We start from the raw sequence: 144,179 nt of genomic DNA on the forward strand, positions 1-144,179 counted from the left end.
GAATAAAAAGAGATCAAAAAGTCGCATGTACCTAAAAATGGTACTGATCAAAACTACAGTTCGTTACGCAAAAAATAAGTCCTCGCACGACTTTCCTGATGGAAAAATAAAAACGTTATGGCTCTTAGGGGGGATTCACATGAGCGTGATTTTCGTGCGTGCAGGCCGCGTTTTTTTTGTGCGCCACGCACAGCCCTATAGAAGTCAATGGGGCAGTTCAAACAGTGCGTGATTTTTGCGCAGCGTTTGTTCGCTGCGTACAAAACGCGACAGGTTCAATAACTCAGCGTATTTCGCGCATCAAGCACAGGCTGCAGCGGTCACATGGACTGCCGCGTCATCCAGGGAGGTGGGGCCCGATGTCAAGAGAGGCGCGTCACCAAGGACGCGTCACCAAGGCAATGGCCGGGAGGGAAGTTCTCGGTAAATACGAACTTTATCTTTTTTTTAACAGGTTTCTCGATATTGTGTTCGGCACTCACTGTCGAGGGTGCTGAAAGAGTTACTGCCGATCAGTTAGCTCTTTCAGCACCTTGGACAGTGACGGGCGTCGACTAGCCTCATCTCTATGATGGCGGCTGCGCGAAAATCACGCAGCCGCGCATCATACACGGATGACACACGCAGCTGTCAAGTGGTTTTTGCGCGCGCAAAACGCTGCGTTGTTTGCGCGCGCAAAAACGCAACGTTCATCTGAATCTGCCCTTAGAATAAGGTAACACAAAAAAGTGAATGATTGTTTACAAAACGTATTTTATTGTGCAAACGCCATAAGACATAAAAAAAAACTATAAACATCTGGTATCGACGTAATCGTATCGCCCCGCAGTATAAAGTGAATATGTAATTTATAGCGCACGGTGCACGCAGTAAAAAAAAAAGAATAAAAAACAATAGTAGAATTGCTGTTTATTAGTCACCACGCCACCTAAAAATAGAATAAAAACTGATCAAAAAGCCACATGCACCCCAAGAAAACTACAATGGATTCCTCAAGGGGTCTAGTTTCCAAATTGGGGTCACTTTTGGGGGGTTCCCAATGTTTTGGCACCACAAGACCTCTTCAAACCGGACATGGTGCCTAATAAAAAAGAGGCCTCAAAATCCACTAGGTGCTCCTTTGCTTCGGAGGCCGGGGCTTCAGTCCATTACGGCACTAGGGCCACATGTGGGATATTTCTCAAAACTGCAGAATCTGGGCAATACGTATTAAGTTGTTTTTCTCTGATAAATCCTTTTGTGTTATAAAAAAAATGGTATAAAGAGGATTTTCTGACAAAAAACAAATGTAAATTTCACCTCTACATTGCTGTAAATTTCTGTGAAACACCTAAAGGGTTCATAAACTTTCTAAATGCTGTTGTGAATACTTTGAGGGGTCTAGTTTCTAAAATGGGGTATTTGATAGGGGTTTCTAATATATGGGCCCCTCAAAGCAACTTCAGAAATGAACTGGAACCTAAAAAAATAAATAAATGAGGCAATACTTCGCTTCTTACATTATACTGATAATGAGCCGTGCCCACCCCGAGATGACCCCAGTTTTGACCGTTTGTATAAACGGAGACCCCTATTAGACCGTTCCAGTGCCCGGTTTTCCCAAGCATACACCCCCGAGAAGTGTATTTCTATTGATGAGTCCCTGGTACATTTTAAAGGGAGGGTTCAATTCCGCGAGTACCTGCCGGGTAAGAGGGCAAGGTATGGCGTGAAGATGTATAAGCTGCGAGAGTGCATCAGGGTATACCTACAGGTTTAGGCTATATGAAGGGAAGGCCACCCCCAAACCAGACTGCATCCTGGACTACAATAGGTACATGGGAGGGATGGACTTGTAAGATCAAATCCTGAAGCCCTACAGCGCCATGCGGTGTGGTATAAGAAGCTGGCCGGGCACATCATACAGATGGCATTGTACAATGCGTACGTGCTACGTCGATGTGCAGGCCAGACGGGAACTTTCCTGGAATTTCAAGAGGTGATTATCAAGAACCTAATCTTTAGGGACCAAGAAGGGGGGGCACCCAGTACTTCTGGAAGCGGGGCGACACGCATCGTACCAGGGCAACACTTTCCAGGAGAAGTTCCCCAAACTGGCAAGAAGGGAAAAAGTCAAAAGAGGTGCAAAGTCTGCTATAAGAGGGCGATAAGGGATGACACAATATATCAATGTGACACGTGTCCCGAATAACCAGAGCTCTGTATGAAAGTCAGTTTTAAAATTTATCATACATCCCTTGGTTTATAATTTACCCCAATTTTACTTACCCTGATGCACAGCTTACACCCCCTCGTCTTTCCCCTCTGAGCCCTGCTGTGTGTCCAGGCAGCTGATAACAGCCACATGTAGGGTATTGCCATACCCGGGAGAACCCACATTACAGTTTATGGGGTGTAGGTCTCTGGTCAAAATGCTCACTACACCTCTAGATGAATGCCTTAAGGGTGTAGTTATTAAAACGGGGTCACTTCTTGCGGGTTTCAACTGTACTGGTACCTCGGGTGCTTCTGCATACATGACTTTGCACTAGAAAATCCCCAGTAGGCCAAATGGTGGTCCTTTCCTTCTGAGCCCTCCCATGGGCCCAAACGGCAGTTTATCACAACAAATGGGGTATTGCAGCACTCAGAACAAATTGCGCAACAGAATGGGGTATTTTGTTTCTTGTGAAAATAAGAAATTTTCAGCCAAAACTACATATTATTTGAAAATAATAATTTTGTTTTCATTCCCAGCCCAATTCAAATAAGTTCTGTGAAAAAACTATGGGGTCAAAATGGTCACAACACCCATAAATGAATTCCTTGAGGGGTGTAGTTTCCAAAATGGGGTCACTTCTGGTGGGTTTCCATTGCTTTGATACCTCTGGGGCTCTGCAAATGCGACATGGCACCCGAAAACCAATCCAGCAAAATCTGGACTCCAACAAACATATAGCGCTCCTTTCCTTCTGAGCCCTCCCATGGGCCCAGACGGCAGTTTATTGCCACAAATGGGGTATTGCTGCACTCAGGAGAAATTGGGCAACAAAATTGAGAATTTTGTTCACTGTGAAAATAAGAAATTTTGATAAAAAATTACATCTTATTGGAAATAATTTCATTTTTTTAATGTCACAGCCCAATTGAAATAGGTGCTGTGAAAAAACTGTGTGGTCAAAATGCTAACAACAACCATAAATGAATTCCTTGAGGGGTGTAGTTTCCAAAATGGGGTACTTTTGGTGGGTTTCCATTGCTTTGATACCTCTGAGGCTCTGCAAATGCGACATGGCACCCGAAAACCAATCCAGCAAAATCTGGACTCCAACAAACATATAGCGCTCCTTTCCTTCTGAGCCCTCCCATGGGCCCAAACGGCAGTTTATCACCACAAATGGGGTATTGCCACAATAAGGACAAATTGGGCAACAAAATGGGGTATTTTGTTCCCTGTGAAAATAAGAAATTTTGATCACAAATGACATTTTATTGGAAAAAATGACATTTTTTTCATTTCACAGCCCAATTCAAATACGTGCTGTGAAAAAACTGTGCGGTCAAAATGATAACAAAAAACATAAATAAATTCCTTGAGGGGTGTAGTTTCCAAAATGGGGTCACTATTGGGGGATTCCTACTGTTTTGGCACCTCAACACCTCTTCAAACCTGGCATGCTGCCTAAAATATATTCTAATAAAAAAGAGGCCTCAAAATGCACTAGGTGCTTCTTTGCTTCTAGGGCTTGTGTTTTAGTCCACGAGCGCAGTAGGGCCACATGTGGGACATTTCTAAAAACTGCAGAATCTGGACAATACATATTTAGTAGTGTTTCTCTGGTAAAACCTTCTGTGTTACAGAAAAAAAAATGAATAAAATTGAAATTCAGCAAGAAAAATTAAATTTGCAAATTTCACCTCCACTTTGCTTTAATTCCTGTCAAATGCCTGAAGGGTTAAAAAACTTTCTAAATGCTGTTTTGAATACTTTGAGGGGTCTAGTTTTTAAAATGGGGTGTTTTATCAGGGTTTCTAATACATAGGCTCCACAAAGCCACTTCAGAACTCAAGAGGTACCTTAAAAAAAAGGCTTTTGACATTTTCTTAAAAATATGAGAAATTTCTGTTTATGTTCTAAGCCTTGTAACGTCCAAGAAAAATAAAATAATGTTCAAAAAACGATGCCAATCTAAAGTAGACATATGGGAAATGTGAACTAGTAACTATTTTGGGTGGTATAACTGTCTGTTTTACAAGCAGATGCATTTCAATTCTGAAAAATGCCATTTTTTTCAAAATTGTAACTACATTTTGCAATTTTTCACCAATAAACACTGAATATATCGACCAAATTTTACCACGAACATGAAGCCCAATGTGTCACGAGAAAAGAATCTCAGAATCGCTTGGGTAGGTTTAAGCATTCCGACGTTATTACCACATAAAGTGAAATATGTCAGATTTGAAAAATGGGCTCTGAGCCTTAAGGCCAAAACTAGGCTGCGTCCTTAAGGGGTTAAAGACAGCTGTCTTAAATGGTCACCTGTATAAAAGACTCGTGTCCACAGACTCAATTAATCAGTCTGACTTCAACCTCTACAACATGGGCAAGACCAAAGAGCTTTCTAAGGATGTCGGGGACAAGATCATAGACCTGCACAAGGCTGGAATGGGCTACAAAACCATAAGTAAGACGCTGGGTGAGAAGGAGACAACTGTTGGTGCAATAGTAAGAAAATGGAAGACATACAAAATGACTGTCAATCGACATCGATCTGGGGCTCCATGCAAAATCTCACCTCGTGGGGTATCCTTTATCCTGAGGAAGGTGAGAGCTCAGCTGAAAACTACACGGGGGGAACTTGTTAATGATCTCAAGGCAGCTGGGACAACAGTCACCAAGAAAACCATTGGTAACACATTACGCCGTTATGGATTAAAATCCTGCAGTGCCCGCAAGGTCCCCCTGCTCAATAAGGCACATGTACAGGCCCGTCTGAAGTTTGCAAATGAACATCTGGCTGATTCTGAGAGTGATTGGGAGAAGGTGCTGTGGTCAGATGAGACTAAAATTGAGCTCTTTGGCATTAACTCAACTCGCCGTGTTTGGAGGAAGAGAAATGCTGCCTATGACCCAAAGAACACCGTCCCCACTGTCAAGCATGGAGGTGGAAACATTATGTTTTGGGGGTGTTTCTCTGCTAAGGGCACAGGACTACTTCACCGCATCAATGGGAGAAATGGATGGAGCCATGTACCGTCAAATCCTGAGTGACAACCTCCTTCCCTCCACCAGGACATTAAAAATGGCTCGTGGCTGGGTCTTCCAGCACAACAATGACCCGAAACATACAGCCAAGGCAACAAAGGAGTGGCTCAAAAAGAAGCACATTAAGGTCATGGAGTGGCCTAGCCAGTCTCCAGACCTTAATCCCATCGAAAACTTATGGAGGGAGCTGAAGATCCAAGTTGCCAAGCGACAGCCTCAAAATCTTAATGATTTACAGATGATCTGCAAAGAGGAGTGGGCCAAAATTCCATCTAACATTTGTGCAAACCTCATCATCAACTACAAAAAACATCTGACTGCTGTGCTTGCCAACAAGGGTTTTGCCACCAAGTATTAAGTCTTGTTTGCCAAAGGGATCAAATACTTATTTCTCTGTGCACAATGCAAATAAATATATATAATTTTGACAATGTGAGTTTCTATTTTTTTTTTAATATAATCTATCGCTCACTGGTAAAATTAACCTACTCTAAAAATTCTAGACTGTTCAAGTCTTTGACAGTGGGCAAACTTACAAAATCAACAAGGGATCAAATACTTATTTCCTTCACTGTATATGTATTGGGGCTATTTCCCCTGACATTTTAAGTCCTTAGTGACGCCCCTGGCTGCTAGTGCTAGTGCTGCATCACTTAGGAGACCCAGTGATGCAGCTGAAAGCTGCGGACCGTCGGCCATGAGAAGCTTGCGGGGGGGCTCAAGAAGAACTTTTGCATCGGGGCCCATGAGCCTCTAGCTACGCTCCTACGTGTCGTGTTAAGTAGGCACGATGAGTGATATAGAGTTGCGTGAGTCTATTGTTAGCAGCCAGCGAGACCAGCAGATGGGAAGGCAACATATTCTGCCAATCATCATCAGGCAGGAGGGGTAAGACTTCCAGCCAAAAAAAAAAGGACGTTCAAAAAACAATGCATACATAAAGTAGACATATGGGAAATGTTAAATAGTAACTATTTTGGGTGGTATTACTATCTGTTTTACAAGCAGATACATTTACATTTAGAAAAATCATATTTTTTGCAAATTTTCGCCAAATTTTGGCGTTTTTCACAAATAAATATTAAATTTATCGACCAATTTTTTCCACTAACATAAAGTACAATATGTCACAAGAAAACAATCTCGGAATCGCTTGGATAGGTATAAGCATTCCAGAGTTATTACCACATAAAGTGACACATGTCAGATTTGAAAAAAATAGGGCTGGTCCTGAAGGCCAAAATGAGCTTGGTCCTGAAAGGGTTAAGACAGACAGTTATACCACACAAAATAGTTACTAATTAACAATTACCATACGTCTACTTTATTTTGGAATTGTTTTTTGAACATCCTTTTATTTTTATAGAACGTAACAAGGCTTATAAGTTCAGCAAAAAATTCTCACATTTTCAAGAAAATTTCAAAAGCCTATTTTTTTTAGCGACTAGTACAATTCTGGACTGTCTTTGAGGGGCCTATAAATTAGAAACCCAAATAAGACCCTATTTTGCAAACTACACCCCACAAGGAATTCATCTTGGGGTGTAGTGAGACTTTTGACACTACAGGTGTTTCATAGATTTTATTTGAATTTGGACATAAATTTTACAATTTTTATTTTTTCCACTAAGATGTCGTTTTAGCTAAAAAAAAAACAACAACAATTTATACAAGGAATAAAGCAGAAAAAGAACCCCAACATTTGTAAAGCAATATCTCCCGAGTACGACAAGACCCCATATGTGGTCAGAAAACTGCTGTTTAGGCACATGGTAGGGCTTAGAAGGGAAGGAGCGCCATTTCGCTTTTGAAGTGGAGATTTTGCTGGAGTGGTTTCTGGGTGCCATGTCACATTTGCAAAGCACCTCTGGGACCAAAACAGTGGAAACCTCCCAGAAGTAACCTAATTTTGGAAACTACACCCTCAAGGTATTCACATAGGGGTGTAGTGGGAATGTTAACCCCACAGGTGTTTTTCAGAAATTATGAAATCGATATTGCAGAATGAAAATAGCAATTATTCCACAGATATGCCATTTCAGTGTCCAATATGTAGTGCCCAGCTTGTGCCATCATGAAAAGACAGCGCTCCAATTATTATGCTCTGATTCCCAGTTTTAGAAACACCCTACATGTGGCCCTAATTTTTTGCCTGGACATTCGACAGGGCTGTATAGGGGCTTGTTTATTTGTGAGATGAGCTATTGTTTTTATAGGTACCATTTTTGGATACATGCAACTTTTTTTGATCACTTTTTATTCAAATTTTTGGAAGGCAAGGTGACCAAAAAAACAGCAATTCTGGCACTGTTTTTTAGGGGTTTTTTTTACGGCAAACACCACACGGGATAAATAACATAATATTTTTATAGTACAGGCCATTACAGCTGAGGTAATACCAAATATGTATGGTTTATTTATTTTGTTCAATAATAAAGAACTTGATAAGGGAAATGGTTCTATTTTTTTCCACTTTTTTTAGTCCCACTAGGGGACTTGAAGGTCCAACTGTCTGGTTGCTGTTCTAATACATTGCACTACCTATGTAGTGCAATGTATTAGAACTGTCAGTTATTCAATGACATCAACCCGATAAGGCTCCACCTCTGGGTGGGGCCTAATCGGCTTCTGTAATTGTCAGACCTCCTTCTGCTAGGCCTCCTTTTGCCATAGCAGCCGTCGACACCCCCCCCCCCTGATCGTGTTGTGGGGGTCCCGCATTGCGATTGGCTGCAAACCCCTTAAATGCAGTGGTCACATTTGACTGGACCCCTCACACAGCTCCATCTAAGGGAAATATCAAAAAGTCAGGGGAGCAGAATATGGTGACAGAATTATTATTATTTTTTTTTTAACAGTGTTTTTATTTTGTCAAAGTAGTAAAACATAAAGAAAAATCTATTTGTTATTGCCATAAACTAACTTGCAGAGTAAAGTTAACATTATATTTTTACCCAAAAAACTATGGCGAAATTGCTGTTTTTTTTTCATTCCACCCCACAAAAATATTTTAAACATTTTCCAGTACATGATAGAAAAAAGTTACGGCACTTGGAAGGCGGGGATGCAAAGCGAAAATATAAAAACTAAAATTGCGCCAAGGGGTTAAAACGATATGTGTAATGGACACCAGCTACAAAGTTGTACTTACTTTCTTCCCGCTGACCAAGAGCTTTATGGAGTTCTTACAGTCCGCACCTGGAGCCTGTGAGTTTGCTAATGTCCTGGGTAACAGTAGTCATGACCCACAGGTAAGTGTTGCTTTGGTGGTAGGATGGACTCCTCCAGTATGAGCAAAAGCTTTTGTTCAAAGAGATCGGGACAGGAAAGAGAAGAGATTGGGAGTGTAATGCCACATAAATTAAATTTCTGTATGTATAATAGCAAGCTGTATTTGCGGTCACAAATTACGACTGTTGCTAAAATCCCAAGGGCATTGGAAACATTTTGGTCACGTTTGCAACCATTTTATTTGGAATCTAGAAGTCTGGAGTGACCGAGACCGGTGTCCAGACTCCATTTGTTAACAAATCGGCTGCGGTGCGCCTTAATGATGGTGCGGGTGGCTGGAACTGGAGGCTAATAAAACTATTGAGCAGCCTCGTAACCAACTTTACACTCCTTAATAACATGAGCAGCTGACTGCGGCGGGACCGGTGGGCCTTAATCAGACCAGTAGGCTTACTCCACATCTCTCAGACCATGATCAGTGAATAAAAGAAGTTTATTGCAACCAACTGTCAATTTTTCTACTTTACCTATTCAAAACAAACGTGCTGTACTTGACGATCAGCACCCCTGGGGCAATTATAAGCCGATTCTTTACATGATCACATGCCAGTAAAAACCTCTATACAGGACAATTGCTCTGTCTGAATCAGGTAGTGCCAACCTCCTTCATTTCTTTGTTTTTATGAATACTTAATCAGACCAGTTCCGCTGAGCTGCATAACCATGCATTACGTTTGGGGCAGAGCGTGTCGCGTGTGGAAGCTCAGGGACTGTAAAGTGCAGCACAGTACTTGCCCTATTAAAGGGGTTATCCCACCACAACTTTTCAACTATCCACAGGATAGGTGATACGTGTTTGATTGCTGGGCGTCCTACCGCTGGGATCCCCACCAATTAAGGGAATGCTGGAGATAGCCAACTACAATGCTCGGCTATCTCCAATAGTCCCATAGAGAATGAATGAAGCGACATTGTGCATGCATGACCATCGCTCCATTCATTCAAGGACTCGAGATCCCCTTCCCTTGGTGGGACCCCCAGCGATCAAAAACGTATCACCTATTATGTGGATATGGAATAAGCTGTAGCAGGATAAGCCCTTTAACCCCTTAAGGACACAGCCTGTTTTGGCCTTAAAGGGAATGTGTTGCCAGCAAAACATGTTTGTGTTTTTTTAGTTAAACAATTAGTGTGTAGGTGATTAAACATTGTTCTAATTTTTTTATTTTTTTTTCACAAGTCAGGAAATATTATAAATTGGATTCAATTTATAATATTTCCCAGCACTGGTCACTAGATGGAGCCATTCCCAAAATTGCAGCATTGCATGTGGTAAAGCAACCACATTGCTTTATGCTGCAAAATTGGGTAAAAATCCCTCGCTCTAGTGAGCTCTCAGAATCCCCCCTCCTTTATCCTGGCTAGTGCCAGGAGAAACGAGGGGTTTGAACGGTCTAACCTCCTACACTGTGTGTCGCCATTTTTTGAGCTAACACACAGTGTAGTAGGTTTACATACAGTAGTAAACACACACTGAAACACGAACATACATAGAAATAACTTACCTGCTCCAGTCGCCGCCGCTCCCTCCGGTCCATCCGCTCCGTCTGCTGCCGCTGCTCCATGTGCTCAAGTCCGGAAGCCGCGACCGGAAGTAGTAATCTTACTGTCCGGCCGCGACTTCCGGTCCACAGGAAAATGGCGCCGGACGGCGCGCATTTCAAATTGAACTGTGTGGGAACGGCGCATGCGCCGGCACAGCTGCGTACACGATAGTGGATGGAACGGGCCCCGTTCGCAGTCCCTATGGGACTGGAGCTGCCGTATTCCATGTCTGTATGTGTCGTTAATCGACACATACAGAAATGGAAAAAAAAATGGCAGCCCCCATAGGGAAGAAAAAGTGTCAAAATAAAAAAAAGTAACACACAAACACAAAAATTAATCCAAACGTTTTTAATAAAGCACTAACATCTTTAACATATTAAAAAAAAAATTGGGGTGACACTGTTCCTTTAAGGACACAGCCAATTTTTTTAAATCTGACATGTGTCACTTTATGTGGTAATAACTCTGAAATGCTTTTAAGTATCCAAGCAATTCTGTGATTGTTTTCTCGTGACACATTAGACTTTATGTTACTGCCAAAATTCGATCGATACATTCAGTATTTAATTGTGAAAAACACCAAAATTTAGCAAAAAATTGCAAAAATTAGCATTTTTCTAAATTTAAATGTACCTGCTTGTAAGACAAATAGTAATACCACACAAAATCGTTGCTAATTAACATCCCGCATATGTCTACTTTAGATTGGCATTGTTTTTTGAACATCCTTTTTTTTCTAGGACGTTACAAGGCTTTGAACTTTAGCAGCAATTTCTCACATTTTCAAGAAAATTTCAAAAAGCTATTTTTACAGGGGCCAGTTCAGTTGTGAAGTGACTTTTAGGGCCTTATATATTAGAAACCCCCAATAAGTCACCCCCATATTAAAAACGTCACCCCTCAAAGTATTCAAAACAGCATTTAGAAAGTTTCTTAACCCTTTAGACGTTTCACAGGAATTAAAGCAAAGTAGAGGTAAAATTTACAAATTTCATATTTTTTAGCAGAAATTTATTTTTGATCTATTTATTTTGTAACACAGAAGATTTTACCATAGATATACAACTCAATGTCTATTGCCCAGATTCTGCAGTTTTTAGAAATATCCCACATGTGGCCCTAGCATGCTACTGGACTGAAGCACCGGCTTCAGAAGCAAAGGAGCACCTAGAGGATTTTGGGGCACCATGTCAGGTTTGAAGGGCTCTTGCGGTGCCAAAACAGTGGAAATCCCCAAAAAGTGACCCCATTTTGGAAACTACACCCCTAGAGGAGATTATCTAGTGGTATAGTGAGAATTTTGACCCCGCAGATGTTTTGCAGAAATGGTTGGAAGTAGGCCGTAAAAATGAAAATGTACATTCTTTCAAAGAAAATGTAGGTTTAGCTAATTTTTTCTAATTTCCACAAGAACTAAAGGAGAAAAAGCAATGCAACTTTTGCAAAGCAATTTCTCCCGAATAAAACAATACCCCACATGTGGTCATAAACGGCTGTTTGGACACACGGCAGGGCTCAGAAGGGAAAGAGCGCCATTTGGTTTTTGGAGCTCAAATTTAGCAGGAATGGTTTGCGGAAGCCACGTCGCATTTGCAAAGCCCCTGAGGGATCAAAATAGTGGAAACTCCCCAAAAGTGACTCCATTCACGAAACTACACCCCTTGAAGAATTAATCTAGGGGTGGATTGATCATTTTGACCCCACAGGTGTTTCATAGATTTTATTAGAATTGGGCAGTGAAGATAAAAAAAATCCTTTTTTTCCAATAAGACGTAGCTTTATCTCAAAATTTTTAATTTTCTCAACAAATAAAGGAATAAAAGAACCCCAACATTTGTAAAGCAACTTCTCTGGATTACGGAAATACCCCATATGTGGTGATAAACTGCTGTTTGGGCACACGGCAAGGATAAGAAGGGAAGGAGCGACATTTGGCTTTTGGAGCACAGATTTTGCTGGATTGGTTTTTCTGCACCATGTCGCTTTTGCAAAGCCCCTAGGGAACCAGTACAGTGGAACCTCCCCAAAAGTGACTCCATTTACGAAACTACACCCCTTGAAGGATTCATCTAGGGGTGTAGTGATCATTTTTTTTTTTAACTCAATAAATTTTTATTGAAATTTTTCAACACATATTTAACAGACATTTGTTATTCAATGCATAAGGTATGTAAAACTTGCATCATCTGACAAATATGTTATATTATACTATATTACACCGACATACCATATCAAGTTACATTCCAATAGTCGAAAACACTATAACTTTGCACTTAAGCCTTACATTTGAGATAACCCATTACCTATGAGATGTACAATATTCTTTTCCGTAGTGAGTACTATCTTATCTTTTGGAGCTTAGCAAATTATTCTCTTTATTTCTCTATTCTCTTCTCTTCTAATTTGCATTTCTTATTTAAGAAATTTTCCTGTCCTTTTTAAGAAATAATATTGTGAACACTCTTTAACCATGGATCCCAGTCTGACTCATATTTAGGTATTGAATGATTCTTGTATGCCATCATCTTCTCATGTGAGCATGTGCTATTCACGTGTGCGATAATTTCTGTCATTGAGGGTATTGTTATACTTTTCCAATACCTGGTTATTGCTACTTTGGTCGCAATGAATATGTGAGCGGCTATTATTCTAAATTCTCTCGGAATATCTTCAATGTTTAAAAAAACTAGTGCTAACGAAGGGGATGGAATTAGTGTAATCCCTACTATATCTGACAGTAATTGGAATGAGGTTCTCCATATGCTTTGGAGTAATGGACAAGTCCATAAAATATGTATCAAGGTGCCCCTACTTCCACAATTCCTCCAACAGTAGTGTGAGGCCTCTGGATATATGCGTTGAAGTTTATCTGGCGTGTAATACCACCGAAGTATCGTTTTCATCCCTGATTCATAATGAAGAGTACATTTCAGATGTTTTGCTATGAAAGTAAGTGCACTAGTCCATTCTTGCTCCGAATGTACCTTTCCAAGTTCTCTCTCCCAGGCTAGATAGGATGAAGACTTTTCAAACGTATTTTTAGCTCCTAAAAGATCATATATAGGCCTCAGTCCTTTAAAATGCCTTCCGGTTTGAGACCACATTCTGAATATGTCCGCATTGGCTGTAACCTCAAACGGACAATCCGTTTGCATGAGATGTCTGATTCTCAGAAATTTATAAAATTCCGTATTTGGGATATTGAATTGGATATGTAAGAAATTAAATTGTACCAATTGGTTATCTTCTATCAAAGATGACATCTGTGTCATACCCCTTTCCTTCCAAGACCGTAGGTTCAGGTCAGGTATAAGGAGCTCTAGTACTTCTATCGGTGTATTTGGGAGTATAGAGAAAGTGGAAGTAACGCTAAGTGTGTGGAATTTATTCCAATTTTGTAAGGAGGTAGCAAGAAAATATGGCAAGTGAGAGTGATGCGCATTGGAGTGTAGCTTTCCTATCAGAAGAGCTTTTAAATTGGTTATGGGGGATACTGATGTTTCAATATGTACCCAATGTTTGGAGGTGTCTCCCACCCACCAGTCTTTCAATTGGGCTATCTGAGTTGCTAGATAATAATGCTGAATATTTGGTAAACTCAAGCCCCCACATTTTTTCCCTTTATTCAAAATCCTAGCTGCTATTCGCGGCTTCCTCTTCTGCCAAATATATGCGTTTAACAATTTATTTGCTTTATTAAAAAAGGAAAATGGCATTTTAATCGGCAGTGTCCGGAACAGGTATAGTAATTTCGGAAGTACTAGCATTTTAAAAGCTGCTATGCGTCCTATCCATGAGACTTCATTTATTGTTAGTTGTTTCAATTCTAATTCCATTTGGGATAACATACTATGATAGTTGGCTTGATATAACTGCGATATTTTGGGAGTGATATTTATCCCCAGATATTTTATGTGAGATTGTTGCCAATCCAACTGGAATTCTTTTTTCAAAAATTCGCTGTCCGCTGGTGAGCAGTTCAAAGATATAGCTTGGGATTTCCCCATGTTAATTTTGTAAAACGCTATTCGTCCAAATTCCTGTATGATCTGGAATGCTGCTGCCATTGAGGTTTCTGGTTTTTCTAGGGTTAATATTATGTCATCTGCATATAAGGATATACAATGCTCACGCCCTCCTATGTTTATCCCTGAAATCTCCTGCTTCTGTCTAAGAGCTTGAGCCAGAGGCTCTATAGAGAGGACAAAAATCAAAGGTGACAATGGACATCCTTGTCTTGTCCCGTTTGTTATTTCAAAATCTTTAGATAAGGCACCATTAACGAAAACTCTTGCCGACGGGACTGTATATAAAGCTTTGATTGCGTTTGTAATAGAACCTTCAAATCCCATTTCTTCTAAAACTGCAAAGACAAATGACCAATTAACCCTGTCAAAAGCTTTTTCTGCGTCTAGAGTCACCATAACTGCTTTGGTTCCTTTCCTGTCTACATAGTCTAATATATTAAGAACCCTCCTGGTATTTTCTGTGGCCTGCCTACCTTTGACAAAACCAACCTGGTCCCTGTTGACCAAAAGTGGGATTACATCTGATAAGCGGTTTGCTAATACTTTGGCATAGATTTTTAAGTCAGAATTAAGGAGTGAAATGGGCCTAAAGTTTTGTGGTGTATCTGGTGTTTTCCCTGGTTTCGGAAGTGTCACTATCACTGCACTCAACATTTCTTTCGGAAAAGAACCTTTTAAAATTGCGTGTTTCAAGATTTCAAACAGATGAGGGAGGAGAACTTCTTCAAAGGTTTTATAATAGGCTCCAGATAAGCCATCAGGTCCAGGGGCCTTATGGAGCGGGAGAGCCCTAATTATTTTGGAAACCTCTATTTCTGATAAGGGAAGGTTGAGATCTTCTAATTGCTGGGGAGATAGACGTGGGAGTTGTAAGTTAGTCAAAAAATCCTTGACTACTTGTTGGGTTGGTTGTGGATTTGCTGAGTGAGACTGTAAATTATATAGGGATTCATAGTATTCTTTAAATTCCTGCGCTATGTCTTCAGGTGAGTATTTTTTTGTGCTACCTATTGGGTCCTTTAGAAATGGTATTTTACTTTTCACCGCTCTAGCCTTTAATCTATGCGCCAGAAGCTTACTAGCTTTATTATCTTGAGAGTAGTACTGTGCCTTAATGGATTGCAGGTTTTTTTCATATTTGTACATTAAGCAATCCTTTAATTTAATCCTAAGATTCCTTATCTTTTCATTGTTGGACTGGGAAACCTTCACTTTATTCTGGGTTTCTACTTGGCGCAATTGTGTTGTCGTTTCATCAAATTGTCTCTCCCTTTCCTTTTTTGCTCTATGACCCCACTTTATAAAAAGACCTCTCATGAACGCTTTATGCGCGTTCCATATAATAAAAGGGTCACTAACAGAATTCTTGTTCAGCTTAAAATATTCCTCTATTCCTTTACCTAATTCCTCCTTATATTTAGGATTAGACATCAAATATGTATTGTTTCTCCATAAAAAGTGAGATGTTGTGCTATGAACATCTCTAATATTCATAGTAATAGCCGCATGATCTGACCATTTAATCAATTCAATAGAGGATTTTTCCACATTTTGTATCAAGGAGCGGCCCACTAGAAATAGATCTATACGAGAGTATGACTTATGTACTGGGGAATAAAAGGTATAGTCCCTTTCTGTGTCATGTTGAATACGCCAGATGTCATATATATTTTCCCTAAGTAGAACAGTTGCTAAGGATTGGTAATGGGTTTTATGGTCACTCGTAGAATCCAATGTGGGATCATGGATAGTGTTAAAGTCTCCACAAACTACCAATTCTCCTCTTCTAACCTTTTTAATTTTTGTAAATAATTTGTTAATGAATCGGATTTGATGTGTATTTGGTACATATGCCACCACTATTGTAAATAGCACATTATTGAGCTCTCCTATCTGGATAATGTATCTCCCTCCTGGATCTGAAAAGAACTCTATTGAGTTGAAAGCCACTGTATTTCTTATTGCCAATAATACACCTCTCTGTTTTTTACTGTAGTGTGAAAGGATGATGTTGGGGAATTGAGGATGTTTTATTCTGTGAGCATCCTGTTCTAGTATATGGGTCTCTTGCGCACAAAGTATATCCCCTTTCAAGGACAAAGCTTCTTTCCACATAAACGCTCTTTTGTGAGGGCTGTTCAAGCCTTTCACATTCATAGACACAAATTTAACCATTGCAGTATAAAGTAGAGGCGGGAGTATGACCTTGAGGCATACTATGGTATGCCTGTGACCCTATGGGTCCTAACTGTTTATCTGATCTGAGAGGAACTGCTTGTTTACCCCTATACAACAACCTTGTATTTCTCCCTTTAGGCCTAGGCATGTCTATGGTATTATCTTCCAACTTCAACAATGCATTATTTAAACAACATTGATAACAAATCAACACATTTGGGTGCCTCATGACCCTATCAGGGTCGCACCAATCATACAAACATTTTGAACACATATACAGCTGCATAAGCTGCTGATGGAAACTGGGACTATTTCTCAGGGCTCGAATCCCAGAGACATGTCAGAACCCCACATGGCAACCATTTCACGTTAAATTGAAGACTCTTTAGCGAGGAAGTCTCTTTCGTGGTGGCACCACTTGCCAATCTTGCCCAATGTGACTATGCAACCGCTCCTGATCCTCCATCCTCTCCGGGTAGGGAAGATTTCTAGATTGTAAGAACTTTCGTCCCTCTTCTAGACTTGAGATAACATGGAATGTTCCGTTATGTCGTATCAAAATTTTAACCGGGAAACCCCATCTATATGCGATATTGTGATCACGTAGAGTTGCCGTTATCGGTGCCAAGCTTTTGCGCATGCGTAGAGTGGCTAAAGAGAGGTCTGCATATAATTTGATATGTTGATATGGTGCTGGTATATCTCCCATCGACCGTACCGCGGCCATCAACGCGTCTTTGACGTGATAGTAATGGATCCTGATAAGGACATCCCTAGGCAAAGTTTCCGGTAAGTGCTTCGGTTTTGGCAATCTGTGTGCCCTATCTATTATGATGTCAGTAGCTGAGCTTGATGGTAATATTGCCATCATGAGTGCTTGCACATGTTTGGTGAGATCCACATTTTGAATCTCCTCCGAAATTCCTCTCACTTTCACATTGTTCCGCCTGGAACGATCTTCCAGATCAATTACTTTGGCTTGCAAACTTTCAATTTCTGCTGCCATGTCTGAATGTGAATCCACTAGATTATTATGAGATGTCGCAAACTCTCCCATTTTGTGTTCCATATGATGAGTTCTTTGCCCCAGTCCCTGTAATGTAGCATTAATGGGGGCTAGTAAGGCAGTGAATTCTGCATGCATAGAGGTGCTAAACGCCGTCAGCATTTCCTTTATCAGGGTGCCCGATGCTGGACTATCATTTGTGGGGATGTCCCTGAGTGGTTGAATCCCCGAAGACGAACCCCGGGAGTGAGAGTCTCTCTCTCTTACCTCGGCACCTCGACTTGTCTGCTCCTGTAACTTGAGGCGCTGCTTCTCAGGGCTGAGTGAAGGGGAAGATGGCGTCGACCTCGTGGCGCCCCCGTCACTAACCTCCTCCAAGGAATCCCCTGCCAACGGACTGTATCGGGATCCTGAAATTATCGTCTGTGTTGCCCTCCTAGAATCCGTTGAGGTAAGTATAGATCGTTTCATCTTCTGGGAAGAGCTTGCGGAGTGAGGTGAAGCTGGTTTTCCCGGGCTTGAAGAAGAAGGAAGTAATGTGAGGCCAGCAGCCCCGTCATCTCCCTCCCGGTCTTTCTCAAAATAGAAGTCCAGTTTGCCTTGTTGCTTAAGGCATCTCTTGCCCCTTGTCATCATGAGCGGTTATAACCACTTTTCGAGTGCCGAAATCACTTGAATAAGAGCCTAGCTTTAAAAGTAGCTTTGATGTTGCCGGAGCTCCGAGTTCAAGCTGCCATGTCTCTCGGCTGCCAAGCCACGCCCCTCGTGTAGTGATCATTTTGACCCCACAGGTGTTTCATAGATTTTATTACAATTGGGCAGTGAAGATAAAAAAAATTACTTTTTTTTGGAATAAGACGTAGATTTAGCTAAAAAAAAATTATTTTCTCAACAAATAAGGGAATAAAAGAACCCCAACATTTGTAAAGCAACTTCTATGGAGTACGGAAATACCCCATATGTGGTCATAAACAGCTGTTTGGGCACACAGCAAGGATCAGAAGGGAAGGAGCGCCATTTGACTTTTGGAGCACAGATTTTGATGGATTGGTTTCTTGACACCATGTCGCTTTTGCAAAGCCCCTAAGGAACCAGTACAGTGGAAACTGCCAAAAAGTGACTCCATTCACGAAACTACACCCCTTGAAGAATTAAACTAGGGGTGTAGTGATCATTTTGACCCCACAGGTGTTTCATAGATTTTATTAGAATTGGGCAATGAAGAAAATCCTTTTTCTTCAATAAGACGTAGTTTTAGCTAAATTTAGCTCAAAATTTTTCAAATAAAGGAAAAAGAACCCCTACATTTGTAAAGCAATTCCTTCCGAGTACAGCAATACCCCATATATGGTCATAAACTGCTGTTTGGGCACAGAATAGGGCTCAGAAGGGAAGGAGCGCCATTTGCTTTTGGAGTACAGATTTTGCTGGATTGGTTTCTGGGCGCTATGTCGCATTTACAAAGTCCCTGTGGGACCAAAACAGTGGATCCCCCAAGAAGTGACACCATTTTAGAAACAACACCCCTCAAGGTATTCACCTAGGGGTGTAGTGAGTATATTAACCCCGCAGGTGATTAGCAGAAATTGGTGTGCACTCGATGTTGCAGAGTGAAAGTGGGATTTTTTTCCATAGATATGCCAATATGGTTCCCAGCTTGTGCCACCATAACAAGACCACTTTCTTATTATTAGGGCTCAGGAGTGAAAGAGTACCATGCGAAATTGAGGCCTAATTTGGCAATTTGCAAAGTATTGGTTCACAATTGCAGGGCTCTTATGTGAAGTAATAAAAGAAACCCCTGAGATGTGACCCCATTTTGGAAACTGCACCCCTCAAGGCATTTATTAAGGGGTGTAGTGAGAATCTTCACCCACAGGTCTTTTCCATGAAAGATTGCGCTGCGGAAGGTGCAAAGTAAAAATGTTAACTTTTCCCTAGATATGCCATTTCAGTGGCAAATATGTGGTGCCCAGCTTGTGCCACTGGAGATACACACCCCAAAAATTGTTAAAAGGGTTCTCCCGGGTAGGACGACTCCATATATGTGGAAGTAAACTGCTGTTTTTGGCACGCTGTAGTGTTCAGGAGGGAGGCAGCGCCATTTGCCTTTTGGAGCGCAGATTTTGCTTGGTAGTAGTTTTGTTTAGTGTTTTACTGGTGTTTCCGTTTATAATGTGGGGGCATATGTAAATGGAGTACATCAGGGGCATAGTCAGGTGGTATAATAATAGGGTAAAATAAATAATAAAATAATCCATAGATGTGTGTTACGCTGTGGAGCAATCCTTTCTGCACAGGTCAGTGTCACACTTCCTTAGCACCCTTTTGGTCCACACTCCGCACCTTTGCATCGAGGAATTTTGCTGGAAAGTGTTGTCCTGGTATAATATGGGAGCCCTCGCTTCCAGCAGATATGTTTGGGCTCTCCCATTCCCGGTTCCCTAATTTTAGGGAAATGTTGAAACAGAGGAAATGTTCCTCTTGGTCCTGCACAGTTGCATATTTTTTCTTTCCCGACTTATTGGAGCCTTAACTAATTTTATTTTTTCATAGATGTAGTGGTATGAGGGCTATTTTTTTGCGGCATGAGCTGTAGTTTTTATTGGTACCATTTTGGGGTACATGCGTCTTTTTGATCACTTGTTATCCTTTTTTATTGGGAGGCCAGGTGACAAAAAAAACAGCAATTCTGGCATAGTTTTTTTAGTTCTTTTTGTACAGCATTCACCACGCATCATAAATTACGTGTTAACTTTATTCTGCGGGTCAGTACGATTCCGGAGATACCAAATTTATGGCACTTTTTTATGTTTTACAACTTTTTGCACAATAAAATTACTTTTGTAAAAAGAATGTATTTTTTCTGTCGCCATGATGTGAGAGCCATAACGTTTTAATTTTTTAGTCGACGGAGCTGTTTGAGGGCTTGTTTTTTACGAGACGAGTTATAGTTTTTATAGGTACCATTTTTTAAAACATGCGACTTTTTGATCACCATTTTATTTAAATTTTTGGAAGACAAAGTGATAAAGAAACAGCAATTATGGCAGTATTTTTTAGGTTATTTTTTACGGCGTTCATTGTGCGGGATAAATAACATCATATTTTTATAGTTCAGGTCGTTATGGTCACAGCGATACCAAATATGTATGGCTTTATTGTTTTTTTCAATAATAAATTATTTGATAAGGGAAAAAGGGCAATCTTGTTTTATGTTATTATTTGAAACTTTTATTGTATTTTTTACAACTTTTATTTTAACTTTTTTTACACGTTTCTTTAGTCCCACTAGGGGACTTGAAGCTCCAACTGTTTGTTTTATGTTCTAATACATTGCACTACCTATGTAGTGCAATGTATTAGAACTGTCAGTTATTCAATGACAGCAAGCCGAAGCCGATCAAGCTCCGCCTCCGGACGGGGCCTAATCGGCTTCCGTAATGGCAGACAGGAAGCCATTGTTAGGCCTCCTGTTGCCATAGTAGCAGTCGCTAGCCTTGCCATCGCATGGCAGGCTGCCGATTTGCTACATACCGCTAAGATGCAGCGATCCCATTGGATCGCTGCATCGAAGGGGTTAATGGCAGGAATCGGAGCTAGCTCCGGTTCCTGCCGATACATCGGGGTGTCCGTTGTAACATACAGCGGAAGCCCACTGCTGTTGACGCCGGCTCAGCTTCTGAGCTGGAAGCTGAGCCGGCGCCATCTTGCCGATGGTACCGGAAGCCTTTTAGGCCCCACCGACGAGCGGGGCATAGGAGGCTTTCGTTGCTGGCAGAGGTAAGTATTAGGCCTCCGATCGCCTTTGCAGCCCCCGGCAACCCAGCGATCATGTTGCTGGGGTGCCGGTGGCTAAAAACTCCTCACATGCTGCTATCTCTATTGAACGCAGCATGTGAGGGGTTAATCGGTCGGATCAGAGGCTAGCTCCGGTCCTGGCCGATACCTCAGGGTGCCAGCTGTAACATACAGCTGGCAGCCGGCGGTGATGGCGCTGGCTCAGCTCCTGAGCTAGCTCCATCTCCTTCACTTACAGTTACGTGGAATTGCGTTAAAACACCAGTTCCCAACACGTAACTGTACGTGATTTTGTGGGAAGGGGTTAAGGCAAAATAAAATCGATTTTGCAACTCTGTTCAGAAACAGAATCGTCAGGCCCCAGAATGGTGAATTCATCAAATTATTTGACTAATCGCCCAGCACTACACATTAAAGTCAGTTTCACAGGAAGCCAGTTAATCTATAAGTATGATATTTGGTGTGTAGGGGGATATACCATACCTCCCAACTTTTGAATTCGGAAAAGAGGGACATTTTTAAGCCACGCCCCCTAACCACGCCCAATATTCCGCATAAACACATCAAATCACAGCCAGATCCTGCTGCAAATAACAAGCGCACATTCTCGCTGCGGATCTCTAGACTGTCTGGATATCACAGATATTATGGATCCGGTTATATCGTCTTTATCTTACTTTTCCTATCTTGGGTATAACATTTGCTCATCGCGGCGGCAGCTGCAGGACAAACCAAAAGGCTGAGAACAATGAAAGTCAAGAGGGAGTCCTTGTGGTGGATGACTTTTCAATTGTCAGGTAGCAGAGTTACATGATGGGGATTTTTTTTTTCCAGTTGTGTAACTCTGCTACCGGTCAATGGAAAAATTATCCACCAGAGCCCCCCTACAGATTGCTCCACACACAGCCCCCCCTGGAAATAGCGCCAGACACAGCCCCCCTGTAGATAGCTCCACACAAAGCCCCCCTGTAGATAGCTCCACACACAGCCCACTGTAGATAGCTCCACACACAGCCCCCCTGTAGATAGTGCCACACACAGCCCCCCTGTAGATAGCTCCAGACACAGCCCCCTGTAGATAGCATCAGATACAGCCCCCTGTAGATAGCGTCAGACACAGCCCCCCTGTAGATAGCACCACACACAGCCCCCTGTAGATAGCCCCACACACAGCCCCCCTGTACATAGCTCCACACAGCCCCCCCTGTACATAGCGTCAGATACAGCCTACTGTAGATAGTGCCACACACAGCCCTCCTGTAGATAGCGCCAGACACAGCCCCCCTGTAGATAGCGCCAGACACAGCCCCCCCTGTACATAGCGCCAGACACAGCCCAGCCCTCCTGTACATAGCGTCAGATACAGCCCCCTGTAAATAGTGCCACACACAGCCCCCTGTAGATAGCTCCACACACAGCCCCATGTACATAGCGTCACACACAGCCCCCTGTACATAGCGCCACACACAGCACCCCTGTAGATAGCGCCACACACAGCACCCCTGTAGATAGCGCCACACACAGCACCCCTGTAGATAGCGCCACACAGCACCCCTGTAGATAGCGCCACACACAGTCCCCCTGTAGGTGCCACATTGCCGCCAGAGCGGAGAGCGGTAGAGGTAGGCTTTATTCACACGACAGGGTCCGAGTGTCGGCCGATAAAAACGGCCGTTTTGGGACGTTTTTCCCGGCCGTTTTGCATCCGTTCCGATTCTGTTCCGGGCCGTGTTGCCATTTTTAACGGCCGATTTTGACCCGTTTTGCATCCGTTTTTTTCCCTGTCTGTTTTAAAATCGGATGAATTTCATTTAAATTTGTTGCCACACACAGCCCTCTGTAGATAATGCCACAGCCCCCCTGGTAGGTAATGCCACACAGCACCCTGTAGGTAATGCCTCCCAGCCCCTGGTAGGTAATGCCACCCAGCCCCCTGCAGGTAAAGCCACCCAGCCCCCTGTAGGTAATGCCACACAGCCCCTTGTAGGTTGCAACCACCCCCCCCCCCCCTTCCAGGAGAAGTCACTGATTTCAATGTCCATATATGGACAGTGTAGTCACTGACTTCTCCTGGAGAGGAATCCCCGGCCACAGGTTCAGGGATTCCGCTTCAGAAGTGAGTGACGTCACTGTGTCCATATATGGACAGTGTGGTCACTCACTTCTTCTGTAGCGGAATCACCAGCCACAGGGTCGGGGATTCCGCTTCACAAGTGAGTGACGTCACTGTGTCCATATATAGACAGTGTAGTCACTCACTTCTCCTGTAGCGGAATCCCCGGCCACAGGGTCGGGAATTCCGCTTCAGAAGTGAGTGACGTCGCTGTGTCCATATATAGACAGTGTAGTCACTCACTTCTCCTGTAGCGGAATCCCCAATCCCCGGCCGGGGATTGGGGATTCCGACTCCTACAGGGAGCAAAAAAAGACCCTCCTCCTCCTCACATGCACTCTGCACTGTGAGGAGGAGGAGGAGGAGAAGGAGAGAGAGCGCGAGCGACGGAAGACACAGCCGTCACTCGGGACACATCTGGTGATGGCCGTGTATTACCAGGCCCCATAGACTTCTATGGGAGCCAGGCGGCCGGGTAAACGGCCGAAAAATGGGCATGTCCCATTTTTTGACAGCCAGGTTTCCCGGGCCGTCAAAAAATCGGTCGTGTGAATAGCCCCATCACGCACCGTCAGAAGGAGACAGGAGTCTTGCAGCGGCGTCCTCACTGGTGTCGATGTCGGCCGGGAGTGAACCAGTCCAGTCACCTGACCGGTGAGGTCTGGTGACAGGTCAGGTGACTGTACTGGTCCACTCACGGGCCGGCATCGATCCCAGTGAGAACACCGCCGCAAGACTCCTGCCTTCTTCTGATCGCTGCTGCAGTCAGCAGCGATCAGCTGTTCTGATGCAGCACCCAGCGGGACATTTACAGACCGCCCGGGATGGCGGGACAGCGGTGAGAAACCGGGACTGTCCCGCCGGATCTGGGACAGTTGGGAGGTATGCCTATAGGAAACCCACTCAAACACGGAGAGAACATACAAACTCCATGCAGATGTTGTCCATTGTCGTAATCGTACCCAGGTCTCCAGCGCTGCAAGCTTAATTACTGAGCCTCCGTGTTGCCTATATCAACTGTACTTCCAATTATCCCCTTAGTGTTTGATTTGACTGCGTTAGGTGTGAGCCACAGAATTAAAGGGGTTTTCCGATCAGAGACATTTATGACATATCCACCTCTGGGACCCGCACCTAACCATAGAACGGTGTCCCCTAAATCCCATTCTAGCTTTTTGTGCTCACTCCCGGCCACTTACTGATTACATGGTCGGGAGTTACGGAAACAGCGTCACTCGCTGAGCTACGCTGTTTCTGCTGTGTCCCGACCATGTAATCAGGAAGTGGCCAGGAGGCAGCGTGAGCACAAAAAGCTAGAATGGGGTTTAGGGGATCCCGTTCTAGAGATAGGTGCGGGTCCCAGAGATGGGACCCGCATCTGTCTGACATTCATGACATATCCTAAGTATTTGTCATAAATGTCCCTCATGGGAAACCTCTTTAACCCCTTCGCGCTCAGGTCAGTAATAGTACGTCCTGCTAAGTAGAACGTTCGCGCTCAGGTCAGTACTATTACTGACCTGAGTAAACACGGCGCCATTTAATCCCGGCGCGTGTCTGAGCTGTGATACCTGCTGTTTCCGACAGCAGGCTATCACAGCTTAGTGTGCAGGGACCGATCGCGGTGGTCCCCGCCGATTAACCCCTTAGAAGCCGCGTTCAATAGCGATCGCGGCTTCTTAGGGGTTAAGCTGCCATCGCCGGCCTGCTACACGATAGCGGGCCGTGATGGCTACTATGGCAACCAGAATCCTAACAATGGACTCTGGCTACGCCATCGACGGAAGCCTAGTGGGTCCCGACAAAATCAGGACCCACTATGCTTGCTGTCAGCGAACAGCTGACAGCTCTAATACACTGCACTACACATGTAGTGCAGTGTATTAGAATAGCGATCAGAGCCTCCTGCCCTCATGTCCCCTAGTGGGACAAAGTAAAAAAAGTGTAAAAAAGTAAAAAAAAGTTGTGTAAAAATAAGAAAATAAAAGATTTAAAAGTAATAAAAGTAAAATCCCCCTTTTTCCCTTATCAGTTCTTTATTATTAATAAAAATATATAAATAAACAAATAAACTATACATAATTGGTATCGCCGCGTCCGTAACGGCCTGAACTACAAAACGATGTAGTTATTTATCCTGCGCGGTGAACGCCGTAAGAGAAAATAATAATAAACCGTACCACAATCACAATTGTTTGGTCACTTCACCTCCCAAAAAATGGAATAAAAAGAGATCAAAAAGTCGCATGTACCTAAAAATGGTACTGATCGAAACTACAGTTCGTTACGCAAAAAATAAGTCCTCGCACGACTTTCCTGATGGAAAAATAAAACAGTTATGGCTCTTAGAATAAGGTAACACAAAAAATTAATTATATTTTACAAAATGTATTTTATTGTGCAAACGCCATAAGACATAAAATAAAACTATAAACATCTGGTATCGCCGTAATCGTATAGCCCCGCAGAATAAAGTGAATATGTCATTTATAGCGCACGGTGAACGCAGTAAAAAAAATTGAATAAAAAACAATAGTAAAATTGCTGTTTTTTTAGTCACCACGCCACCTAAAATTAGAATAAAAACTGATCAAAAAGTCGCATGCACCCCAAGAAAACTGCAATGGATTCCTCAAGGTCTCTAGTTTCCAAAAAGGGGTCACTTATGGGGGGTTTCCACTGTTTTAGCACCACAAGACCTCTTCAAACCGGACATGGTGCCTAATAAATTAAATTAAATTAATTAAATGTCAGCTCTACTTTGCTCTAAATTCCTGTGAAACGCCTAAAGGGTTAATAAACTTTTTAAATGCTGTTGTGAATACTTTGAGGGGTCTAGTTTCTGAAATGGGGTGTTTGATAGGGGTGTCTAATATATGGGCCCCTCAAAGCAACTTCAGAACTGAGCTGGAAACTAAAAAATAAAATAAAAATGAGGCAATACTTCGCTTCTTACATTATACTCATAATGAGCCGTGCCCACCCCGAGATGACCCCAGTTTTGACCGTTTGTATAAACGGAGACCCCTATTAGACCATTTCAGTGCCCGGTTTTCCCAAGCATTCACCCCCGAGAAGTGTATTTCTATAGATGAATCCCTGGTACATTTGAAAGGGAGGCTTCAATTCCGCGAGTACCTGCCGGGTAAGAGGGCAAGGTATGGCGTGAAGATGTATAAGCTGTGCGAGAGTGCATCCGGGTATAACTACAAATTTAGGATATATGAAGGGAAGGACACCAGTTCTCAGCCCCCAGAATGCCCCCCCTTACTGGGAGTTAATACAAAAATTGTGTGGGATTTGGTGCACCCACTGCTGGAACAGGGTTACCACCTCTACCTGGATAATTTTTATACCAGCGTCCCACTCTTCAACTGCCTCGCTTCCAGAAGTCCTGCGGCATGCGGCACTGCTAGAAGAAACCTGAGAGGCCTCCCTACGACTCTGCTTGGGCAAACACTCAGAAGGGGTGAGAGCAGGGCACAATCTAGCAGCAACATATTGTGTGTCAAGTACAAGACCAGGGAGATGCCACACCAGTACCCATGTACCTGTACGAGGTACCAGTACAGGGACCCCCAAACTAGACTGCATCCTGGACTAAAATAGGTACATGGGAGGGGTGGACTTGTCAGATCAAGTCCTGAAGCCTTACAGTACTTCTGGAAGCGGGGCCACAGGCATCGTACCAGGGCAACACTTTTTAGGAGAAGTTCCCCAAACTGGCAAGAAGGGAAAAAGTTAAAAGAGGTGCAGAGTCTGCTATAAGAGGGGGATAAGGAAGGACACAATATATCAATGTGACGCGTGTCCCGAAAAACCAGAGCTCTGTATGAAAGAGTGTTTTCAAATTTATCATCCATCCCTTTATTTTTAATTTACCCCAGTTTTACTCGCTCTGATCCACTTCGCACAGCTTACCCCTCCTCATCTTTCCCCTCTGAGCCCTGCTGCGTGCCCAGGCAGCTGATAACAGCCACATGTAGGGTATTGCCGTACCCGGGAGAGCCAACATTACAGTTTATGAGGTGTATATCTCCGGTGGCGCATGCTGGGCACAATATATCGGACACTGAATTGGCATATATGTATAGAAAATTGCAAATTTCACTCTGCACCAACTGCTGCACATTATCTTTTACACAATACCTGTGGGGTCAAAATGCTCACTACACCTCTAGATGAATTCCTTAAGGGGTGTCGTTTTTAAAACGGGGTCACTTCTCGGGGGTTTCAACTGTACTGATACCTCAGGGGCTTCTGCACACACGACTTAGCACCAGAAAATTCCCAGTAGGCCACATGGTGGTCCTTTCCTTCTGAGCCCTCCCATGGGCCCAAACGGCAGTTTATCACCACAAATAGGGTATTGCCACACTCAGGACAAATTGGGCAACAAAATGCGGTATTTTATTCCTTGTGAAAATAAGAAATTTTGAGCCAAAACTACCTCTTATTGGAAAAAATTACATTTTTTTGAATTCACAGCCCAATTCAAATAAATTCTGTGAAAAAACTGTGGGGTCTAAATGGACACAACACCCATAAATAAATTCTTTGAGGGGTGTAGTTTCCAAAATGGGGTGACTTCTGGTGGGTTTCCATTGCTTTGATACCTTTGGGGCTCTGCAAATGCGACATGGCACCCGAAAACCAATCCAGCAAAATCTGGGCTCCAAAGAACACATAGCGCTCCTTTCCTTCTGAGGCCTCCCATGGGCCCAAACGGCAGTTTATCACCACAAATGGGGTATTGCCGCACTCAGGACAAATTGGGAAACAAAATGCGGTATTTTATTCCTTGTGAAAATAAGAAATTTTGAGCCAAAACTACCTCTTATTGGAAAAAATTACATTTTTTTGAATTCACAGCCCAATTCAAATAAATTCTGTGAAAAAACTGTGGAGTCTAAATGGTCACAACACCCATAAATGAATTCCTTGAGGGGTGTAGTTTCCAAAATGGGGTCACTTCTGGTGGGTTTCCATTGCTTTGATACCTTTGGGGCTCTGCAAATGCGACATGGCACCCGAAAACCAATCCAGCAAAATCTGGGCTCCAAAGAACACATAGCGCTCCTTTCCTTCTGAGGCCTCCCATGGGCCCAAACGGCAGTTTATCACCACAAATGGGGTATTGCCGCACTCAGGACAAATTGGGAAACAAATTGGGGTATTTTATTCCTTGTGAAAATAAGAAATTTTGAGCCAAAACTACCTCTTATTGGAAAAAATTACATTTTTTTGAATTCACAGCCCAATTCAAATAAATTCTGTGAAAAAACTGTGGAGTCTAAATGGTCACAACACCCATAAATGAATTCCTTGAGGGGTGTAGTTTCCAAAATGGGGTCACTTCTGGTGGGTTTCCATTGCTTTGATACCTTTGGGGCTCTGCAAATGCGACATGGCACCCGAAAACCAATCCAGCAAAATCTGTGCTCCAAAGAACACATAGCGCTCCTTTCCTTATAATACCTCCCATGGGCCCAAACGGCAGTTTATGGCCACAAATAGGGTATTGCCGCACTCAGGACAAATTTGGCAACAAAATGGGGTATTTTATTCGTTGTGAAAATAAGACATTTTGAGCCAAAACTACATCTTATTGGAAAAAAGTTTTTTTTTTTAAATTCCCAGCCCAATTCAAATAAGTTCTGTGAAAAAACTGTGGGGTCTAAATGGTCACAACACCCATAAATAAATTCCTTGAGGGGTTTTGTTTCCAAAATGGGGTCACTTTTGGTGGGTTTCCATTGCTTTGATACCTCTGAGGCTCTGCAAATGCGACATGGCACCCGAAAACCAATCCAGCAAAATCTGGACTCCAACAAACACATAGCGCTCCTTTCCTTCTGAGGCCTCCCATGGGCCCAAACAGCAGTTTATCACCACAAATGGGGTATTGCCGCACTCAGGACAAATTGGGCAACAAAATGGGGCATTTTGTTCCCTGTGAAAATAAGAAATTCTGATCAAAAATGACATCTTATTGGAAAAATTGTCATTCTTTTAATTTCACAGCCCAATTCAAATACGTGCTGTGAAAAAACTACGGGGTCAAAATGGTAACAATAACCATAAATTAATTCCTTGAGGGGTGCAGTTTCCAAAATGGGGTCAGTTTTGGGGGATTCCTACTGTTTTGGCACCTCAACACCTCTCGAAACCTGGCATGCTGCCTAAAATATATGCTAATAAAAAAGCACCACCAAAATGCACTAGGTGCTTCTTTGCTTCTGGGGCTTGTGTTTTAGTCCACGAGCGCACTAGAGCCACATGTGAGACATTTCTAAAAACTGAAGAATCTGGACAATACATATTTAGTAGTGTTTCTCTGGTAAAACCTTCTTTGTTACAGAAAAAAAATAGAATAAAATTGAAATTCAGAAATAAAAACGAAATTTGCAAATTTCACCTCCACTTTGCTTTAATTCCTGTGAAATGCCTGAAGGGTTAAAAGACTTTCTAAATGCTGTTTTGAATACTTTGAGGGGTCTAGTTTTTAAAATGGGGTGCTTTATGGGGGTTTCTAATACATAGGCCCCTCAAAGCCACTTCAGAACTGAACAGGTACCTTAAAAAAAAGGCTTTTGAAATTTTCTTAAAAATATGAGAAATTGCTGTTTATGTTCTAAGCCTTGTAACGTCCAAGAAAAATAAAATAATGTTCAAAAAACGATGCCAATCTAAAGTAGACATATGGGAAATGTGAACTAGTGACCATTGTGGGTGGTATAACCGTCTGTTTTTCAAGCAGATGCATTTAAATTCTGAAAAATGCTATTTCAAATTTTACCACGAACATGAAGCCCAAAGTGTCACGAGAAAACAATCTCGGAATCGCTTGGATAGGTTTAAGCATTCCGACGTTATTACCACATAAAGTAAAATATGTCAGATTTGAAAAATGGGCTCTGAGCCTTAAGGCCCAAACTAGGCTGCGTCCTTAAGGGGTTAACCACTGGACCAGCTATAGTCACTGAAGTCGTGGGTTCAGCTGAGTACATCAATCCTAAACGAGGCTGTGAGAAAGGAGGATGTTGTGGATAAAACTGTGCCATTCGGTTGGTTCTTTCTGTGGGACACAGGAATTGTTTCAATGACATTCCTTTTGTTCCTCTTCTTCCATTTTCTTATACAACAACCTCATCTCTCCGTTGATTCAGGGGCGATTCAAATGTTACATACTTTGCCATGTGTTGTCTCTTTATATTATAGGTCTAAAGATTGTATCTAACAATAATGTATGTAGGAAACTTACACAATATCCTGGCAATGCAGACAATAGACAATGTAACACAATCTCTCTATACTTTAGACATACAAAAGGATTGCTTATTAGAGCTATCGCATCACACAACAAAGACTAGCATAACAAAAGACTTCTGGGTTTACAATGATAACCCAGTATAATGATTTTTATCAGCCATTGTTATGTATTATGTGCCTGTAACTGTTTGATAAATGATGCGCTTTTATTTTGGCATCATATTGCTACAGGCAAGAAATAGATATACTGTACGCTACAGAACACCATGAAACGAAACATAAGCCTGCTGCTTGTGAAATAAAAGGGCCTGCTTACCCTCCAAAAAGTGGAGTAAATTATTTCTTTAAAACTTCACTATTTTCACTTTCTCCTGAACAAAAGTCATTGTTGCCTCAATGTCCAACATTTCACCTTTTCAAATGACAGAATCTATCCGAATATCCTTTTTATTTTCTATTTTACAACATTTGATATAGCTATAATGCCCTAAATTAAATGGGTTTTTCCATGTTATAAAAAGGTGCCATATCGCTAAGAGACGTCGCTAAGATAGGTGCTGCGGCCCCTTCATTCTATAAAGTGACGACATATTTTGTTTTTTTTTATTTTTACGGCGTCCTTCAGGCGGTAAAAACTGCATGTTCACCTTATTCTACAGGTTGATATAATTACGGCGATACCAAATTGCTATATTTTTTTTAATGTTTTACCACTTTTAGAAGAAAAAGCTATTTGCTAAAACAAAAAATGTTTTATGTCGACATATTCTGAGAGCCATAACTTTTTTCTTTTTCCATCAATTAAGCGATGTGAGGGCTTATATTTTGTGGGGTGAGCTGTAGTTTTTACCGACATTTTGGGGTACATGTGACTTTTTGGTCACTTTTTCTTACAAAAAAGTGACCAAAAAACAGCAATTTGCGTGTTTTATATATATATATATTTATTTTTTTACAGCGTTCACCAAGCGGGTTAAACAATGTTATGTTGTTAGAGATTGGACTTTTATGGACGCGGCAATACCAGTTATGTTAACTTTTGTTTTATTTTTAACATTGTTAGGGAAACAATGGGAAAAAGTTTTGTTTTTTTTAACTTTTAAGATTTTTGTGGGGACTTGAACCAGCGATAATTGGGTCACTTGCATGATATACTGCAATACTAATGTATCGCAGTACATCGCTATACTGACAGTCTCTTTAAGAAGTACAAACATGGCAGACTTTTATTAGGCCACAGGCTGCCATGATGACCATCAGCACAACCCGAAAGCATCGTGGGGGGGCCAATGGAGCATCGGAGGGGTCCGCCCCCCCTGATTCTAACAATTTAAGCGCCGCGGTCGCAATTGACTTCGGCATTTAAGATGTTATATGGGTGGAATCAAAGTGATCTTTGATTCCGCCTGTTCCAGTGAGGTGTCAGCTGTATTACAAAGCCGTCACCTCCTGAGTATGGCACACGCTCAGCCCGTGAGCACGCTTCATACTTCCCCTTAGCGGCTACCACGTACATGTACGTGGTATGTCATTAAGGGGTTAAGGTCATATTTGCAGGTGATCGTTTTTTGGCATTTGTTTTACTGTGATTATTGTTAAATCCTGGCAACAAAAACGCTGCAGTCATGCAAAACCACTGCAAAAATACTGCTGTTTGCTAAAACTTTTTTGGGTAAGATTTTGTGACAATTACAGCATAAAAACGCCACAAATTTGACATGTGTGAATATACACTAGGACTTTTTGTAGGATATGTACACCTGTTTGTTTTTTAATAAATCAATATTTTAGGTGATTTCCAAGAACTTTTAAATTTGCTGAAAACTGGTCCTCCATTTCTCTGACTAGGATTCAGCTAATAACAATCACATCTAAGTTATGAACGTAGTACCAGCTTTCAGCCGAGCCGTCAGTTTAGCTGACTTGATGGAATCGGCCTTGATGGAACGATAAAGTTTCTATGTATATAGGATACATAGAAGCTGTATCTTATAAAGTAAAAACATTTTTTTAATAAAAGTCAATTTAAAATTTGTTGGAAATCACTTAAAACATTAATAAAAAATTGGGCTTCAATTGGTGTACATATTCTGTAAGGTAGTCTTTTTACCTTAGCTGGAATTTGCAGCTGTACAGTACCAATGCACAGATATGTTTATCATGGGTATAACATCAGATAAACGTGGGTTGACATAAGCTTGCAAAATATATGCGTCATGAAGGTCGGTTGATGCTGTACAAATGGTCCGGGAGAGGTGTCAGGGTTTTTTTTTTAAATTGGGGCGGGAATATGGTAACAAGAATTTAACATGATCTTTGTTATTCCTGAACTCCTCTTTGTAATTTGTAATGATGCACAAGTGAATTAAAGGGGTTGTCCATGAACATGAACGGACAACTGATGATATATCCACCAGATAGGTCATCAGTATATGATCGGTGGGGGTCTGACACACGGTCTCGCACCGTTCAGCTGCTCTGGCTGCCGGATGTTTTGAACGGTATGCAGTAGTTGGAGCCGGAAGTAGATGGCTCCGACCACTGCATAGCGGCCGTTCTGCAGTACTGCAGCTCTGCTCCTATTCAAGTGAATAGGAGCAGAGCTGCAGCTCTGCAGAACGGCCGCAATGCAGTGACCAGAGCCATCTGCTTCCGGCTCCAAGTGCTGCATACCATTCAAAACATCCGGCACCCGGAAGCAGCCGGTGCAGTTGATCGTTGCAGGGTCCGGGTGTTGGACCCGCACCGATCATATACTGATGACCTATCCTGTGGATAGGTCATCAGTTGTCTGGTCGTGGAGAACCACTTTAATGGCTGCTAGCCCTTAAAAATTACCTTAACCCCTTTTGGCCTGAGCTATTTTTGGCATTAACCACTTCCCGCTGCATCAATTTTTTGGATTTTCACTTTATTTATTTCCTCCCCACCTTCCAAAAGCCTTACCTTTTTAATTTTTCCGCCAATATTGCTGTATGAGGGCTGTTTTTTGCATGACAGGTTGTAGATTTTCCTGGCACGATTTATTTTACCATATAATCTGCTCTCTCCTTCTGCTGTTGCCTGTAGGGTATAAGCGCGCGCTCGTCTCCGGTCTTAAAGGGCCAGCACACGCACCAGCAACTGCGTCCCTGACCAATCCCAGCACACCCGGGACTGCCACGACTTCTGTGTTCAAGTCAATTGTCCGAGACGACTTCTGTGTTCAAGTCCATTGTCCAAGACGACTTCTGTGTTCAAGTGAATGGTCTGAGATTAATTCTGTGTTCAAGTCCAGCGTCTGTGCCAGCACAAGCCAGCTTCCGATAGTCCGGCACAGGCCAACTTCCGATAGTCCGACACAAGCCAGCTTCCGATAGTCCGGCACCAGCATGCTTCTGATCATCTGGCATAAGCCAGCAATCCATTTACTCTTGCCCTAGTGACTGTTATTGATATTTTATTTGACCAGCTGCTAATCCGCTACGGCGGAGCGGGCCAGTGTGTCCACATGCCCCATGGCCTTGACAGTTTGCTCAGGCCATGGACCCCGCTGGTCATACCAAGATAGCGGTCCAAGCAATGCAAGCTAATATGCGAGATCTACGAGCACGCCAGGATCAGCTTCTGATAGCAGTCAATGCTATTGCCACACGCTTGGATCTTGCTTTAGTTGCTGCCCCACCTACTCCACTGCCCGCCAGCACTCCACTCAATTATGGGTCCGAAATTTCGTTGCCACTTCCACCTCGTTACAATGGAGATGCAACAACCTGTAGGGGCTTTCTCAACCAGTGCAAGATCCACTTCCAGTTGCACGCACACCTCTTGCCCTCTGATCTTACCAAGGTTTCCTTTATTGTCTCCCTCTCCCCTAGCAAAACTATGTCATGGGCGAACCCTATCTGGGAACGTGAGGGGCTGGAATCTTCCAACCTACAGCTTTTCCTGGAAATTTTTTGCAGTGTTTGAAGAACCGGGCCGAATGTCTTCTGCAGCTGCTTCACTTCTAACTATCTGCCAAGGTGAGTCAACGGTTGGAGAGTACTCTATCCAGTTCCATACTTTGGCAGTGGAGCTTGCCTGGAATAGAGAGGCCTTGGTTGCAACCATCTGGCAAGGTGTCACGATCCTTGGGTATGAAGACCCACTAGGCCACACCGCCATAGCGGAGTAGCAGCTGGCCAAACAAGTGTACCAAGTCTATACAAAGTCCAAGCACAAGGGTACCTGCAATAGTCCAGATAGTAGCAGCGGCTAGACACAGATGGTACTTTGACGACATATGATGCAAAATGTGGCAGGAGGTACCAGGTGTGGCAGATGACATCAGACGTGGTGTAAGACAGCATGCGTAGCAGATGGCACAAAATGACTCCAACACTAGAGAGGGCACAGGAACAAATACAGCACGGGATACAGGATATAGGTAGCAGGGCACGGGAACACTAGGAACAGGATACGACTAAGGGACCATTTGCAAGACTAACATAGGAATACAAACAATGCTCAGGAAAGAAGTGAAAGGGCAGGGCCATTTTTATAGACAAGGGTGATCTGGGGATAATTAGTTAATACTTTACATGTACTTGCGCTGGCCCTTTAAGGCCGGGAATGAGCTCGCGCATGCACCCTGGTGGTAACTGCAGGGCAGGATGGCCGCATGTGCTGGCGTCTCCAGGAGGGAGACATTGGCAGGATGAGAGGGATCCTCGGTCGCGGCTGTCAAAAGATAAGGGGAAGCGGCGGTCCACGCCAGCAGCCATTATACAGAGATTAGCTTCCCTAATAAAAGATGACCTGGTGGCCCAAGATCTTCCATTTTCTTTGGATGCCCTACTTCTTCTGGCTACACGGATCAACATGAGGTTCTAAGAACGCGCCCAGGAAGTTTGTAAGGAAAAAAGGTCCTACAGACTTGCGCCTAGTTTCCAGAGACCTCTGCTACATCCTTGAGTTCAGTAGTCAGGCTATCTGACCAGGAGTGGCAGCACAGACGTTCAGCAGGATTATGTCTGTACTGTGGCCATAAGGGTCACTTTGTGCGTCGATGCTCCCAGAAGCCAGGAAACTCCAGCACCTAGGGTTGATAGGAGAGACTACCTTAGGTGGATCGATGCAAAATTCTCTCCCAAATTATTAATTCCTGTGACAATCTCCACTGGTGAGGAATTGCATTCTATACCTCCTTATCTGGATTCTGGAGCGACCCACAATTCCTCTGGAGAAACCTCTGGCGGTCGCTTCAGTGAATGGTCAACCAATGCCAGATACAATTCTTTCCTTCACTAAACCTCTGAAATTGCAAGTGGGAGTTCTTAACACGGAGCAAATAGCTTTTTTCTAGCAAAAGCTCTTAACCCTATTCTGCTGTGCCTAAACGCTCCTGTCCTCGAGTTGAATTCCGGAGAGGTCCTCCAGTGGGGATCCCAATGTCTTCACCGCTGCCTCCCACAGATTCGTCCTGTTCTGTCCCCGATGTCTCAGTCACTCTCTGGGCTGCCTTCACAGTATGCCTGTTTTGCGGATGTCTTCAGCAAGAAGGAGGCTGAGGTCCCGCCTCCCCATCTTCCCTACGATTGTCCAATTGAATTGCTCCCTGAAGCTTCACCTCCTCGTGGACGGGTTTATCCTACCTCCTTGCCTGAAACCCAGGCTATTTCAGCATATGTCAAGGAGAACCACGCGAGGGGGTTTATCAGAAAGTCTACTTCTCCAGCCGGAGACGGATTCTTCTTCGAAGAAAAGAAAGATGGATCTCTTCGACCATGTATCGACTACCGTGGTTTAAACCAAATAACTGTCAAGAACAAATACCCCTTGCCGCTAACCTCTGAGCTTTTCGTCAGAATTTGTGGGGCCAAGAATTTCACAAAGCTGGATCTACGCGGGGCATATAACTTGATCCGTATCCGCAAGGGTGACGAATGGAAAACCGCATTCAACACCCGAGATGGTCACTTCGAATATATCGTGATGCCCTTTGGACTGTGTAACACTCCAGCTGTGTTCTAGGAATTCGTAAACGACATCCTCCAGGATCTACTGTATGTCTGTGAGGTGGTATATCTGGACGAGATCTTGATTTACTCACCGGATCTGATGACGCATCGGAAATATGTTCGCCAAGTCCTGTCGCCGTTAAGGGGAAATAACCTCTACGCCAAACTCAAAAAGTGCGTATTCGAAAAGAAATCCTTGCCCTTTGTGGTCTATATAATCTCAGATGGTGGGCTCCAGATGGATCCAGAGAAAGTGAAGTCTGTCTTAGAGTCGCCACGTCCTCAAGGTCTCCGTTCCATAGAGATATTTCTTGAGTTTGCAAACTTCAACTGTCAATTCATCTCTAACTTCTCGTCTCCCACTGCTCGAATCTCAGCTCTCACCAAGAAGGGAGTGAACGCTAAGGTCTGGACCCCTGAGGCAGAGTCGGCATTCACTAACCTCAAGCCTTCACTTCAGCTTCCGTTCTTCACCATCCTAATGTGTCTCTGCACTTTTCGTTGGAGGTTGACGCATCTTCCATTGGTGCTGGAGCACTTCTTTTTCAAAGAAACTCCAAGGGTAAGGCAGTATCCTGTGGCTCCTTCTCTAAACTCTTCTCTCCTGCAGAACGCAACAACTCCATTGGGAACCGTGAGTTACTGGCCATCAAATTAGCCTTAGAAGAGTGGAGGCACCTGCTAGAGGGGCTGCTCATCCAATTATCATCTACACTGATCACAAGAATCTCACTTATTTACAGTCTGCACAACGACTGAACCCTCGTCAAGCCAGATGGTGACTGTTCTTTGGCAGATTCCAGTTTCTACTTCACTTCCGTCCTGCTGATAAAAATATAAAGGCCGATGCCGTGTCTCAGTCATTTGAAACAGATGACTCAGAGGAGGACCCTCAACATATCATTGATCCTTGTAGGATTATTTTTGTTAACCCTCTGCAGATTAGAGACATTCTGCTTGGAAAAATTTTTGTTCGCCCTACTGAGAGAAAAAATTCTCATCTGCGGCCATAATTCCAAGTTGGCTGGGCACTATGGTGTCCGTAAGACTCAGGACTTTATTTCTCGTCACTACTGGTGGCCCACGCTGCCTAAAGATGTTTTCTGAGGATAGGCCATCAATGTTTAGGGACTGGACAACCCCTTTTAAGAATACCGTGTGTCAGGCTTATATACACTGCCCCAACTGACAGTAATCTTATACTGCATAAGATTACTGTCTGCTGGACTCTGTATCTAAGCCTACCTTAGGCTTAGATATAGGGTCCAACAAACAGTATCACACATGCACATGGGCCCTGTATCTAAGGCCCTGTTCACATCACTGCTGCCCTACCATCGGAGGTTTCCGTCGGGTTAACCCCTCAACGGAAAGGCAAACGGAAACCTTAGCTTCCATTTGCATAACCATTGATTTCAATGGTGGTGGAAACTTTGCTAATGGTTTCCGTTGGTCACCTTTAGCAACGTTTCCGTCACCATTGAGATCAATGGTGAGGGAAACGGAAGCTGAGGCCTCAGTTTGCCTTTCTGTTGAGGGGTTACCTGACGGAAACCTCCGACGGAACCCCTCAACGGGAGGGCTGCGATGATGTGAACAGGCCCTTACTAAAGTTTTTTTTTTGTGTTTTCTTACAGGTTCGGTTGTTGGACTACGTCGGATTCGAGGACTACTTCGATGACGGCTTTTTGTATTCTCAATAAAATGGTTAATGAGGGTTGTGTGAGGGTTTTCTATTTCAATAAATCAATTTTTTCTATGTCTTTGTATTTTTTTAAAACTTTATTGCTACCGCCTTAGTAATGGCCGCTGACTGATTGACAGCGTCCATTACTAAGGCGGGGCTTAGTGTTAGCCGGTGAAAAGGCTAACACTAACCCCCATTATTACCCTGGTACCCACCGCCACCTGGGGTGCTGGGAAAAGCCAGGTACGATCCAGTACCCGACCATCTGTAGTGATGGTCGGACACTGGGGCGGCTGCAGGCTGGCATTATTAGGCTGGGAAAAGCCAAAAACAGTGGCCCTTCCCACCCTGGTAATGCTAAGCTGCTGCTGTGTTGTATCTGGCTAGTTATGAAAAATGGGGAAGACCCCACGTCATTTAAAATAAATAAAATAATAATAATTGGAAAGCACGATGTGGGGTTCCCCCATTTTTATAACCAGCCAGATACAACATAGCAGCAGCAGGCTAGTATTACCAGGGCGGGAAGTTCCACTGTTTTTGGGCTTTCCCAGCCTGATAATAACAGCCTGCGGCCGCGCCAGTGCCCCTCCATCACTAGTTGTGGTCGGGTACTGGATCGTACCTGGCTCTTCCCGGTACCCCTGGTGGCGGTGGGTACCAGGGTAATAATGGCGGTTAGTGTTAGACTCTTCATGTCTAACATTAAGCCCCGCCTTAGTAATGGACATTGTCAATCAGCCAGCAGCTATTACTAAGGTAGCAGTATTAAAGTTTAAAAAAAATACAAAGACATAGACAATATATTTTATTGAAATAAAAATCCCACACAACCCTAATTGACCATTTTATTGGGAATAAAAAAATGCCGTTATCGAAGTAGTCCTCGAATCTTAAGAAGACCAACAGCCGAACTTGTAAAAAAACACAAACACACAAAAATAATTAGTAACACATAAAGAAGCAAAACAATTCTTATACTTACCTTTCCTGGGTCCAGCGCTGGAGCCGCAATGTCAGCGAGCTGGGCCCTATATCTAATTCTATCATGTGTGATACTGTCTGCTGAGTCAATGTATCTAATCCTATCCATAGCTATAGGGTCGTAGTGCTATAGATATGCTGTCCTATATATATATATATATATATATATACACACACATATACATACACATATACACACATATACATACACACACAAATTTGTTTTGGGGGGACACATATGTATTGGGGCTATTTCCCCTGATGTTTTAAGTCCTTAGTGACGCCCCTGGCTGCTATTGCTGCCTTGTTGGGTCACTTAGGTCACTGAAAGCTGCGGGCCATCGGCCATGAGATGCTTGGGGGGGGGGGGGCCCAAGAAGTACCTTTGCATCGGGGCCCATGAGTCTTTAGCTACGCCCCTGGTGTACATCATTCCTGAGGGAAGTGGTGGACCGGATACTCCCTGACAACACTGCCCATATATATTGTCTTGGAAGAGCAAGAGAACGAATACACAGAGGTAAACAAACCTCGCAATGTAAACAAAAGAGAATAATGGTAAATTAACCCCTTTAGGACACAGCACACATTTTTTCAAATCTGACATGTGTCACTTTATGTGGTAATAACTCCGGAATGCTTTTACCTATCCAAGCGATTCTGAGATTGTTTTCTCGTGACATATTGTACTTTATGTTAGTGAAAAAATTTGGTCGATAAATTCAATATTTATTTATGAAAAACTTCAAATTTGAGCAAAAATTTGCATTTTTCTAAATTTCAATGTATTTGCTTGTAAAACAGATAGTAATATGACACAAAATAGTTACTAGTTAACATACCCCATATGTCTACTTTATGTTTGCATCATTTTTTTCACTGACCTTTATTTTTCTAGGCGATTTTGGCGCTTTAAATTCTTTATTTCTTACAGCGTTCACCGTGCGCAATAAATTACGTTTTACTTTATTCTGCCGGTCGGTATGATTACGCCAATACCATATGTGTATAGTTTTTTTTAACCCGTTAGTGACCGGCCCATCGTCTTTTTACGTCGGTCACTAACGGGCCTTATTCCGATGCCATAGACTTTTTACGTTGCGGAATCTGAATAAGTAAACAGAGCAGGGAGCTGTAAAATCTCCCTGCTCTCGGCTGCCAGAGGCAGCTGAGGGCTGGGAGCGTCCCTGCTCTGCCGGGTGAGATCGATATTAGTATCGATCTCACCCGTTTAACCCCTCAGATGCGGTGCACAATAGCGTGCACCGCATCTGAGTGGTTTTGGAGAGAGGGAGGGAGCTCCCTCACTCTCCCACCGACACCCGGCGATAGGATCGCCGAGTGTCAGTGTCTCCCATGGCAGCCGGGGGCCTAATAAAGGCCCCCAGGTCTGCCTGTCATGAATGCCTGCTAGATCATGCCGGAGGCATGACCTAGCAGATGCCTGTCCGTTTTAAACGGACAGGCAGTAATACACTGCAATACAAAAGTATTGCAGTGTATTATAAATGCGATCGCAGAATCGCATATTATAGTCCTCTAGTGGGACTAGTAAAAAAGTGAAAAAAAAGTTGAATAAAGTTAATTTTAAAAAAAAATGTGAAAAAAAATTAAAAACCCAGCTTTTCCCCTTACAAAATGCTTTACTATTAAAAAAACAAAATAATATTAAAAAGTTACACATATTTGGTATCGCCGCGTCCGTAACGACCCCAACTATAAATCTATTACATTATTTAACCCGCACGGTGAACGCCGTAAAAAATGTAATAAATAACTATGGAAAAATTGCTGTTTTCTGTGAATACTGACTTTAAAAAAATGTGATAAAAAGTGATCAAAAAGTCGCATCTACTCCAAAATGGTACCAATAAAAACTACAAGTCTTCCCGCAAAAAAAAAAGCCCTCATACAACCGCATCGGCGAAAAAATAAAAACGTTACGGCTCTTCAAATATGGAGACACAAAAACAAATATTTTTGAAAAAAAAAGCGTTTTTACTGTGTAAAAGTAGTAAAACATACAAAAACTATACAAATTTGGTATCGTTGCAATCGTAACAACCCGCTGAATAAAGTTATTGTGTTATTTATATCACACGGTAAACGGCGTAGATTTAAGACGCGAAAAAGAGTGGTGAAATTTCAGGTTTTTTTCTATACCCCCAAAAATAATTTAATAAAAGTTAATCAATAAATAATATGTCCCCCAAAATGGTGCTATTAAAAAATACAACTTGTCCTGCAAAAAACAAGACCTTATACAGCTATGTCGATGCAAAAATAAAAGAAGTTATAGTTCTTTGAATGAGACAATGGAAAAACTGTAAAAATGGCTTGGTTATTAGGGCCCAGAATGCAAGCAGGGGGAAGGGGTTAATAGATAAACTGAGAAGCGTTGCAGTGATTAAAAAAAAAAAAGTATTGGAAAACCCCTTTAAGGGCGCATCCTTTGTTAGACTTCAGGGTGCAGACACATTTTTCAGATCTGACATGTATCCGTTTATGTAGTAATAACTTTGGAATGCTGTTACTTATCGAAGTGATTCTGAAATAGTTATTTCACAACACATTATAATTAAATTTGGTGGCAAATTTTGATCGATATGTGTTCTCTTTATCTCTTAAAAATATAAAATTTAAAGAAAATTAGCATTTCCGTAAATTTTGAAATTCTTTTCTTTTAAAATAGATAATGATACTACACAGATTAGTAAATAAATAATTTTTACCATGTCTTCTTTATGTGGGCAATCAATTTAATGAAAACATTTTAAGACCTTAAAAGACTTATAAGTTAAATATCAGTTTTTCCAAATTGTCAACAAAACTTGCAAATTCTTTTTTTTTAGAGACATATTTTGCTCTGAAGTTGCTTTGAGGGGCCTATATAGGTTAGTGTGTTTTATGCAACTTTATAATTAGTTTTGATTTTATTTACTTTTTGAGATACAGCTGCTCTGTATTCTGTATACAGAGCAGCTCTATCTTACGCTGAATCTTGTACCCATCAGGTCCACTGGACTGACACGTTCAGAGTCAGCGAGTCCTGAATGTCTCTGACACGCAGGATCCACCTGTTATCTATCACATCCAAGTTCATAACACTAAGGGTATGTTCACACGGCCTATTTACGGACGTAATTCGGGCGTTTTTGCCCCGAATTACGCCCGAAAATAGCGCCTCAATAGCGCTGACAAACATCTGCCCATTGAAAGCAATGGGCAGACGTTTGTCTGTTCACACGAGGCGTATATTTACGCGCCGCTGTCAAATGACGGCGCGTAAATAGACGCCCGCGTCAAAGAAGTGACCTGTCACTTCTTTGGCCGTAATTGGAGCCGTTCTTCATTCACTCCAATGAATAGCAGCGCCAATTACAGCCGTAATTGACGCGGCGTTCAAGCGCCTGCACATGCCGGTACGGCTGAAATTACGGGGATGTTTTCAGGCTGAAACATCCCCGTAATTTCAGCCGTTACGGACGCCCTCGTGTGAACATACCCTAACACTGAACCCGTCAGTGCCACGGACCTGACGGATTCAGGTCTTAGTTCACGATACAGCTGCTCCGTATACAGAATACAGAGCAGCTGTATCTCAAAAAGTAAAAATAATTTTTAATAAAAACTATTTATAAAGTTGCACAAAACACAGTGATTGACCTTTTTATTTGAAAAAAAAAATGTGTACTATGTGCACAGGCTTAATAAGGTGGTATAATAATCAGATAAATAAATAATAAAATTAATAATCCATAGATGTGTGGTATGCTTTGAAACAATCCTATATGCACAGGCCAGGATTTTCAGGACAGGTGTCGCACTGACAACTTAGGGCCTGTTCACATCACCATTGCCCTTCCATTAAGGGGTTCCGTCGGAGGTTCCGTCAGGTTAACACCTCAACGGAAAGGCAAACGGAAACCTCAGCTTCCGTTTTCCCTCCCCATTGAACTCAATGGTGACAGAAACCTAGCTAATGGTTTCTGTCTGTCATCGTTGTGTAGGGGTTCCGTTGTTTCGGACAGAATCAATAGCGAAGTCGACTGCGCTATTGATTCTGTCAAAACGACGGAACCCTGTCACAACGGTGACAGACGGCAATCATTAGCTAGGTTTCCATCACCATTGAGTTCAATGGCGAGAGAAACGGAAGCTGATGTTTCCATTTGCCTTTACGCTGAGGGGTTAACCCGACGGAAACCTCAGACGGAACCCCTCAGCGGAAACGAATGCTGATGTGAACACACCCTTAGTGTCCATTCTTATCCCCGATTTGTAACACACTTTGCACCTTTTTTGGGCCATTCCCTTCTTTGCAGTTTGGGGAACTTCACAGGGAAAGTGTAGTACAATACAGGCGTCCTTGCTTCTAGCAGAGATGATGACGTTTTGGGGCAGACGTGCTTGTGCCCTCCCCTTCCTGGGGATATAAAATATAAGGGCCTTGATAACCACCTCTTAACTTAACTGAAGTAATGTTCCCATCTGGCCTGCACATAGCGCGTAAGCGTTATACAATGCCATCTGTATATGTGCACGGCCAACTTTTTGGACCATGGGACATGGCTATATGGTAATTTGAGGTATTGTACAAAAATAAACGCGCTCCAGTATTGCCTTATCTTTGGCTACATCAATTAGCCCCATATGCAGCACAAGGCTCCAAAGCGTCACCATCTCCGCTGTATCTGTGGGGTCTAGCAAATGATGACATGGGGTTTTATGCTAGAAACTGCAAGACATATAAATTGATCTGGGAAATTATTTTGCATTATTGTGTTTTTAGAGTGATAACATTTTATTTTTCCGTCTTAATAGCCCTATGAGGGTTTTTTTTTTGCGGGACGGGTTGTAATATTTAAATGGATCATTTTGGGGTACATATAACATATTAAAAACGTAATATACTGTATATATTATAAACATTATTTTTTTAGGGGGGAAATTGGAAAAAAAAAGGCAAAATCCACAATAGTTTTTGGGGTTTTGTTTTTATGGCATTCATTGTGTGGTATAAAGGACATGTTCACTTTATTCTACTTATCGGTACAATTATGGCGACACCAACAATATGTTTTACTACTTTTACGCAGGGGGTAAATGGCTGGGATCAGAGTTAGCTTCGATCCCGGCTGTTGCAGTGGGAGCTCGGTATTTTACAGCCGGCTCCCCCTGTGAATAGTGATGGCTTAACTCCTGAGGCTATGACTCCTGTGTACTGTAACTGTACAGAATTTCACACAAACCACTTTCCACCCATGACGTATCTATAGTATACGTCATGTGGTGGGAAGGGGTTAAAGTGTTCTTTTATTTGTAGGAGTTAATGACTGCTAGCACCCCACACAAACCTCAGAATGAAGGGGCCATAGTGCTGATTAAGCAAACTGACTCCTTTACAGATTTCTGTACACAGTGGTGCCCCCGACCACTCACTGTGCAGGGAAATATGACACAACCCCATTCACTTGAATGAAGCTGTATGTCCCTCCATAGAGGGCGGCAGGGAGCATCACTGTGCAGGAGAAATACCTAAGGGACCACAGGTTGGACCGCCACCGATCACAATGTTATAGCATATCTTAAAGCGGTTATCCCACCAAAACAACTTATCACCTATCCGCAGGAGATAAGTGTTTGATCGCTGGGACACCCACCGCTCCAGAGAACAGGAACCCCTGTATGAATGGGTGCCGCCGACCATTCATTCCCTATGGGTTTGACAGAAAAAGCTGAGCGTTAGAGAATTGAATAGAGCAGCAGCACACAAATATGACCTGCCGCCCCGCTTATACAGTGGATTCGGCACCCTGTTCTCTGGATCGGTGGGGTTCCCAGTGGTGGGATCCCCAATGATCAAACAGTTATCACCTATCCGTGGGATAGGCGATAAGTTGTTATGCTGAGATATGCTGTGACGTTCTTAGATGAAAAATGTTTGCAGACAAATTTTAAAAAAACGAAATGTAATAAAAAAACAACATCACATTGTGATGATTACCACACGGTAATCTGCACAAGTAACTATATTTTATTACTAAAACTGCCTATATCTTTGGCCAGTATTTCACCTCATGTTATGCATTTACATTACATTTACATTTAGGCTGGGTTCACACGACCTATTTTCAGGCATAAACGAGGCGTATTAAGGTATGTTCACACGCACTAATTACGGACGTAATTCGGGCGTTTTTGCCCCGAATTACGTCCGAAAAAAGCGCCTCAATAGCGTTGACAAACATCTGCCCATTGAAAGCAATGGGCTGACGTTTGTCTGTTCACACAAGGCGTATATTTACGCGCCGCTGTCAAATGACGGCGCGTAAATAGACGCCCGCGTCAAAGAAGTGACCTGTCACTTCTTTGGGCGTAATTGGAGCCGTTATTCATTGACTCCAATGATTAGCAGCACCAATTACGTCCGTAACTGACGCGGCGTTCAAGCGCCTGCACATGCCGTTACGGCTGAAATTTCAGCCGTTACGGACGCTGTCGTGTGAACATACCCTTATGCCTCGATTTACGCCTGAAAATACGGCTCCAATATGTCGGCAAACATCTGCCCATTCATTTGAATGGGTTTGCCGACGTACTGTGCCGACGACCTGTAATTTACGCGTCGTCGTTTGACAGCTGTCAAAAGACGACGCGTAAAATTACAGCCTCGTCAAAAGAAGTGCAGGACACTTCTTGGGACGTTTTTGGAGCCGTTTTCTCATAGACTCTATTGAAAACAGCTCCAAAAACGGCCGAAAACAGCTCCATATTTTCAGACGTTTTTGGCTCAGCGTGTGAACATACCCTGAGGGTATGTTCACACGACAGCGTCCGTAACGGCTGAAATTACGGGGATGTTTCCGCCTGAAAACATCCCCGTAATGGCATGTGCAGGCGTTTGAACGCCGCGTCCATTACGGACGTAATTGGCGCTGCTATTCATTGGAGTCAATGAATAACGGCTCCAATTACGGCCAAAGAAGTGACAGGTCACTTCTTTGACGCGGGCGTCTATTTACGCGCCGTCATTTGACAGCGGCGCGTAAATATACGCCTCGTGTGAACAGACAAACGTCTGCCCATTGCTTTCAATAGGCAGATGTTTGTCAACGCTATTGAGGCGCTATTTTCGGACGTAATTCGGGGCAAAAATGCCCGAATTACGTCCGTAATTAGGGTATGTGCACACACACTAATTACGTCCGTATTTTGACGGACGTATTTCGGCCGCAAGTACCGGACCGAACACAGTGCAGGGAGCCGGGCTCCTAGCATCATAGTTATGTACGATGCTAGGTGTCCCTGCCTCTCTGCAGGACAACTGTCCCGTACTGTAATCATGTTTTCAGTACGGGACAGTAGTTCCACGTAGAGGCAGGGACTCCTAGCGTCGTACATAACTATGATGCTAGGAGCCTGGCTCCCTGCAGTGTGTTCGGTCCACTACTTGCGGCCGAAATACGTCCGTCAATTACGTCCGTAATTAGTGCGTGTGCACATACCCTCAGAGTCGTATTGAAAAAGAAAACCCAAATCCGTGAAAATTGCATCATGTGACATTGCACAAATCCCACTGATCTTGCCTAGAAATACTCCATCAGTTTACTAATAAATAAATAAATAAATAAATAAATAAATAAATGGCACCCTTCTCTAGTCAGATTGTTTCTGCCTTGCTGCCACTCTGCACTGGGCACATGATGGTGCTAGATAAGCCTACTCATGATGCCAAGTCCAAACGTTCTGTCATGTGATCAGCGAGCGTCAGCCAGCGGCGCGCATGCCCACACGTCTTATTTGCATGTCTTATTTTCTTCCTGCATCCAGAGCGTATAAAGTGCAGGGGAGTCCGGCGCATGCGTGCTCTCCTGACCGGGCAGGAACTCACGCTAGTTTCCCCAGCCTGGCCTTCAGCCCTCCTCCCGGGATTTAATTGTGACGCCGGGTTCCATGTCCCCGGCTCCGGATTCGGGTGCGGAACGTGGTCCGGCTGGTGATGGTAAAAAGCCGAATGCGTCGCTTACTGACTGCAATCAATAGAAGGATGATGAAGCTGCTTATTGCACTCGCCCTGGTCGCCTATGTAGCCTGTGAGTGCCCGTTCTCTCATTCATTCCTTGCAAGTCAGCCCGGGCCGTGTGGTGGGGGAAGTACGAGGTTTATTTAGGGCACCGCTCATAGGTAGAGATGGCTCGTGCCCTATTCTGTAGACTGATCGTGTATCTACATCGCCTCCTATTACATGGCGCTGCCAAGCGGCCCTAGCACCCTCCGTGTGCCCTATGTGATGTTGAGCTAGATGCCTGTGTTTGTGGTCAGTGCGGGGAGGAGCCATGATGACAGTGGGCACAGTGCAGTGACAGGAGTGGTGGTGCCAGTGCAGCTGATCGTGTGTGGCCTGGGCATTGAGAGATGGCATAGCTCACTCCTGGTTCTGTGCACTGTCAGGAGCGTGTGATGTCCTGTACTATAGAGGACAATGGCCCCTCTTCATTCACCAGGCTGGAGCTGCCATGCTGGAAGTTTTTCTATACTGAAAGGCAGAGCAGGCGGCTGTATACTGATCCCTACCCTCACCATGTAGTAAAAAGATGCAGCACCTGCCTATCTCCTCAAGCAGGGAAATGCTGGGGTAAACTGGGCACTATAGAGGTAGATTGCATTGTCTGAGGGGGGGTTGTGTTTCCAAGAATGCCAGGTAGCGGGTGTCTGATAAATGCGGTAAATTGTTTCTTCGGACTGCCCCTTTTATTGGTGGTCTGAGCTGGACATGGTGAAGTAGTTCCCTAGACACTTTGATTTTCTATGGTGAAGGTTGGTAAGGGTTGGCCCTGGAGATGTATAACTGGCTCAGACGTGTGTGCAAGTTGGCATAGAAGTGTCAATCTCAATCACTGCAAATTAGAGGGAAACTCTGCTGTTGCACATGTATAAAGGTGTCTATAGATCACCGGAGTGGAGGAGTTTGAGCGCTCAGTGGAGCCTCTCTACTCTTTCATGGGTGTCTAGTATTGCAGCTGAGCCCCATAACTTGTTCTTAGAAAGTCCCTTTAGGACACGATCACACACTGTTTTGGTGCAGTTCTTGGCTGTTTTTTGAGCCAATGCCAAAAGTGGATCCTAAAGGAACCTTTTGTGTCCACTGCTACGTTTGGCAAAAAAAAATGTGAATGTACGCACTACTGGGATTGTCCACTTTTTTTTTCCCTATTAGTTTTTTTTATAGAATAGGAAATCATACAGATTACTAATATACATGTAATTCAAATTCTGCTCATGTACATGGTCAGTGCAGTTGTCTGTCTAAAAAAATAAAATAAAAAAGGCGTAGCCCACAGATTTACCCACAAAAAAAGCACCCATAGGATAGCTGAATGGACAATTGTGACCCACATCATGTGACCCACTGGCATTCTGGTGACACTGTCCAGGTATATAACAGGTTAATAGTAGATTGCGCATCAGAAGTTGTAAAGTAGTTCTTGCAGCAACATCTCCATGTCTGTGAGGAGCAGCTCTTACATACTTCTCACTGTCTCCTCTGTTTTATTAATTTTACTTTATTAACCTGACGAGATCCCTGAGACAGGCAGTTATTTGATAAATCCTCTAGAGACAGTAAATCAATGGTTTATCATTATTCTACCATTAGTTCTATTTACACAGCCCATGTTGCCCCAACACATTGTGTGGTGGGTCACATGACTGACGCCATGTTTAGTCATATTCAGTCAGTCTGTGGATGCATTCCATAGGACTAATCTGTGGGCTATACCATTCCACTGTGACGGGCCTCATGCAGTATAATGTACGTGAGCAGAAATTCTAAAACCTGTATATTAGAAAACTGTTTTCCTATTCTACAAATAAGTAAAAAATAAATAAATTAAACTGCATCAAGTCTTTCCTCTATACATTTCCTTTCTTTTCTATCAGGCTTGGTTCAAAGAACTGTATCAAATACTTTATCAAAACTACTACTTGATGATCCAGCCTCCATTCCTGCCTTTTGGTCCCCTGTTCTCCGCTTTCCAAAATGGCTGCCGCTGTCTCTGACTTCCCTGTGGGGAGCTTCTTTGGAAGTCTGACACGTCTGCCTTCCAATGGAGCAGTGCTGATAAAGTTTTCTCCTGTTCAGCAGCACAGACGTTGTTAGCACTGGTCCATTGGAAGGCAGTGGAGGGACGAGGGGCATGTCTCAGACTTCCCTATGGAGAGCTTCTTGGGAAGTCTAGGACCTCAGCAGCCATTTTGGAGAGCAGAGAGTGATGGACTGGAAAGCAGTGACAGAGGCCGGATCGTGAAGGAGCAGTGCAGCATGTTGGCTATACAATTGCAAGATACAGTCAAATTAACGTGCTTTTGCGGCCGCAATTCCCCTGAAAATCCACAGGAGAATTGCGTCCCCATTCACTCCTATGGGGCCATGCACGCGGCCGTGGTTTCCACGGTCAGTGCACGAGCCCGGAACGCAGATAGTACGGGCAAGCCTTATTACGGCCGTGTTCTACGGTCCGGGCTCATTGAAAATAATGAGCACAGCTTGTAATTTGCGGGAGGCTCGCGGCTGACACTCCGTGGCCAGCCGACCCGGAAATCACGGCCGTGCACATGGCTATGGTTGTGTGCATGAGGCCTTAGTCTCAAAACCGCACCTGCAAAGTGCAGATTAGCCACAACTGATCACCACGATACCAATATAAAAAAAATAACCTTGTGGTTTTTGCCAAGATTTGTGGGAACGCTCTTTTGCAGTATTGCGAGATGCTGTCGCATTTTGACTTCTTAAACCACTACCCTTCCTTTTTACAGTTCTAGATGTTTCCAAACGTGTCCCTGTATGTTATTTCAGATGTGGCGCGCGCTGTATGTTCATTACCGGCGACGTCATTTGAGTGTTGATATCCGGAAGAGCCGGGCAGCCTGGCCCTTGCCCCTCCAGGCTTGATTGACATCCCAGCTGCTGGGGGATGTCAATCAAGTCTGTTGGGGTGGAGTTGGAGACTCGACTGCCTGACACTTCATTATGTTGTCAACACCCAGATGACTCTTCACTGGTAATTAACATAGAGCGCATGCCACGTCTGAGATAACATACAGGGACATGTTTGTAAACATTGTCTAGTACTGTAATAAGTCAGGGTGGCAAAAAAAGGTTCCACTTAGGTCAAAGATGTGAATGTTTGACTCGTGTACTTGTCTTCTATTTATATAGAGTAGAAGTGGTAATGTATGCTGGCGCGTGGGATCATCACAAGGATCTTTTTTTTTTTTTTTTTTGTTTTAAGCTGCTAGTTATGACCTGATAAACATTTTATACTACTGCACACCTGTTCCATAGCTACAGCCTAAAATACCTGATCTCTCCATAGATCGTCTTGTAACACATGCAAGGTGCCGTACGCTGGTATGTGCTTTTCATATGTAAGGTGCCCATAAACATAACAATGGTTTCAGATCTGACCAGAAAAGACTATAGTTTACCCCGATAGTGAAAAACATTGCATTACTCGTCGGGGGATATCATCTGGGATGTGACCAGCCTAAGGCACTGTGTAAAAACTGTGCAGCGTCCCTGACCTGGAGCCCGCAACTCCTTCCGTCCGAAAAACCACACCAACATTGTGGTGCGTTTTTTTTCATGATTTATTTCCGCTGTGGAATGCAGCGCTGGGTTAAAAAAAAAGTTTCGATTTACGTTCCCACTTTTCTGCGTGTAGTCCGGCCTCCTAAGATGACGTTGCAGGCCATGTGATGCTGCAGCGGTCACACGGGATGAAACGTCATCCCAGGAGGCCTAACTGCAGGAAGAAAAAGTTCTGGGTAAGTATGAGCTATTTATTTTTTCCTGAGTTGCGGTTTTTGCGATGGACTTGCGATTCCATTGCAAAAGTTGGAACACTTGGCTTACTGTTGCTGGTTTTGTATCCCCATTGAACTCAATGGGGAAAACTCGCAACAGAAAATCAACGAAAACGCAGCATTAATTGACATGCTGAGGATTTCAATTCTGCACTGCAGGACAATTAATGTTTAAACCGCATATTTTTTTCCGCAGCGCGTGCATGAGATTTACTAAATTTCATCCACTTTGCTGCTACTGTAAATGCTGGAGAATTTCCGCAGAGAATTCCGTTGCAGAAATTCTGCAGCTTTAGGCTACGTCGGAACCCGGCCTTATGTGTGTTTTTATAGCTGCGGTTTTGATGCAGTTTTTTTTTTTTTTTTGCACCAAACTCTGCAACGTCTGCATGTAGCCTGAACTGAACCTATTCTACCTTCTGCAGCTATTTCAGCTTGATATGAGAAATGGTATGGTGTGACTGCCCCGCCGAGCTGCCTTACAGTCCTTACACTGAGCTGAACGCTGAGTAATTTCTGACAGTCTGGTTGTTAGGTCTACACTACCTGACAACCATAGGCTGGCTGACCGTAGAAGTTTCAGGCTGAGTTCACATGACCTATTTTCAGGCGTAAACGAGGCGTATTATGCCTCAATTTACGCCTGAAAATACGGCTCCAATACGTCGGCAAACATCTGCCCATTCATTTGGGTTTGCCGACGTACTGTGCCGACGACCTGTAATTTACGTGTCGTCGTTTGACAGCTGTCAAACGACGACGCGTAAAATGACTGCCTCGTCAAAGAAGTGCAGGCCATCTTTCACGGTCGTGTGAATGTAGCCTAAGGCCCCATGCACAGCAATTCCCCCAAAAATCCACGGGAGAACTGCGGCCCCATTCATTCCTATGGGCCCATTCATATGACCGTGGTTTCCACAGTCCGTGCATGGCCCAGCAGCCTGGACCGCAGAAAGAACGGGCAAGTCTTATTACGGCAGTGTTCTGCGGTCCAGGCTCATAGAAAATAATGGCCATGTGCACAGCCCGCGATTTGCGGGCGCCTCTCGTGTGACACTACGCTGCCAGCCGACCCGAAAATCACAGCCGTGCACATGGCTACGGTCGTGTGCACAAGGCCTAAGTCAGAGCTATAAGTTGGGAGATACTTCCAGGTGTATTACCTCTGTATAGGCATATAATGCATTATGTCGCCCATAACCTTCCATTGTAAAAACCCTTATACCGAGCGTTTTGTTTTTTGGATACCTCTGTATGGAATATCACAGTTGATTACGCTATTTGCTACAGTGACATAGAATGTATACCCTTATATACCAGCCTGACAGATGGCAAAAGTGAACTTTTAACGCCTCATGCACACGACCGAGTGTGCTGTCAGAGTCCCGTCAGTGATCCAAGGAAAGATAGGACATGTCCTATCTTTCCTCGGATCGGAGACTTGGACCGTTTTTCACGGCCCCGATTCACTCGCTAAAGTGAATGGGTCCGTGAAGACGTTCGGATGCCGTCAAAAACAGCCCGAGTGGCACAACGGTCGTGTGCATGAGGCATAAGGCTGGCAGAGGGCGATATGACTTGTGTTCCTCTGTTGTATTTTTAGGTCCGTTATTTAATGTATGTCTTTATTATTCTTTTCAGCTGTTTGGGGAAACTTTGTCAACATGAGGTAAGGTTATTTCATCCATCTTTATTTGAAATTATGAATCGTGTGAAAAATGCAAGCTATACCTGCTGATCATGTTTTAGACTAGTGCTCCATATCCTTGGTTGCAGTCAAATCACCAGGTTTTCCAGGCCGTACAACAGCTTCAATGTTTCCCTATGCGAAAAATGACATTAGCAACCGACCTTGATGGATTTGTAGTGCTAGATGCAAGGTCGCTTGTGACATCTTTTTACCATAGGGAAACCTTGACCTCTCAGTTTTATCGCAACACTCAGGCAATATCGTGCCACAGTGAATCACTGAGCAAATATAGAAAATTAATTTATTTTGTTCTCAAATTAGCTGATACCATGTCCTGCAAAGCAGTGATCGAGGTGTTTTATTCCTGTCACTGAGTTGTTCCATGAACTGCCCATTTATCATTATGTAGAAATACTCCCTCTGCTGGATTCTGTAATCCAACGAAGCATGCCAGGCGTGCATTGAAATTTAGTCCCGTTTACTATCGCTGATGACCTGGGAATAGGGTTGTCACGATACCAGAATTTGCACTTCGATACCGATACTTCGTGTAGTATTGCGATACTCAATACCAAAACGATACTTTGCCAACAATAATAATCAGAAAATATTTTTTTTCTTATGTTAGGCACGTGATGAATTTTGAACCTCCGTGTGCTTCACATTAATAGTTATTAACCCAGGAGAAGAAGCAGAACAAAGATCCAGCGTTGAGGGTAAGTAAAAGGAACTTCTGCTCCAATTTTATTAATGATCTAACAAATTTAAAAGAACTTGAAAGAGTAGTTCAGTAGCGTAGCAGAGTACAGAGTTAGGTGCAGGGTGAAGGATCAAAAATTGCCTTGGTTAATTGTGCCCAGAAACGCGTAGGCACAATTAACCAAGGCAATTTTTGATCCTTCACCCTCCACCCATCTCTGCTACGCTACTGAACTACTCTTTCAAGTTCTTTTAAATTTGTTCATTAATAAAATTGGAGCAGAAGTTCCGTAATGGACGCAACGTATTTCGGCCGGAAGACCCGAAACGAACACACTGCAGGGAGCCGGGCTCCTAGCATCATAGTTATGTACGATGCTAGGAGTCCCTGCCTCTCTGCAGGACAACTGTCCCGTACTGTAATAATATTTTCAGTACGGGACAGTTGTCCGGCAGCAAGGCAGGGACTCCTGGCATCGTGCATAACTATGATGCTAGGAGCCCGGCTTCCTGCAGTGTGTTCGGTCCGGGTCTTACGGCCGAAATACGTTCCGTACATTACGGACGTAACATGGTCGTGTGAATCCAGCCTTACCCTCAGCGATGGATCTTGGTTCTGCTTCTTCTCCTGTTTGCCGCTGGCCGTGCGGGAATCCGGGTGCTGTCTGTTCAGACACAGCTAATGGTGAGCTGGAGGATCAGGCAGTTGTTAGAACACATCTCAGTATGCCCTAACCGGAAATACGGTCAGACCGCTCTGGAGTCCTTCAATGGACCCTGAGCTGTCTGCCCATATATGGTATGTCCCTCGATCGAGGCACAGGGATTCCCTGTGATGCGATCCAAAGGGCATCCCCTTCTCATTTACCCCTTGAATTCTGCGGTCCGCTTTGATCGCAGCATTCAAGGGAATAGAGGCGGAGATGAGTGTATTCTCTGATTTCCGCCGTTAGAGCTGGGCTGCGGCTGTGTAATACAGCCATTGCCCTGCTCCTGACAATAACTATGTGCGCACGGTCAGCATGAGGTGGTGCGACCAGCGCTGCACTAATGAGCAGTGGCACCGGCACTGAAGATAAAACATGGGGGTCTTTTGTAGTGCATCCGCCATGATCGATCTTCAGTGCCAGCAATCACTAGTGCAGCGCTGGTCGCATCACAGCATACTCACCGCATGCACACTTTTCAGGACTCAGAAGTGGGGCAATGGCTGTATTACACACCTGCAGCCCCGCTCTAACATTTGTGTGTTGCTATACTAAGCTGTGCAGCAGCCACACCGCTTAGTATCGAAATACATGAATTAACGGTATTGAACAGTTTGTGGGTGCGTCGTATCAAAACGGCATTGAAGTTTCGATGCATCGTGCAACCCTACCTGGGAATATAAAATCTGGGTACCTACATTTTTTTTTTTTTACTAATGGCTGCAAATGACATGACGTATCCCATGGACATGCCATATGTCTAAGGTGGGAATACCCCTTTTAAAGTGGAAAAAACTTAATATAATCTAAAAGAAAGATCTAGAAGCCACTTTATTTTTTGGTTCCGGGGTGAGCAATTTTGATGAGGCTAAGTTCACATTTTTTTTTTTTTTTTTTCAATGTCCTGAAAAGCGTACATCACTATGCTTTTTCAGTACTTTTCCAAAACGTATACGTTTTTTGTATTGAAGTCAATGACGTATGGCGCTGGCCGGGAATTCCGATGCTGGAGGGAGCTTAGGTGGCGCAATCTGCAGAGGGTTTTGCGCTGCCTACAGGGGGTTGTCCGGTGGCACTATCTACAGGGGGGGTGTATTCTGGGGCTCTCAAAGCCCCGGCCGAGATGAGTGCACACTGAAGCAGCACTGCACTCGTTAAACCTGTCCCAGGCTTTCAACGCTTATACACGTGCTAACTGCACAGGGCATCGGCAGTTAGAACGTGTATGGCAGTCGTGAAGGGGTTAATGTTAACAGACACAGATGGCCTCATTCTTCACATGTGATTGCCTTAACCTACCTACTTATTTCTTCTTAGCAGGTCAATCCAAGAGATCGGGGAGCAGAAAATGGAAACTAAAATAGAAGAGGTTTGTAATATTTTCCTGTGTTTTACTCCGCCTTTATCGTACTACTATGTTTTGAATTAGAGTGCCAATTCCATATGTTATAGTATTTTATATGTCGGCTCTATGAGGTAATGGAACCCAGCGGTCTAAGCAGAGACTGATGGTATAAATTATATAATATTTATTTCTGTTAAAAAAAGCAAAAAAGCTTTAAGCTACAAGGACCGTAGTCTTTGAGTGGTCTAGAAATGTTTATACCTTTTTTCTCTCTGAATTGTAAAATATTTTAAATGCCCCAGTCTTTTAACTAACTCATGCTGGCTATAGACTGAACTATTTTGATTAAAAATGGGTAAAATAATGTAATTGTTTGGATCAGACAGGATCATTTAATAATACTCAAGTGCCCCTCAAATAGGCTAGTGTGTCAATTACGTTCAAATTGTAGCGCAATGATTCAACTATATACACTGTCAAACATAACATTAAAACCACTGATAGGTGAAGGAAATAACATTGATCATCTTGTTACAATAGTGCCTGTAAAGGGTTGAGATATATTAGGCAGGAAGTGATCAGTCTGTTCTTTAACCCCTACCCGCACCAGGACGTAACTGTCCGTCGTTGCGGGAAGTTACTTCCCGCACGAGGACGTACAGTTACTGAGTTAATCCCGGTGCACACTGTCGGCGACAGTGTGCACCGGGAACCAGGAGGTCAGCTGTCGCCGACAGCTGACACTCCCCTCTTGCCGGCCAGCGGTCCTTTGCCGCTGATTTCGGCGCATTAACCCCTTAAATTCGGCGATCGGGTGCAATCGCCGAATTTTAGGGGTTTCAAACATATCGGCAGACCCCCGTCCGAAATCGCGGGGTCTGCCGATAGTTAGTATGGCAAACGGAAGCCAAACAATGGCTTCCGGGTCTGCCATGGACAGAAGCCCATCAGGACCAACCTTCGGCTGGTCCTGATAGGCTTCCTGTCAGAGTGACAGAAAGTCACTGTGCCGTTCCCGATGCACACTGTCGGCGACAGTGTGCGTCGGGAACTTGGAGATCAGCTGTCCCCGACAGCTGACACTCTCCAGTGTTGCCGATCAGCGGCTCATCGCCGCTGATTTCGGCAATTAACCCGTTACATGCGGGGCTCGATTGCGATCTCCGCATGTAGCGGGTTTGTAGCGCATCAGCAGCCCCCATGCAATCGTGGGGGCTTCTGATGCTTGTGATGGCACCCGGGGGCCAGACAACGGCCCCTAGGTCTGCCATGTATGTCAGCCTATGAGGATCAGCCTCTGCTGATCCTCGTAGACCAACTGTCAGTGACTGTGACGTCACACTGACAGTTGGAATACGTTACACTACCTAGGTAGTGTAATGTATTCTAACAGTGATCAGAGCTGCAGGTCAAAAAAAGAAAGTGTAAAAAGTAAAAAAAAGTTAATAAAAATGTTTTATAAAAGTGTAAAAATAAAAGGTTTTGTTTTCCTATAATAAGTCATTTATTATAGGGAAAAGATGAAAACATTAAAAAAAAGTACACATATTTGGTATCGCCGCGTTCGTAACGACCCAATCTATGAAACTATAATGTTAATTTTTCCGCACGGTGAACGCCGCAAACAAAATAAACGGAAAACTGTCAGCATCGCTGTTTTTTGGTCACCACCCCTCCCAAGATATAGAATAAAAAGTGATCAAAAAGTTGCATTTACCCCAAAATGGTACGTATAAAAACTACAACCCGTCCCGCAAAAAACAAGACCTCCCACAGCTTTTTTGACGAAAAAATAAAAAAGTTACGGCTCAGAATAGCGTGTCCCAGAAAATAAATTATTTTATAGAAACTTAATTTTATTGTGCAAACGCTGCAAAACGTAAAAAAAAAAACTATACACATATGGTATCGGCGTAATCGTACCGACCGGCAGAATAAATTATAACATAATTTATTGCGCACGGTGAACGCTGTAATAAATAAAGAATTTAAAGCGCCAAAATCGCTGTTTTTTGGTCACCCTAGCTCTAAAAAAGATCCTGAGGGGCCAAAATGCTCACTATACCACTAGAAAAATTCCTTGAGGGGTGTAGATTCCAAAATGGGGTCACTTTTGGCGGGTTTCCACTGTTTTGGTCCCTCCGGGGCGTTGCAAACCCGACATGGCACTGAAAACCAATCCAGCAAAATCAGCGCTCCAAAATCCAAAAGGCGCTCCCTTCCTTCTGAGCCCTGCTGTGGGTCCAAACATCAGTTTACGACCACATATGGGGTATTGCCGTAATCGGGAGAAATTGCTTTACAAATTTTGGGGTGCTTTTTCTCCTTTATTCCTTGTAAAAATGAAAAAATTCTATGTTTCCACAGAAAAATAGGTGATTTTCATCTTCACAGACTAATTCCACTAAATTCTGCAAAAAAACTGTGGGGTCAATATGCTATCTATACCCCTAGAAAAATGCCTTGAGGGGTGTAGTTTCCAAAATGGGGTCACTTTGGAGGGGTTTCGGCTGTTTAGGTACCACAAGACCGCCTCAAACCTGACATGGTGCCTAAAATATATTCCTAAAAAAAGGAGGCCCCGAAATCGACTAGCTGCTCCTTTGCTTCTGAGGCCGGTGTTTCAGTCCATTAGGACACTAGGGCCACATGTTGGATATTTCTAAAATCTGCAGAATCTGGGCAATAAATATTGAGTTGCGTTTCCCTGGTAAAACCTTCTGTGTTACAGATTTTTTTTTTATTACAAATGACTTTCGGCAAAAAAAATGAAATTTGTAAATTTCACCTCTACTTTGCCTTAATTCCTGTGAAACGCCTAAAGGGTTAAAATATTTTCTGAATGTGGTTTTGAATACCTTGAGGGGTGCAGTTTTCAAAATGGGGTGATTTATGGGGACTTTCTAATATATAAGGCCCTCAAAGCCACTTCAGAACTGAACTGGTCCCTGAAAAAATAGCCTTTTGAAATTTTATTGAAAATATGAGAAATTGCTGCTAAAGTTCTAAGCCTTGTAATGTCCTAGAAAAATAAAAGTACGTGAAAAAAAATGATGCAAACATAAAGTAGACATATGGGGGATGTTAACTAGTAACTATTTTGTGTGGTATTACTATCTGTTTCACAAGCAAATACATTTAAATTTAGAAAAATGCTAATTTTTGCAAATTTTTGCTAAAATTTGACGTTTTTCACAAATAATTATTGAATTTATCGACCAAATTTTTTTCACTAACATAAAGTACAATATGTCACGAGAAAACAATCTCAGAATCGCTTGGATAGGTAAAAGCATTCCGGAGTTATTACCACATAAAGTGACACATGTCAGATTTGAAAAAATAGGCTGTGTCCACAAGGCCAAAACAGGCTGTGTCCTAAAGGGGTTAAAGAGGCTCTGTCACCACATTATAAGTGGCCTATCTTGTACATGATGTGATCGGTGCTGTAATGTAGATTACAGCAGTGGTTTTTTTTTATTAAAAACAAACGATCCTTTTTGACAGTTATGACCTATATTCGCTTTATGCTAAGGAGTTTCTCAATGGACAACTGGGCGTGTTTTACTTTTTGACCAAGTGGGCGTTGTACAGAGGAGTGTATGGCGCTGACCAATCAGTGACCAATCAGCGTCATACACTTCTCTCCATTCATTTACACTGCACATAGCGATATAGCTATATCACTATGTGCTGCCACAAAAACACACTAACATTACTGCAGTGTCCTGACAATGAATATACGTGAGCCTCTTTAAGTTAATGTATTGGAAAAATGGGCAAGTGTAAGGATGTGAGTGACAAGGGCCAAATCGTGGTGTCAGATTATATCTAAAGCATCTTCAAAACTATCTCTTGTGGGGTGTTCCCGATGAACTCAAGTCATGGGCACCCAATGCATATTGATGCGCGTGGGAAGTGAAGGCTAGTCTGTCTGGTCTGAACCCACAGAAGAGCTACTGTAGCACAAATTGTTGAAACTGTTAGAGAGTCTGTCACCAGGTTGATGCTGCCCTATTCGAGGTCAGCATGAAGTATTGACAGCCACCCTGATCCCAGCACTGTCACTTCCTAATATTTAGTAGCTTTCACAAAATTCTCTATCTTCTGCAGCGTGTGTTCGTGAGATGTGACTCCTGATTGGCAATCGCTGTATCAGTGTGAATTTTATGAAAACTGCTAAAGATTACAAAGTAACACAACACAGCACTGGAATCGGGGTGGCAGTCAATACTTTATGCTGACCTCGAATAGGGTGGCATAAACCTGGTGACAGACTCCCTTTAACAGTTTTGGCAATTTGTGATACAGTAGCTCTTGTGTGGGATCAGACCAGGCGGGCTAGCCCTCACTTCCCACATGCATCGATAAGCCTTGAGCACCCATGACCCTGTTGCGAGTTGTACCCGCTGATAGGGCAGTTTAAACCTAGTGACAGATTTCCTTAAATGCTGGCTTTGATAGAAACGTGTCAGAACAGTGCATCGCAGCATGCTATGTGTGACACGGTCTGCGGCTACACAAACTCCAGAGTGCCCATGCTGATTCCTGTGCACCGCTGACAGTGCCAACAATGGGCTCGTGAGCATCAGAACTGGACCATGGGGCAATGGAAGATGACCTGGTCTGATGAATCATATTTTCTTTTACATCAGGTTGATGGCCGGGTGGGTTTTCGTCACTTACCTGAGCTAGAGCTGGCATCAGGATGCACTATGGGTAGAAGGCAAGCTGGCACAGGCAGTGTGATCTGTGCAATGTTGTTCTGGGTAACCTTGGGTCTTGGCATTCATGTGGATGTTACTGTGACCTGTACCACCTGCCTAAAAGTTGTCGCAAATAAAGTACACCCCTTCATGGCAACAATATTACCTGATGGAAGTAGCTTCTTACACCAGCATAATGCGCTCTGCCACACTGCAAAAATTATTCAGGAATAGTTTGAGAAACATTAGAGTTCAAGGTGTTTGACTTGGCTTCCAAGTTCTCCATATCGGAATCTGATGAAGCATTTATGGTATGTGCTGCAAAAACAAGTCTCATCCAGGGAGCCCACTCTTCTCAACTTACAGACCTTAAAGGATCTGCTGCTAACGTCTTGGTGCCGGATCCCACAGGACATCAGAGGTCTTGTGGAGTCCATGCCTCAACAGGTCAGCACAAGGAGAACCGACATATTAGGCAGGTGGTTTTAATGCTATGGCTGAAAAGTGTACTCTGTATTATGTTTAATAGGGTTTCCGGGTCTAGATGGCGCATTGCTAGTAGAGCGGGAGACTTAATCACGTAGAACTGTCTCTTTGCAGTCACATTTTTTGCTACATTCCAGTATATTTTATTTTATTTTTTTTCTACAGGTGATTGCGCCGTTAAGAGAAAAAATAAGAAATTTAGAAAAAAGGTAAGGAAGTCCTGTGTAGTCACCTTTTTGATTTCACTCTTAAAGTCTTATTTATTACTGGTGCCTACTTACTGTATGATGGCATTAGAACCCCTTGCCCTCTCTGATAATCACTTCATCAAAATGCCAGGACAATTGTGCTGCTCGTGTGTTTGTTTTGTAGTAAGGGAAAATTCCACGCAAGGTTCTTAAACCCTTCAGCCCGGCTTCCAGCTGGCGCTCGCGCTGCCTGATTTTGTGCTAGAGATTTTTTTCCCTGCAATGCTCTGTCAATTGAGTTACTAAAGTCCTTCATTCTGGGGTCTATATCTCTAGAACTAGGGCGAAAAGCTTGTTCAACTTTGAAGTATCTGATACGGGTACTTCTAATTTCTGCAGGTCTTGTAATTTAATTTAGATGATCAAAACATATCCAAGACCTGCAGAAATTAGGAGTGCCCCAAATATAATTGTACTTGGCATAGAAGACCACCACATCCAAGTGCCTATTCAATAACCGTTATATTAGCAGCTCCATGTGTGGAGCCAATACAAATGTTACATAAGGAAATTTCCATTTCCTAAAATTTGGCGTTATATTTGTATTGCAGCGTGGGGAAATTTTGGCGACTACCTGTCAGCCACAATCCACAGAGTGTTTAGGGCAGTCTGTTTTCTGTGAGCGGGTTATCACAATGTGCTAATGTTATGACTGTCACACTGAAGTCTCCAACGGCAGTTTTCTAATTACACAAAGCAAACAGTCAGGTTACATGAGAGGCAGTGTGTCAACGAACACATGAACCACCAAAATCTGAATCAGACGTTTTGCATACACCATTATGCCGTGCTAGTACTAAATGGAGACTGAAGAAATAAGCAGCTGCTGATGGATCGATACGAGTACAGACAAATAGTGAGGAAAATGTAATAAAGGTATATTCCAAAGATTTTTGAGTTTGACTATATACTATAGAAGAGCTTAACATTAAATTAGTTGGCCATTTTTATTAAATGCCTTTCAGGTGTCATAAAATAACCTTTGCGGGGGCATTAAGGCCTCATGCGCGTATCCTTCACCGTTTTCACGTCCGTTTAAAACTGATCCGGGTGTCCGTTGTGACATCTGTGTGGCTTCCGTTGTCACCTGCATCCGTTCCGTTTTAAAGGGATGTTGTGCTTCTGCTTGTCTTCTGTTTTAAACTATCTGTTAAATTCCATCTTGTGTTGAATGCAGGGAACTTAGGCACGTCCTGCTGTTTCTTGGCAAAGAAGCTTTGAAAAATGGATGGCACACTGATGCCTTCCGTGTTGCAATTTTTTAAAAATTTTTTATTTTTTTTGAATGGACCCATAGACTTCAATGGGGCCCATGGTCACTGAACGACGGACAAAAGTAGGACATGCACTACTTTTGATGGAACGGACGAATGGAACAGTCAAAACAGAAGTGTTCATGGCCCCATAGAAATAAATGTCAGGGTGCTGTCAGTTAAAAAAACGGATAGCACCCTGACGAAAATAACTGAAGTGGGCATGAGGCCTAAGGATGTCCTTTGACCATTCTTAACCCCTTAATGACCGGGCCTGAAAAGACCTTAATGACCAGCTAAATTTTTCTGTTTTTGCCTCTCTGCGTTTCAGCAGCCATAACTTTTTTTTATTTTTTCATTGACGTGGCTGTATGAGGCCTTGTTTTTTGCAAGATAAATAGTATTTTTTTTCCCCCACAGTTTGGGGGTAAAAATTATTTTTTACGGGGTGAATATAGGAAAAAGCGATTCTCAGAATCGTTTTTTTTTCTTTTTTATTACGCTAACTAACCCATTAGATTAATTCTTCAGGTTATTACGGTCGTGTAGATACCTAATATGTGTAGGTTTTTTGTTTTTATTTAGTGTAGGGGGCAATAAAATTTATTTGATGCAAAATAAAGCCTCTTTTTGGGACTTTTTTTTATTTATTTATTTGTTTTGTTACTTTTTTTTTTAATCCCATCAATGGATAACTTTATTTGTAACTTTTCTTTTTTACTTGTAATGTATTAGCATACTCCTGTATGCTAATACATTACACTGTGTCACTATGACACAGGCTGCTGATCGGACAGCACATAGTGTGCCCGAAAGGAAGGCAAACAGAACAGACAGCCCTGGGGTCCTTTGTAGGTCCCCAGGGCTGACTGCAGAGGGATTCCCCGGTGTTTGATCGCATCACTGGAATCCCGGTGATGCAATCAAAGAGGGGAATTCCCTTTAATCATGCCGCGGTCACGGACCACGGTAATCAAAGGGTTAAACAGCTGGGGTCCGAATGTTTTCCGACCCCAGCTGTGTACAGAAGGCTGCTCTAGGATCAGGAGCTGTAAGTTACAGCTCCTGCTTAGAGGATGAGCGTTCATACGAGCGCTCATCAGCCTCTCCTGCAGCGACGCCAAAAGACGTCGCTGCAGACTAAGCACCTGCACCGCCTTACGTCAAAAGACAGTGGGCGGTCGGGAAGGAGTTAAGCGTCCTCTGTTTTCTCATGCATATAGATGTAATTACTCAACTGCTCTGCATAAGCACTTTTATGTATTCGCAAGCCAGGCAAACTATAGATGCAACTTCTCTGACCCAGCTGCCACTCTGACCAGCACTTTGGGGTCATCCTGATTGTGAATTACCAAGATTTTGGGTAAAGTGGGAGCTGTGTCCATAGCTGAACATGCTTTGCTGTTCTTGGATGCATTTATATTTTTAGCCCCAACGGACCTTGTGAAGATGTTGGAGGAAATGGGTACAAAAGGATCTATCAAAAATAAAATGTGTCCTATATCGACATGACCTGAAATGCCGGTCAGCAAGGAAGCTGCTGCTCCAATACCGCCAGAAGCCAGCTTGCAACTCCACGTGGGGACAAAGTTCTTACTGTTTGGGAAATGTCCTCTGATCTGGTGAAACAACAAAAATTAAACCGTTCAGGGCCGGGCTATTTTGCGCCTTCAGGACCAGACATTGTTTAGCCATTGTTAGTTAAATGGCTATAACTTTTTTATTTGTTTTGCTAACGACGTGATTTTTGCGACGTTTTTTCCGTAGACAATGCAGGTTTCATTTTTTTATCGTTTTTATACACATCCTTTTTTGCTATTTTAGAATTTTTATTCATAAAGTTTGAAAATAATAGTAAAAAAATAAGCTTTTTTACGTTTCAGCTATTTTTTTTTTTGGTAATAACATAGTTTTACCCTAAAATAGACCTTTTATTTGATCGTCATTGTCTACCGTAAATTTTAATATATTACATGTCTATATTAGGGTAATTGGGTCAGCGCTAGTGTTAAAACAATGATTGGCGGGGGGGGTGTTTTTTTTTGGGGGTGTGTATTTATTATTTAATTTTTTTTGCACTTTACTTTTATTTTTTTATTACTATGGTCTGTCCCTCAAAGGTCAAAAAAGACCTTTGGGGAACTTTTAATATTTTTTTTTCTCTTTTACACCAGGCTTTTCCACTGTAACTGGAGCTGCACAGCAGCCCCAGTTACTGAGGAAATCAGCCCTCTCATAGTGACTATTGGGCTGTGCTGGGTCTAGTAAGACCCAGCAGCAGTCTGTAAGTAACGGCACCCGGCGATCATGTGACCAGTCACATGATCACCGGGAGGAACAGAGACAGTGACATGGCCGCTGCTGTCTCTATTCCTGTACACAGCGTTCATTGAGCGATGTGTACAAGTGATCAGAGAAGAGAGAAGCAACGAAAGCTGCTTCTATCCTCTCCTCAGGGTCCCCGGCAGTCACTGACAGCCGGAGACCCGACATTCAGCTGCCTGATCGCTCGGGCAGCAAGTTAAGACCCGAGCCGTAAAAAGTCTATGGCTCGGGTTTTAAGAACCCTGACCGCAGGCCGTAAAAATACAGCCAGCGGTCGGGAACCAGTTAAACAGTTTGGCCATAATGACTATTGTTATGTAGGGATGAAAAAGGGGAGGCTTGCAAGCCAAAGAACACCATCCCAAACGGGAAACACAGGGTGGCAGCATCCCAAAATGTTTGCCAATTTAAAGGCAATGTTAAATACTAAGCACCTGTATGTAAACCTGTGAGCCACTGTGAATGTGGTAAATCATTCTCTGGTATTCAGACTCTTCACATTCTTGAAATATATTTGTGATTGTAACTGACGGAAGAGAGGGAATGTGTACTAGGGTTAAATGTCAGGAATTGTGAACGTGACTAAGCTGTATGTAAACATGACTTCCAACTGTACATGATCTATAGTTTCTCGCATTGTTAGATTTGAGGTGTAATCCTACTGGTAGAGATTTAGGGCCCATTGAAACGAGCATAATACTCCGTGTGCTGTGCGTTGAAACAACTCACCGCACACCGAACCATTCATTTCAATGGGGCTATTCAGACGTGTGTTTTTCATGTGAGTGTCCGTTGTGTGACACTCACTGCATGTCCTATATTAGTGTGTTTTTACCCCCCTAGCTGCCCATTGTCTATGGGTGCGTGAAAACCTGACAGCACACGGACGACATCCATGTGTTGTCAGTGTTTCACGCATTTACGAAAAAATGCAGAGAAATTTTAAAAAGTGCTTGGACAGACCTGAAAAGCGCATTCCACACACAAGTCACACTGATGCCCATACATAATGAACACAGATATGAAATGTGGGAGGAACGCTGCCTTATTAGCGTACAAATTGGATTAGCTCGTCTGAATGTAGCCTTACTAAGCAAAATATCACCCAAAAAGGGGTGTGCATGGCATGCGCCAAATCTATTACATGTCCATAGACTTCATTTTTTTTTTGTGACCCGCACAACCGTGTCGAGAAAAGGGGAAATGGCTGAGAAGTTGTATAATGCTTCAGGCTTATTAATGGCATGCATCATTCTTTTGGTGTAAAGTTCGTTAGCAATGAAGTGGTGTAAGGAAGAGTGACGTGTCTAAGATTCACCAAATTTATCATACATTGTGCGCCACTGGTTAATTTGGCACCATTTTTGCCGTTCTGTCTTTATCAGGTTTAACTTTAGGACAATATTAACCCCCCCCCTACCACCACTGTCTTTATATTTTTTTTTTTCCATTACAGCTTTACACAAAAATATCCACCTGTGAAATTCCTATCGGAAAAAGACAGGAAGAGAATTCTGGTAAGTGCATGGATGAACATCTGTCCATGACCAGCTTTTGCTGCAAGGAAATGCTTTTGTTTTTGGTTTTTTTGTTTTATTTCTACATGCAGCACAGTAGAATGTGAATGACTGATTGCTTAGAAACCACTCCATTCTTATTTCTAGTGTCCATAATCTCATGTGTCTTTAAATAGTTTGTGTTTTGTAAGGAAAGTTAAAAATGGAAAATAGCATGTCACCTATTTCACTTTTTTCTTGAGACCATCTGTTTTCACACGCAACCAAGAAATGACGACAAGTTTTTAATAACTTTACATTGGGGAAAAATCAAACTGCTGTCTTGACTGGTTAGAGAGTTTGTCATAATGTGTGACCCCCTGGATCCATTGCACGGTCATGATCTATGGAAGGGTCAGGGCATTATTGGTGGGCTTCTCATGCATTGCTGCTCAGGGATATTATTTTCTGATATAAAGTGATCGTGTCACATTGAACATGCAATTATTTGCAATCCGCGTTTATAGAACATGTAGAGCTGAGCAAATTGGCATACGTAGTTTTCTGGGAAAAGATTCAGTATAACTTGCCACTTATTGATTTAAATCCCTGTAGGCAAGAGTCCAATGGGCAGTCTACTCAGTAAATGACAGCGATCTCTTATGCACCCTCATACAGGGTAGGTTGTCAGTCATTGAGTAAGAATGCCCCCTGGATTCATAAGGCTTAGGGCCTATTCACATCAGTGTTGGCGTTCCGTCAGAGGTTTCCGTCGGGTGAACCCCGCAACGGAAAGTCAAACTGAATCCACAGCTTAGAGGAGCAGAGAATGAAATTAATAAATTCTATGTATACTGACGTTTCCCGACAACCATAAAGGGCAATCTACTCCGCTCTACATGTTCTAATAACATGCTGATTGCAAATAAGACCACATAATTAACCCCTTAATGACAACCATTTCATGGCATCCTCATGTTCCAAAATGTGTAACTTTTTTTTTAAATTCTTTTTTCTGTCAATTGTAGCTGTAAATGATGGCTGTTTTTGCAATGGCACAATTTTAACACCTTGCCGACCAGCCCATGCAGCACTGGTCTTTGTGCCTGCAGCCTGATAATCTACGTGGGCTTCGAACGGAGCACACAGGCATTCCCTGCAGCCCGGCAACTCTGTACTGGCTGCTGCTAGCAGGCTTAGTACTGAGGGAAGACATTGGGTGTGATCACAGCCGTGATCCCCGCCGATTAACGCCTTAAAAGCGTTAACAAGAGCGAACACATCAGCACACCTCAGCACGATTGCGTGGAGCTGATGGTTGCTATGGCTACCAGAGGCCTAACAGGCCTCCGGGTGTGCCATCTGCAGAGGGTGACAAGCTGTCAAGCTGACAGGTATGATACTATTATAACAACGATCCAACGGTTGGATCTTCAAGTCCCTAGTGGGACTAAAAAAAAGACAAATATAAAAACGTAAAAGTTCCAAGTGATAAAATAAAAAATTGCCCTTTTTCCCTTTATAAAGTCCTTTATTATGAGAAAAAAATAAACTATGCACAATTATCGCCATGTTCATAACTGCCTGAACTATAAAAATTTCATTATATTTATCCAGCACGGTGAACGCTGTAAAAAATAAATGCCAGAATCGCTTTCTTTAGTCACTTCAGCTGCTATATAAAAAAAAAAATGGAAAAAAAATAAAGATCAAAGTCGCATGTACCAATAACTACAGTTTGTTCCACAAAATACAAGCCCTCACCCAGCTTTCTTGATGGAAAAATAAAAACGTATAACTCTTCGAATATGGCAACACAAAAACGAACACTGTTTTTAAAACCATGATTTTATCATGCAAATACTGTACAACCTAAAACTATATACATATGGTATCGCCGTAATCACTTCCAGCCCTGCCGTGTGTCCAAACAGCAGGTTATGACCACGTGTGGGGTATTGCCGTTAATCGGGAGAAATTGCTTTACAAATGCTGGTGCTTTTTTTTCTTTTTGCCTTGTAAAATTATTTCTACGTTTTTTTATTTGAAAAGTTTTTTTCATTTTCACGGTCTAATTCCACAAAGTCTAGCAAAAAACCTGTGAGGTCAAAATGCCCACTATACCCTCTCTAAGTTCCTTGAGGGGTGTAGTTTGCCAAATGGTGTCTTTTTTTAGGGGGGTTTTCCTTTGATTTTGCCCAACACCTCTTCAAACCTGACATGGTGCCTAAAATATATTCTAAAAAACAAAGGCCCCAAAATCCACTAGTTGCTTCTTTGCTTCGGAGGCCGGTGCTTCAGTCCATTACCGCACTAGGTCACATGTGGGATATTTCTAAACTGCAGAATGCGGGCAATAAATATTGAGTTGCGTTCCTCTGGTAAAATCCTCAGTATTACAGAAAAAAATGGCTCAAAATGGATTTTCTATAGAAAAAAAATGAAGTTTATACATTTCACCTACTTTGCTTTAATTTCTGTGAAACGCCTAAAGGTTTAAGAAACTTTCTAAATGCTGTTTTGAATACTTTGAGGGGTGCAGTTTTTAAAATTGGGTGACTTATGGGGGTTTCTAATATGTAAGGCACCTAAAGCCACTTCACAACTGAACTGGTTTACAAAAAATAGGTTTAGGAAACTTTCTTGAAATTGCTGCTGAAGTTCTAAGCCTTGTAACATCCTAGAAAAACAATGTTCAAAAAACTATGCAAATATAAAGTAGACATATGGGAAATGTTAACTAGTAACTATATTTTTTCTGGTATTACTATTGACATTTGAAATTTTGACACAGATGGACAAAAACGCAGCGAAATACGCTTTCTCTTCCTCCCATTGATGTCAATGGGAGGTCAGTCGTAAACGCCTGAAGATAGGGCATGGCGCTTTCTCCCGCGAGACTGTTTTTTGTCTGTGGTGCAACATTTAGAAAATTATATGTGTATATCTATATATATATATATATCTATCATATTTCCTTGACCATTTTTTCAGTTTTATTACACAACTGTACTTATCGATCTCTGCAGTTGCAGCCGCATGTACACTGGGCAGTACCAACAAGATGCCAGTGATGGGTATATCAGTCACAATGCAAGAACTAGCACCCGCTTCATCTACTTGACGTACTGAGCTAACCCACTTAAGGCAGGCGCACACCATACATATTGCGTGCAGACTTCCACGCATAATAGAGTACCCTAAAAATATGAGCTAATGAGTAATCTCACCAACACATTGCAGAATTTTTCCATTCGGAAATTGATTTGTGTTGCAGACTTTAAAATCTGCATCATGTCAATTTATCTCGCAAACTAAAATTGGAAATAAAAGGAGACACGGCGCCACATAGTGCAAAGTAAAAGCAGGATGGGGCAGAGGAGCAATCTTGTTTAAGAAAACGCTCACCTGGCCCAAGGACACAAAGGTAGTGGTGGTAATGAAGCTGCTGCTGCCAAGTCCAAATCACAACGAATGAGGTTTGTTGTCCCGAGAATATTTGTAAAAAAATAGGACCATCGGCGCTGCACGATGAGACAGAACATTAGACGACTTAGATGACCATCATGGCAATATTTAATATTGCCATGATGGTCATCTAAGTCGTCTAATTTTCTGTCTCATCGTGCAGCGCTGATGGTCCTATTTTTTATATTTTTTTACAAATTTATCTCGCATTCTGACTAGTTAATAAAATTACCGCCGCAAAATACCTGCGGAATTACCTGCATTCATCTGGTTTTGATGCGCAAATCTGTAAAGTATGCATGTAGCCTTAAAGGCTATGTAAACTTTTGAAAGGCAATTTTTTTTTCTTAATAAAAAGGTCAGTCAGTGTGAGTAGTTCAACTTTCTAAATAGTGTTTTGATTAAAAATGTTTTACTTTTTTAGATACAGCTGCTTTGTATTCTCTATACAGACCAGCTGTATGTTTTGCTAAATCCTGCTCTTGTCAAGTCTGCGGGACTGACTGGTTTAGTGACAGTGGGTCCTGCACATCTGACGCAAAGGATCCACCTGTAATCTATCCTAAGGCTCTGTTCACATCTGCGTTGGGGTCCTGTTCTGACGTTCCGTCAGTAGTTTCCGACCGATGGACAGGTATGGGGCTGTTTCTGGAAGAAAGGAGCCATTTTTTTCTGATCCTCGACAAACCCCTTTACTCTAGTGCCCAGCAAATGTGAAAACCCTAAGGCCCCATGCACATGAGCGTTCGGTCCGTGATTTACGGACCATGTGTCAGCCACATTTCCTGGACCGAACACAGTTCAGGGTGCTTCACTGTGTCAGTTATGTATGACACTAGGTGTCCCTGCCTCACTGGGAATACTGTCCCTACTGAAAAAAAATTTCAGTAAGGGACAGTATTCCTGCAGCTACACCTAGCGTCATACATAACTATGATACTAGGAACCCGGCTCCCTGAACTGTGTTGGGTCTGGGGAATGTGGCTGTCACGCGGTCCGTAAATCACGGACTAAACAATGTCGTGTGCGTGGGGCCTAAGTAAGACCACTTAAAAGTTTCACCAGTCTTGTATGTGTTTTTGTTTGTTCTGTTGATGATGCAGCTGTATTTGTCTATTTGCGTTTGCAGATAACAGGAGGAGCTGGTTTTGTGGGGTCACATCTCACAGACAAACTTATGATGGATGGTCATGAGGTTACTGTTGTAGACAACTTTTTTACTGGCCGGAAAAGAAATGTGGAGCACTGGATCGGCCATGAGAATTTTGAGCTCATTAATCACGATGTTGTGGAACCGCTTTACATTGAAGGTAAACATTGTTCCCTAAATCTTTCTGGCCTGTTCTGTCATTCTGTTTATGGATCCTGTAGGGTTGACGTTAATGTTGCTACCAACGTTTATTTATATTTTTTCTTTTCATAGACTTGGTAAAGATGTGTTAATGCAAGGGGATAATGAATAAAGTGATGATGGACTACAATTCATACCACCTCCGCTTTCATTTCCTCTTGTCTCGTGTTACTACCCCTGCCTATTTTAACACACACACACACACACACACACACACACACACACACACACACACACACACACACACACACACACACACACACACACACCTTTGTTTTGAAGCACAATAATGCAAAATTTCCTAGCATTTGGAGCTGTGGTTAGTACTTGGTGTAAGACCCCGTTCACTTTTTTTTTTTTTTTTGCTGCCAGAAAATTCCGCCATTAAAAATCAGCTCCGGTTTTTTTTTTAAGTGGTTTTGCACCGCATGTGTTTTGTGTCAAAATTCGCTGCGTTTTTTGCCTCAACAGGCAAAGGAAAAAACTGCTTCGGCCGGTCGCAAAGTTTTTTCCCGTCATTGATTTGAATGAGGTTTTTGAGGTGGAGAACTCCTCCAGATAGGGCATGTCTCTTTTTTTCTTAGCGAGTGTTTTTCCCTCAATGGGAGGCATTTTCAGCTGTTTTTTTGCTGTGGTTTCCACAGCAATGAAGCGTCAAACTCTGTGTGAACAGGGCCTAATAGTTCTTAAGCTGCTACTGTGGCAATTTTTTTTTTACATTTTTTTTTTTTCCTCACCGTTTAAAGACTGTTCACATTCTCCATTACTCCTTATTATTTTCTTTTTTTTTCTTTTGCCAAAATAGTGTAGGATGCGTATAAAAGCAGACGCAATGACTCCAGTGTATAGTAAACACTAGAACACTTGTCACATTTTTTAGTAGTAAATGACATTTACTCTGGATCCGCAGACCCAGTTCAGAAGCCACTTTCCTTGATGTCAGCCGAACAGCGTAATACGATATTGTCTTTAGAGGACATCACTCGTTACAAAGACTTGTTTATAGTGATTTGTAGTCGGCACACCTTGCTTGCGTTTCAGAAATTATATTTATTGAATTCTCAAGATGGATGCCACCCAAGGAAACCTGTGCTATCTGAACACAACCATAATTGTGATGTTGTGATTTCCTTATATATTTCTATTTTGCATGTATTTCATTGGTTTACCAACACCTCATGCTCCCCTCTGGGTGTTTTTGGGAAGTCACATCTTTCACTAATCTAAGCATTTGTTTTTTTTTTTGTTTTTTTGCAAATACCTTACAAATAGGTTAAAACCAGTACCATTTTTTTTTACAATTTTTATTTGTAAAAGGGTTTTTTCTACTTATAATATGTTGATAATGATTGTGTGCTACCTACTGTGGCTTGCAGCTTCATATTGTTGTGGTGCATTGCTCAAGGGGGGGGGGGGCTTGATTTTTAGTAAGAACACAACTTTATTGCAGGGCAAATATTCTGTTAAGCTCAGTTCATGCATTATTAAATTACAATTCGAATGAAAAAACTACTTAATAGTTCTCAAAATAAGATATAATTTTGAATTCGTGCTGACTGATATTTTTGTCTTTCTCAGTGGACCAGATTTACCATTTAGCCTCTCCCGCTTCCCCTCCAAATTACATGTATAATCCAATCAAGACTTTAAAAACCAACACAATAGGAACCCTGAATATGTTGGGTGAGTTCTATGGAATAGTATGCATGTAACCGCTGTCCATCTATATCCTTACCAGTAGAGGGATCATAACATATGTCACTAACCTTTTTATAATGCTGCTTATATGTGGGTTATATTTGTCGCTTATGTCCCCGCTCTCTCCTGCCCACCATTTTGGCAGGTTTTTTGTACTTTTTTTTTTTTTTTTAATGTATTTTTTTTTCCCCATCAAACTGCTGTTGGTGTTTGTTTTTGCTTCTAAAAGAGGATTATACCCCCAAACATGTTTAAATTGAGACCAATAAAGTTCTATTCTCCTAAAGTATGTAAAGTTTACCTGCCTAATCTTCTTCTGTTGTGGTTGTGCCAGTGTTCCATCTAGTTTTCTGCAAAAGCTACTAGATTCTAGACTTACACTTTTTTTTTTATTTTTGTCCCAAGCTTAAATTGTATTGGAGAACGGGATGTTTGTTTGCAAAAATAAAAAAATAGCTAAAACACTGACATGTTCCCCCATGCATACATGTCATTTTTCTTGCAAAAACTCATTCCTTGTTACTCACGGATCCCCGATGTCATGGAAGCACAGCTTTCTCCCAGTTATGAGGTGGGACTTGTAGTTATTCAGTCTGAATTAGCAAGTCCCGCCATCCCCTCTGCTCTGAACGTGTGCTCACTATTATGCGCATGTGCAAAGATGGTCTCTGCCGTTCAATAGCAGACAAAGGGGGCTAGCTTCGTTGTTAGTACGTCATACAGCACATGCCCGCAAGGGGTTGTCAATTTGTCTCGAACATGAACGAAAAAGGAAACAAGCGCTTATGAGTTTAACTCGAGTGCCCATGTGACTAACCTCCCTTAATATGCTACGTGATGTAAGGCCTGCATATTGCAGCTGTACACCTAGTAACCAAAACTGCATAAACTTTGTGCCAATAGGGTCTCTGAAAGAATACAATTAGCTCATGTATATAGTGCTGCTCTGTTTAACCCTTTCAAGACCAAGGGTCATTGATGCCAGTGTCCAGGTCAAATTTTCCGTTTTTGATATGCATTCCTTTAAACGAGAATATCTTTGGAACCGCTTTGAATATCACAACTATTTCATATACATACTGTAGAGCTCTGTAACAATTAGTCCTCTTCTCTCTTGGTCACCCTGGAACGCTGTGAGTGGACAGAGGGCTATATAAACAACTGTGAAAAAATGGTAGTCAATAACTGATCAACTGTCAGTTTTTTCATGGCTGTTTTGCATCAATGTGTCTTAAAAATTGAATCCGTTTCCCGGCTATCTGACCGTTTCTAATTGCCATTTGCCATCAGTTTTTCATGGATGTTAAAAAAATGGATGAATTTTAATCTGGTTTTTTTTGTCCCAACCGCCCGAAAACACCAGTGTCCATGTAGATAGTGCCATAGTGCCACAGTGCCCACATAGTGCCACAGTACTCCTTGTAGATAATCCCAAAATAGTGCCACAGAGTGCACATGCAGATAGCAACACAGTATCCCCTGTAGGCAGTGCCAATATAATGCCACAGTGCCCATGTAGGTAGAGCCACACCCCCTGTATATAGTGCCACCTCCTGTAACTAGCACCACCCCACCCCCCTCTAAATGGCACCCCTTTCCTGTAAATAACACCACTGTAGCTCCCTGTAGGAGCGGACTCCCTCTGGTGAAGTTTCCGCTTCTACAAGAAGCCCCTGATGTCTCTGTCCATATATGGACAGTTATGTCAGGGGTTAATGCTAAAAGCGGAAACCCCCTGCCAGAGTGGGGATTCCGCTCCAGGAATTTGCCCCTGGCGTCACTGTACATATATGGATAGTAATACCAGGGGCTTCTCTAGTAGCCGAATCCCCTTTGAGCTATTCCTTCCTTCAAAAGAAAGTTTACTGACCTGTACCAGTCCAACTGATCACAAAAGGACACTCTTTTGGTCTGTCAGGCTAATGGAGCCCCATGGACAGGTTTTTTTTTTGTTTGTGTACATCGGGAGCTTTACGGATGTACACGATAAACGTAGGGCACAAATGTGATGTGCACAGGCCCTATGCTTTAAGCGAAAATTGCACAAATCCTCTTAATTCTCTGAAAATGTAAATCTAAATACATCGTGTTCATTTATGCTTTTTTTTAGGATTAGCAAAGCGTGTGGGAGCGCGACTGCTACTGGCATCCACTTCAGAGGTCTATGGAGGTAAAGTCATAAGTGAGATTACATAAGAATGTGTCATTGGTGTATTTGGTATTGCATTAATAGTTTTACATGTGAAATGGCTTTCAGCAATGTTCCGGTGTCATTATCTTAACCACAATCATCCTTGGTGTCAAGCTGCAAAGATAAAGATAAAGTCAAGTCTACAAAAAACGAGAATTACATAAATTTAATCTCTGACCTGTTATAGATTTTGCTTATTTTTAATATTGTGTTTACTTTGATAAAAAAAAGTAAGCTTATCTTTTATGTACATTAGATCCAGAAGTACACCCTCAAAATGAAGACTACTGGGGACACGTAAATCCCATTGGCCCCCGAGCGTGTTATGATGAGGGAAAGCGAGTAGCAGAGACCATGTGCTATGCATATATGAAACAGGTTGGTGGTGTATGTTTGCAGTGCAATCTGTAATGGAGCTCACCTGTTCGCTTTTAATTTAAACGCTTATTTTGATGAACCTCCTGGTATCTGTACTGCAATTTTGGTAGGTCTTCTCAGAGGTTTCACTGCTTACCGTCAGCATTCTTCTGTATTCAGCTGTCCTGTTTACTGGTCTGCATTATCTGTAGTCCCAATGTCAGGTGTCTTCGTTGTACAGTCGCTGTAGGCTGCGGTGTTGTGTCCAGTGACACAATGTCCCCCAGTCAAAGGACCTTGGACACCATACTTCTGCAGCCTAGTCAAATACACCAAATAGCTCTGACCAATGGCATGGGATAGAAGGGAAGTTTAAATGCAAGCGGTTTTCTCATATTTTACAGGTTGCAGGATTTTGTTTTGCCTTTTTAGAAGGTACAGATCTGATCTTTTTGAAGCAATTTTTTCCCAATCAAATGAGATGTATAGCCCAGGGTATCCTCTTCAGGTAGGCATAGGGAAAGCTTACACACGTAATCTGGTAGTATTTGGCCAGTAATATTAGGATAGTTTAATATAAGGAACGGCATTGTAGGAACGAATCAGTTTTCTTTTTTAGTACTATCGCATTAAAGAAGCTTGCCATCCTTGTTTGTAATCCTGCAGTATTTTGCCATATCTGCCCTTAAATGGGGTGGTTTGTTTATCAAACCTATTTTCAAATACACTATTAGGCCCCATGCACACAACCGTAAATACCTCAGTTTTTGCGGTCCGCTAAAACGGACCAATTCACTTCCATTGAACGCGGACAGCTTTCCGTATCTCTACGGATGGGTGTCTGTGCCGTAGAAATGTTCCGAATATTATGGAACAAGTCCGTTCTTTTGCATTTTGCGGGCCGTGCTCCCACACTTTGTATGGGAGCACGGCCCGAAAATGCGGGTGGCAGTTGGCGGCGGGCCGTGATTACGTGCACGGCCGTGTGCATGGGGCCTAAGGGCATACGAAGTTAACCCCTTGCGTACCTTCGACTTAATAGTACGTCGCTGGCCACTTATTCCAGCGTACCTTCGACGTACTATTACGGCGCAGGAATAAACTGTCACTATGTGAAATCACATAATGACAGAACAGCGGCGGCAGCTGTCATTGACAGCTAACCGTCTCTGCTACCGGCCTGGGGACCAATTAGCAGTCCCCAATGCCGGCGATTGCTGTGATTGGTCAGTCTCTGAAGACTGACCAATCACAGCCGTCTGTGACGTCGTCTGCAGGAGAAAGCTCCTGTCACTTTCTCTGATCTCCCCACTTCTGTGAGATACGTGAGGAGATCAGAGAAAGCGGTGTAAAAAAAAACAAACACTTTTTATTAACCCCTTCCCGAAAATGGGCGTATAGTAACGTCCTGAGGATGAAGCGGGCACAGGAGCTGTGCTCGTTCCATCTTCATCGGATGTCGGCTGTAATATACAGCCGACATCCCACTGCAACTACAGCGATCACTGTCCTCTCCGATCGCTGTAGTTTAACCCCTTAAATGCCGCTGTCAATAGCGACAGCGGCATTTAAGTGATTGATACAGAGGGGGGGGCTCCCTCTGCACCCCATTGCCCCCCCCCCCCCGTGAAAAATCGCGGGGTTCTGATGGTTGCAATGGCAACCAGGAAGCCTAGCAACGGCTTCCTGGTTGCCAGGTACGGGAGCCTATTAGGTCCTGCCCAAGGCAGGACGTAATAGGCTCAACTGTCAGTTGTAAAGTGACTGTTACAAAACACTGCACTACATCAGTACATACACAAGTAGTGCAGTGTATTGTGCAGGGGATCAGAAGATCAGATCTTCCAGTCCCCTAGTATGTGTAAAATAAAAAGTGAAAAAAAAGTAAAAAAAAAGTTTTAGATAAATAAATAAATACAAGTTTTACGTAATAAAAACAATAATCGCCTTGTTTCCCTGATCAAGCCCTTTATAATTAGAAAAAAAAGACAAAAACTAGACATAATAGGTATTGCCGCGTTCGTATCGGCCTGACCTAAAAAAATATATTTATCCCGCACGGTGAACACCGTAAAAAAAATACCATAAAAAACAATGGCAGAATTTCCTTTTTTGGTCACGTTTCAAAAAAATGGAATAAAGTGACAAAGTCGCGCCTAGCCAAGCATGGTACCAATGAAAACGACAGTGTGTCACGCAAAAAAATGTATGTACTCCGCACAGATAATGTGGGGGCATATGTAATAAGCTGAAACACCAGTAAAACACTAAACAAAACTACTACCAAGCAAAATCTGCGCTCCAAAAGCCAAATGGCGCTCCTTCTGGGCCTGGCAGTGTGCCCAAACAGCGGTTTATGACCACATATGGGGTATTACCGTACTCTGGAGAACCGCTTAACAATTTATGGGGCGTATGTCTCCAGTGGTACAAGCTGGGCCCAACACATTGGGCACTGAAATAGCATATATGTGGAAAATGGCAATTTTCAATCTGCAACATCCACTGTGCACTAATTTCTGAAAAACCTTTGGGGGTCAAAATGCTCACTACACTTCTAGATGAATTCCTTGAGGGGTGTAGTTTCCTAAATGGGGTCACTTCTCGGGAGTTTTCACTGTACTCTTACCTCAGCGCAATGCAACATGGCGTCAAAAACAAATTTTGTAAAATCTCCACTCCAAAAACGAAATTGCACTTTTTCCGTTTAGACCCTTGCCGTGTGTCCAAATAGCCGTTTACAACCACATATGGGGTATTTCCGTAATCAGGAGAAATTGTGTAACACATTTTGGGGTGTCTTTTCTCCTGTATTCCTTGTGGAAATGAAAAATTCTGAGCTAAAGCTACAGGTTATTGGAAAAAAAAAATGTTTTAATTTTCACGGACCAATTCTAATAAAATCTATAAAACACCTGAGGGCTCAAAATGCTCACTACACCTCTAATTTAATTCTTTCAGGGGTATAGTCTCCAAATTGGGATCACATCTGGGGAATTTCTACTGTACTGGTACTTCAGGGACTCTGCAAATGCGACATGGCCCCCAGAAACCAATTCAGCAAAATGTGAGCTGCAAAATCCAAATGGTGCTCCGTCCCTTCTGAGCCCTGCCGTGGGTCCAAACAGCAGTTTATTACCACATAATGGGGTATTTCCGTAATCAGGAGAAATTGCTTTACAAATGTTGAGGTGCTTTTTCTCCTTTATTCCTTATAAAAATTAGAAAATTCTGTGTTTTTTCCAAAAAAAAAGTCTCTTTTCATCTTCACAGACTAATTCCAATAAATTCAGCCAAAAACCTGTGGGGTCAAAATGATAACTATACCACTAGAAAAATTCCTTGAGGGGTATAGTTTCCAAAATGGGGTCACTTTTGGGGGGATTCCACTGTTTAGGTCCCTCCAGGGCGTTGCAAACGTGACACGGCACTGAAAACCATTCCAGTAAAATCAGAGCTCCAAAATCCAAATGGCGCTCCTTCCCTACTGAGCCCTGCTGTGGGTCCAAACAGCAGTTTATTACCACATATGGGGTATTTCCGTAATCGCGAGAAATTGCTTTACAAATGTTGGGGTGCTTTCTCTCCTTTATTTCTTGCAAAAATTAGAAATTTTTACGTTTTTCCAGAAAAAAAGTAGATTTTCAGTTTCACAGACTAACTCCAGGAAATATAGCAAAATACCTGTGGGGTCAAAATGCTAACTATACCCCTAGATAAATTCCCTGAGGGGTGTAGTTTAAAAAATGGGGGTCACTTTTGGGGGTTTCCACTGTTTTGGCACCACAAGACCTCTTCAAACCTGACATGGTGCCTAAAATATATTCTGAAAAAAGGAGGCCCCAAAATCCAAGAGGTGCTCCTTTGCTTCTGAGGCCTGTGTTTCAGTCCATTATCACACTAGGGCCACATGTGGGATATTTCTAAAAACTGCAGAATCTGGGCAATAAATATTGAGTTGCGTTTCTCAGGTAAAACCTTCTGGGGTACAGAAAAAATGTATTACATATGAATTTTGTAAAAAAAAATGACATTTGAAAATTTCAGCTCTACTTTCCTTCAATTCCTGTAAAACGCCTAAAGAGTTGAAACACTTTCTGAATGCTGTTTTGGATACTTTGAGGGGTGCAGTTTTCAAAATGGGGTGTTTTATGGGGGTTTCTAATATATAGGGCACTCAAAACCACTTCAGAACTGAACTCGTCCCTGAAAAAATCGCTTTTTGAAATTTTCTTAAAAATATGAGAAATTGCTGCTAAAGTTCTAAGCCTTGTAACGTCCTATAAAAATAAAAGGATGTTCAAAAAACGATGCAAACATAAAGTAGACAAATGGGGGATGTTAATTGGTAACTATTTTGTGTGGCATTACCATCTGTTTTACAAGCAGATACATTTAAAATTGGAAAAATCATAATTTCTTCATATTTTCGCTAAATGTTGGTGTTTTTCACAAATAAGCAATGAATTTATCGACCAAATTTTTGCACTAAAGTACAATATGTCACGAGAAAACAATCTCAGAATCGCTTGGATAGGTAAAAGCATTCCGGAGTTATTACCACATAAAGTGATACATGTCAGATTTGAAAAAATGGGTCTGGTCCTCAAGGCCAAAATGAGCTGGGTACTCAAGGTGTTAATAGAGGAGGGAACTTCATTTATTTAACCCCTTACCATTTCTTTACATACTATTAGGTCATAAGTGCGTAGTTTGCGCTCCATGACCTAATAGTACATCACGTGAGGATCGGCCGTTTCGGCCGTCCTCCAGACACATACAGGAGCTGACACCACTGCGGTATCGCACAGCAGTTGCCGCAGCTCCTTCAGTGGGGACCGATTGCGGTGTCCCTGCTGATTAACCCCTTAGAAGCAGTGTTCAATAGCGATCGTGGCTTCTTAGGGGTTAAACCACCATCGATGTCCTGCTACATGACAGCGGACAGCGATGGTTGCTTTGGCAACCGCAGGCCTAACAATTACATCCAGCTATGCCACCTAAGGAAGCATAGTGGATCCTGACAAAGTCAGGACCCACTATGCTTGCAGTCAGAGAGTAGCTGACCGATCTAATACACTGCACTACGCATATTGTCCTAGTGGGACAAAATAAAATGGTTAAAGTATAAAATTAGTCTTACAGTAATAAAAGTAAAAATCCCCCTTTTTCCCGAATTAAAAAAAATATATACATTGCCATCGCCGCGTCCGTAACTGCCTGAACTACAAAAATATTTTGTTATTTATCCCGCGCAGTGAACGCCATAAAAGAAAATGAAACATACCAGAATCACTTTTTTTTTTTGGTCACTTCACCTCGCATAAAATGGAATAAAAAGTGATCAAAAAGTCGCATGTACCCAAAAATGACACTGATCGAAACTACAGTTCGTTACGCAAAAAACAAGTCCTCACGCCGCTTTCTCGCTAGAAAAATAAAAAAGTTATGGCTCTTAGAATATGGCAACACAAAGAAAATGATTTTTTATAAAGTATTTCATCGCTCGAACTCCATAAGACATAAAAAAAACTATAAACATATGGTATCGCCATAATCGTATCGCCCCACAGAATAAAGTGAATGTCAGCGCATGGTGAACGCTGTAAAAATACTTAAAAAAACAAAGCAATAGTAGAATTGCTGTTTTTAGTTAACTCGCCACTTGAAAAAAAAAAAAAAATAAATAGAATAAAAACGGATCATTTTAATTTTGTCAGACTTCAATTGGTGATGGTGAGGCCACAGTAGAAAGTTTCTGAAACCGTGCTCTAAACTTATGTTCTTGTTTGCAGGAAGGTGTGGAGGTCAGAGTGGCTCGGATATTTAATACATTTGGCCCACGTATGCATATGAACGATGGAAGAGTTGTCAGTAATTTTGTACTACAGGCACTACAGGGAGAACCTTTAACTGTAAGTACAACATCCCATTTCTCTACACACACTATTGCTCTGAATGAACTCTAATGGGTTGATTTTTTTTATTTTTATTTTTTTTTATATTTGTTTTTATCCATCTAATAGATGAGATGTTGTAAGCATTCAGCCTACCCCCTACCACCTCACATGATATTTTCTGCACAAAACTCATTAGTGAGATTAAAGAAAAGATGTTTGTCAGTATACATAGTGAGCTAAATGAATAGACTTACATCCGCTCTAGGAAAATGTAATGATCTAAAAGTAGTATTACACAACCCGACATGGGCCGTGTAAAAGAGCGCCGATAAACGAGACATTTGAAACGATGCAATCAGCCGATGAACGAGTTTGCTCATTCATCGGCTGATCGTTTCCCTATTTACACAGGGCAATGATCAGGAATGAGCTTTCTACGAACACTCGTTTGCCCGATAATTGGCTAGTGTAAAAGGGCCTTAAGTGAAATTGTATCACTAGCAAATAAGATTATCCAAGGCTTTCTTAGCACGTTTTAGGGAGTTTCTACTTTAAATCGAATTTCTCATCTCACTTTTTGGTACCAGAAGTGAGAGAGTAACCATTATTTCATCATCCTATTTGCATGGTTAGCTGAAGACAAATTTTGAAGATAAATATATTCCTCCATGGGCATGTTATACTTATTGCTAGTCGTTGGGTTAGACAACTAGTATTGTGGTTAACTGCTCAGCACTTCCATGGCTTATTAAGCTCTGTTCACATTGGTGTATTGTGCTCTGTTTTAGCATGATCCATGACTGCTGCATTTTGATCCTCATTGTGACAGATCTTAACAGATCCTTAAAGCACACCTAACTTCAAGTGACTTTTCAAAATAAGCTGTCATATGAGTACATTTTCTGACACTGACTTCCGCATTAATTTTAGTTTTCCCCTCTGCAGGCTCCATCTCTAATTCTGTTTTCTCTGAGCTAGAGGGTGGCACCTAACTGCTATCATGTCTTCTATATACTGCACACAGATATTTTTAGAAGAGGAGATTCCTTCTCTCCTATCACATATGTAGAATCTACAGCAGCATAAACTATATTATACAGCAGTGTAGCTGAGAATTCAGCACTAAGGTGACAGACATGCTGCAGGTAAGATTTAGATCTGCTTCTGCTCCCCTCTCCAAAGACTTCTATTGGCAGCATGTCTCTCTGCTACCACCTCCCCCCTATAGACTGCTAGGGATGGTCTCTCTGTTCCCCCTCCCCTCTCCATAGACTTTTGTGGGCAGTGTCTTTCCTCTGTTCCTGCTCTCCCTTCTACATAAACTTCTATGGGCAGGCTGTTAAACACACCTCTCCTTTCCACACACTTCCATCTATCTCCTTTGCTCTAACAAGGGACCGATTTTGCTTGACAGTGGGGTGGACTGCAGATTACAGGAAGATAGACACCTAGTGGCAGTAACTTCACACAGAATTAGCATTGATTAAACCGCTACATTTTAACAGTAAGTTGTTTAAAAGTTGGTGTCTACTTAAAGAGGCTCTGTTACCACATAAGTGCCCTATCTCTTACATTATGTGATCGGCGCTGTAATGTGGGTAACGGCAGTGGTTTTTAGTTTGAAAAACAATCTCTGTTCACCAAGTTATGAGCGATTTTAGCTTTATTCTAATTACTTTCTTAATGGGTAAAATAATGTAATTGTTTGGATCAGACAGGATCATTTAATAATACTCAAGTTCCCCTCAAATAGAACAGTGTGTCAATTACGTTCAAATTGTAGCGCAATGATTCAACTATATACACTGTCAAACGTAACATTAAAACGACTGATAGGTGAAGGAAATAACATTGATCATCTTGTTACAATAGCGCCTGTAAAGAGATATATTAGGCAGGAAGTGATCAGTCAGTTCTTTAAAGAGGCTCTGTCACCACATTAAGTGGCCTATCTTGTACATGATGTGATCGGTGCTGTAATGTAGATTACAGCAGTGTTTTTTATTTATTTAAAAAAATGATCCTTTTTGACAGTTATGACCTATATTAGCTTTATGCTAAGGAGTTTCTCAATGGACAACTTTTTTTTTTTAGTGTTTTTATTTTTTGACCAAGTGGGCGTTGTGGAGAGAAGTGTATGATGCTGACCAATCGGCGTCATACACTTCTCTCCATTTATTCAGCACATAGTGAACAACGCAGGATCATTATCTGCAGTCACATACACCCACTTTAACGTTACTGAAGTGTCTTGACAGTGAATAGACATCACCTCCAGCCAGGACGGTATGTCTATTCACAATCCGAACACTTCGGTAACGTTTGTGTGGGACTTCGCTTACAGCAAGATCTCGCTTGCTGTGCTGTCATTTACAACTTGATCTTGTGAGGTTACACTCGCTATGCTGATTACATGAATGGAGAGAATTGGGCATTAAAGTCATTCGCATAAAGCTAAATTCGCTCATAACTTGGTGAAAACAAATAGTTTTTCTAAATAAAAAAACACTGCTGTTAGATAATGAGATCAGCGCTGTAATGCAGTTAAGAGGTGACTTATAATGTGGTGACAGAGCCTCTAAGTCATAATGGGTTTGTCAAGTTTCCATATTTTACTGGTCTGAAAAAGTCAGCAGACTAATGCTATTCTGCCCACCAGGGGCAACAGAGAAAATTGACAGAATAAAAATATGATGCTAGCATAAATGTTTGTCAATCAAACCCATCTATAAGATGTGTTAAACTTTAGAAGGTGACCATCTCCCCTTAGTCAATCTGAGAGGGAATTTAGGGATGTCGACTCTAGTGTTTCTGACCAGTAAGACTTTTATATCTTTTATTGCCTGTTACTGATAGAAATTACTAGTTTATATAATCCGAGATGCTTTTAGTTGTCATTGCTCAGCAGTAGGGTGCCACTTGTCGGGGGGGCTAAAGGGTGCTCAGCCCAGACCAGTCTGGCTGCATAATGCTACTCTTGCAATGCTGGGTATGGTCATTCTATAGTTTTTTCTTTTTCATGTCTTTTTCGTCTTCAAAACATGCACAGCAATTGAGAATTACTGATAAGTGTCTTCATGGTGGTAGCTTTACTTTACTAGTTTTCTGAAGTAAAAGCCAGCACTATTTTTATTTGTATATTAATATTTACAAACCACAAACGTGTGCAATTTGTCATCCTCACTGGTTATTTGTTTCTAGGTATACGGATCAGGATCACAGACTAGAGCATTTCAATATGTCAGGTTAGTGTTTCTGCTTTTTAGTTCGCTTCTGTGATTTCAGGGTCAATACTTTCTCCCCCCCCCCCCCCCCCCATTATATTTTTTTGTAAGAACAGGCCCTAACAATGTCTGGCGCCTGTAGCCTGTGTGACTGTAGTGTGACCCCGTGCTCTGTGCTTAGGTTTCAGTGTGGTCACCTTGCTGGAGGAACAGTACATGCTTTTCTTAAGGCCTCATGCACATGGCCGTGCCCGTAATCACGGACCGTGATTGCAAAGTATACAAAGTATGGGAGCAAGGCCCGTAAAAAACAAAGTAGAACATGCTCCATAATTCCCAGCACGGACACCTATCCGTAGCGATAAGGAAAGGTGTACGCGGCCCAAAAAAACGGGCGGGTCCCTAAGTGCCTTTATGATTGTAGGCCCCAATCTTTCCTTCCTATTTGGGGAGTTAGGCTGTTGTCTTGGGTTATTGAGGAGCAGAAATTGATAGTGTTTTTACCTACAGCAACATCTGGTTCACTTATTGACAGGCGCATGCGCAGTACAAACTTAATGATCACCGTTCTGATCGTCACTACTGCGCGCACACAGATTATGAAGCAGGGCCACACGTGCGTTCAGGGCACCATGGGGCCAGGCGTGAACTCGCCTATTACACTGCTTGGCCCTCTGGCTTGAACTGGGGAACGACGACAGAGCAGTTTGGAGCAACGGTGACGCCCTCGTTGCTCTAAAATGCTCATTTACATAAACAAAGCTTTTTTCTCTGCAATGGACGCACTCTTGCCAAAAAGTTAATGCACGTAAAAATCAAGTTAGCCTATTCTAGAATAACATGTTGCTAGTTTGTTATGGACAGGTGGTGGGACTCCCTTTAAATCCTCATGCACCGGCCGGGTCCTGTCCTTGATCTGTGGAATGATAAGACATGTCCTAGTTTTCACAGACCCATTCACATCCGCGGAGAGATCTGGTGCCACTCTGATGCTGTGAAAAATGGCCCGAGTGGCACTCTATCGTGTGGAACTGCACTAAGGCATAGCTTGAAACGGTTTCTAGCCATACAGAGTTTTTGGGAGTTGTGGCTAAGCATAATGTTGAATTACTTCTGGTTTCTACACCTCATAAATAAGGTAGCTATGGGCCCACTCAGACTTTGATGTGAAGCTGAGTAGTTGTTGCCCTCTAGTGACCAATATGTGTCAGTGTGTTTTAGTCTTAGATGGGTTTTCATAAATGAGTAGCAATATGCATAGATCTGACCACATGCTGCATTTCTTCCATAGCATGTTCTGTGTTGGATGGATTTTTACAGCAGATTTCACTTTCAATTTTGCTTTGAAATTGCTGGAATCTGTAAGGAAGAAGATATTACCCTGAGGGCACCATTTTAGGGTTTTCACAGCTTTTTTTTTTTTAGAGACCCTTTTACACAGGCCAATGATCATGCAAATGAGCGTTTGACACTAGTTCCTGATCATTGCCCTGAGCAAACGCTCGTTCATCAGCTGATTTGTATAGTTTATCTCCCTGTGTAAACGGTGACGTGCTGCCGACATGATGGAACTATATGGGGAGGAGCGCTCTGAGTAACAATCGCTCGTCCACATACTAGCTCCTTGTAAAAGGAGCAAACTAGCGCCGATCAAGAATCTGTCTCGATCCGCGCTCATTTACACAACCTATGTTGGACTGTGTAAGAAGACCCTAAGGCACTATTCACACACAGAAAAATTGGTATAGATTTCGACTAGTTTTCCATGTCAGAATTCATGTAAACTCCACATGTAAAATGCCTTCCATGGCTGTGCGTGAAATGGAAAACCTCCTTCGCTACTTGAGCGCATTACACAGCGTCTGGTAGAAATACACAGATTAGCCCCATTGAAGTTGTCCGCCTCTGATTGGTGCTGCGGAAACTCTGCCATATCCATATCAGACTTTTCCTCAGGAAACCTCCTGTGATCAAGGCCTACCTATAATAAGCTGAGCAATTTCTGTTAATCTTGGAAATTCGTATAACTATTCATACTACAATAAATGACCCTGCTCTAAAAGGGTTATTACAGTTTGTTTCAGCATATGAAGGTTATGTGTTTTGTGCACATGTCCGTTTTCCATAGCAGGATACAGGGACGCTGCATGCAACATTTATCTGACTGGCTCACGGAGACATCCGTTTCTTGCACTACACCGGAGGGCTAGATATGTGTGAAGAATATGAAAATGCTGGATATAATAGCTGATACTGTACTGGGCCTGAAAATATGCCTGTATTATCAGTCACCACGTTCGGTTTTTATAGATCGATATATTAATAGAAAAAAGCAGCACTCACAGATAAATTCCATATTTTACTATTCTCCTTTGTATCCTAGAAGTCCTGTTGAAAAAACTGCACCCAAAAATTGTTTATTCATGAAATAAAACTATTGCCACAAACCTTCTAAAAAATTAGTTAACAATACAAAGATCTACCTACTCATCGTGTGAAAGCACCGTTGCCTATTAACCCCTACCCCCCCGCATGCATTCTGGGCCTTTAGCACCAAGCAGTTTTCAAGGGTATGTTCACGCATCTTATATTGAAGCGTAAAAGCCTCGTAAATACACTTAATATAAGCCTGCAAACCGTTTCCCATTTATTTCTATGGGCAATACACTGCGCTGTTGACATTTTTACGCTACTGAATTAAACCAACGCGTCGTGAAAAGTAGCATGTCACTTCTTGAGATGTTTTTGGGGCTGATTTTCCATTTACACTGAAACGGCTCAAAAGCTTTTGATTTGAAATCACTGTTTTCTCTCGAAAGCAGCCTTGTAATTTTCAGCCACTTTTTGTACATGTGAACATACCCTAAGGATAAGTTCACATGTAGCGTAAATACTGCGGATTTTCGGCAACTGGTTTCGTCGCAGCATAATACAGTAGCAGCAAACTGGATGAGAGAACAAATCTCATCCACACCCTGTGTAAATGCTGAACGGAAAAACGCTCAAATTGACCAGCAGGTGCAGATTAATCCGCAGCATGTCAATTGTATTTGCATGATCGCTGTTTTTTTGGTTCCCTTATTGAATTTAATGGGGAGGTAAAACCCCACAACAAATGGCAGATGTTGTAATTTTTTTGGGCAGAACAGCTACAATTCTGCAAACGCAGCAATTTAGCAAAAAAAAATGAATCTTCTACTTTCCCTGAATTCTGTGCTTCATCCAGGCCAGCTTCCTGGGATGACTTTTCATCCCATGTGACCACTGCAGCCAATCACAGGCTGCAGCAGTAACATGGAATGAATCATCCCCCCCAGGAAGCTGGCCTCCAGGACGGCAGAGGGACGCGTCGCCATGGCTATGTATGTATGAAATGTTATGTTTCTTTTGCCGCGTTCGTCCGGAATTTCCCTCGGGCGCCCAGGATGGATACGCGCTGTGCTTTTACGCAGATTATCCGCCCGGTGTGAACATAGCCTAAGGGTATGTTCACACAGGGCAGCCTCCATTACAGCTGAAATTACAGAGCTGGTTTCAGGAGAAAACCCCCTGGCATTTCAGACGTAATGGCATGTGCAGGCGCTTTTCGCTGCATCCATTCCGGACGTAATTGAAGCTGTTTTTCTATGGTGTCAATGGAAAACTGCTCCAATTACGTCTCAAGAAGTGACAGGCACTTCTTTGACGTGGGGGTCTTTTTTTTTAAAAAAAATGAGTCGGCACAGAACATCGTAAAGCCCATTCAAATGAATGGGCAGATGTTTACCGACGCTTTGGTGCCGTATTTTCGGATGTAATTCGAGGTTAAAACATCCATAAATAGGGTGTGTGAACCCAGCCTAAGAGCGATAACCGTTATATTCAGTCGACATAGCTGTAAGGAGGCTTGTCTTCTGGATTTGTTTTTCCCATGTTCATATGAACTAACTTTCCATATATTTTGTATCACAAATGTACAAACCTGTAAAATATAGATTTGTTTTTTGTTTAAATGTTTATATTGTGCAAAAATAGTGAGTGTGTTCCAAGAGCCACAACATTTGTTTTTTATTTTTTTTGGGCGACTTAGCTATCTGAGGATTTTATTTCCTTGTGACTACCTGTAGTTTTTATTGGTATCATTTTGTGCTACATTTGACTCATCGCTTCTTATTCAATTTTTTATTTTTTGAAGGTGGGATGAACTTAAAACGTCAATTCTGGCATTGCTAGTTTATATTAACTGCGTTCACTGCGCTCTATGAATAAGGTTATTTTGTGTTTCGGGTCATTACGGATGTGGTAAAGCCAATTATGTGTACTTCGATCATTTAATTGCTTACATAATTCACTGCGATAGTTCTGTATTAGTGTATTATGCTTGCCAGTGTAAAACTGACAGCAGCGTATTAGGCCCTGCCTTTTTAGCCTGATAGAAGTTCAATGATGGCAGATCTGGGGGCCTTAATTAGGCCCCCTGGCTGCCATGTTAGCCCTTCGGCACCACGCGATTGCGTTGCGGGTTAGCTTGACAGTTGAGCACCCACTCTAGCTATCGTTGGACACCCATGCAGCTCTTAAGCTAGAGCACCACATTTTTACTGTGCTCTGGTCTAAGGCCTCTTACTGGCCACTTTTTAAAAAGGCGTATCGGCGGTTGTTAAAGGGTTAAAAATCCGAATGATTCATATATATTTGATTTCAGAATATATGTTACATTCCTACCCAAATTCATTGTTTCATATGTAAAATTCAGCAAAGTAGGATATGGTTGCCAATGATATTCCACGTAGGATATGCCCTAACATTCTAATTGGCAGGGACAGGTCGCTCCTCCTTTTCGCCTCCACAGCCGTGCTTCTGGCCAGCAATTTTACAGGGAACTTCAACACCTCTCAATTCAAGTGAAAGGGACGGTTTTCAATTCAATGCACTGTGAGCGACTGGGAGAGTTGCTGTGCAGGATAACAATTTGAAGGCACCACAGCGGTTGAGCGGCCCCTTCATTCGAAGAATCGTGGGGGTCTGGCAATCGGACCCACACCAGTCAACAAATGCCATATCCTAGTGATATGCCATCACTTACTGTTTTGGGACAACCCCTTTTTAAACAAGTCTTGGTTATAGTCTACCATTCTTTAACTTGTCTGATCACCACTTGGGATCGGGAAGGAAAGGTTTCCCTTTTTAGAGTAGCTTCGCTTATTTTGGGTCAATAGGGGGACAGTTATTAAATAAAAGGACAGTGTTTTTTTTTACCACTCAGACGGTTCCTAGCAGCAATCCAAATTTGGCTACCGCACACATGCTGGGGGAAAGGTCATCTTCTGACTATCGGTAGTCCACTAGTTTGCACTTGGTTATCCTGGGTCCTCTAATTCTACAGAAATAGGTATGTGGAGATCGATGCCCATTTCTGTTGGTTCTACTGGGTCCTGTAGTTAAAGTGCAAAACTATTGGGACAGATTGCCTACCGCATACGTGCTAGGAGAAATGTTATCCTTTGAAGACTAATTTGGACTGCTGCTAAGAACATCTGAGCGGTAAAAACTGTACCTTTTTATTCTGTAATCTTGGGTGTTGTGGATTTCACCCTTTAACCCCTTAATGACCGGGCATGTTTGTACCTTAATGACCAAGCCAGATTTGTCAAATCTGGTATGTCTGACTTTATCAGAGAATAACTCTGTGAAAGTTTTGAATATCCAAGTAATTCTGACACTGTTTTTTCGTCACATGTTGTACTTTATTTTAGTGGTAAAAGTAGACTGATACAATTTGCGGAAATGAATTAAAAAATAGAAAAATGGAAGAAATTTTGTAAAAATTACCATTTTCCCCTATTTTTAACTGCAATATGTCACATATCTACACACATACTGTACAATTTTTTTAATTAAATATATATTTCTATCTCTTTACTCTATTTTGGCAGCACTTTTGAAAAAATAAAATAAATTTTCAGCAGTTTAGAGGACTTACAAATGTAATAATAATTTTATAAATTTTGAAGTACATTTTGTTTTCCTGCACCAAGCCAGGTTTTCAGAGGCTCAGAGATGGAAACCCTCACAAATGACCCCATTTAGAAAACTAGACCCCTTAAGGTATTTACCTAGGGGTATAGTAAGTATTTTGACCCCACAGTTTTTTGCTAAATGTAATACATAGCAGGTGAAAAAAAAGAAATTCACTTTTATGAAAAAAAAGTATCAGTTTGAAGACCGATTTCTTAGTAAAGCAAACATGAAAATGAAGAAACACACCCCAAAATCTATCACACTTTCTTTCTCCTGTTTTCAAAAATGCCCACATTGTGGCCCTAATGCGCTGCCTGGACACACGGCAGGACCCAAAAGGAAGGGAGCACCCGGAGGCTTTCAGGACTCATGTTTTGCTTGAAAATGTTTTATGCCCCACTGTACATTTGGAGAGGCTTTGAGCTGCCAGAACGATAGAAACTCCCCATAAATGACCCCATTTCGAAAACTAGACCCCTTAAGGTATTTATCTAGGGGTATAGTTAGCATTTTGACCACACAGGTTTTTCGCTAAATATATTGGAATTAGTCTGTAAAAATTAAAATGTATTTTTTCTGAAACATAGAAATTTGTATTATTTACAAGGAATAACGAAGTTAAAATGCACCCCAACATTTGTAAAGCAATGTCTCCCGATTACGACAATACCCCATATGTGGTAATAAACTGCTGTTTGGACCCACAGCAGGGCTGGGAAGGGAAGGAGCGCCATTTGGATTTCTGATTTTGCTAGAATGGTTTTCGGTACAATGTCGCATTTGCAATGCACTGGAGGGACCAAAACAGTGGAAACCCCCCAAAAGTGACCCCATTTTGGAAAAACCTTCAAGGAATTTTTCTAGGGGTATAATGAGCATTTACACCCCACGGGTCTTTTGTAGAGTTTATTAGAATTAGGGCGTGAAAATTAATATCAATTTTTTTTACACTAAAATGTTTTTTTCCTCCTTTATCCCTCGTGAAAATGAGAAAATGCAACAACCATTTTTTATAAAGCAATTTCTCCCGAGTATGGAAATACGGTTTTTCATTAGAAATGAATTAACCCTTTCAGGACTGATCCATTTTTTGCTTTCATATTTTAGATTTTCACTCCCCGCTTTCAAAGAGCCATAATTTTTTTATTTTTCCATCAATAGAGCGGTGTGAGGGCTTATTTCTTGCAGGAGGAGCTGCAGTTTTTATTGGTACCATTTTTTGGTACATAAAAAATGATGCAAAAGTTGTATTACATATTTTTTTTTTAGAGCGAAGGTGACAAAAAAAACCCAGCGATTTTTGGCGGTTTCAATTATTACATTATTTTAATTTGCACTGTGCAAATTAAATGGTATATTGTAATAGTTCGGACTTTTACGGACGTAGTGATACCAATTTTGTTCATTTTTTTACATTACTTTAGAAGAAAAATGCGAAAAGGTGTTTTGTTTAACTTTAAAAAAAAAAAAATTCTCACTACTAATAACTATAATTCTTCTACACATTTTATTAATCAATCCCTTTAGGGGACTTGATCCAGCGATCATTGGTACAATATACTGCAATACTAATGTATTGCAGTATATTGTTGTTCTTACAGGCTGCTAATAATATAATAATAATAATCTTTATTTATATAGCGCCAACATATTACGCAGCACTTTACAATTTTAGAGGGAACATGACACAAACAATATCAGACATTACATAGTGACAAAGTTCATTTACAATTCAAACCTGGGGAGTAAGGACCCTGCTCGCAAGAGCTTACAATCTATGAGGACATAAGGGAGACACAAAGTGTAATAGTGTTTGTTCTGTACAATGGTCCGGCCATTTTTATACACATGCGGTGGTAACATAAAGCTGCATGAGCCGGTCACCAGCCAGTATCCGTGTATGACGGACATGAAGAGGAGTGTGAGGGAATCTTATTCTGATGACTAATCTAAATGGAGGGCCATGGAAAGGAGTCAGATTAGGGAATGTTATAGGCCTGTCTAAATAGATGTGTTTTCAGGGCACGTTTAAAACTGTGGATATTGGGAATTAATCTGATTGTCTGGGGTAGCACATTCCAGAGGACGGGTGCAGCACGAGAGAAATCCTGGAGACGGTAGTGGGAGGTTCGGATTATGGAGGATTTTAATCTAAGGTCGTTGGCAGAACGTAGAGCCCGAGTAGGGTGGTAGACAGAGATGAGGGAGGAGATGTAAGGAGGTGCAGCACTGTGGAGAGCTTTGTGGGTGAGAGTAATAAGTTTGAATTTTATTCTGAAGGGGATGGGCAACCAGTGCAGTGACTGGCACAGATTAGAGGCGTTGGTGTAGAGGTTGGTCATAAAGATGAGCCTGGCTGCTGCATTGAGGATAGATTGGAGAGGGGAGAGTTTAGTGAGGGGAAGACCGACTAGTAATGAGTTACAGTAGTCCAGACGAAAGTGAATCAGAGCAACAATGAGAGTTTTGGCAGTTTCCTCCGTAAGAAAAGAGCGGATTCTGGAGATGTTTTTGAGGTGAAAATGACAGGAGCGTGAAAGTGATTGTATGTGAGGAGTAAAGGAAAGATCTGAGTCAAAAATAACCCCGAGACAGCGGGCGTGCTGCTTAGGAGTTATGATAGTGCCACACACAGAGATGGAGACATCAGGTTTAGGGAGGTTAGTAGATGGTGGGAACACAAGGAGCTCAGTTTTAGAAAGATTCAGTTTCAGATAGAGAGAGGACATGATGTTAGAGACAGCGGACAGACAATCACTGGTGTTCTGTATTAGAGCAGGGGTGATGTCACGGGAAGAGGTATATAATTGGGTGTCATCAGCGTAGAGATGGTACTGGAAGCCAAGTCTGCTGATGGTTTGTCCAATAGGAGCTGTGTAGAGAGAAAAGAGGAGCGGACCTAGGACTGATCCCTGAGGAACCCCGATATCAAGGGGAAGAGGAGAAGTGGAACCAGCAAATGACACACTGAATGAGCGGTCAGAGAGATGGGAGGAAAACCAAGAGAGCCGCGTCCTTGAGGCCAATAGAGTGGAGCATGTTAAGTAGGAGTTTGTGGTCTACAGTGTCAAAGGCTGCAGAGAGATCCAAAAGAATCAGGAGAGAGGATTTACCGTCCGATTTAGCCGCCAAGAGATCATTTGAGACTTTAGTAAGGGCAGTTTCTGTGGAGTGTAGAGTGCGGAAACCAGATTGTAAGAGGTCAAGAATGGAGTTAGCAGAGAGATAGCGGATAAGGCGAGAGTAGACCAAGCGTTCCAGGAGTTTGGAGATGAAGGGCAGATTAGAGACTGGTCGGTAGTTGGCAGCGCTGGATGGGTCAAGAGTTGGTTTTTTCAATAATGGGTTTATAATGGCATGTTTAAAAGCGGAGGGAAAGATACCAGAGGAAAGAGAGAGGTTAAATATTTTAGTCAGGTGACTAGTGACAGCTGGGGAGAGGGACTGGAGGAGGTGTGAGGGGACAGGATCACTAGGGCAGGTAGTAGGACGAGAAGAAGAGAGGAGCCTCGAGACTTCTTCTTCAGTTATTGGGTCAAAGGCTGAGAGTGAAGAAGAGGGAGTGCGGGGGGGAAGGGGATCGATGTTACTAGGGGACTGGGAGATAATATCATGCCGGATGTTGTCAATTTTAACTTTAAAATAATTGGCCAGGTCTTCAGCACTGAGATCTGTGATTGGCGTCTGAACTTTAGGACTAAGGAGGGAGTGAAAAGTATCAGAGGCGTTTTGGATTATTAGATAGTGTGGAGATGAGAGAAGTGAAATAGACTTGTTTGGCGCGGTGAAGGGCAGAGTTGTAAGTTTTGAGCATAAATTTGTAATGGAGGAAATCTGCATCCAAATGCGATTTTTCTCCACAGTCGTTCGGCACATCTCAAGCACCGCTGAAGAAAGCGGGATTGAGGCGTGTGCCAGGGTTGTCGTCGTCTTTGTCGGGTGGTTCGAAGTGTAGGGGGGGCTGCTTCATCCAATGCATTTTTGAGTGTTATTATAAAGTTTGGCAGCCAGATTGGGACAGGAGAGGGAAGAGATAGGGGACAATGAGGACTGTAGACTGTATGAGTTTCACAGTGTTAATGGCATGTAGATTTCTGTATGTCTGATACGTAGGGATGACCTGAGGAGGCAGAGAATATTTGATAGTAAAGCAGAGAAGATTGTGGTCAGAAAGCGGGAGAGGAGAGTTAATAAAGTCAGAAACTGAGCAGAGCCGGAAGAAGACCAGGTCAAGTGAATGCCCGTCTTCATGTGTAGGAGAGTTAGTAAGTTGTGACAGACCGAGGGACGAGGTTAAAGATAGAAACTGGGAGGCAGATGAGGAGATTGGGTTATCAATGGGGATGTTGAAGTCACCCATGATGAGAGTGGGTGTTTCAGAGGATAGAAATTGTGGAAGCCAGGCAGCAAAATGATCCAGGAATTGGCGGGGTGAGCCCGGTGGGCGGTAGACAACTGCCACTCGGAGGGAAAAAGGGTGAAAGAGTCTGAGGGTGTGGACTTCAAAAGCGGGAAATGTGAGTGAGGGGACCGGGGGAATGACCTGGAAAGTGCAGTGTGGGGAAAGAAGTATACCTACTCCTCCACCCTGCCTGTTCTCCGGTCTGGGGGCATGAGAGAACTGGAGACCACCATAAGATAGAGCAGCAGGGGAAGCAGTGTCAGACAGGTGTAGCCATGTTTCTGTAAGAGCCAGGAGGTTGAGAGAGTTAGAACAGAATAAGTCATGAATAAAGGTGAGTTTGTTGCACACGGACCGAGAGTTCCAGAGAGCACAGTTAAAAGAGACAGGAGAAGACATACAAGGAATGGTAAGAAGATTTGCAGGGTTTTTATGTGTGGCAGGTAAGTGGTTGAGCTTGGCAGAAGAAAAGGGAGGCCCAGGGTTGGGAGAGATGTCCCCTGCAGCTAATAGCAGGAGAATGGAGAGAGACAGCAGATGGTTCTGTGATTTATGAGAGCGTTTTTTATGTTAGGCAGTGGGATGAGATGGGTTAAGTTGACTGAGGAAAGTGAATAGTGAATGGGAGCTGTACATGGGTGAGGCCAGGAGAGAAGGACTGATGTGGACTGTTTTTGGGCAAGTCTTAAATGGGCGATAGGATTGAAAACCAAGAGCAGCTATAATGATGAGCGGTGGCAAACATGTTTGTTTACAGATAGTTAGAAATCTAATCTTGAGAGCGTGGGCTAGTTTGTCTGGTTTGGTAATGCAGCTTACCTGTCACAGACCCTGTGCAACTGCCATGTATAACTGCCAGGACACTTTGACAGTATGACACTTGGACAGAGATGACTTCTGCCGTCGTGCCCCCCTGCACGAGTGCCTTCCCCATATGCTACATCTAAATTTATAGGGGAGTAGATGCTCAGATCTAGGCCTAATTAAGCTCGTTCAGCTATTAATCAAATCAACTAGACACATGAGGTGAAAAGCTATGCAGAGATAAACAAACAAACTAGCAGGTCTGGCTGCTGTAACAGAGCGATCGCTGTACCTGTGCGTTAGTACCGAGGGGGCCTGCTGTAATACACAGCCCACACCCGCAGCGTATGGAGCGGGCTCAGCACGTGAGCCGGCTCCATACATCAACCGCCGCACCATGACGGGCAATTAAGTCATAGTGCGCAAAGGGGTTAGTGCGCAGCGGATGGTTCAAAGTGAAAATTGCAATTTTCCACTGATATGCCATTTTAGTGCATAATATGTTGTGCCCAGTTTGTGCCACAGAAGACAAATACCTCATAAAACGTTAAGCGGGTTCTCTCGGGTATGGCGACGCCATATGTGTGGACGCAAACTGCTGCTTGGGCACGCTGCAGGGCTCAGAAGAGAGGGAACGCCATTTTGCTTTTGGAGCGCAGATTTTGCTTGGTAGTTTTTCTATTTTGGGTTTCGCTGGTATTTCAGTTTATAATGTGGTTGCATGTGTAATCTGTGCGGAGAACATCAGGGCATAATAAGAGGGTATAATGCGGTAAATAAATAATTATTCATAGATGTGTGGCCCCTGTCGCACTGATAAATGGAGCCCGATCTTATCCATTTTTGGACACTGCACATTTTGCATCGCCATATTCTGAAAGCCAGAACTTTTTTATTTTTTCACCACCGGAACCCTGTGAGGCCTTATTTGTTGCGGGACAATCTGTAGTTTTCATTGGTACCATTTTGGGGTACATGTGATTTTTTTTTTTTTTGTTTTGATTTTTTTTTTTGGATCACTTTTTATTCAATTTTTTGGCAATCCTGAGCAATAAACAGGAATTCTGACACCGTTTTTTAGGTTTTCTTTTTGCGGCACTCACCGTACGCTATAAATGACATTTTTACTTTATTCTGCGGGTTGGTACGATTACGGCGATACCATATGTATATAGGTTTGGTCCTTTTTTTTTGCGTTTGCACAATAAAATAACTTATTTATAAAAAAAAAAAAAATTCTGTGTCACCATATTCTGAGAGCCATAATTTTTTTTATTTTTTAATCAAAAAAGCTGTGTAAGGGCTTGTTTTTTTGCGGGACGGATAGAAGTTTTTATTGGTACTATTTTCGGGTACATGCGACTTTTTGATCACTTTTTATTCTTTTTAGGGAGCGGTGGTGACCAAAAAAATTGTGATTCTGTCGCAGTTTTTTTTTTTTTTTTTTGGGGGTGTTCATCGTGCGGGAAAAATAACATTAGTTTTATAGTTGGGGTCGTTACGAACACGGTGATACAAAATGTGTACTTTTTTAACGTGTTAATTTTTTTTCTATAATAAAAGTATTTTTTATTAAAGGGAAAAAAAGCATTTAGTGTTTATAGAACTTATAACTTTTATTTACACTTTTTTTAAAACATTTTTATTTTTTTTACTTTTTTCACTTGTCCCACTAGGGGACACTTAGACTTGCAGCTTTGATCGCTGCTAGAGTACATTACCCTACACACGTAGTGTAATGTACTCCAACTGTCATTGTGACGTGACTGTCACACTGACAGGAAGCCACGGAGGACCGGCCGGAGGCTGCTCCTCCGAGGCATCCGTACATGGCAACCCGGAGGTCATTATCTGACCTCCGATTGCCGTGACAAGCATCGGTAGCCCCCACGATCACTTCGTGGGGGCTGCCGATGTGCTTCAGACCACTTAAATGCGGCGACGGCAATCCGTCGCCGCACTTAAGGGGTTAATTGCTGAAAGCAGCGGCGATGGTCCGCTGTCCGGCGAGACTGATGTCTCAGCTGTCTAGGACAGCTGTCAGCGCGTGCCTGTCACTCTGTGTTTACACAGAGTGACAGTTTGAACTGCTGACAAATGAACGTCCTGGTGCGGGAACTAGCAGCCGACCAGGACGTTCATTTTCGTCATTGGTAGTGAAAGGGTTAAACCATTAAACGGTCGTTCCAGAGTGGTATAGCAGAGCAGATATTGTCAAATGGTTTGTAGAAACATTTCGTATACATATAATGTACCGTTTCTTTTTCTCTCTCTCAGTGACTTGGTTAATGGGGTTGTGGCATTAATGAACAGCAACGTCAGCAGTCCTGTGAATCTGGTAAGTTTTCTTTTTCTGGGTTTTAGATTCTAGTTTTGTATTTTTACCTGGAAACTGGGTCTAATGATGTCTCCTCTATTTACATTGGCTGGAACTGACTTTCCATACAGTCATTTCACCGCTCCAGCTAATCGCAGCCTCCGCTGTGATCTCAGGGTGTACGGCACATGTCCTGTTTTTTTTGTTTTTTTTGCTGAGGCAATCTGCAGGTATAAACTACAATTTTTCTAAAGTCAAGAACTCCTTTTTAAGGACCGAATTATAAATCACAGTAAAAATACAGAATACAGTTTTATGTAGAAGCATTTATAGTTTCTAGTACTGCTCCTTTTCGATAAGTGTTTCATTACAGTTCATTATTACCGTATTTGAAGGTGTGGACAATGTTGAGTGAGGCTGGGTTCACACGAGCACATTAACGTCCGTAATGGACGGACGTATTTCGGCCGGAAGTCCCGGACCGAACTCAGTGCAGGGAGCCGGGCTCCTAGCATCGTAGTTATGTACGACGCTAGGTGTCCCTGCCTCGCTGCCGGACAACTGTCCCGTACTGTAATCATGTTTTCAGTACGGGACAGTAGTTCCACGGAGAGGCAGGGACTCCTAGAGTTGTACATAACTATGATGCTAGGAGCCTGGCTCCCTGCAGTGTGTTCGGTCCGGGACTTGCGGCCGAAATACGTCTGTCCATTACGGACGTTAATGTGCTCGTGTGAACCCAGCCTAAGGGTTAGAGGCTGTTACTAATGTGGTCTGTATTTTTGCATTGTACCTGTACATTTGGTCAGTGAGGAACAGGGTGTAATATTCATACAATTTACCTTACAATAGTTTTTGTAAAAGAAGGTACCTGGCTCACTTTGGCCCTTGATTTAAATGGGACCCTTCAATGGTATAAATTGAGGTTGTACCTCTAGCTTCGGCATATACACTGAAATGCCAGCTATTTAAGTCCTAGTTCACATGTTTGCCTACGTTTGATGTATACACCAGGATAACCACCCTACGTATACATTAAACAGGTGCCCTGATAATGGCTTCCGTCACCTTAGACTATAATGGTATCAATTAAACAAATGCTTCATGGAACTCTGATCATGAGTTCATGACTTATCCGTTAAACATTAGTCCTATGGGTGACGAATGCCACTATTTGGCATCAATTGAACGTATCTGTTGCTGACTGACTATAATTGTAGCAGTTTAGCGTATACGTCAAGAAAAGCTATTAAAAAGCCTGTGACTACTCCTTTGAATGGATGCTTGTGGCGTATGCCATACAGTGGCATACATAAACCATAGACTCCCATGTTAAAAAAAAAATAAAAAAAAAATATACCGCTCGGTATACTTTTTTTTTCCTATGGGATTACGTTTTAGAGAATAGCTTAGTCTTTTGGCCTCCGTTGGGTAATAGAGCACTATGTACACTTTTAGCGTGTACGCATATAGCTTTTCCAATCTACATGCTAAACCTAGTTCAATACTATGATTTGGCACTTGCCACCTTTTTTAAAGGCATGTGCAAATTTAGGAGATGTCCTATTTTAGGAAGGTAGGCAGACACTACATTGACTCATCTACAGTGAGGCACGTACCATTAGTTTTATCTTTTAATGTCATTACTTGGTGTCTCGTAGTCCAATTAGTTCTTATTTTTCCAGGTGAAGTGGAGTCTAACTTAAAACTTTTCTTGCAGTTTTTATAATCAGAAATTCACTTTAGCAGTGAAGTTATTAATCACAATTTGCAATTAAAGTTGTAATCTCATCCCCTCCACAGGGAAATCCAGAAGAGCACACCATCCTGGAATTCGCCAGATTAATTAAACACCTTGTTGGTGAGTTGTGCGCCCCTTGAGAAATCCTGCCAATTGTTGATTAGATGTGTCATTATTCACCTCGTGATTAAAGACCTCAGGGACTATAATTGGGGACTCTCTCATCACGGCTGTACAGTAGTTTTCAATGCATGTTAAAAGGCAAGAGTTTATATCTGTACATGAATCTGAGATATATATCTTTGAAAAAAATTGATACCTTGACAAAAAAAGTAACAAAGGGACCAATACAGATTTTTATCATGGAAGTCCATTATGAAGGCTCCAAATGAACAGCAAACTGAGGAATTGATACAGAAGGTATATTGGAAAGTTGTACAGTATACAAAACATTGATATACTGACACTGGAATATGCGTTTTAAATTGATCAGACCTTATAGTTCATACATTAACGCTGTTGTAACTTTTTGTCAGATATTCTATTAATTGAAATTGACACGGTAAACGGCGAAGATTTAAGACCCAAAGAGGCAAAATTTCAGGTTTTTTTTTCTATGCATCAAAGAATCCGCCATTTTCAGGAATTACAGATTTGCGACTGTTTTGCATTCTACCTGTCAGTTATTGAAGATATTTAACCCGTTAGTGTCCGCCAATACACCTTTTCACGGCGGCCACTAATCGGCTTTATTCTGATGCATAAGCCTTTTTACGGTGCTGCATCAGAATAAACGGAGCAGGGCGCCGTTAAATCTCCCTGATCTCAGCTGCCAGATGTAGCTGGGGGCATCCCTGCTTGAACGGGTGAGATCGATATTAGTATCGATCTTACCCGTTTAACCCCTCAGATGCGGCACTCAATAGCGAGCACCGCGTCGGATTGGTTTTGGAGAGAGGGAGGGAGCTCCTTCTCTCACTGACACCCGGCGATAAGATCGCCGAGTGTCTGTGTCTCCGATGGCAGCTGGGGGCCTAATAAAGGTCCCCAGGTTTGCCTGTGGTGAATGCCTGCTAGGTCATGCCAGAGGCATGGCCTAGCAGATGACTGTCCGTTTTACACGGACAGGCATAATACACTAGTATTGCAGTGTATTATAAAAGCGATCAGACTAGTAAAAAAGTGAAAAAAAGGTTTAATAAAGTGAATTAAAAAAAAAAATGTGAAAAAAAATTAAACTTTTTCGCCTTACAAACTGCTTTACTAAAAAAAACAAAATAAAGCAAAAAAGAAAGTTACACATTTGGTATCGCCGCGTCCGTAATGACCCCAACTATAAAGCTATTACATTATTTAACCCGCACGGTGAACTCCATAAAAAATAACAGCAATTTTTCCATTTTTTTCTGTGAATCCTGCCTTAAAAAAAATTGGTACCAATAAAAACTACAAGTCGTCCCGCAAAAAAAAAAGCCCTCATACAACTGCATCGGCAGAACAATAAAGGGCTCTTCAAATATGGAGACGCAAAAACAAATAATTTTGAAAAAAAAAAAGCGTTTTTTACTGTGTAAAAGTAGTAAAACATACGAAATCTATACAAATTTGGTATGGTTGCAATCGTAACATCCCGCTGAATAAAATTGTGTTATTTATACAACACGGAAAAACGGCGTAGATTTAGGACGCAAAAAAGTGGCAATTTCAGGGTTTTTTCTATCTTCCCCCCCCCCCCCCCCCCCAAGAAAAAGCTAATAAAAGTTGATCAATAAATATGTACCCCAAAATGGTGCTATTAACCCCTTAACGCACCATGACGTAACTGTACGTCATGGTGAGCAGTAAGTTCGCGCACCTTGACGTACAGTTACGGCAGTGCTTTGACAGTTAACCGCCGCGCGGCGCTACACCGCAGCGGCGGTTAACTGTGCAGGGTGTCAGCCCTGCTCTCCCCGTTGCCGATCAGCGGCCTGTCGCCGCTGATATCGGCAGTTAACCCCTTAATTGCGGCGCTCGATTTTGAACGCCACAATTAAGGTCTTTAGCGCCGATCGGCAGCCCCCATGTGAAATCACGGGGGCTGGCGATGGTACCCATGGCAACCGGACGCCAGACAATGGCTTCCGGGTTGCCATGTACAGAAGCCTATGAGGACCACCCCGAGGGTGGTCGTCGTAGGCTTCCTGTCAGTGTGACTGTCTCGTCACAATGACAGTTGAAATGCATTACACTACGTGTGTAGTGTAATGTATTCCAGCAGCGATCAGAGCTGCAAGTCTAAGTGTCCCCTAGTGGGACAAGTGAAAAAAGTAAAAAAAATAAAAATGTTTTAAAAAAAGTGTAAAAATAAAAGTTATAAGTGACATAAACAAGAACTGCTTTTTTTCCTATAATAAGTCTTTCATTATAGGAAAAAAAATGAACACGTAAAAAAAAGTACACATTTGGTATCACCGCGTTCGTAACGACCCCAACTATAAAACTATAATATTATTTTTCCCGCACAGTGAACGCCGCAAAAAAAATAAACGAAAAACAATGCCAGAATCACTATTTTTTGGTCACCACCCCTCACAAAATATGTAATAAAAAGTGATCAAAAAGTCGCATGTACGCCAAAATAGTACTGATACAAACTAAAACCCATCCCGCAAAAAACAAGCCCTTACACAGCTTTTTTGACTGAAAAATAAAAAAGTTATGGCTCTCAGAATATGGTGACACAGAAAATACATTATTTTCTAAATAAGTTATTTTATTGCTCAAACGCTGCAAAACATAAAAAAACGTATATACATATGGTATCGCCGTAATCGTACCGACCCGCAGAATAAAGTATAATAGTCATTTATAGCCCAGGGTAAACACCGTCAAAAATAAATAAAAATCATTGTCAGAATTGATGGTTTTTGGTCACCTGGCTTGCCGAAAAATTGAATAAAAAGTGATCAACAAAATCGCATGTACCCCAAAATGGTACCAATGAAAAATACAGATTGTCCTGCAACAAATAAGCCCTCACACGGCTCCGGTGGTGAAAAAATAAAAAAAGTTCCGGCTCCCAGATTATGGCGATGCAAAATGTGCAGAGCGTTCCAAAAGTGGATAAGATCGGGCACCATTTATCAGTGCGACACCGGCCACATATCTGTGGATTATTATTTATTTACCCCATTATTATACCCTCTTATTATGCCCCTGATGTACTCTGCCCAGCCTACATGTGCCCCAACATTATAAACTGAAATACCAGCAAAACGCCAGAGCTACTACCAAGCAAAATATGCGCTCCAAAAGCCAAATGGCGTCCCTCCCTTCTGAGCCCTACAGCGTGCCCAAACAGCCGTTTATGTCCACCGATATGGCATCGTACCAAAAAATGGTACCAATAAAAACGACAGCTCGTCCCGCAAAAAATAAGCCCCCACACCGCTCTATTGACAGAAAAATAAAAAAGTAGTGGCTCTTGGAAAGCGGGGAGGAAAAACGAAAAAGCAAAACATGAATCAGTTCGTAAAGGGTTAATTACTTTCTAATGAAAAAACATTTATGACCACATGTGGGGTATTGCCGTACTCGGAAGAAATTGCTTTACAAACGTTGGGGTGCATTTTCTCGTTTATCCTTTGTGAAATTGAAAAAATTCAACATTTTAGTGGAAATAATGTTGATATTAATTTTCACGGCCTAATTCTAATAAATTCTGCAAAAGACGTGTGGGGCCTAAATGCTCACTATACCCCTAGATAGATTCCTTAAGTGGTGTAGTTTCCCAAATGGGGTTACTTTTGGGGGGCTTCCACTGTTTCTGTCTCTCAGGGGCTTTGCAAATTCGACATGACACCCAAAAACATTCCAGCAAAATTTGAGCTCCAAAAGCCAAATAGCGCTCCTTCCCTTCTAAGCCCCGGTGTGGGTCCAAACAGTAGTTTATTACCACATATGGGGTATTTACGTAATCAGGAGAAATTGTTTTACAAATGTTGGGGCGCTTTTTCTCCTTTATTCCTTGTAAAAATTAAAAATGGCTACCTTTTTTCAGAAAAAAAGGAGATTTTCATCTTCACATACTAATTCAAACAAATTTAGCAAAAAAACTGTGGGTTCAAAATGCTAACTATACCCTTAGATAAATTCCTTGAGGGGTATAGTTTCCAAAATGGGGTCACTATTGGGGGGTTTCCACGGTTTTCTTCCCTCCAGTGCATTGCAAACGCGACACGGCACTGAAAACTATTCCAGCAAAATCAGAAATCCAAAATCCAAATGGTGCTCCTTCTCTTCTGAGGCCTGCTGTGGGTCCAAACAGCAATTTATTACCACATATGGGGTATTGCTATAATCGGAAGACATTGCTTTACATATGTTGGGGTGTTTTTTCTACTTTATTCCTTGTAAAAATTTAACATTTCCTAATTTTTTCACAAAAAAAGTAGATTTTCACCTTCACATACTAATTCAAATAAATTTAGCAAAAAAACTGTGGTTTCAAAATGCTAACTATACCCATAGATAAATTCCTTGAGGGGTATAGTTTCCAAAATGGGGTCACTTTTGGGGTGTTTCCACTGTTTTGGCAGCACAAGGCCTCCTCACACCTGACATGGTACCTAAAATATATTCTAATAAAATAGAGGCCCAAAATCCACTAGGTGCTCCTTTGCTTCTGAGGCCTGTGTTTCAGTCCATGACCGCGCTAGGGCCACATGTGGGGTATTTCTAAAAACTGCAGAATCTGGGCAATAAATATTGAGTTGCATTTCTTGGGTAAAACCTTCTGTGGTACAGAAAAAATTTATTACAAATGAATTTTTGAAGAAAAAAAATGAAATTTGTAAATTTCACCTCTACTTTGCTTTAATTCCTGTGAAACGCCTAAAGGGCTAAAATACTTTGTGAATGCTGTTTTGAATACTTTGATGGGTGCAGTTTTCAAAATGGGGTGATTTATGGTGACTTTCTAATATATAAGGCCCTCAAAGCCATTTCAGAACTGAACTGGTCCCTGAAAAAATAGCCTTTTGAAATTTTCTTGAAAATATGAGAAATTGCTGCTAAAGTTCTAAGCGTTGTAACGTCCTAGAAAAATAAAAGAATGTTCAAAAAACGACGCAAACATAAAGTAGACCTATGGGAAATATAAACTAGTATGTATTTTGTGTGGTATTACTATCTGTTTTACAAGTAAATACATTAAAATTTAGAAAAATGCTAATTTTTGCTAATTTTCTCTAAATTTTGGCGTTTCTTACAAATAAATATTGAATTTAATGACAAAATTTTTTCAGTATCATAAAGTACAACATGTCACGAGAAAACAATCCCAGAATCGCTTGGATAGGTAAAAGCATTCTGGAGTTATTACCACATAAAGTGACACATGTCAGATTTGCAAAAATGGGGCTGGTCCTGAAGGCCAAAACAGGCTTAGACACTAAGGGGTTAAGAAATACAACTTGTCCCGCAATAAACAAGACCTTATACAGCTATGTCGACGCAAAAATTAAAGTTATTGCTCTTGGATTGCGACAATGGAAAAACTTAAAAAATACCTTGGTCATGAAGTTTTAAAATAGGCTGGTCGTTAAGGGCAAATTCACCCCACGACTGTAGATTGGCTTGTAGGGCATGTTCCCTAAATTTGCGTTAAAGCGCAGCCGATCAGTATGTCTGTGATGTATCAGAAGTTTATGAAATCTTAAGTACACTTTAAGACATTACTAATATTACAAATAACAATTACTGCCTGAAATACCTCATTTTATCACTATAGGACTGCAAAGCCCTCCTTTTCTGTAGTCCTTACACCATTGCCGTAATGGCGCACACGTAACTAATTATAGCTTAATGATGGATGACGTGAGATTGTATTAAATTGGTATCCCGACATATTTTCCTGAGTTGCATTAAGTTTTAAAATTCAAATAAGTAAACTATAGGGATGGGTATACATTAGTAGAACATATTCAGCCATATTTTACTAGTTCTTGTAACCGTTAACATTTCTTATACTACAGTTTACAATTGGCTGTTCTTATATTCTACAATCTTTAGTGAGTTTTGTTCTTTCTTTATAGGCAGTGGTGGAGAAATACAGTTTCTTTCAGAAGCTCAAGATGATCCACAAAGGCGAAAACCAGATATCCGGAAAGCCAAGCTTTTGCTTGGATGGGAACCTGTGGTATGTAAAGTGGGACATAAACCTATGCTGTATTTTTAGATTCACATATAGTTAGAAAGAATAATGGCATAACAGTGATGTTACTAAAATAAGTTGAACAAACCGCCAGCATATGCATGAAGGTATGCTTGTCCGTTTTTTTCATTACAGTAAAGGTGTATGATTTTCTGTAAGGTCTTTGAAAAGTTGCGTTGTCATTCTTTAATTTTTAATTTTTTTTTGTCAATTTTTTTTTTTAAATTGTATTTTAGGTTGACTCCTTGGTGTAAGTTCAGAAAGCTACGGTAACGTGGTCTCTTGCTTTCCCCTGTTCTCTTCTCAGGTTCCACTAGAGGAAGGCTTGAATAAAACAATCCACTACTTCAGCAAAGAACTTGAGTACCAAGCAAACAACCAATATATACCCAAGCCCAAACCGGCGAGAATAAAAAAAGGTAGAACGCGACATAACTGAACACTCCATGAGGAAGAGAGGCTATCTTGATGGTTTACAGGATGTAATTTTTGTTCTCCCTCTCCCCTTTGTTTCTTTTACAAGAAAGACTTCTGAGGGGGGTGTCATGAAGAATAAAACTGGAATTTTCCTACGAAGCTTGCTTTAAAGAAATGAATGTGCCTAAAAACATTGAGAACTGCAAACATTGCCTTGCACTTTTTACATTTGTCTTTCTATGTACAGTAGTGTAGGAAATACATGGAAATCTCCACATTTTATATATCTTGCTGTGACTGTTTTTGACTACTGTCTCAGGACAGGTCAACACTATTGCTGGTGGTGGGGCCAGCTAAGAATCACCGTTTAGTCCTTTTTCAGACTCTGCCGAGTACAACGGGTTTAAATTTACTGGTTTCTTTTTGAAGCTATCATGGAAACAAAAAATGCCAATTTAATTTATATATGTGAAAAAATAAAGTGGTGGGTACTTCTAAATATGGTATGTATTATATGCATTACATGGTGGCAGTCTTGTCAGAGGGTCTACTTACATACTGCCAATTTAGACATATTCCTTAACAGGTAAAGGGGTTTGAAGAGTGGGGAAAAAATGTGCGAAAGCTTTGTTTTTGTTAGTTTTTCTGTTTGTTTTTTGAGTTTTTTTTTTTTTTGTTTTTTTTTTCTGAACTCAAACATGATCATTGTTCTCTTCAATGTTCACCAAGCTGTAAATTTGAATTTAAAAGCAGCTATTATAAATAAGAATATTTTGAATCACTATTGTGTTGTCAAGTGTACTTGGATAAAGAAAATAAAGCATTATCGGTTAATAGTGGTTGTATATGCTAGTTTAACCCCTTAACATCCAACGTATGGGTACGTTGTCGTTGGGTACATAACGCAATCCAACGTATGGGTACGTTGTCGTTGGGTACATAACGCAATCCAACGTATGGGTACGTTCGGGCGTTAAGTGGTCTCCATGTCTAAAGACACAGACAGCGGCCATCTGTACTCTGTCACAGACAGTAGTCCATCTTTACACGTGGCCCAGGGGGGTGCCCCCATCCACCCCCCAAACGGATCGGCGATCGCTGCGATTGGACGGGCAGTTCAGACTGGCCAATTGTGGATTTGTGCGGCTAGAACAAGCCGCTATTAGGCAACCCGGGCCAGTAACATTTTCTAAGTCCCCAGAGCGGCCGGGTGCCTGATGAACGATGCACTTAAAGAGACTGTCACCACATTATAAGTGCCCTATCTCTTACAAAAGGAGATGGGCGCTGTAATGTAGGTGACAGATCATTTTTCGAAATAAAAAGCATTACTATTTTAAACCACTTTATGAGCGATTTTTAGCTTTATGCTAATGAGTTTCTTAATGCCCAAGTGGGCGTGTCTTTACTTTAGACCAATCAGCGTCATACACTTCTCTCCATTCATTTACACTGCACTAGCGATATAGTTATATTGTTATGTGCATCTACATACACAAACACTAAGGCTATGTTCACACGGAGTATTTTGGGGGAGGAATATCTGCCTCAAAATTCCGTTTGGAACTTTGAGGCAGATATTCCTCTCCCTGCACGCCGATTTTCGCGGCAATTATCGCGCCGTTTTTCGCCCGCGGCCATTGAGCGCCGCGGGCATAAAACAGCGAGAAATACGCTTTCTCCTGCCTCCCATTGAAGTCAATGGGAGGTCAGAGGCGGAAGCGCCCGAAGATAGGGCATGTCGCTTTTTCCCGCGAGGCAGTTTTACTGCTCGTGGGAAAAAGACGCCGACGCCTCCCATTGAAATCAATGGGAGGCGTTCTCGGGCCGTTTTTGCCGGGTTTTGCGACGCGGTTTCCGCGTCAAAAAACTCGGCATAATACCCCGTGTGAACATAGCCTAACATTACTGTAGTGTCCTGATAATGAATATACATCACTACCAGCCTTGACGTGATGTTTATTCAGAATCCTGACATATCTGTAGCGTCTCTGAGATTTACAGCAAGGCAAACGTAATCTCGTGAGAATACGATGTAACCTGTCATTTCAAACGAGATTGCACTTGCCTTGATAGAATCTCACAAAAGAGTCAGACGTGTCAGGATTCTGAATACACATGACGTCCTGGCTGGAGGTAATGTATATTCATTATCAGGATACTGCAGTAATGTTCGTGTATGTAGCTGCACATAGCGATATAACTATCGCTATCTGCAGTGTAAATGAATGGAGAGAAGTGTATGACGCTGATTGGTCAGCGTCATACACTCCTCTGTACAACGCCACTTGGTCTAAAGTAAAACACGCCCACTTGGGCATTAAGAAACTCATGTGGTGACAGAGCCTCTTTAAGCCACTGGCATCACAGAGAAAATTAAAATAAAAAATCATTTAAATTTTTCCAAGAGTGTGCCGAATACTTTCACATCTCAACTTGGTTGGGACCCTTTTTCGAGCACCGAAGAAAGCTAGTGCTATCTGAACACCTATATATGCATAGGTAGGGGGTTAGGGTAGCGTCCGTTTTATAATTTAAAAAAAAAATACATAGCATTTTAGGTAGTTTTAGCTATACAATTTTTCTGAAGTTAGTGTCAATTTACTGTAGTATATTTCTTATACTAGTTTTTTTTTCTAAAATATAGTTTTACATTTAGTGTCTGGTTACTGTAGCTTTATAGTTTGTCTAAATTTACTGTAGTATAATTTTTATACTATGGTTTTTCTTGCACTAATATATAGTTACAGATTTAGCATCAGTTAGTGACAGACATTCAGTTTTTTTACTGAAGTTCTTCACTAAATTTTGCATAGCGTAGCTTCATAGTTTTAGCCTAAATTTACTGCAGTAGTTTTTATACAATTTTTTTTTTTTTTTAAAGCAGATTCAACGTCGCTAAATTTTAGTTAGTGTCGGGTAGTCAGGAAATTCTCTACAGTTTGATTGCCATAATTTTTTGTTACTGAAGTTTGTTCAGTAAATTTTTTATACTTCATTTTTTTTTCTAAACTTTTAATTTCTTTTTTTTTTTTTATTCAGCAATTTTGAAATACACGTTTTAAAAGCACAACACACAACACCCTGTGTAAAGATAGTCAGTGTTACACGCGTTCAAGCGCAACACACCCCTCTGCTGAATAGACCCTTTGGGATGATTGGGAAATTTTTAGTAGAGGAGGCATACGCCATTCTGGCCTCTGACACAAATTCTACTAGAGAGAGAGAGAAGAGGAATTCGCCCCATGCATCTTGTCCTCCTACTTCTTCTCCTCCTCATCTGGTGATGAGGAATCCCTGCAACGGCGCCCCAGAACATCAGTTGAGGCAACCCCCTAGTTAAGTGATCCCGTGTGGAACCTACACACCGAGAATTATGAGCCTTAGATCCCTGAATTCATAGGCAGCTCAGGAATTCTTTGAGACTGAAGGCCTCACAGAAATAGATTTTTTTTATTTTTTTAAGGTGTTTAGTGAGAATTTAGGGAATTTAATGGTGTCCCAGACCAATTTGTGCCCAGCAATTTATTTCCCAGAACCCCACGTCGTCATATGCTAGACCCTTCAAGTGGACCCCTGTAGATGCAGTGGAGATGCTCAAATTTTGGGGCTTTGTGCTGCATATGGGGCTAGTAAAGAAGCCACAGATAAGGCAATACTAGAGTACAGATGTTTTGTACAACACCCCAATTTACCGCATGGAGATGCCCCAGACACGCTTTGAAGCTATTCCTAAATTTTTGCATTATAATAGTAATGCACAGTGCCTGCCCCATGATGATCCCCAATATGACCGCCTATTCAAAATCGGGCCAATCAATAATTTCTGCACCAAATTTCAAGAAACGTATACCCACCAAAAGAACATTGTAATGAGTCCGTTGTACGTCTAAAATTCTGCCAATACCTGCCCAGTAAGAGGGCAAGGTATGGGATAATGTACAAACTGTGTGAGTAGCTCAAGGTACACCTACAGGATTCGAGTTTGACGCATCCCATTATTTAATGCCTCTCCACCAGAAACACTGCAGCATACAGCACTGTGTGCAAAAACCAGAGGCCTCCCTAAAACACTGCTTGGCCAACGTATCAGAAGGCTTGAGAGCAGGGCATTATGCAGCAACGACATGTTGTTCATCAAGTATAAGGACAAGAGGGATTTCCTTCTCTTGACCACAATACATGGGAACGGCAGCACCCCTGTCCCTGTATGAGGTACCACCACAGTGACCCACAAGCCAAATTGCATTGTGGGCTATAACAAGTACATGGGAGGGGTTGATCTCTCCGATCAAGTGCTGAAGCTCCATTGTGCCATGAGAAACTGTGTGGTACAAAAAGCTGGCCGTGCACGTGGTACTGATGGCATTGTATAACGCGTATGTACTATCCAAATGCAGGCCGGACAGGGTCATTCCTTAATTTTCAAGAGGCGATTATCAAGGTGCTCGTGTTTGAAAACCAGGCAAGTTAGGGCCCAAGCAAATCTTCTGAAAGAGAGTGCGCCTGTATTGTACCAGGGCAACACTTTACTGGCATCGTTCCCCAAACTGCAAAGAAGGGAAGGTCCCAAGAAAGCGGCAGTGTGTAGCAAAAAGGGCATAAGAAGGGACACCACTTATTATGTTTCACTATTTTTTGTCCTCTTGGGCTTTGCAGATGCGACATGGCCTCCACAAACCATTCCTGCTAAATTTGAGCTCAGTAAATGGTGCTCTTTCCCTTCTGAGCCCTGCCCTGTGTCCAAACAGCTGTTTATGATCTCATATGGGCTATTGTTTTACTCAGGAGAAACTGCTCTACAAATGTTGTGGAGCTTTTTCTCCTATAGTTCTTGTGGAAATGAAAAAAAATAAATTACTAAACCTACATTTTTATTGAAAATAAAATGTACATTTTCATATTCACGGCCTACTTCCAATAATTTCTGTAAAAAACCTGTGGCGTCAAAATGCTCACTATACCCCTAGGAAACTACACCCTCAGGGAATTTATGAAAGTGGGGTCATGACACCGAAAACCTTTCCAGCAAAATCTGCGCTCCAAAATCCAAATGGCGCTCGTTACGTTCTGAGCCCTGCCATGGGTCCAAACAGCCATTTATTACCACATATGGGGTATTGCCGTATTTGGGAGACATTGCTTTACAAATGTTGGGGTGCTTTTTCTCCTTTATTCCTTGTAAAAACAAAAACGTATGTTTTTTCAGAAAAAAAAAAAAGTAGATTTTCATATTTACAGACCAGTTCCAATAAATGTAGCAAAAAACCTGTGGGCTCAAAATGCTAACTATACCACTAGAAAAATTCCTTGAGGGGTATAGTTTCCAAAAATGGGTCACTTTTGGGGGGTTCCACTGTTTTGGCACCACCAGACCTCTTCAAACCTGACATGTTGCCTAAAATATATTCTAATAAAAAGGAGGCCCCAAAAGTGCTCCTTTTGCTTCTGAGGCTGGTGCTTCAGTCCATTACCACTCTAGGGCCACATTTGAGATTTCTAAAAACTGCAGAACCTGGGCAATAAATATTGAGTAGTGTTTCTCTGGTAAAACCTGGTGTTACAGAAAAAAAAATGGATTAAAACTGGTTTTCTGCAAAAAAATAAATAATTATTTGTACATTTCACCTCCTACTTTGCTGTAATCGCTGTGAAGCACTTAAAGGGTGAACAAACTTTCTAAAAGCTGTTTTTAATACTTTGAGGAGTGCTGTTTTTAAAATGGGGTGACTTATAGGGAGTTCCTAATATATAGTGCCCTCAAAGCTACTTTAGAACTGAACTGGTCCTGTAAATAAATTGCCTTTTGAAATGTTCTTGAAAATTCGAGGAATTGCTGCTAAAGTTCTAAGCCTTCTAACGTCCTGGAAAATTACTTTGTTGCCATTTTTTGGACATATGGGATATGTTAACTAGTAACTATTTTTTGTGTGGTATGCCTATCTGTCTTAGAAGCACATACATGTAAATTTAGAAAAATGCTAATTTTTATACATTTTCTCAAAATTTTGGTGTCTTTTACAAATAAACACGATGTATTGACTGCATTTTACCACTAACTTAAAGTCCAATGTATCACAAGAAAACCATTTCAGAATCGCTTGGATAGGTGAAAGCATTCCAAAGCTATTACCACAGTGACATATGTCAGTTTTGAAAAAAAAATGGCCTGGTTCCGAAGGCAAAAACAGGATGTGTCCTTAAGGGGTTAATATAATAATAAATATACTGTCACTTTTCTTGCAGATAAACAATGGTTTATTTTATTTTGCTCTATTTCAGTTTTTATTACACAAACAGAAAAAATGGGACAGATATCATCAAAACCACCAAAAAGGCCATACTTACTAGGTAGGTGGGTGGGTGAAAACCCGTTCCCATCAGGACGCAGACGGGTCAAAGAATGCTGCAGAAGGAGTGTGCATTAAATAGTGATAGCCCCTCCCACTAGTCTTGAGGGGAGTGGCGAACTAAGTGCTCAAAGGTGTGCGATAAATGAGTGTCAGTGTAGTGCTAGGGTGTGAATGGATGGTAAAAAATAAATATGTATGTATGAAAGTGTCAGAACTGTGTAATAATGTAATAAAAATAAATAAATAAATGTGATGAATAGGGGTCAGTGCTGTGAATAGTACATGGGGTGTCAGTACTATGTGTAATACGTGGAGGGATAATGTGCTGGTCGTCAGGCATGGCGTAACTTGCCGAATAACAGCCTATTTGTAACGCCGCTAGTGTTAGCTAAAGCGGGCTGCTCTGCATTCCAAACCAAACGCCAGCACATCATGCCCTCCCAGCATATAAGACCCGGCTGCGTCCTGAAAAAATGTGTAGTATACGTAGTAAGAAATATCCATGAAACATGGGGTATTAGTTGTTATTTTGGCCAAAATACGCAAAGCTCGCAACCCAACGTCAAGGGTCCCCAGTGCCTTGCGAGTCCCTAACCAGAACTTTACGTTCCTAATTTAAAAACACAAACAGAAAAAATGGGACAGATATCATCAAAACCACCAAAAAGGCCATACTTACTAGGTAGGTGGGTGGGTGAAAACCCGTTCCCATCAGGACGCAGACGGGTCAAAGAATGCTGCAGAAGGAGTGTGCATTAAATAGTGATAGCCCCTCCCACTAGTCTTGAGGGGAGTGGCGAACTAAGTGCTCAAAGGTGTGCGATAAATGAGTGTCAGTGTAGTGCTAGGGTGTGAATGGATGGTAAAAAATAAATATGTATGTATGAAAGTGTCAGAACTGTGTAATAATGTAATAAAAATAAATAAATAAATGTGATGAATAGGGGTCAGTGCTGTGAATAGTACATGGGGTGTCAGTACTATGTGTAATACGTGGAGGGATAATGTGCTGGTCGTCATGCATGGCGTAACTTGCCGAATAACAGCCTATTTGTAACGCCGCTAGTGTTAGCTAAAGCGGGCTGCTCTGCATTCCAAACCAAACGCCAGCACATCATGCCCTCCCAGCATATAAGACCCGGCTGCGTCCTGAAAAAATGTGTAGTATACGTAGTAAGAAATATCCATGAAACATGGGGTATTAGTTGTTATTTTGGCCAAAATACGCAAAGCTCGCAACCCAACGTCAAGGGTCCCCAGTGCCTTGCGAGTCCCTAACCAGAACTTTACGTTCCTAATTTAAAAACACAAACAGAAAAAATGGGACAGATATCATCAAAACCACCAAAAAGGCCATACTTACTAGGTAGGTGGGTGGGTGAAAACCCGTTCCCATCAGGACGCAGACGGGTCAAAGAATGCTGCAGAAGGAGTGTGCATTAAATAGTGATAGCCCCTCCCACTAGTCTTGAGGGGAGTGGCGAACTAAGTGCTCAAAGGTGTGCGATAAATGAGTGTCAGTGTAGTGCTAGGGTGTGAATGGATGGTAAAAAATAAATATGTATGTATGAAAGTGTCAGAACTGTGTAATAATGTAATAAAAATAAATAAATAAATAAATGTGATGAATAGGGGTCAGTGCTGTGAATAGTACATGGGGTGTCAGTACTATGTGTAATACGTGGAGGGATAATGTGCTGGTCGTCAGGCATGGCGTAACTTGCCGAATAACAGCCTATTTGTAACGCCGCTAGTGTTAGCTAAAGCGGGCTGCTCTGCATTCCAAACCAAACGCCAGCACATCATGCCCTCCCAGCATATAAGACCCGGCTGCGTCCTGAAAAAATGTGTAGTATACGTAGTAAGAAATATCCATGAAACATGGGGTATTAGTTGTTATTTTGGCCAAAATACGCAAAGCTCGCAACCCAACGTCAAGGGTCCCCAGTGCCTTGCGAGTCCCTAACCAGAACTTTACGTTCCTAATTTAAAAACACAAACAGAAAAAATGGGACAGATATCATCAAAACCACCAAAAAGGCCATACTTACTAGGTAGGTGGGTGGGTGAAAACCCGTTCCCATCAGGACGCAGACGGGTCAAAGAATGCTGCAGAAGGAGTGTGCATTAAATAGTGATAGCCCCTCCCACTAGTCTTGAGGGGAGTGGCGAACTAAGTGCTCAAAGGTGTGCGATAAATGAGTGTCAGTGTAGTGCTAGGGTGTGAATGGATGGTAAAAAATAAATATGTATGTATGAAAGTGTCAGAACTGTGTAATAATGTAATAAAAATAAATAAATAAATAAATGTGATGAATAGGGGTCAGTGCTGTGAATAGTACATGGGGTGTCAGTACTATGTGTAATACGTGGAGGGATAATGTGCTGGTCGTCAGGCATGGCGTAACTTGCCGAATAACAGCCTATTTGTAACGCCGCTAGTGTTAGCTAAAGCGGGCTGCTCTGCATTCCAAACCAAACGCCAGCACATCATGCCCTCCCAGCATATAAGACCCGGCTGCGTCCTGAAAAAATGTGTAGTATACGTAGTAAGAAATATCCATGAAACATGGGGTATTAGTTGTTATTTTGGCCAAAATACGCAAAGCTCGCAACCCAACGTCAAGGGTCCCCAGTGCCTTGCGAGTCCCTAACCAGAACTTTACGTTCCTAATTTAAAAACACAAACAGAAAAAATGGGACAGATATCATCAAAACCACCAAAAAGGCCATACTTACTAGGTAGGTGGGTGGGTGAAAACCCGTTCCCATCAGGACGCAGACGGGTCAAAGAATGCTGCAGCACTGACCCCTATTCATCACATTTATTTATTTATTTATTTTTATTACATTATTACACAGTTCTGACACTTTCATACATACATATTTATTTTTTACCATCCATTCACACCCTAGCACTACACTGACACTCATTTATCGCACACCTTTGAGCACTTAGTTCGCCACTCCCCTCAAGACTAGTGGGAGGGGCTATCACTATTTAATGCACACTCCTTCTGCAGCATTCTTTGACCCGTCTGCGTCCTGATGGGAACGGGTTTTCACCCACCCACCTACCTAGTAAGTATGGCCTTTTTGGTGGTTTTGATGATATCTGTCCCATTTTTTCTGTTTGTGTTTTTAAATTAGGAACGTAAAGTTCTGGTTAGGGACTCGCAAGGCACTGGGGACCCTTGACGTTGGGTTGCGAGCTTTGCGTATTTTGGCCAAAATAACAACTAATACCCCATGTTTCATGGATATTTCTTACTACGTATACTACACATTTTTTCAGGACGCAGCCGGGTCTTATATGCTGGGAGGGCATGATGTGCTGGCGTTTGGTTTGGAATGCAGAGCAGCCCGCTTTAGCTAACACTAGCGGCGTTACAAATAGGCTGTTATTCGGCAAGTTACGCCATGCCTGACGACCAGCACATTATCCCTCCACGTATTACACATAGTACTGACACCCCATGTACTATTCACAGCACTGACCCCTATTCATCACATTTATTTATTTATTTATTTTTATTACATTATTACACAGTTCTGACACTTTCATACATACATATTTATTTTTTACCATCCATTCACACCCTAGCACTACACTGACACTCATTTATCGCACACCTTTGAGCACTTAGTTCGCCACTCCCCTCAAGACTAGTGGGAGGGGCTATCACTATTTAATGCACACTCCTTCTGCAGCATTCTTTGACCCGTCTGCGTCCTGATGGGAACGGGTTTTCACCCACCCACCTACCTAGTAAGTATGGCCTTTTTGGTGGTTTTCAGTTTTTATTAGCTCAATGGCTGTTTGCATTTTTGAACATATACTGCTTTATACTTCCTGCACCAGTCGTCATAGCTTCACCTGCAAAACTGGCTTCTCTGTGGCTGTATTGTGTTCTCGATTGTCATCTGCACTGCGAGAAGGCACCATAAAGAGGTTAATAATGATCCGTTTGGACCAGTGTGATCCTGCAAGAAGCCTTGTTAATGAAAGAAGCCTCCAGGTTAAAATTGATTCACTGTGTTGTGTGGAGTGTAGGGCCTGAGGGGCAAAATATTACAGGAATTGAAAGAAGACCAGAAACCGAATCCCTGTGTCATGCACCACTTTCCATAGGATCTGTATTATGCATAAGTGTATCAGTTTTGCCTAAAGTGGTCCTTTAAAAATCGCTAATCCCCAGGATAGGTGATCAGTGTATGATCTCTGGGGCCCCCACCGATCATTAGAACAAGGGTCGTATGCCCTGTTAGAATGGAGCCGTGGACAGTCATGCGTGCCACCACTCCATTTAACGCCTATGGCACTAATGTAAATTGCTGATATTTATATTGCTCGACTGACCGCCGCGTCGTTCTACCTGAGAACACAGGATACTCGTGATCAGTAGGGGTCTGGACAGTGAGATCCCCAGCTATCATACTTTTTTTTTTTTTTTTTTTTGCCTATCCTGTGGTTATTCGTGGGCCCAATCCCTCTAACTAGTGTATTCTAAAATGTAATAGAGTTACTAAACTGATTAAAACAAATTATACATTTATCCACTTGTTAATCTTTCTACCACCCGTACAAACATCTGTCAAAAATCATAACCAGTAATTTTGTGAGATCTGTTTTGGAAAAACTTGACTTAAAGAGGCTCTGTCACCACATTCTAAGTGCCCTATCTCCTACATAAGGAGATGGGCGCTATAATGTAGGTGACAGTAAGGGTATGGTCACACGTACACGTCCGATACGCCTGAAATTACGGAGCTGTTTTCAGGAGAAAACAGCTCCTGAATTTCAGACGTAATGGCATGTGCAGGCGTTTTTCCGCAGCGTCCATTACGGACGTGATTGGAGCTGTTTTTCTATAGAGTCAATGGAAAACGGCTCCAATTACGTCCCAAGAAGTGACATGCACTTCTTTGACCCAGGCATCTTTATTTTTTTACGCGCCATCTTTTGACAGCGGCGCGTAAAAATAAAATGACTGTCGGCACAGTGCATCGTAAAACCCATTCAAATTAATGGGCAGATGTTTGCCGGCGCTTTGACGCTCGCGAGATTACGCTTCCTCTGCTGTAACTACCACAGAAACCGTAACGAAGTGCACAGATTGTGAATAGACATCGAGTGGAATGTCTATTCACTGTCTAAACACTTCAGTATTGTTAATGTGTTAGTATAAGACAGCACATAGCGATCTAAAAAGATCCCTATGCGCTGCCTAAATGAATGGAGAGGAGTGCATGAGGCTGATTGGTCAGCGTCATACACTCTCCTGTACAACGCCCACTTGGTCTAAAGTAAAAACACGCCCACTTGGGTATTAAGCAACTCATTAGCATAAATCTAAAATCACTAATAAAGTGGTGAAAACAGATAGCAATGCTTTTTATTTTAAAAAAACGGTTGCCTACATTATAGCGCCGATCTCCTTATGTAGGAGCTAGGCCACTTATAATGTGGTGACAGAGCCTCTTTAAAGCCAGACTAGCTATATTTTAACAGGCATCACTATTAGGGTGCAGTCACCCGTGACAGATTATGTTGTAGAAACTTCTGACTGAAAATTCTTTTCATTCATCTAAATGGAACGTGCCAAAATCTATGCACTTGCTGCAGAAACATCTGCAGAAATTTATGCAACAAAATCTGCCATGTGTGACTGTATCCAAGGCAGAGGGGAAGATCATGGCCATAAAGAGATGCACATCGTTAACTGCAGTATTCTGACAGGTTGTGGCATTTAAACAATGCGGAGCTTGTATTGGGCAGCACGGTGGCTCAGTGGTTCGCACTATTGTGTTGTGTTACTGAGATAATGGGTTTGAACTTGACCAAGAACAACATCTGCGTGGAGTTTGTATATTCTCCCCATGTTTGGGTTTCCTCCGGGTACACTGGTTTCTTCTTAGGGTATGTTCACACGCAGTGACCAAAAACGTCTGAAAATATGGAGCTGTTTTTAGGCGAAAACAGCTCCTGATTTTCAGAAGTTTTTTTTAACAACGCTCGCTTTTTGCGGCGTATTTTACGGACGTTATTGGGGCTATTTTTCAATGGAGTCAATGAAAAACTGCTCCAAAAACGTCCCAAGAAGTGTCCTGCATTTCTTTGATGCGGGTGTCTTTTTACACGCCATCTTTTGACAGCGGCGCGTAAAATTACACCTCTTGGGAACAAAACACCGTAAAACCCATTGCAAGTATCGGGCAGATGTTTGAAGGCCTAATGGAGCAGTTTTTTCAGACGTAATTTGAGGCGTAAAACGCCCGAATTACGTCTGAAACCACTGCGTGTGAACATACCCTAACACTCCAAAAACATACTGACAGGTTAAATGGCTTCCTCCCAATTGGTCCTAATGTGTGTATCTATTGTGACCATGTTACAATTGAACATTGGAATATGTACAGTGCTGGAATCTGAGTGGAGCATGACTTACCAGGAGAAGAGCTGTAGGAATAATCTAGTCATGGACATGGCACACACAACTCTATTTTATTAGCATGTCCTACCAATGAAAGACAAATTGTGTAACTGACAGCAGTGAGTAGGTTAGGTAGGTCTTGTGGGCACTTTTTTAGTAAGAGTTTAATTTAATCTTTGTGGAACAATGGCCGGTTTAAAGGCGTATTCTAGCTAAAACAGTCAATTTATTGCTTATTCGAGTGTTTTAACAACTTTTTCTAAATGCACCCTCAATGACCGCACCACAGGAGGATGAATCTCCTCCCCTAATAGGGACAGGAACATACAAGAGGTTAAAAGCCCCTCCCCACCTCCTCCTCAGTGGTTTTCCTGTCCGTATGAGAGGGCGTGCAAGAGAGGCTTGGTCTGCGCTGGTAGACCGGGTATGTGTAGAGTCCATGGCCGTCGGTTTTACTCGCCTCCCGACGCCCGCAGCCATGGATCAGTGAGCGCTGGCTCGCATCTCCTTCCTAGGAGACGCCAGCGCTCACTTCTGCTCCTGTTCTTATTAGGGGAGGAGATTCCGGTCCGCTGTGTCCCGGTCTGAAAGGGCCAGCGCGCACACATGTGACAATCATCATCAACTGCACATGATTTCCTGGACTATAAGAAGGGCCCTACCCTTCTGATCCTTGCCTGAGCGTTGTTAGTGTATCCCTTGTCAGTCTTGCAAATGGTCCCTTAGTGTTATCCCGTTCCAGTTGTTACGCGTGCCCTGTTACCCGTATCCTTTATCCTGTGCTTTGTTCTTGTTCCTGAGCCTATTAGTGTTGGAGTCGTGTCCTACTGCACTTGTTGTAGTTTGTCACGTCCTGTGTCGTCTGCCACGTCCTGAGTCATCTTCCACGTCCAGTGTGATCCGCCACGTCTGGCGTAACCTGCTGCACCCACCTCCATCCGTGCCAGAGCCTCGGCCACTGTCTGGACTATTCAGGTACCCTAGACTTTGTATTGCTGGGGTGCTCTGATGTTTGGCCAGCTGCCCTCCCCGCTTTGGCGGTGCAGCCTAGTGGGTCCACATACCCACAAACCGTGACAGTATGCCTTAAGGATTACTCACCAGGCAGCTGGGTTAAGTAGCCTTGCTTTTCCCCCTCATGGCTGCTCCTGTTTCCCCTGGGCTCAGGACCAAATACCACTCTTCTCTTCCTGCACCTATGGGAAAGCTGGGGTGGTTGTTGCAGGCTCCGGTCCTCTTTGGAGCTCCCCAGCCTTTTCTCTTGCCCTTCGGGGAAAGCATATAGTCCGCTGGCTTCAGTATGTGTTCCACGTTAAAGTGCTTAGACGCTCGCATCACTTCCGGTGATGCATGATGCGTGTCAGGAGGTAATGTGGGTGCCGCGTCCTTGTTCTTTTGGAATGGGAGAAACGGCAGACACCGGCTAATCCCTGCTGCAGTTGGCGTTTCATTCCTCCATCCCAGTGCCAAGCAGTCGGGAGTCTACCCCTACGGGAGGAACCTCGAGGCCAGATCCTGTTTCAGCCTGATAAAAGATACACTCCTGGTAAGGTAAGACTTGTTTCTACACAGGTGATTTTGGAAGTGGTCTTGTCCTGCTCCCTCTGAGTCCAGTGGGAAAACATAAGTTGTAAGTTATACTATTTTGGGGGTTTATTTGTTGCTAGGGTTATTTTTTTCCCCCTCACTATGTTGTATCTTTCAGACGATTAAGGATACTCCTAAACCTAAAAAGATCCCTCTATCTGTAAATGTGCTTTTTCTAACAAAAACTACCCTCATCTGAGAGAAAAAAAAATCTGTCTGTTAGGGGGGATTCACACGAACATGGTTTGCGTCCGTGCAGCCCGCGTGGTTTCCACACGGGTCGCACGGACCTATGCAAGTCTATGGGGCCGTGTAGACTGTCCGTGAGTTTTGCGCAGCGTGAGTCCACTGCGTAAAACTCACGACATGTTCTGTATTTCTGCGTTTTTCGCGCATCACGCACCAAATGAAGTCAATGGGTGCGTGAAAATCCCGCGCACCACACGGAAGCACTTCCGTAGGACGCGCGTGATTCGCGCAACAGCAGTAAAAGAATGAATTAAACAGAAAAGCACCACGTGCTTTTCTGTTTACAAACATCCAAACGGAGTGTCATAATGATGGTGGCTGCGCGACAATCACGCAGACGCGCATCATACGGGGCTGACACACGGAGCTGTCAAGTGCCTTTTGCGTTCGCAAAACACAGCGTTTTTGCGCGTGCAAAACGCTCACGTCCGTGTGAATCCGCCCTTATGGTCTGAAAGTGGTCAGAGGAGCTCAATCTTCTCTTATGAAAGATATCAAGGGGCAGGTGAGACAGGAGATTTAATTATCTATAGCATCATCCACGCAGTCTTATTCTTCCTGATCCTACCCCCACTCCAATAAAGAGAACTTATGATAGAAGAGGATTCTATTTCTGATATGGAAAGTTATCTTTCCTCTATGTCAGGAGAATTTTTGGAGGAAGGGCCATTGCCGCCTGGGTCCACATCTACAGCTGATGAATACAATAAATATTATTTCTCTTTGGAACATATGGAGGCATTATCTACAATGAGATTCACTATGGAAGTGGAGGATGTCCCTGAAACCCGCACAATTCAGGATATATTTGCAGGGTTGGGAGTGAAAAGAAGTCGGTTCTTTACATCCTCAAAAATGTACAGGCTTTGAGGAGGAATGTAAATCTTAAATAAATAAAAAAAGTCTCCCCTCAGAATTAAGAGGAAGAGATAAAAGGATGAATCGAGATTCCCAAAACTCATATACAGGTGGCTAAAGTGGGGAAGAAAACAACTCTAAAGATTCATCAAACAGAAAAGAAAGACGAGTTTATAGCCAGATTATATATAAAAAGTAGAATTTATTTAACACATATGACAAACAAAGTTTTGAAAATTGAACAAAAGGACAAGACCCTAGTATGAACATAGGAGCAATTACTGACACTTGCAAAATATTGTATATAGGTATATGGGCTATAAGTCATATATAAACCCAAAAGGAACAGGCTACCCTATTTCATAGTTAGTGCACCATATATGTATGTTCAGTCAGTAGTAGAACAGGAAAAAAGGGGAGACTAGTGATGGAATAAAGTGCTAGTGCATCAAAGTGCTATTTGAATCAAACAGCAATTGTTTACCCATAAGAGCAAGGAAAGGTAGTAGTCAGTGCTTGCTCCTACACATGAACCCCAACGCGCGTTTCGCTAAAGGTGCTTCCACATCCCCCCTGAGGAAGCACCTTTAGCGAAACACACATTGGGGTTCATGTGTAGGAGCAGGGGTAAAGGGGAATCTGGGAGAGGGAGTTACCAAAAAGGTGGTAATAAAACAAACATTTTATTTAACTCCTTCAGGACACAGCCTGTTTTTGCCTTAATGACAAAGCCGATTTTTTCAAATCTGACATGTCACTTTATGTGGTAATAACTTTTGAATGCTTTTACTTATCCAAGCGATTCTGAGATTGTTTTCTCATGACATATTGTACTTTGTTTAGTGAAAAAATTGAATTCAATATTTATTTGTGAAAAACACCAAAAAGTAGATAAAGTTTGCAAAAATTAGCACTTTTCTAAATTTAAATGTATCTCAAGACAGTAATACCACACAAAATAGTTACTAATTCATATATCCAATATGTCTACTTTACATTGACATCGGTTTTTGAACATTCTTTTATTTTTCTAGGACGTTACAAGGCTTAGAACTCTAGCAGCAATTTCTCACATATTTAAGAAAGTTTCAAAATGCTATTTTTAAAGCGACCATTTCACTTGTGAAGTGGCTTTGAGGGGTCCATACAAAACAAACTCCCATAAATCACTCCATTTTTTAAATTGCACCCCTCAAAGTATTCAAAACAGCATTAAGAAAGTTTCTTAACCCTTTAGGTGTTTCACAAAAATTAAAGCAAGTAGGGGTGAAAATAGATAGTAACTAAGGTACAAACTGGACATAAATATACGTGATATGTTATTTTTTAGCATTATTACCCACCACACTAGATTAATTTATTTTGTGTCAATGCAAAGTGCGAAAGCACTAGACAAATATTCTTGATACATTGTATCATTTATCTTGTATAAGCTGACATACTTATGATACAAACATTGGCAGTGAAGCGTTGACTGCCAATTTATATATCCCCTAAACAGGTCAGAGACTCAGTGAAAATAATCTTAACTATACATGTTGCGGAAAACTAACGGAATTTGAGAATTACTGACAGTGATTTAATACTGATTTATTCTTTGTGTGCATTGGAAAAATTTGCAGGTTTTTTATCAAAAGATATTAAAATGTAGCTAAATGTTCAACAAACTTCTGAGGTGTCATAGTGACACGTCAGAAGTTTGTATTGGTGGGGGTCCGAGCATGGCCGGCCTTAGCTATGTTCGACCAGTGCGGTCGCACATGGGGCCTGCCGCCACACGGCAAGAGGGGCGCCAGCGGGTGTGTGTATCCCCGCGCCGTTGCAACTACCAGCGGGGATACACACACTAACTGCAGTCGCACCCGGGCGCTTCTTCACTTAGTGGCTACCGCTATAGCAGCCATAGCGGCTGCTAGCGGTGACACCGGGCATGAGGGCGGTGGTGCCGCTAGCAGCTGCTGTGGCTACTATAGCGGTAGCGACGGCACTATAGCAGAGCAGGGACATATCTCCCTGCTCTCCTGTCTACTAGCGCCACTGTAGCTCCCTTCAGCTACAGCGGCGCTAGTAGACAGCAGAGCAGGGAGATACCTCCCTTGCTCTGCTATAGGGCCCCCCTGTAGATATCAACCCCCCCCTTCCAGGATAGCACCAGCGTAGCTCCCTGAAGGAGCGGAATCCCCGTGTGGCCGGGGATTCCGGTCCTGGAGCGCTGCTTGATGCCTCTGTCCATATGTGGACAGTGACATCAGGGAAAATTCCTGAAGCGGAATCCCCGGTCACAGCGTTGCAGACGCTATGATCGGGGATTCCACTCCAGGAGAAGCCAATGACGTCATGGACACAGACGTCAGGAGCTTCTCCTGGAGTGGAATCGACGGTCATAGCGTCTGCAACGCTGTGACCGGGGATTCCGCCTCAGGAGTTTTCCCTGATGTCACTGTCCATATATGGACAGAGGCATCAAGCAGCGCTCCAGGACCGGAATCCCCGGCCACACGGGGATTCCGCTCCTTTAGGGAGCTACAGTGGCGCTATCTATACTGGAAGGGGGGGTTGCTATCTACAGGGGGGGGCACTATAGCAGAGCAGGGAGGTATCTCCCTGCTCTGCTGTCTACTAGCGCCACAGTAGCTCCCTGAAGGAGCGGAATCCCCGTGTGGCCGGGGATTCCGCTCCTGTAGCGCTGCTTGATGTTTCTGTCCATATATGGACAGTGACATCAGGGGAAGCTCCTGAAGCGGAATCCCCGGTCACAGCATTGCAGACTCTATGATCGGGGATTCCACTCCAGGAGAAGCCAATGACGTCATGGACATAGACGACGGGAGCTTCTCCTGGAGTGGAATCGACGGTCATAGCGTCTGCAACGCTGTGGACGGGGATTCAGCCTCAGGAGTTTTCCCTGATGTCACTGTCCATATATGGACAGAGGCATCAAGCAGCGCTCCAGGTCCGGAATCCCCGGCCACACAGGGATTCCGCTCCTTCAGGGAGCTACAGTGGCGTTATCTTTACTGGAAGGAGGGGTGGTTGCTATCTACAGGGGGGCTGTGGGCTTTGTGGCACTACCTACAAAGGACAACTGTGCAGGAGCACACAAAATACCCAGCTTTCCCGGGTATAAAAAAAAAAGTGTGGAAATAAACTTAGATATAACTTTTATTTAATCTAGCTAAAAGGATTAATCCTTTACTCAGACTAAATAAAAGTTATAACTTAGTTTATCTCCACACATTTATTTGATAGCTGGGAAAGCTGGGTATTTTGTGTGCTCCTGCACAGTTGTCCTTTTTTTAATCCTTTTTTTCACTCCCTACCAGGGGGCTGTGGGCTGTGTGGCACTTCCTACCAGGGGTCTGTGCGGCACTCCCTACAGGGGGCTGTGCGGCACTCCCTACAGGGGGCTGTGCGGCCCTCCCTACAGGGGGTTGTGCGGCCCTCCCTACAAGGCCGCTGTGCGGCGCTATCTACAAGGGGGCTGTGTGGCGCTATCTACAAGGGGGCTGTGTGGCGCTATCTACAAGGGGGCTGTGTGGCGCTATCTACAAGGGGGCTCTGTGGCGCTATCTACAAGGGGGCTGTGTGGCGCTATCTACAAGGGGGCTGTGTGGCGCTATCTACAAGGGGGCTGTGTGGCGCCTTCTACAAGGGGGCTGTGAGGCGCCATCTACAAGGGGGCTGTGTGGCGCTACCTACAAGGGGGCTGTGTGGCGCTACCCACAAGGGGGCTGTCTGGCGCTACCCACAAGGGGGCTGTCTGGCGCTACCCACAAGGGGGCTGTCTGGCGCTACCCACAAGTGGGCTGTCTGGCGCTACCCACAAGGGGGCTGTCTGGCGCTACCCACAAGGGGGCTGTGCGGTGCTACCCACAAGGGGCTGTGTGGCGCTACCTACAAGGGGGCTGTCTGGCGCTACCCACAAGGGGGCTGTGCGGTGCTACCCACAAGGGGCTGTGTGGTGCTACCTACAAGGGGCTGTGTGGTGCTACCTACAAGGGGCTGTGTGGCGCTACCTACAAGGGGCTGTGTGGCGCTACCTACAGGGGGAATCTGTGAGTGGGGATCTGATTGTCATTTTACTGAGTAGGGGGCTGATGGTCATTTTGCTGTGAGTGGGGGGTTGATGGTCATTTTTCTGTGAGTGGGGGGCTGATGGTCTTCAAGTGGTTTCCACCTCTGACCTCCAATTGAAATTAATAGGAGGCAGAAAATACCTGCGTCGCTCGTTTGGAGCTTTTTTTTCCTGCATCTTTTGTATTCGCTTCAACAGCTTAAGAAAAAACACAAAAAAAAGGTCACACAACGCTGTCAGTTGCTGAAGGAATTTTGAGGCAGATTTTTTTTGCCTTACAAAAAACGTGTGTGAACATGCCCTATGAGTGGAGTACTTGTTCTTAGCCGATTTCTGTCTTTCTCCAAAAAAATTTGGTAGGGGGGCCCTGAGGAAATTTTGTTTTTCCAGTGCTGCCTTGAGTCCGAAAAGGTTGGGAAACTCTGTACAAGGGTCCCGTCATGGAGCAGCTCAGTTCGTCATGAAAACGGGGCCTAGATGAGTACAATTTTTGTTTTTGTTGGGGGCACTGTCTACAAGGGGGAGGTGTGGGGGGCTGTATGGCACGATCTACAAAAAGGAGGTGAGGGATTATGGCACTGTCTACAGGGAGGCTATATGGCAAAATCTACAAGGGGGCATTATACTGTGTGGGGGCCACTAAGCGGACATTATACTGTGTAGGGGTACTACAGGGGGCATAATACTGTGGGCACAATTAGAGGACAAAATACTGTGTCCTTGAAGGGGTTGTAATATATTATATTATTATTATACTGTATGGGGGCACTAAAGGGGCATTATCATTTTTTTATGGGGCATTTTTTTTTAATGATGGGGTGGGGCGCCGGAAGATCATTTCGCACAGGGCGCCATCTATCCTAGGGCCGGCCCTGGGTCCGAGCACGAAGACCCCCACCAGTCGCTAGAACGAAGCTGCTGAGGTGTTCGTGCGGGCGCTCAGCTGCTTAGTTTCTGTTCGGCTTTTTCCAGAAAGCCGATGTATGGGAGTACTCCGTGCTCAGACCCCCACCAATCCAATCACTATGACATGTCAGAAGTTTGTTGAACGTTTAGCTACACTTTAACACTCAACAATGGCTAACTGATGCAAAAGAGGTTTTTTTTCGGATCGAGTCAATTTAACAATTACCAATACTACGATGTTAAAATCAACATTTAACATACTTACTAATACATACAATATAGGATCATGGTGGGAAGTTCAAAGTTGTAAAAATTATATACAGCAGAATATAGTCCCCAAAGGCCTAAGGGTCAATATCATTCCAGCAAGAAGGGCCAGAACCCCAGAGGTACTAGAAAAATGGGCAGCAGAAGCTACGGCATAGCTTTATGCAGATTTTACTGGAGCAGGAGAACAAAACCTTAGAAAAATCTTCCTTATTATTAAAGGAGCAGATGGAAAAAATTTGTATGTATAAAAATGATAGTGCATTTGAACAGCAGGAAATCCAGTTACAATAGACAGTAGAGAAACTGCAGATCACAATTAAAGAGAGAGAACATTTACAATTCACCAGGGATCTACAGGCATTTAAGGAACATAGAGCCTATAACTTCGAGGTCCCAATTCAAGGTACAGATTCAAACTCTGAAAGATCATCCTCAGATATTGAACAATCTGATTCTGAGGGTGTGGGGAAACAACATATGGGACCTAGTTATAACTACCCGAACTCTGGTGTCTCTTACAGGGGACCACAACGGGGAAGGGGTAGACGCCCAAGGAGAGGCAATACTGGTAACATGGATTTTTTTAGGGACCAGTTACCCGCCGACCAATTATGGTCTAAGGACCAGGTCCACATAACAGCGCTAAATTCTCATGTTACTACAAATATACCAACTGGGAATGAAGTGGATACCCATACAGTCAATGATAGGGAACCTAGCTCTGACAAGATGCAAATCATCAACATTTCCCAAAAGGTTCTAACAGATGAAGATATTAGGATACTGACTAAAGGATTATCCTATGTCCCTACCACTAGGTTTGAAATTTTTGACTGGATTAAGGACTTACATTTGTTTGCACGCAAACTTATGTGGGTTCAATTTTATAAAAATCATAACCTCAAACAGTGTAGGGATTTGGGTATTGAGGAGATGGATTACCCTGACTTCTTGATTTTAATGGGCCTCCTTCAAGAAAGTGAGGTAACTGTGGGTGAGGGTCCCGTCACCAACCTTCAGAAAAAAAAGTACCAAGTCTGCACCACTAGGTGAAACACACAATATTGATCTATTCGTTGAACTAGTAACCAAGGCGATAGAACACTTAGGAATCAATTCAGGTCTATATCAGTACAAAAATAATCTTACACCACAGGAGATCTCCACACTAGAAAAAGACAAATCTGTTGTCATAAAACCAGCAGCTAAGGGGGAAACCTAGTGGTTATGGACATATCGACATATAAAATAATGTGCCAACGCATATTACATGAAAGAAATAGCTATCAGAAACTGACAAATAATCCTATATGTGATAATGTGAAGGAACTTCAGGCTATCTTATGCAAAGCTATAGGAGATAAACTCATTAGCAAACACGAATTTGAGTTTATGTGTCCAAATAATCCACTGATTCCCACTTGAAAGGAAGGCCAATCGTGTCTGGGATAGATGGACTTACACAAAACATCAGTGTCTATGTAGATAATGTTCTACGTGAATTCGTCCAGGTGCTCCTCTCATATGTCAGGGACACTACAAACATTCTTAAAAGACTTGAGGGGATTGAGATCCCTCCCCAAGCAATGCTTGCAAGCTTGGACTTAGAATCCCTGTACAGCGCTATACCTCATCATCAAGGTTGTGAAGCTGTGCAATGTTTTTTGAAAACACGAGGTATTCAATTTAAAGCCCATAACGAACTGGTACTAAGCCAACTAAATTTTATTCTTACCAAAAATATCTTTCTTTTTTGGGGGACAAATGTTCCACCAGACCAGAAGGACTGCCATGGGCAGCCCCTGTGCGCCCAGCTATGCCAACCTCTACTTGGGCTGGTGGGAGGACCAAGTGGTGTTCTCGGATGGCCTGGCATCATATACCTCGCCCATTACCCAGTGGGCGAGGTATATACATGATATTTTGATAATCTGGAATGGCAGTGTTGAGCAGTTTGATACATTCGTCAGCATGCTTAACATTAATGGACTAGGCCTTTATTTTACCTCGGAGATACATATGACAGCAATTAACATCTTAGACATAACCATCTCCAAAACAGAAAGAGAGAATTTAACAACCACCCTATTCCGTAAACCCACAGCGACAAATAGCCTTTTAGCATGGGATAGCCATCATCCCACTAATCTTAAAAAAGGGATCCCCAAGGGACAATGTCTCAAGTTGAGGAGAAATTGTTCGGATCTAGGGGATTTTATGTACAAATCCAGACAACTACGATATAGAGGGTATCCGGACAAAACTTTAAGAAATGCATACCATCACGCCTTATTAAATGACAGAACTGAATTATTGGTCCCAAAAAAATCAACAGAGGAAGAGATGACAACGAAGATTAGAATAGTGGGTACATATGACAATAAACATAAAGAGATTAGAAATATTTTTCAAAAATTTTGGGGGATTCTAACCGCAGACCAAGATCTCAACAAAGCAGTTGTCCCATATCCACTTATTACATATAGGAGGGGAAAAAACCTCCAGGACCAGCTGCTACATAGCCACATTACTGACTGTCTGTCACAGACAGGATGGTTACCGGATAAACCAACAGGCACATATAAATGTGGATCGTGCAAAGCATGTAAATACGTAACCAAAGGTAACACCTTTCAGAGTGTAGCTACAGGACAATCTTTAAAGAACAGGGAATTTGGTAACTGCAAATCCAAGGGGCTAGTGTACATGGCCACATGCACCTGCCCACAAAACTGTGTGGGAAAAACAATAAGGGAGTTTAGGCGAAGAATTCTGGGGCACATGGGAAATATCCATAGAAAAGAAGATACGAGTCTAGCGAGACACATGCTAGAGAAATATAATAACAACACTGAGGAAATGACTTTTCAAGTAATAGAGATAATAAGATCGTCAGTACGTGGAGGGAATTTAGATAGACTCCTCCTCCAAAAGGAATGTAGATGGATCTACCGATTAAAAACAACAAATCCTGAGGGTGTTAACCCCTTCCCTCTTTAGCCACTTTTGACCTTCCTGACCGAGCCTCATTTTTTAAATCTGACATGTGTCACTTTATGTGGTAATAACTCCGGAATGCTTTCACCTATCCAAGCGATTCTGAGATTGTTTTCTCGTGACACATTGGACTTTATGTTATTGGCAAAATTTGCTCGATATGTTCAGTATTTAATTGTGAAAAACACCAAAATTTAGCAAAAAATTGCAAAAATTTGCATTTTTCTCAATTTAAATGTATCTGCTTGTAAGACAGGCAGTTATACCACCCAAAATTGTTGCTAATTAACATCACCCATATGTCTACTTTAGATTGGCATCGTTTTTTGAACATCCTTTTATTTTTCTATGACCTCACAAGGCTTAGAACTTTAGCAGCAATTTCTCACATTTTCAAGAAAATTTCAAAAGGCCATTTTTACAGGGGCCAGTTCAGTTGTGAAGTGGCTTTGAGGGCCTTATATATTAGAAACCCCCAAAAAGTCACCCCATTTTAAAAACTTCACCCCTCAAAGTATTCAAAACAGCATTTAGAAAATGTCTTAACCCTTTACACATGTCACAGGAATTAAAGCAATGTAGATGTGAATTTTACAAATTTCATATTTTTTTGCAGAAATAAATTTTTAGTACAATTTTTTTTATAACACAGAAGGTTTTACCAGAGAAATGCAACTCAATATTTGTTGCCCAGTTTCTGCAGTTTTAGGAAATATCCCACATGTGGCCGTAGCGTGCTACTGGACTGAAGCACCGGCCTCAGAAGCAAAGGAGCACCTGGTGGATTTTCGGGCCTTATTTTTGTTAGAATAAATTTTAGGCACCATGTCAGGTTTGAAGGGCTCTTGCAGTGCCAAAACAGTCAAAATCCCCCAAAAGTGACCCCATCTGGGAAACTACACACCTCAAGGAAATTATCTAGGGGTACAGTGAGCATTTTGACCGCACAGCTTTTTTACAGAAATTATTAGAAGTAGGCCGTGAAAATTAAAATCAACATTTCTTCAAAGAAAATGTAGGTTTAGCGATTTTTTTTCTCATTTTCACAAAGACTAAAGGAGAAAAAGCACCGTAAAATTTGTAAAGCAATTTCTCCCGAGTAAAACAATACCCCACATGTGGTAATAACCGGTTGTTTGGAGACACGGCGAGGCTGAGAAGGGAAAGAGCGCTATTTGGCTTTTGGAGCTCAAGTTTAGCAGGAATGGTTTGCGGAGGCCATGTCACATTTACAAAGCCCCTGAGGGGACAAAACAGTGGAAACCCCCCACAGGTGACCCCATTTTGGAAACTACGCCCATTGAGGAAATTATCTAGGGGTATAGTGAGCGTTTTGACCCAACAGGTTTTTTGCATAAATTATTGGAAATAGGCCCTGAAAATGAGAATCTAAATTTTTTCAAAGAAAATGTAGGTTTAGCTAATTTTTTCTCATTTCCACAAGGACTGAAGGAGAAAAAGCACCGTAAAATTTGTAAACCAATCTCTCCCGAGTAAAACAATGCCCCACATGTGGTAATAAACGGTTGTTTGGAGACACGGCAGGGCTGAGAAGGGAAAGAGCGCTATTTGGCTTTTGGAGCTCAAGTTTAGCAGGAATGGTTTGCGGAGGCCAGGTCACATTTACGAAGTCCCTGAGGAGACAAAACAGTGGAAACCCCCCACAAGTGACCCCATTTTGGAGACTACACCCATTGAGGAAATTATCTAGGGGTATAGTGAGCTCTTTGACCCCACAGGTTTTTTGCAAAAATTATTGGAAGTAGGCCCTGAAAATAAAAATCAACATTTTTTCAAAGAAAATGTAGGTTTAGCTTATTTTTACTCATTTCCACAAGGACTGAAGGAGAAAAAGCACCACAAAATTTGTAAAGCAATTTCTCCCGAGTAAAACAATGCCCCACATGTGGTAATAAACGGCTGTTTGGAGACACGGCTTGGCTTAGAAGGGAAAGAGCGCTATTTGGCTTTTGGAGATCACATTGAGCAGGAATGGTTTGCGGCGGCCATGTCACATTTGCAAAGCCCCTGAGGGGAAAAAACAATGAAAACGCCCAAAAAGTGACACCATTTAGGAAACTACACCTCTTGAGGAATTCATCTAGGGGCGTAGTGAGCATTTTGACCCCACAGATGTTTCATAGAATTTATTAGAATTGGGCAGTGAAAATAAAAACAATCCTTTTTCTTCAATAAGACGTAGCTTTAGCGCAAATTTTTTCATTTTCGCAACAAATAAAGGAAAAAAAGAACCCAACATTTGTAAAGCAATTTCTACCGAGTACGGCAATACCCCATATGTGGTCATAAACTGCTGTTTGGGCACACGGCAGGGCTCAGAAGGGAAGGACCGCCATTTGGAGTGCAGATGTTTCTGGATTGGTTTCTGGGCGCCTGTGGCCCCAAAACAGTGGAAACCCCCCAGAAGTGACCCCATTTTGGAAACTACACCCCTCAATGCATTTACCTACGGGTGTAGTGAGCATGTTAACCCTGCAGGTGTTTTGTAGAAATTAGTGTGAACTCGATGTTGCAGAGTGAAAATGGGATTTTTTCCACAGATATGTGGACAATATGTGGTGCCCAGCTTGTGCCACCATAACGAGACAGCTCTCTAATTATTATGCTGGGTTTCCTGGTTTTAGAAACACCCTACATGTGGCCCTAATCTCTTGCCTGGACAGTCGACCAGGCTCAGGAGTGAAAGCGTACCTTGTAAAATTGAGGCCTAATTTGGCGATTTACAAAGTATTGGTTCACAACTGCAGAGGCTCAGATGTGAAATAATAAAAATAAACCCCTGGGAAGTGACCCCACTATGGAAACTGCACCCCTCAAGGCATTTATTAAGGGGTGTAGTGAGCATTTTCACCCCACAGGTCTTTTCCATAAATGAATGCGCTGCGGATGGTGCAAATTAAAAATTTATATTTTTCCCTAGATATGCCATTCAGTGGCAAATATGTCGTGCCCAGCTTATGCCACTGGAGACACACACCCCAAAAATTGCTAAAAGGGTTCTCCCGGGTATGACGATGCCATATATGTGGAAGGAAACTGCTGTTTGGGCACGCTGTAGGGTTCAGATGGGAGGAAATGCCATTTGGCTTTTGGAGCGTGGATTTTGCTTGGTAGTAGTTTTGTTTGGAGTCTTACTGGTGTTTCCGTTTATAATGTAGGGCATATGTAAGCGGGGCGGAGTATATAAGGGGCATAGTCAGGTGGTATAATAACGGGGTAAAAAAACCCAATAAAATGATCCATAGATGTGTGTTACGCTGTGAAGCAATCCTTTCCGCACAGGCCGGTGTCGCACTTATAAATGGTGTCATTTCTTATCCCCCTTTTGGTCCACACTCCGCGCCTTTGTAGTTTGGGGAATTTTGCTGGGAAGTGTTGTCCTGGTATAATACGGGCACCGTCGCTTCCAGCGGATATGTTTGGGCCCTCCCTTTCCTGGTTCCCTAATTTTAGGTCCTTGAAAAATCGCCTCTTCAAACAGAAGAAATGTTCCCCTCGGGCACAACTGCATATTTTTTTATTTCCTGACTTATTGGAGCCATAACTAATTTTATTTTTCATAGACGTAGCGGTATGAGGGCTGGTTTGTTGCGGGACGAGCTGTAGTTATTATTGGTACCATTTTGGGGTACATGCGACTTTTTGATCACCTTTTATCCTATTTTTTGGGATGCCGGGTAAACAAAAAAACGCAATTCTGGCACAGCTTTTTTCGTTTTTTTTTTATACAGCGTTCACCATGCGTTATAAATTACATGTTAACTTTATTCTGCGGGTCAGTACGATTCCGGCGATACCTAATTTATAGCACTTTTTTATGTTTTACAACTTTTTGCACAATAAAATTACTTTTGTAAAAAGAATGTATTTTTTCTGTCGCCAAGTTGTGAGAACCATAACTTTTTAATTTTTTTGTCGACGGAGGTGTATGAGGGCTTGTTTTTTGCGGGACGAGCTATAGTTTTTATAGGTACCATTTTTGGATACGTGCGACTTTTTGATCACTTTTTATTCTAATATTTGTAGGCAAAGTGACCAAAAAACAGAAACTCTGGTAACGTTTTTTACGGTTTTTTTTACGCTGTTCACCGCGTGCAATAAATAATATAATATTTTGATACCTCCGGTCGTTACGGTCGTGGCGATATCAAATACATATGTTTTTTTATTATTTTTCAATAATAAAGGACTTGATAAGAGTAAGGGGGGATTCACACGAGCGTGTATTCGGTCCGTGCGGGCCGCGTGGTTTTCACGCGGCACGCATGGACCAATACAAGTCTATGGGGCAGTACAGACAGTCCGTGCTTTTTGCGCAGCGTTTGTCTGCTGCGCAAAAAGCGCGACAGGTTCAATAACTCTGCGTATTTCGCGCATCACGCACCCATTGAAGTCAATGGGTGCGTGAAAATCACGCGCACCACACGGAAGCACTTCCGTGGGACGAGCGTGATTCGCGCAACAGCAGTGAAAAGGATGAATGAAAACCGAAAAGCACCACGTGCTTTTCTGTTTCCGAACATCCAAACGGAGTGTCTTTGCGATGAGCGAAGCCGGACAAGCGTACCGAACTTCACCGGGTTCGGCCAAACTCGTTTTGGCCGATCCCGGCAAAAAAATTATCGGTACGCGACGTCAGGAGATAGTCACTGTCCATGGTGCTGAAAGAGTTAAACTGTTTCAGCACCATGGACAGTGACTTGCAATCCCAAAATACATTAACCTGTAAAAAAAAAACGAAGTTCTAACTTACCGATTACTCCTGTCTCCTTCCTGCAGTCCGACCTCCCGGGATGACACTTCAGTTCAAGTGACAGCTCCAGCCAATCACAGGCCAAGCACAGGCTGCAGCCAATCACAGGCTGCAGCGGTCACTTGGACTGCTGCGTCATCCAGGGAGGTGGGGCCCGATGTCAAGAGAGGCGCGTCACCAAGGACGCGTCACCAAGGCAACGGCCGGGAAGTTCTCGGTAAGTAGGAACTTTATCTTTTTTTTTAACAGGTTTTTCGCTGTTGTGTTCGGCATTCACTGTCGAGGGTGCTGAAAGATTTAGCTCTTTCAGCACCTTGGACAGTGACGGGCGTTGACAAGCCTCATCTCTATGATGCCGGCTGCGCGAAAATCACGCAGCCGCGCATCAGACACGCATGACACACGCAGCTGTCAAATGGTTTTTGCGCTCGCAAAACGCTGCGTTGTTTGCGCGCGCAAAAACGCAACGTTCGTGTGAATCTCCCCTAAAAGGGGGATTGTGTTTTATTTGATTACTTGAAACTTTTATTGTTTTCAAACTTTTATTTTTTGCACTTTTTTTTATACTTTTTTTACACTTTTTCTCAAGTCCCACTAGGGGACTTGAAGTTCCAACGGTCAGATTTTTTTTTTTCTAATACATTGCACTACCTATGTAGTGCAATGTATTAGATCTGTCAGTCATTCACTGACAGCAAGCCGATTAGGCTTCGCCTCCCGGCGGGGCCTAAATCGGCTTCCGTAATGGCAGAGCAGGAGACCATTGTGTCTCCTGTTGCCATAACAGCAGTCGCCAGTCCAGATTGCCTGTCAGGGCTGGCGATCTGCTAGTAACCGCTTCGATGCAGCAATCGCTTTCGATTGCTGCATCGAAGGGGTTAATGGCAGGGATCGGAGCTAGCTACGGTTCCTGCCGTTACAGGTGGATGTCAGCTGTACAGTACAGCTGACTTCCACCGCTGATGACGCCGGATCAGCTCCTGACCCGGCGCCATCTTGCCGGCAGCTACGGAAGCCGATCAGGCTCCGCCGCCGGGCGGATCTTGACCGGCTTCGGTGCTAGGCAGACCGGGAGGCCAGTATTAGGCCTCCGGTTGCCATTGCAGCCACCGGAACCCCGGCAATTTCATTACTGGGGTTCCGATGAGCTGCAAACACCTTAAGTGCAGCGATCGCGTTTGAGCGCTGCACTTAAGGGGTTAATGGCGGGGATCGAAGCTAATTTCGGTCCCCGCCGTTACAGCCGGATGTCAGCTGTAAGATACAGCTGAGATCCGGTGATGATGGCACCGGCTCAGCTTCTGAGCCGGTCCCAAACATTTGGCGTACATGTACGGCAAGATGCGGGAAGTCAGTACTTTCCATGACGTACATGTACGGCAAATGTCGGGAAGGGGTTAATGACTACATATCCTATACTAGCTTTATTTAACATTATATTTCACCCAGTCTGTTTATCTTCATCTCTGATCCACCCATTGATCTGAGCTTCTGCTAGGAGTTTTGTAACATGATTTTGTTATTTGCGCCTATCATTATAAATCTAGAGCATCATAGCCTTTATTATATGATATACCTGCTCACACCTTATGTTACCCCCTTACCAATGTCCATAATGTGGGCACAGCGCATATACACTTAGAGAAAGCATTGCCTGTCACATTCCCTTGACGTGGAGGGGTTTTTGGAACAGTGTTTTAGCCCACTGCTGCTGGGGACGCTCCATGCGCTGACTGACAGCGCATAGTCTCCAATCACAGCCCCACACGTCATCTCAGGGGAGGCGGCACTATGCTGCACTATGATTGGCTGACATGGACGCGGCCCCACCTACGTGGGTGTGACTGGCATTACGCGCTGGGCCCTTTCCATTGGTTCAATATGCACATGTGGGGGGAGTGTCCTTCACCTTATAAGATGGAGTGTTTGGCCACCAACAGTGGCTAGCTTACTATGTCCACGTTGTAGCACGATTTTTTGCATTCAGTGCATTGTCCACTTAGACTTCTAGAATGCTGGAAGATCTAATAGATTGATTGCTGTAGGCCCCTGAAGATTTGCGGCAGAAATAGATAGCATAGAAACGCAGAGGGCTAATAGTGGGTAGGATAGGAATTAAGGGTCTTAGCACTTGAACAATATTCCTTGCACCTAACTTGGATGTGCTGGACTTGGATTGAATTTATACAACTTGTGCAGATCTCTATAGGTGTGGCTATTGGGCCCCACCTATATCTCTGATATTCTATGTCCAGTTTACAGACATATATAAAAATAGATAGTAATTAAGGTACAAACTGGACATAAATATACGTGATATGTTATTTTTTTTAACATTATTACCTACCACACTAGATTAATTTATTTTGTGTCAATGCAAAGTGCGAAAGCACTAGACACATATTCTTGATACATTGTATCATTTATCTTGTATAAGCTGACATACTTATGATACAAACATTGGCAGTGAAGCGTTGACTGCCAATTTATATATCCCCTAAACAGGTCAGAGACTCAGTGAAAAAAAAAGGCTTAGAACTTTTGCAGCAATTTCTCACATATTTTAAAAAGTTTCAAAAGGCTATTTTTAAAGGTACCAGTTCACTTGTGAAGTGGTTTGAGGGGTCCATACAAAACAAACCCCCCATAAATCACCCCATTTTAAAAACTGCACCCCTCAAAGTATTCAAAACAGCATTAAGAATGGTTCTTAAACCTTTAGGTGTTTCACAAAAATTAAAGCAAAGTAGGGTGAAATTTAAAAATTTCAGTGTAAAACGGACAGGCATCTGCTAGGCCGTGCCTCTGGCATAACCTAGCAGGCCTTAACTAGAGGCAGACCTGGGGGCCATTATTAGACCCCCGGCTGCCATAGAAGACAACTGCACCCTCTGATCTTATGGCAGGGTGCCTGTGGGGTGAGAGAGGGAGTCCCTTCCCTTCAAAACCACTCAGATGCGGCGCTCGCTATTGAGCGCCGCATCTGAGGAGTTAAACGGGCGAGATCGATACTTATTTAGATCTTGTCCGTTCGAACAGGTCTTCTCCCAGCCCTCAGCTACCTCAGGTAGCTGAGGGCAGAGAGATTTACCTGCTCCCTCCTTTGTTTCTTTATTCCGATGCAGCGCCATAAAAAGGCAATTGCATCAGAATAAAGCCCGTTAGTGGCCGCCACAAAAACACCTATAGGCGGTCACTAATGGGTTAAGAGAAGCCACGTCCATTCAAGGATCCATAACGTCGTGCATACAGTCAGTAATGTGGGCACAAGCTCATTACAGATTTCTTCAATCCCTGGTTCTCAGGAAATGGGACAAATCCCCTCTATCCCTGGAGAAAAGAATAATCTTACCAAAGAAAGTAAAAATATCTCTCCCCTGGTGGCAGAATCAAAAAAATTCTGGAAAAAGGAATTTCCTGGCATCCTGCTCCAGTAATATCGATAACCTCGGATGCCAGCATAAAAGGCTGGGGAGCTATGGTAATCCAAAGGTCCCTCCAGGGCACACGGCCAGAAAACTTGAAAAATACATCTTCAAATTGTCTACCGTTAAAGAAGCACTCCACTTTTTGTTTTTTATTATTATTTCCCCCTCCATTTGTACATTGGTGTTTCAGTGAGGTGCTGTGTGCAGAAATACTTACCGATCCCTATATCGTGTCATTCCAGCGCCGGCCACGTGATCTTCATTCTGACCTGTCTGGAATCACTGTGCTTTTGAGAAAACCGGAACTCAGGCTCTCAGTGCATTCCTATGGGACCTCGTTCTGGCTCCCCTAGGAATGCACTGAGAGCCTGAGTTCTGGTTTTCTCAAAAGCAGTGATTCCAGACCAGGTCAGAATGAAGATCATGTGGGCTGCGCTGGACCCAAACATGACGTGAAGCACGGATCAGTAAGTATTTCTGTACACAGCACCCCACTGAAACACCAATGTACAAATGGAGGGGGAAATAAAAAAATAAAAAAAGTGGAGTCCTTCTTCAAGAGCGGTTTGGGAAAAACTGAAAGCTGCTTATTATCTACTCAAAAACACCCACATAAAAGTCTACTCAGACAACAAAACCACTATAGAACTTCTCCGCCATCTGGGGGGCACAGGGGGAAAAAATCTTCAGACATTATTAGATCAAATATTTTCTTGGGCAGAGAAGAATCTTCTATCCCTTACAGATCTTCATCTAAAAGGATACACCAATGTACAGGCGGACTTCCTGAGCAGAAGAGACTTAGATCCAGGAGAATGGTGTCTACAAGACAAAGTCTTCAGATGGATCACTCAAATATGGGGATTACCAGTTGTGAATTTATTTGCCACTCTGGGATATGCAAAAGTTCCCCTTTTCTATTCTCTCAATCCAAGAGAATTAAGCCTGGGAATAGATGCATTAGCACACAGATGGAACTTTCCCCTAGCATATGCACTTCCTCCTATTCCTCTTCTAGAATTCACCAGAAAGTCTGCCGGGAACCAGTCAAACTGATCTTAATAGCTCCGCTTTGGCCAAAATGGCCTGGTTCGGTCTACTAAACAGCCTAAAAATATCAGATCCTCTGCCTCCACCGGTGTCTCAGGGGCTGATGCTACATCCAGAACCCCAGATGTTTCAGTTAACAGCCTGGCGTCTGAAAGCTTCATCCTAAAGTCCAGAGGTCTCTCAGACGCAGTTATTAAAACCCTAAGGAAAAGCAGGAAAATAAATACTAATGCAATTTATAACAAGGTATGGGGGGGGGAATGTATTTTCTGGTCAGGATCAAATATCCAAGATATCCATCATCCTAACATTGCAAAAATATTGGACTTTCTACAAGCAGGGATAGACAAAGGCTTAAAGGGGTTATCCGGGGAGTAGTTGTTGCACTGCTCCGGGACTCCAGTACTGCTCTGCCGACGTCATTGTCCATATATGGACAGTGATGTGGGCAGAAGTTGTGGAGTCCCCAGGCAGAGCATCAGCTGATGCTTTGCTCGAGGAATCCAGGACTTCTGCCCACGTCACTGTCACTGTCCATATGTGGACAGCGACGTCGGCAACAGTACTGCAGTCCCGGAGCAGAGCAACAGCTGATTCTCTGCTCGGGGACTCCAGCGATAGGAAACCCCTGAATTTACCAAATATGGACGTCGGGAGCAGTGGGGGAGTCCCAAGCAAAGCGCTAGCTGATGCGCTGCTCGGGACTCAAGCAATAGGCAATGTGACAGCCCCTTGCGTTCATTTTCACAAACCGCACATGAAGCAAGAGTTCTGTTGCGTGGGGCCATGTCGGAGCATCATCATTATTAGAAAAGCTCCAGCACTTACTTAATAATTCATGAGGTTTTAACTGCACCATTTAGTACAGGATTTTTAATTAAAGTATATTAGTAAGTTACTTAGTTTCACATAAATATATTATTGCAATGCAATTTTTGGTCCCCGGATAACCCCTTCAAGACCCAGTGCCTTAAAAGTTCAAATCTCAGCACTAAGTTCTTTCTTTGATGCAGATTTAGCCAATCATATATGGATAAAAAAAAGTTCTTTAAAGCACCTTGTATTCTTTCTCCCAGAGTATCCTTATGGGATCTTAATGAAGTTCTACAAGGGTTGACAGTGGCCCCATTTGAACCCCTTAGTCTGATTGACATAAAAAAAAGCTTTCCTGGAAAGCAATTTTTCTATTTGCAATAATCTCTGCCCGTAGAGTTAGTGAAATACTGGCCCTCTCTATCAGAGAACCATATCTAAGAATTTTAGAAGATAGTTATTCTTCGTCCTAATCCTGCTTTTCTTCCCAAAGTTGTATCAGAATTCCATCTAACTCAGGATATAATATTACCGTCTTTTTATCAACAGCCTTCTAATAAGACAGAGAGGAAATTTCATACCTTAGACGTCCATAGAATGATTCTACAATCTCTAAAAATTACACATAATTGGATACAAGGCCCAAATCTCTTCATACAATTCTGGGGACCGAATAAAGGCAAAACGCTTTTAAAAAAAAAACCATTACCAACTGGATCAAGAGAACCATATGTAAAACTTATTACCAAATCCAAGGTTTTACAGCTCCAGAAAAGCTTAGAGCTCATTCCACTAGAGCCAATGGCTACATCAAGGGCTGAAAAGAGGAATGCATCCGTGGGGCAGATATACAAGGCGACAAGCCTTCTTTACTGTGAGAACTGTGAATCTATGGAATAGCCTACCGCAGGAGCTGGTCACAGCAGGGACAGTAGATGGCTTTAAAAAAGGCTTAGATAATTTCCTAGAACAAAAAAATATTAGCTCCTATGTGTAGAAATGTTTTACTTCCCCTTTCCCATCCCACTTCCCCTTTCCCATCCCTTGGTTGAACTTGATGGACATGTGTCTCTTTTCAACCGTACAAACTATGTAACTATGTAACTATGTAACTTGGTCCTCTGTCCACATGTTTACTAAGCATTATAGACGGATCTTATCCTTCAGCAGAGACCTATCCTTTGGTAGAAAAGTTGTTCATACTGTAATCCCTCCCTAATAAGTTATTTGGTATTCCTCCTGTGCTGCTGTCATGTAGGGTGATTTGAGAAAGTAGAATTAGTACGAATTTTGAGGCGGATTTTGCTCTGCCTGCACGCTGATTTTCGCTGTGTTTTTCGCCTGGGGCCATTGAGCGCCGCGGGCAAAAAACAAAGCGAAATACGCTTTCTCTGCCTCCCATTGATGTCAATGGGAGATCAGAGACGTAAACGCCCGAAGACAGGGCATGTCGCTTCTTTTTCCCGCGAGTCTGTTTTTCCGCTCGCGGGAAAAAAACACCTCAGCCTCCCATTGAAATTAATGGGAGGCATTTTCGGACGTTTTTTGTTGCGGTTTCCGTGTCAAAAAACTCTGTGTGAACTGACCCTAATTCAGGATTGTTTGATTTGATGCTTGCACCTGGGCAAGTATACAGACGTAAGCTAATTTTATGTAACCACCAAATTTTACAGTAGGCTCTATACATTACTATGGGTAGCAGTCTCCTGATATCTGTCAAACCCAGATTCGTCCTTGAGATTGCCAGATAGTGAAACTAGATTCATAATTCTAGATAACCACTGCTCTAGAGTCCAGTGGCGGCATTCTTTACATTGGCACTGGTCATTGTGCATGGTGATCTTATGCTTGTGTGCAGCTGCTCGACCATGGAAACCCATATCATGAAGCTCCTGACAAACAGTTCTGGTGCTGTCACTTTCAGAGGCAGTCTGGAACTCTGTAGTGAGTGATGCAATGGAGGATAGGTGATATTGACAAGCCACACTCTTCAGCACTCGGCAGCCCTGTTCTGTCAGTTTGTATGGTCTGCTGCTTTGTGGCTGAGCTGTTACTCCTAAGGGTATGTTCACACGTAGTCCACAAAAACGTCTGAAAATCCAGAGCTGTTTTCAAGGGAAAACAGACCCTGCTTTTCAGACGTTTTTTTACCAACTCGCATTTTTCGCGGCGTTTTCCGCGCCGTTTTCGCGCCGTTTTTTACGTCCGTTTTTGGAGCTGTTTTCATTGGAGTCTATGAGAAAACCGCTCCAAAAACGTCCAAAGAAGTGTCCTGCACTTCTTTTGACGAGGCTGTATTTTTACGCGTCGTCGTTTGACAGCTGTCAAACGACGACGCGTAAATAACAGGTCGTCTGCACAGTACGTCGGCAAACCCATTCAAATGAATGGGCAGATGTTTGCCGACGTATTGGAGCCGTATTTTCAGACGTAAAACGAGGCATAATACGCCTCGTATACGTCTGAAATTTGGCCGTGTGACCATACCCTCAATGCTTCCACTTCGCAATAATGACACTTAGAGTTGACTGGGGCAGTATTAAAAAGTTTACAAACTGACTTGTGGCATACTATGACAGTGCCAAATCTATAGTCACTGAGCTATTCAGTACCAGCCATACTACAAGTAAAATGTTATTCTATGAAGATAGCATGGCTGTGTGCTTGATTTTATGCACCTGTTTGCATAGGGTGCAACAAAAACACCTGAACTCAGTCATTAGAATGGGTGTCCACATACTTTTGGCCATATAGTTTACAATGCTGAATGTTAAGGCTGGGTTCACAGTGTGTTTTTGTTGAGTTTTTCTCCCATTGAGAGACATGGGAGTTTGTCTACCAAAACATGAAAAAAAAAACATGTTAAAAATTCAACAAAAATGCAGTGTGAACCCAGCCTAATGCTTTTCATGAGTATTATTGACTGATTTTTCAGTTATGTTTTCTTTTTCTTTAATTCAATGCCTTTCAAATTTTGATGGTTTTCACTTACCACAGTTCGCTGCATGATTTAACTCAAAAGCAGTACAAAGAAAAGTAAAGCAAATTATCTGCAAAGCTAGTCAACACGCTATACAGATTAAGGGGGGATTCACATGAGCGTGTATTCGGTCCGTGCGGGCCGCGTGGTTTTCACGCGGCACGCATGGACCAATACAAGTCTATGGGGCAGTACAGACAGTCCGTGCTTTTTGCGCAGCGTTTGTCTGCTGCGCAAAAGCGCGTCAGGTTCAATAACTCTGCGTATTTCGCGCATCGCGCACCCATTGAAGTCAATGGGTGCGTGAAAACCACGCAGGTTGCACGGAAGCACTTCCGTGCGAACCGACTGAAACAGCGCACCAGCTGTCAAAAGGATGAATGTAAACAGAAAAGCACCACGTGCTTTTCTGTTTCCGAACATCCAAACGGAGTGTCTTTGCGATGAGCGAAGCCGGACAAGCGAACCGAACTTCACCGGGTTCGGCCGAACTCGTTTTGGCCGAACCCGGCAAAAAAATTATCGGTACGCGACGTCAGGAGATAGTCACTGTCCATGGTGCTGAAAGAGTTAAACTGTTTCAGCACCATGGACAGTGACTTCCGATCCCAATATACATGAACCTGTAGAAAAAAAAACGAAGTTCTGACTTACCGATAACTCCCGGCGTCTTCCTCCAGTCTGACCTCCCGGGATGACAATTCAGTCCAAGTGACAGCTCTAGCCAATCACAGGCCAAGCACAGGCTGCAGCGGTCACATGGACTGGCGCGTCATCCAGGGAGGTGGGGCCCGATGTCGAGAGGCGCGTCACCAAGGACGCGTCACCAAGGCAACGGCCGGGAAGTTCTCGGTAAGTACGAACTTTTTCTTTTTTTTCAACAGGTTTTTCGATATTGTGTTCGGCATTCACTGTCGAGGGTGCTGAAAGAGTTAGCTCTTTCAGCACCTTGGACAGTGACTGACGTCGACTAGCCTCATCTCTATGATGGCGGCTGCGCGAAAATCACGCAGCCGCGCATCATACACGGATGACACACGCAGCTGTCAAATGGTTTTTGCGCACGCAAAACGCCGCGTTGTTTGCGCACGCAAAAACGCAACGTTCGTCTGTATCTGCCCTAAAGCTGTGAAATTGTATTTAAAGTTTACAGCTACATGTATTGGTATTTTGTGTCACTTGCCTATAGAAAAGGAAACAGACCATCTTTACATACCGATGTTTTATTATACTGACAACCTATAAAGACTTGAAAGCACAATTTGTCTTTGTGCGTCAAAAATACTAATGCTTTCTGTATGCCACTAATTTGCATTACAGGTATTTAGCTCTGCTACATGTGAGCATGCACAATTATGTTATGCACAAGACTCAAGTAT

The 144,179-nt window shown here is 42.6% G+C and overlaps 2 protein-coding genes across 2 annotated transcripts in view; one reads left to right on the forward strand and one right to left on the reverse strand.

The window, feature by feature from the left end:
• The first annotated feature begins 46,913 nt into the window (after positions 1-46,913).
• Positions 46,914-106,860, forward strand: LOC142742672 (UDP-glucuronic acid decarboxylase 1-like). The gene is given in 17 exon segments (XM_075852675.1): positions 46,914-47,034; positions 47,037-47,093; positions 47,095-47,233; positions 52,647-52,674; positions 55,419-55,470; positions 60,804-60,847; positions 65,921-65,981; positions 70,558-70,738; positions 72,358-72,462; positions 74,588-74,647; positions 74,925-75,046; positions 80,821-80,940; positions 84,127-84,170; positions 97,633-97,693; positions 99,476-99,533; positions 105,491-105,594; positions 105,917-106,860. Coding segments are annotated over 17 exon segments (1,479 nt in total). The 5' UTR covers positions 46,914-46,923; the 3' UTR covers positions 106,049-106,860.
• A 37,158-nt stretch (positions 106,861-144,018) lies between these two features.
• The window catches only part of ECRG4 (ECRG4 augurin precursor), a 5,916-nt gene continuing 5,755 nt past the window's right edge, over positions 144,019-144,179 (reverse strand). Inside the window, exon 4 of the mRNA XM_075850338.1 lies at positions 144,019-144,179. This exon is cut by the window's right edge and continues 306 nt beyond it. The gene's annotated coding sequence lies outside the window, so the exon portion shown is untranslated.

The sequence above is a fragment of the Rhinoderma darwinii genome, chromosome 2 (genome assembly GCF_050947455.1).
Source record: "Rhinoderma darwinii isolate aRhiDar2 chromosome 2, aRhiDar2.hap1, whole genome shotgun sequence".
NCBI lineage: Eukaryota > Metazoa > Chordata > Amphibia > Anura > Rhinodermatidae > Rhinoderma > Rhinoderma darwinii.